This window comes from Haliotis asinina, chromosome 14 (genome assembly GCF_037392515.1).
Source record: "Haliotis asinina isolate JCU_RB_2024 chromosome 14, JCU_Hal_asi_v2, whole genome shotgun sequence".
Classification (NCBI taxonomy): Eukaryota; Metazoa; Mollusca; class Gastropoda; order Lepetellida; family Haliotidae; genus Haliotis; species Haliotis asinina.
The window spans coordinates 8,730,897-8,875,075 of NC_090293.1; the positions used below are offsets into that span (position 1 = coordinate 8,730,897).

A 144,179-nucleotide genomic window follows, 5' to 3' on the forward strand; every position below is an offset into this window, starting at 1 on the left:
CTGATGGTATCTGATGCCTTTTTCATTGTACCAATCAAATCCAATTCTGTTTTTTCAGCTACGGCCTTCATGAGTGCATCCGTAATCTGTACCAAGGGTATCATTGCCTTCATAACAAGCCCCTGTACGTTTTGAGAGTTTAGGTCCTTTGTTCGAGTGAACGATTTTGCCTGCTTCCAAATGTCTTCGTTCACACGCAGCACCGAGATACTTTCACAATTCTGTGGTCGTTTATACATTTCCATGACCTCCTTCAGTTTGGTCACGTTTGGTGGTTTGCGCAAACCAGTGTTTACTGTCTTCGCCAAGTCGTCTCTCACCCCGTCAGTTGTTTCTGGTGTCTGTCAGACTTTCAAATACATTAAGGCGTCGCGAAGTGTTGGCGGTGCCAGTCTTATTTTTGTTCTCAATCCCCCGTGGGGCAAATTCTCGAGGGGTATCCATTTTGCTCACCACGGTATGTGGCCGTATAGGTGTCCCAAAGTCTTAAACTTGTTCTCCGCTGACGGTCACAATGACGAATTCGTCGGTTTGACTGATGATCTTTCCTACAGGTGTTCAACACAACGATGAAACCGTAAATCCAGTATAGGTTGTGAAATAAAGCGAATTCTTCTGCACAACAGTTGTCACACGTGTTACCGATTCCAAAGCGCTAGCGCACTGATTCGTCTGAGCGTCGTGCGCATCTCATGTGGTTCCGGAAGTACGGAATAGGGAGGTGGAATCTTTGTTACAGCTGTCTTTTTGTGACTGCACATTTGTAAATGGTGAATATCTCAAGTAACTGTTAACTGTTAACAACACATTTTTTGTCTTTCCAAGGTGGATACCTAGGAGTTGAAAAATTTAACGAGAATTACCTGTATGCCGAAGTTTAGTGTTTATTACTCCGACCTATGACGTACTGAGGGATTACATGATATGCGTGCATGCGCTGTATGAGCAGTCCGTAAGGTAGAAATAGGATTCCGTACAAGTGCTAAATCCCCAGGGTACGTAATGCCTCTCTACTTCATGGGTTTGTAGAATTACAATCAAACTTCAACTCAAAGGTAAGGTATCGTTAATGTTAAAATCGTACCTCCGTATTCCGTACTTTCGAAATCCCGTTAAAAATTTGCCGTGACAAAAGGTATAAGAAATCCTCTCAGAAACGGCAAAATATAACACAGACAAGTCTAAAATATTCAATAAAATGTATTGACCAAATAGCAAGATACAACGACTCAGTATAGGTTTCTAGTGCAACGCAAAAGAGTCAGATATAACGTAATGGGTCACAAATATAATATCAACCCACCAGAGTCTTTAGTTTTTAGTGAGAGTGAGAAACAGTTCTACTAAATGGTGCTCATCAAGCGGTCTGTCCTTTATGTAGGTCGATGTTGATAATTAGACGAAGAGGCAGGCAGATGACGATTGGCCGAATGATGACACATCTCCAGTGTAAGTCCGTATGTGTCATCAACAGAACAACCAGCCTTATATATACACAGTCACTTATTCGTGAGCATCTTAAAAGCGCGCCGCAAAAACACTATTACCGATGATACGAAATGTCATCCACAATAACTATCACTCAAAACTCTAACCATTGTGACCCAATAATAACTATCACTTAATCAATAACTATACAATGAAGATTTTTTTATGGATATCAACTTCTTTATATGAGAACACAACGTTTCGGAGTTAATGCTTACTCCTTCATCAATCTTCATTCTTATGTATTTTCACTTCTAAATGACATTCAAAGAATTAATAACTATACAAATTACAGAAAACACACTCTTGTAACAATTTCAAAATGACAAGTATACATCAAATCAAAATTAATTGACACAAGACTTTTACTTTTCAAACAAAAGGTTTTCCAAGCTCATATACATGGAAGGCCGGTGTTGTTTTATCTTCTTAAGATTTATTGGACATCCAACCGTATTAAGTCTTCATGGAACCTCTATCAACATCATAACTACGTAACTACATAACCTCAATATGATGAAACTAGGCTCACAGAGAGGGTTAATAGTTACTATCTTGCTACAGCTATACGATTCACTTCATTAGCGTGAGCCTAACTATACACCTGGAAATTAATCAAGCAACACCCCAATTTTTTCTATTGGAGCAACTTTGAAGTGTTCTGACAATCAAAATATGCCGGGTTGATATAGTTTGACACTTTTTTATTCAACAGACGATCTCTGACAAACAACTTAAAGGGAAAAAGTATCAAGACTTTGCTTTATTGCAACGAAATCCAAATTCTTAAAACTGTCTTAAATTCATGAAAAAATGGACACAATTTACTATTCATCCACAGACGTTGTTGTCAGGTGTATTAACACAAATGTCACATGGAAAGAAAGAACAGTCATCTGAGAGTCTGCACACCGACTTTCATCAATATCTAGTGTGTCCTCCCTGCGCACGCACCACCGATTCCAGACGCCTCCTCATTCCTTGGATGAGTCTCCGGATCTGATTCTGGGGGATCCTGTTCCACTCCTCATGCAGGGCAGCCGTCAATTCGTTGAGATTATGGACTGGTGGGTCTCTCTGCCTCACACGACGGCCAATAAAGTCCCACAAATGTTCAATGGGGTTGAGGTCAGGGCTCATGGCAGGCCATGGAATTCTGTCAATTGCATTTTGCCGCAAAAAATCATTTACAGCATGCGCCCTGTGAGGTCTAGCATTGTCGTCCATAAATATGGGTCTCGTTGCCAGAGGATGGTTCTCAAAATGAGGTACCACAGCCCTGTCAAGAACCTCCTGTTGGTAACGAACACCGTTAAGGTTGCCACGGATGGTAATGATATCCAACTTGCAGTTCATGGAAATGCACCCCCATACCATAACGGAACCTCCCCCAAAGGCCACAGTCTCCTGGATGTTCCGTGGAGCCATTGCTGTGTTCCTCTGCCTCCAGACCCGAGTACGACCGTCCACCATGTGCAGCAAGAACCGGCTCTCATCTGAGAAATGGACCTTCCTCCAAGAGGCAATGTTCCAGTGCAAACGGTCATTACACCAGGCCAGTCGGGCTGCCTTATGGGCTGGAGACAGTCTGGGTCGCTTGATTGGCCTCCTTGCCCGGTATCCTGCAGCTTTCAGACGATTCCGAACAGTCCTGTTCGAGATGGGTCTCCCTGGAAGCCACTCCTGTCTCAACCGAGAGCTCGAGTCGAAGGACCTGCGCCGTACAAGTCTCAGTAAAGCTCTGTCCTCCCGGACTGTGGTCTTCCTGGGTCTTCCTGGTCTAGGCAGGTCTTTAACTTCATTAGTGGCCCGGTATTTTTTCAAAAGTTTTGAAATTATGGAATGATGTCGTCCGATTTGAGTCCCGATTTGTCTTAGAGACATACCAGCATTCCTCATGCCGATTATTTGCCAACGAGTGGCCTCTGATAATTTCCTACGTGCCATGACATTGAAATGAATGAAAAACCGAATGCAATCGACAACCTGCGCTTGTAAACACCCCAGGGAAAAAGTGCATTTTTCGAAAGTTGAGGTTAAAGCAATGCACGTGCGCTGTGCAAGCTTCACGCGCGTCATATCAACCCATGAAAAGCTCATGCTGTATGTCAATACATCAAAATTGAATAATCAATCATCAAAATTACTTCGTTAAACTTTGTTAAGTTTTTATGTGTCTTTGAATTTGGTGTTGCTTAATTAATTTCCATATGTATAGAAGGCAGTACTGCAGCATCGCACTGTCATTGACAAACAAAGGCCGTTTAAAATTGTCCCAGACACATTCACTACTCTAACCTGTTTTTCAAAGATACATTTCGTAAAAAGGCTGAGCTTGTGGAGGTTGACCTTATGCAGTGGGGTTTAAAGATTGTCATGAGAACACCATCCGCCCCGAGCACTGCTTTAACTTTAACATCGAGCAACAGTGTCCTTCGAGCCTTATCTTACAAGGTTTCTGGGTTGTGATGAATAATGCAGACCTCATTTCCTCTAACTTCCCAAGTGGTTCCAAAATACAACAGAAGGTTGGAAACTACACACATTTCTTGTTCTCGATAGTTCCGTGATGTAAGTTCACACTGCTGAACACCATGCAGGTCGCGCCTCCATCAGCAAGCCTCCAAACCCGATTTGTACATGTTTTTCTTCTATGTTAATATATCATCAAACAGTTGCATTGATGAGATTCTTTGCCCAGAAAGTAGAAACAATAGAGTACGATGTTTCATAGGCGGTTGTTTAATGTTTTCACTATCATCACAATGTTTGCTTTAATCTGGAACTGGTGCCACATTCCTAGTAACATTATATCTGGGCAAAGCTGGTCGAACATTCAAATACCCTTCATTAATCTCACATGTGATATTGTAACTGGTGATGAATCTGACGTAGCCGAATGTGTTGCAGATTAGTTCAGCCCGTCATGATAAAAACTGTCCGAAAACTCCCAGCATGGCTTAAATATGGTGAAGCGGTATCAAAATTCCTTTCACTGCAAAACAACATCCACGTTTTCAGATATCTCCCATGTCGTTTATGGGTATAATGTCTTCATGACTGCAGGATGATGTCTGTAGACTTGGACAGTTTTCCTGACACTCCGGTGGTTACAAATCTAAGCTGGTGATGTGGTCGATTCACTAGTGACAGGAGGGTTGGCAACTTCGGCAGCGACCTCGGAAAGTCTGTTACCAAGTTCACTACCTTAGCGAACCAAGGCTGTGTTGTCAAAAGGGATACCACGATCAGAATGTTTGCTCCCTCCTGTTGCACTCGTTACAGAGATTCGTAATTAAACTGAAAAATCAGAAGATATGTTCATACAGTTGTCCTCCATACACAGGTATCCGCAACGTCAGCATCTAGGTCAGGCAACCACAAAATATATCGTTCAGCTCGGTAGCCCAGTGTATTTGCAAACAGGTCACGACATGGTGTCTTAAATTCGTTCGACCACCATGATGTCACTCTTTATCATCAGATTCATCGCCTGAGTGATAGTCTGATTCTACGTATTACACACACCAGGCGAGTGCGCTGCTGAGAGCCATATATGCTTGTCAGTGCACCATTCCTAAATCTGTCTGGTTATACAGTTATTGAGAAATTCAGTGTATGCCACTCATATGTTTGATGTATGGCTTTACAGTTGTCAAGCTACAGTCTAATATTAGTATCATTTTGGTGTTGCCCTCTCTACAGTTTCGGTAACAGTGTTTTAGCCGGCGCATTTAAGGTGGGCTTTACAGGTAATTCCCTTTGGTGTGTTTTGACTGTTCGCAAAGCTTCGATACTTCACTGCAATGATCAAGAATAAGTGACTGTGTATATATAAAGCTGGTTGTTCTGTTGATGACACATACGGACTTACACTGGAGATCTGTCTGACTCTTCGTCTGATTATCAATATCGACCTACATAAAGGACAGACCGCTTGATGAGCACCATTTAGTAGAACTGTTTCTCACTCTCACTAAATAGAAAGACTTTATTGAGTTGATATTATATTTGTGACCCATTACAGTACACCTGACACATTTTGCATTGCACTAGAAACCTCTAAGAGTTGTATCTTGTTATGTTTAGTCACATCTCAAGTAATGAGTCAACCATCTCAAGGTTCAAGGTAGTTCATAAGCATTTAATTTTCCTCAAAGGCCCATTCACTCCTTTCGCTATTTCTCACCACCTCAGAAGCCGCTGATTCCACAACAAACTGAGGCTGAGGTTGTTGTAAGGCTTGGGACCACAGGCCAACATTGTCCATAAAGGGATTGTAAATGTTCCCGACACACACTAACTAACTCTATTTCACCATCATAGCCCTCCTTTGTAACATTAGGTGAGTGAGTGAGAGAGTGTGTTTAGTTTTACGCCTCACTCAGCAATATTCCAGCCATATGACGGCGGTCTGCATGACTATCGATCTGTGCACTTCCTCTGTAATGCTAACACAAGACACAGCTTTAATCAAATATGTCTAGCCCGCATTGGCCAATACTATTGTAACGAGTCACTGATATGCAAGGTGGATATAAAATCACATGTTTTTAACATTTTCGAATACAATTTGATGCGTGATTCAGAGATGAATCACTACATTTGTGATTCTGAGTTAATGAAGGAAAATGCTTGGTCGCAACGTGTCATAGAAAAGGCATATGATCAAATGCTGTTGGGTAATGTACAGGAGACCAGGTTATCTCTCACCAGATATCGAACAATTGGATCAGGACGAGAACATAGACTATGGATACTGGCTGTAGAATGACATTTCAGAACGTCACCGACATTGCGAGTTATAAGACTTGGTGGCTATGTGGAACAGTTGTTCACGACATTATGAAGTATATTTTATGTCATGCCAGTATAACCTAGTAGAAAGGAATTCTCTATTTGAAAGAATATGTGACCCCCTTCAGTGTGGACGGAAGAAAATGATGCATTCCTGTCCTTCCTACTTAGAGATATGCCTGACCACTGTAAAGATGTATTAGACTGTACTATGGACGGAAGAAGATGGTGTATTCCTGTCATTCCTACATGGATGTATACCTGACCCCTGTAAAGATGTATTAGACTGTAACATCTGGTCAGAAGTGACGGTAATCATTAGTGTTCCTTTTAGACCCCAAAACATCACATGAATTTGAGGCACAACAGCACTTTCATTCATAATTTCATACTCTCTGAACTCCAAACGTGAGACAGGTAACTGTACAGCGTCGTCTGCCGTGTGTTTTGGACTTTGTCACTGTTCGTAACTTATGGCTAAATGTGCGTGCGTGCCGCATGTGTGCATGTGTGTGTCACGCAATTTTGGGATATCGGCGATTTTGTGAACAGCACGTTATTATGTTCCACCACAGAAGCCTACTTTTGGATTTCTCATAAAACGTCTGTGCGACAATGCCATATTTCTTTCCACAAGGGCGGGAACTTTTTCTTTTTCTGACCTTACTCTAGCTGTACAATAACCGCTTGTAAACAATGAAATGCGGGACACACAGACAATTGTAGGCAACGATGCATGACTACCAAATCCTCTGGTCACGTTGTCAACCTAACCAAATAAGACAACGTGACATCGCTACGTGACTGTATCTACATTGCTTAGAAATTTTTTTAGATTTACCGAAATGTCATCTTTGAGGCTGCCGCGGTGGCTGACTGGGCTAGATCGCCGACGTTGTATGCAGACGACTAAATGTCTTACTCTGAGAATAGTAAATTCAGCTAGACTTGTTGGAAAGTGCCCCTGAACGAAGACGGGAAAAGCTTGTTGAGGAATTCAAAGGACGTAAACGATCTTCCAGTAGTTTCCTGAGGTTTTTGTTGTGTGTGCACAATATTTCGGTAGTGTAAGACATGCTACTCCAGACCCTCAACAACAGAGTTATACAGTTAGATACATTAACATACCCGTAAGATGTAACTGTCTTAACTAGTTTAATCAGATATAATAGGCATGACGAAGACGCCTACAGAGCTAGGCATACAGTTTGTACTGTGTTAAAACGATACTGGACGACCGGATAACCGCGGAACTAAAATTTGTGAAACAATAGTAGCTCAATGGCGGGCGACGTTAAAAAATGTACAAGCATTGGTTCCAGTCGTTAAAGTTAAAAATGCTGTCGGGTATGCTAGAAAAATACCTTTAGCCCTTGAGACAGGATGCCCCACGGATTTTTGTTTTTGAGATATCCATTAACTTCAGGTCTACCTATCTGAGTTTTAGCGTATTTCAGTCACAAGCTGTCCTATCGAAACTTCTGCAGAAGAAAACCTCTCTCTAGGTTCAGGTTATTACGCCCAACAAAGGAAGTCTTGGAGAATAACGCAATGATGCTGTGTTTGTCAATACTGCGTCCCTGATGTACCCTGTACAATTGCACGAGCAAGACAAATCCTTGGTATACTACATGGAATATGCGCAGTAGGTTCATTATGCTTGTGATGAATGTCACAAAACCACGTATTTGCTTACACAGGGTGTTTCTTCGAATTGTCCACTCATCGACGACGACACCAGGAAACAGGTTAGAGCGGGACATACAAGGATGTCAGACTGTTTTGACATAGGGTTAGACAGGAATGGCGTAGGTTTAAACAACTTTGGTGTAGCTTTAGACAGCACTGGCGTAGGATACGACAACATCGGTGTAGTTTTAGACAGAGCTGACGCAGGTTTAGACACCACTGGCGTAGGCTGAGACACCACTGGCGTAGGTTTAGACACCACTGGCGTAGATGTAGACTGCATTGACGTAGGTTTAGACACCTCTGGCGTAGGTTTAGAGAGCATTGACGTAGATTTAGACAACATTGGCGTAGATTTAGACAGTACTGACGTAGGTTTAGACAGCACCGGTGTGGTTTTAGATAACTTTGATGTAGGTTGAGACAGCAATGCCTTGGGTTTAAACAGTACTGACGTAGGTTTAGACAGCACCGGTGTGCTTTTAGATAACTTTGATGTAGGTTGAGACAGCTATGCCTTGGGTTTAGACAGTACTGACGTAGGTTTAGACAGCACCGGTGTGGTTTTAGATAGCTTTGATGTAGGTTGGGACAGCTATGCCTTGGGTTTAGACAGTACTGACGTAGGTTTAGGCACCACCGACTTAGGTTCAGACAGCAGTGGTGTTGGTTTAGACGTATAACACTTTGTATAGACTTTATAAGCAGAACCCGATGCTTGTAATCGAATTCATGAGGAAACTGAAAATAAATGTAAAGTATGCAAGACAGCAGTAATTTATTGCTGTCTACAAGATGCGGTCAGGATCCACGTGACAATGCTCGAGTTGGTTTCAACGGAAAGTAGTCCGTCCTGTCCATGGAGACACATTATCACCATTCACTATTATCGCAGTCAGGGCAGTTAATTTACCTTGATGCAGAATAGAAAACATCCCTGTGACCACATGTACCATGGTACAGCCGGGAACAGATAATTGTGCCACTAGCGTGCTTATCGGAACCCACAATCTGGGGTTTATTGATGGGCGTCAGCTTGTTTTCGAGTCAAAAGCGTCTGATAATAAAGAAATGTATACCGACGTGTTCTTTGTTATTTGCAACAGCAGCTAATGTCACTTCTTAACGACCCCGGCATGACAGTAATTATACCGATACGGAAATATGTCGCGACAGAGCAGGAATATTCTGAAGGCGACTATGCAGGGATTTGTGACACCTTACAATATTGATTTCTAACCATACAAATCGAAAGATCAGTTGAGGTTGAGAATATCGACTGAATACGAATCCAACTATTCTGACAGGGTCGCGTCGCTTTACAGTACGCTCGTCATTGGAAAGTAGCTCTACTAGCCTGGACTAAATGTGAAGCGTTCGTGGAACAAGGCTTAGAGTACCTTCAAACATTTCATTTGCCGAAGGGTTGATCAATGCAGCTTTTATGAGAATTACACCATGGGCACGGCAAAAGGCCGAAGATCCTGTTTGTGAAACGGAGCGTAAGAACGCCTACGTGACGACCGAGACATCAGCCTTGTTGCAGCGATTATTACAGCTGGGTTGAGAAATCAGCAATAGAAAAACTAATCCTGTTTGATTAAATACTATTACTTCCTTCAAATACTTCCTGTTTCATGTCTTTTAACTATTCTTTTATTTTCCGTCACGCAAATATAACGCAGTATATATCATATTCGGGAACGAGTGTGTCGGTAGAGAACAGCAACAGGGATATTTTAGAGGCCAACTGTGTTGACTTAAGCACCAGTGAGAATGCAGGGGTCGGTGGGACGGCATTACCTTTGGGCAGGTGTAATCACTTCAGGTCGTGGGCACGTTCAAACATGCATGACATGAATAATACCTTTTTACCAGTAAGAAAACAGTACCAGCTGGGATAGGCTATATAACGGGAGACGCGTTATCTTGATACATTTCATAACCATGCACTTTGTATAAGTTTATGAAGTTTGAAAGAAACTTTTTTCTAGCATTTCCGACTGTGCTCTATTACGAACATACGTGGAAGCATATTCGAATAGAAATATACAAAGAATGTGTGTTTGATATTTTGGAGACCACAGATAACTTGAAGTGTAGAGCTTTATGAATACTCTGCAAAAGAGAAACAGAGTGTTTTTCGATGAGTTCTTTGTGTATTATATAAATAGTCAGCACGTCATAACGAATTGTTCAAATTTGGCACAAGTAATTGTCACAGACCATGATCATCTGTGCTCAGTAAATGGTTCCCCATATAGGAATAGAGTTCAGAACAACTCGCAGTGTCTATGGAACAAATCATTTATCCTGAGGTGAGGCCCTGTTCACCCACAAGTCCCAAATAGTGCTTATCCACATTGTGGGATGTTTGGTGGCTGTTGCAGACATAATCTCAGACGTTCATCAAGAGCATCCCATGTATGTACGTACGTACGTATGTATCTATAACGAGAATTGATTTCTGCACCAATTGGGGGGAGCAAACTGCAAACCCTATGCAGATGAACTGCACAAGGATCATGCATCATACTGCTGAGAATCATGTGCAAATATTGTGCATGAGAACATCGGATTTTTTTGGTACGAATTCGCCAATTTTTACTGACTGTTATCATTTCTTGAACTCATGACAATCTTTCCAACGTTACAAGTTTGTTATACAATATATCACTTCACGTGTAAGCGATATCTTTAAACTGTATGGAATATTTAGCAAAATCTAGTTTAGACCTGTTGACTGAAGTAAGTAAATATATTTACACTAGTGAGTCTAAAGTTTTGAAAGGAAGTAAGTTGCAATACTCTAACTGGGATAGTAATGACAGCAGGGTTATAACTGGGATAGTAATGACTGCATTGTCACAACTGGGATAGTGATGACTGTATTGTCATAACTGGGAGATTCATGACTGTATTGTTAGAGCTTGGATATTATGGACTACAGTGTTATAACTGGTATATTAATGACTGCAGTGTTATAACTGGGATAGTAATGACTGCACAGTTATAACTGGTATATTAATGACTGCAGTGTTATAACTGGGATGGTAATGACTGCACAGTTATAACTGGGATAGTAATGACTGCACAGTTATAACTGGTATATTAATGACTGCACAGTTATAACTGGTATATTAATGACTGCAGTGTTATAACTGGGATAGTAATGACTGCAGTGTTATAGCTGGGATAGTAATGACTGCACAGTTATAACTGGGATAGTAATGACTGCACAGTTATAACTGGTATATTAATGACTGCAGTGTTATCACCGGGAAAGTGATGACTGCACTGTTATAACCGGGATAGTAATGACTGCACTGTCACAACGTGAGTATTATTGACTGCAGTGTTATAAATGAGAGATTCATGACTGCAGTGTTATAACTGGGATAGTAATGACTGCACAGTCATAACTGGTATACTAATGACTGCAGTGTTATAGCTGGGATAGTAATGACTGCAGTGTTATAACTGGGATATTAATGATTGCCGTGCTATAACTGGGATATTAATGACTGCAATGTTATAGCAGGAATATTAATGCCTGCAGTGTTGTAACTGGGATAGTAGTGAGAGGATTATTATTACTGGAACATTACTAAGTGGATATTGCTAACTGAAATGATAGATCTGGGATATTATTGACCCAAGCAGCATACACATGCTGAATATTACAATTACAGACTAAAGTGTTATAAGTGCAATATTGCTGAGTAGGGGATACAGCTGAGATGTCATCAACTGCAATGACATAGCGTGGATATGATGGACTGCACTGATACAGTGACAAAATTGTGCGAAACGTCAAACAATATTCACTCACTCACTAATACGACAGACCCTGAACAATACAACACACTGGTGCAGTTTTCAAATGTTAATATTTCCGAAATGAATAAAAATGTTTGCATGCTTTCACCAAAAGAAAATGTCACCGAACGGGATAATCATGTTCATGTATTCTTCCCTGAAGGACAACCAAACGGTTTTCTTGACCCTGACGTATTGTTTGTCGTGCATGTGGGGATCACGTCATGATGACCATTGTGACATGGGAAATGTCGGCGTGTCCTCTGACCTAGGGCGTGCACCGCTACTCATAATATAAGCCGATTGGTCTGCGCTAAGGCGATCAGCTACATGCTCCTTTGATTGATATTGTTGTAACGATGGACTCAATATGGGTTTAACAGGTCATAAAAGTCTAGTTATTTTGTCTGAATCTACCTGTGAAGATACCGGACAACAATGAAACCCCGTGAATCCGGAATGTACACAACAGGTTCTAGCATATATACTTCAGTCATTTCATGAAATTTCACTTAATGACTGCTGTACAGGGAGTAAATAATCCTTTTTTGACAGGATCCTTACTTGATTTGATGAGTGTGATTAATGAGTTTTAATACCTCTCACCTAACCTCATGCTTGGGTTGCTAGGTGACCTAATGGAGAAACCCCATCCTTATCAGTTCGTGACACGCATAAGGGCATGACATGACCGGACAAATTAATCACCCAGTCAGTGAACACCTAATCAGTATCCACTGTCCTCCGATACATCATTGATGATTTTATTGATTTATTTATTTATGTACAAGACTTTTAACCTAGACCAGAGCCCAATCTATGTACCTGGTAACAGTGTTTACACATCGTTACCTTTATGTAGGCCCTTGTTTGTTGATGTTCGTGGTCAGATACGTTCCTCGGTTATCTTGAACTTGAATGATTTGTCCCATATAAAGTCTGATCAGCCAGTCAGTTTATCGGAGATTTTGTCCATGAAATGAAATTACTGTAAAATTCATTACGAAATACACTGCATGTGTTATAAAAGAACTTGAACGAAGACAACTGTCAATATGCCCAGCTTTCAAGCGGAAAGTCAGAAGGAGAAAAATCGAGGTAGGGGTAACCGTCCGTTAACTGCATAACACAGTTGATGGGAAAATACGCTGATAGTATCTTGAGGTGCTCCATGGATTGCTCAGTCATCAAATTATATTTACAGAATGGTATACACAAAACGTGTCATTTAACTTGATCTTGACACTTTTAGATGAGTACTAGTCAAGGCCATTTATAGTGTTATGAGAGTGTGTTTTCTGTAATTTGTATTATTATTGATTAAGTGATAGCTATTATTGAGTCATAATGCTTAGAGTTTTGAGTTATAATAGATCACTTTTGTATCACGGTGATTGTATTTTAGTGGCACGCCTTTTAAGGTAGCACTTTAGAGTTACCTCTCTTTAAGAGTGTGTTTTGCCTGTCTGTTGGTAAACACGAGGCCGAACGAGAAAGTTCTAAGTTAATGGCGATGTAGTGACACAGTGCTCGAACGTTCAAGAATCTGTGACTGTATATATACAGTATATAAGGCTGGTTGTTGTGTTGACGGAACCAACACACACACACACACACACACACACACACACACACACACACACACACACGAACTTACCACAGGAGTTATACTGGAGTAGTGTCGTCATTTGGCCTACCAACATCTGTCTGCCTCCTCGTCACCGTTCGACCTACATTCAAGACCGCTTGCTGTGATACATTTAGTATAACTTTCACTGAAAACCAAGACTGTGGTGAGCTGATATTATATCTGTGACCCTGTACTTTAGATTTGACTCTGCTGCGTTGTACTAGAAAGCTCTATTGTGAATCAATGTAGCTTGCACTTTGGTCAATACGTACTATTGAATATTTTAGACTTGTCAGTGTTATATTTTGCTGGTTCACAGGGGATTCCGTACACCTTTTGTCACGGCAAATTATTAACCGTAACAATACTTAGTCATTTCCTCATTTGGGTAGACTCTGTTGTGTTCTGTCAGTTGTGCATTGAATACCCTGAAACTACCGTTAACACTCAAGGTGAGGTTGTAATTGATGTTATTTAACAGTTATAACACAAAGAAACAAACAAGGAGCTTTTATTGCTGCCTTTCCAGACATTACATCATAACATAAGTTCATGATATCATAAATAACATTAAGCATGCAATAACAACATGCACACAGCCAAAACACAACTACTTCTGTAAGGGGCCAGATGAAAACTTTGGTTTGAGTAAATCTCCTTGAAGTGCTAATAAAGTTATGAACAGATTTGATAGTATCATGATTTATAGACTGGGGTAATTTTCTAGGTTACCATACAGTTAATTTATATATCAACTTCATGTTTGAAGTAAAATTAGTCATTTCATATGACAGCATAGTTGAGACTTACAGCAAGATAATGAAGAGTGTCCTCGAAGGCAGCACCGCAATACATGATTGGTTATCTGATGTAAATATACTTACTTTATGTACATTTAAATGGACATTATGCAAAATATTCCAATAAAGTACGCTTCCGAGCACAAACATGTAGGCCTCTAGTTCCAAAAATATGCAAATGGGACTGTTCACATTATGGACGTTTAAATCATTGCATTTTGATCTGTAGTGGATAATTTGACAGCACCTGTTTCCAATGCTGATGTCAAACTCGAATGAAACATTAAAATATGATGTAATCGTAACCTTTTAATTCACTTAGTGATTGTACAAATATTCTTCAGGTAAATTCGAAAGTTCAATAGTACTGGGTAAAAATGATTTAGCATATGAACTATTCTTCGTGGAGATTTGTTTGCAAATCTGAAAGGTTTCTTAAGTTATGTGGGTTTGCAACACATACAGGCTCTGGCACGAGATTGTTTATGTAATCTGGTGTTTTGTTATGAATCATTATATGGAAGAGAGTTAATTTCTGAATGCGTTTTCTTTCTACTAGAGTTAAGAGACCTGTTTCGTAGCTCACATATTGTTTTAAGAGCGTCAAGCTGTAATGTTTTAAGCATCGATGCCTGGGCAACTGTGCAGTTATCCCATTTACAACAACAACAATCACATAATGGCAGAATAAAGAATTTGTACATAACGAATAGCGTTTTACGTGATCATTCATATTTGTAACGTCTTAAACAATTCATCATCGGTGAAGCTTTATCAAATAGAGAATGTATCTGGACAGTCCAGTTTGCATCTTCATGGAACTAGAGGCCTACATGTTTGTGCTCGGAAGTGTCATTTATTGGAATATTTGGCATTAATATTCTTGGACTGGTCTCCGTTTGAAATGTCTTTTACTAAACCGTACAGTTTCAGTCTTATAAGGGCTGAATTTAACTTGCCACTTGAGAAATCATTTCTAAATCGTTATTAAGACGCATGGCGTCTTAAGCAGGATCTTCTATTACAACATAGAGTGAAGTGTGGTCAGCAAAGAGTCTTTTATTGCAATCTATATTTTCCACAAGATCATTTATATAGACAGGAAATAATAAGCAAGCAGAGACCCTCGGGGTACATTGGCTAAACAGATCTACACCTGGAACTGTAACCGGTTATAACCACTTTCCAAATCTTTCATGAAGATAACTATCAAACCAGTCTAGTAATTATATAATTAGCCACATAATGCATACGATTGTAATTTATCTTGATAAGGTCCGATTACACACGGAACACATTGTTGTCTGAGTCGTGGTAGAGTCTGAATGACGACAAACCTGTCTACAATTGCAAGTTGCCTTTATCTAAGAATTCCAGTGGCTTTAAATGCCTCTTTCATAATCTGCTCCCGCTTTGTTTGAGCCATAGTCTGTTCGACCATTTTTTGAGTTGAGGAAACAAATGTTATTTTGGGTTCTTGAGAAGACATGCACCGTGTCTGTTCCTTAAATATCTTCCCGGAGTTTTGGGTATTGAGTGTCATAGAGTTCCAGTGTTCTGTCTATCTTTCCCCTCCAGCTATGACAAAAATATATGGTTTCAGTTTACCCTGGACTTGAAACATATAATAGCGAGTCCATTTCTCTGTTGCTGGAACATAAGTTTATATTGTAGAATCTTGGTGCTGTATTCTATTTGACGTCCGTGCTCATAAATGTTCACTTGTTTCCTTATGTACCTTATCTACCTTTTGTACCTTATCTACCCAGACGGGAGTGACTTCAGGTGAAGGGTTGTGTCCAGAAGAGCCACGCATAATAATAATAATAATAATATAATAAACACCAGTCCACCACATACTGATGGAATGGAATTTGATGAAATGACGGAAGTATACTGAATCTTACCACACAAAATGACACGAAATGGCTGATCCTCTGACTCACGACATTTCACGACATGACTGAAAATTTTCACGAAATTTTTCACGAATTTTTCTAACGAAATGACTGTGCCTGTGCAGTAGCTACAGATATATGGAAATGTTGAAGTTAATAGTGTAATGATATTTTGGCTTTAAAAGAAAGGACAGGGCTGAAGGTTATGCGGATGATGAATAAGGCTTGTTGGTGGATAATGCTTTAATATATAGTGGGATTTGTCTCATACGTCCTCTGATTACAGAATGAGTGAGTGAGTTTACTTTTACTCCGCACTCTGATTACAGAAAGGACGGCTTCTGTCATATATTGACACAATTACTATATCTCCTGTCAGCCACACTGACTGATGACTGACTCAATCATTCACGTGTTCCCTCAACCTCATCACGCACTCACTCACTCACTCACCGACATACATGTTCGCTCAATAACTTTCTGCCCGCTCACTTGCTTACAGACCAGCACACGATTTCACTCACAAATGTGCTCAATCATTTTATTCGTCCATACCTGTCAAATTGTGCCGCTTGTTTCGTATCGGTGTACTTCAATAATACACGACATCTTTAAACGTGACTTTTGAGTTGTTAGGGAGCTGTGAATCTCCTACAGTCATTCCGAGCCGGTTCTCCTAACATAAAAACTGCAGCGTTTATACAAGGAACGTAACGCGCCGCCATTTAACAGAGTAGGGTGATCTTTCATATTTTCGAGGGTTTCCCTTAAACATGGCGTGATTGGCCGATCTTCGCGAATATGAGTTTACGTTTCGAGGGAATACGACAGACGGGGGAGGCTCATATTGAATTTCACCCGAAAACAAAAACGTGTGACCTGAGAGATAAACCGGACAGTTATCATTTTGAGTCGTTTAAGAAGTTCACAAAGTCTTCCTTGTATGCCATTTTTTAATGCCACAATATTTTGACCTCTTTAGATAACGGTACAAAATAGTGATATGTTTCAGAGTTCCCGTTAGAAATGGCAACAGTGGGTCACAAGGACTCATTTTGTTAAACGGCTTAAAGGTGTGGAGTTGTAGTGTTGGTGTGAAGGCTGGGGAAGTCGTCACGTTCCCTCACGAGGTCACATGCAGGTGAAACCAGAGCTGAGGTAAATGTTGCCGTTTTCAAAAAACGTTTTAAGTTATGTCGCAATCACGCTGTTTGTGAGACAGTCGGTGCGCGGAAATGAAACTGCCTTTCAAAATAATCTCGTTTGTGAACTGGTGATGTAATATATATTTCGTGAAAGTACAGCGACGATATTCTATATTCTATAAACCAAATGTATGTATGTATGTATGTATGTATGTATGTATGTATGTATGTATGTATGTATGTATGTATGTATGTATGTATGTAAGTGTGTGTGTGTGTGTGTGTGTGTGAGTGAGAGAGACAGAGAGAGAGAGAGGGAGGTGTCTTTTGTCGGAGAGTGTTTCAGCAGGGCTCGGTTTCGACAACACATAATCTTTTATGAATCATTCTGTCTGTCTCTCATTCTCCGACGTTGTGGTAACGCGATACGCCCGAGTAATGCATCCTCTTCTTGCGACCGACACATATCAATATATCATATCACCTCCAGGCCATCGCCTTCTCACACGCGTTGTGTTAGCCGCGAGCGAACAGACATGACTAATGCGTCTCCTTGTCGGATACCTTCACCAAACTCGGTTTGGTAACCTTACGTTACACTCTCGATCTTTGCAATCAGTTAAAATATAACCCTTACGATAACCAGCCAAAAAGCTTACCACCACAGAAACTAAATCCTAGTAACAATGGAAGAGCTGGCGGATACTATTTAATCAGCACTTAAAGCACAACATACGAAGTAGCAGGGAGTATAAGGTAAGATTTTGTTTGTTGTTTCACACCGCGATACTCATTATTCAAGCCGTATGACGGAGGCGTGTATTGAGTATAGCTCTGCAGCAGATAATCCTGATTGTTGTTGTGGGAAGACTACTGACGTCGTCCGAGTACAATGACGTCGTGACACTGTTTGGCCACCCTTTCATTAAGTTGTTGCTGGTACCCACTGACACCCGTGATGCATCCATTGGGTCTCACTATCGTGGCAATTAATTTCAACCTGACATCAAGGCTAAGTCATAGAGTTCACTTTTTTGTGTTTCGTTTTCGTTATCATTACTCTAGTCCTTTTGTGTAGCCCATAAATTAAATATCTCTGCCTGGAATAACATGCCGTTTATGTTGCTCTATTGTGTAAAATGTATAACCAGTTTCATACTGAAGGCAGGCCTAAGAAACCAAACAAAATCTAATACCTTTGGCAAATCTACAGTACACTGATGCAAAATAACCTGTACACGAAGTTCGATAAGGGGCATAACATGAAACTAGTCCTTTTTACATGAAGGATTTGCTTTGATCAGGGATACACACACACACACACACACACACACACACACACACACACACACACACACACACACACACACACACACACACACACACACACACACACATACATACATACATACCCATTGTTTTATTACTATTATAAAGATCGTATATATAAAACGACGAGTTTGGTATGAACTCACTGAATGCAGGTGCATAATTCGTCCTTTGCAGAGTGAATACACTCAGGGTTTAGACATTACAAGCATTTATATCCGGAACAGCAATGCTATGCAAGAATCACAAATGATACCTTGGCCACGATACATATGTAGGTACACTGTCTGATATTGACAGTTTTGTCGATCATTGAATGAACTACACTTGTCACACTCTAATAGGCGTGCAGTCATTCAGGATATACAGTGCCCAGTAAACAAGTACATCTTCTAAACAACATAGGAAATTTAAACCTGAATTGAAGTGATATTTTCTAAACATGAATGCTTGAATGTAACAACGAAAGGTATCACCACAATTCACATAACGAAGGGTTCAGGAATAGCTCAGAAACGTTGTGGCATAGAAAAAGAAAAAGTTGTTATCCATAATATTTGTCTTTTACATAAACTTGGGACATAATAACATTTGGTGAAGATTTTAACAATGTAGAAGATTGAAGTGTCACAACTGAGTGAATCAACAACGAGTTTAACATCCACCGACTAGTTTGTGACTGTCTGTCGTCCCTACTTTGTACATATTCAAGCTATCACAAATAATCGCATTTAACTGAAGACAAAGTTGTTTTTCTCAGCTTTAGTGGAGTTATCTCGACAGAATGATTTCATTTACACCAACCAAATCACTGATGATCAAGTGCGTAATGGATGACCAACTGTGAGAATGTGACGAATGTTAATGAGACAGAAGGAAAGGAAAGACAGATAAATGTAGTACACCTTGGATTATGTCCTGCATGCGTTATCAGTGTGACCCATAATTTCTCTGAGAGACATTTAGAAGTTGAATCACTATTAAAGATGACAATATATGTATGAAAAACTTCTTTTTACAGTGAGAGCGACGTTTGGGTGTATTCTTTAACGCTGTTATCAGGCAAGTGATGAACAGGATAGGTAAGCGCATATTGTAATATACTGTACTGGCAACACTTGTTCATCCATCTGTGTCACCCCTCCTCAATGCGACCAATGACAGATTTAAGATAACAGAAGGTGTTTAGTTAGTCTGTATTATTTCCACTTTGCAATAACATATAACTGTGAAAAATGTTTCTAAACTCACTTAATTTTCCCTAGGTTAATAAATTAACTTATTCGACAAATCCTTTAAAGACGTCCACCTTACATTTTCAGTCCGGCTTGGATGGATTTAATCTAAATGAGATGTAAATTTTATGCATTTTCATATACAGTCATGAACATATATGACATTTCACCGTTGTGGTGTTCCCATGTGTGCGCACTCACCGACAGGGGGATAACAGACAGTATTTGATTTGCTAGTTTCACCACTCACTTCCAGAACATTCAACATTTACATACAGGACAATGGCACATGGACGGCACCAAGATAAGGTTCCAAATGATAGACATACATGTTGCAAAGTTTATGATTACAACACGATCGTGTAAATTGTGTATCTGCAGCTTGGAGTGTTGGCAACATTATAAAATACGTTGTACAGTGTAACCGATCAGAACAAGTAGATCAATCAGAGATGAGAAAAAGTTATTTCGGAAAAATAATATTTTTTCACATTATTTTTACTTAATTACGTGAATACATTATAAGTAGTACCGTACGTGTCGGAGTTTATAATTTATTTGCAGGAGGATTAAGATAACACTCTGCTCTTCAGATCACTTGAAAGAGAGAGAGAGAGAGAGAGATTGTTTATTTCCTTCAAAAATCAATGAGAAGATTATTGATACTTGACTTCAGTCAAATATATAGCACATCAGTATTTACTTACAGGACAAAATCATTCATAATTGATAACTGATATGTAAAGAAATCAGACATCAAACATTAGAGTATAATCAAACATTCACAAAGGGCTGGCGTCACTTGTACACAGCTTGTTTATTGGTAGACAGGTCTGCAAAGTTCACGTGGACGCTTATCATTACAATATGATATGTGTCTCAGACGAGGGAGCGTTTGAACAATGAATCTGCACCTTGGAGTGTTAACAACATTTGTCGTCATCTAACATTTCACAATTTACACACGTTTCAACATGAAATAGATCAATCAGAGAGGTAATATTTTGTTACAGTGGCTGTCATAGCCATAAGCGTGCTTGTTTCAAAGCAAACATTCTTTGGAGACTTTATTTCGTGAGGGTATTTTCAAACGGCTGCTCTGTTATCAGGGTATAAAAATGCTGAATTCAAAAGAATGTCATATGTCAGTCATACATGACCTCGCATGCAACGAGACAGAACTGTGTTAAGTGATACTTTGTTACGCTACATTTGTTCTACATAATGGGAGAAATGAACCACTGTATTAATACGTATACATTAGTATTAAGTAGATTTTAAGATTGTATTTGCACAAAAACGTGCTGAAGATATCCACAAATAGTTGCTATTCGGGGCGTGTTAGCCATAGAGCCGGAAAATATGTGTTTTATGAGATTGTCACAAGTAGTGTTACGTAAAGAGCCAAAGAACTAGTGTTTGCTTTTGTCAGTCACTGTGTAATTTGCTTTTGTGGATTCTGAAGGAGATCTCTTATCTTGTCCCCGCACAGTGCGGATAAAGTACCGCCATATGTTTCCTACCAAACAAAGTTGCTTCCCTTTAATGTCAAACAATAGCTCACAGTCATAACAATGGTTTTCAAAATGATTCTTTGCCACACTGTAACACTGGTAGCTGGCTGTAGATCAGGATTACTTATCCCGAAGCATTTATGTGAATTAACTGCTTTCTGACAACACTTTTCAATTCTAGATTCACATGTTAAATCAAACGTGTTGGCAGCATACCTCCGGAAGAGGTGGAATCAGCTGATGCAATGTTTTCATTGCCAAGAGAGTGGTTCACATTTTTAGCTGTACGTTTACCGGTTTGGGACCGAGTGAAAAGTCCGAAGTAGACAGCAGTCCGAGTTACATAGAAATTCCCGATATCGATGCCTGATCATCTCAATTACATGATGATCTCAGTTATAGTTTACAAACTATAATTAGTGTTAACCTCATCAAAGGTAAATTCACCGGTAGACAATGAAAACAAACCAATCAAGGGGTGGTTTATTCAGGTTTTACTGTCCAAGAGGACTTACTGCTCAGTGTATAGGACAATATATTCAAACCAAACAACGAGTTGTTTTTTGGCCAAGCAGACGTCCACCGCAGTCCGAGTTATAAAACAAAGTTTTTACTTGTAACTACATTTTCGGGACGATACTTTTAATGAGAGTCAGAGTTATAGAGCTTTTTCATTATGATAACAAAGATTGATTACGTCGAGTCCATAAGTTCAGTCCGGTATACACAGCAATCCGAGAAAGACAGAGTCCGAGTCGGACAGAGTGCACCGTGCTATGCTTGCTGTGCTTTTTGCAGGGTTGTATGTTAAGATCCATTTATTGGCATGTGTATATGCACAGTATTGGGTGCCATTTGAAGTCCCTTTGGTGACGTACTAACACGTGTTGTGTCGTCAGCAAGCAATATAGTCCGAACACTCAGGCCATATACACGTACTAGCCTGTCTCAGAGAAGACATCAAATCATCACTAAGAAAAAGAATGACTCTGCCGTGGACAGCACCTTGCTTTACAGGATACCTGTCAGGGTTTTCACTCTTATGTCTTACAAAAACATATTAACTATTTGTATAACTGGAGTGCAGTAGTTTCCAGATGTTTCCCTGGATGCCCAGTTGATGTAAACTGTAACATAAGCCATCGTGCCCCACTCTGACAAATCTTTCTCGTTATCTGAAAAGGCAGCATGTACTGCACAGTTTCCCTCAATGTAATATGTGGTACTTTCGAGAAGAGCAAAATCTGCCCCATGTTCCTTTCTAAATCCGAATGGAGTATATCAGAGAAATAAGGATTATTTTCAAGTAATTTTTAGTTTCTATGCGTTCAAGTAACAGTTTCTCAAAAAGTCATGACAAGCGTATGTTGTTGGCTATGTGTATCTGTATTCTGATTCCAAACGGTTTCGTTGTAATGGCAACCGTCATCCACAAATCCTGCTTTAGCTGTAGCTGACCGAAAGTCACTTACACTAATCCATAAACCTGTTAGTGGAGGAATACGACTGATTTCAGGAACAACAGTACTGTCCTGCGTACTGATGTTCCGCCGTATAACCCCTTGAACCAATTACCGTTATGTCAACAAAATACCTGACCACTCCCGACAATATGGGACACTATAAGATCTCTGGATTCACTGCCTACGCGGCCTGTTAACCCGCTCTGCACGCGTACGGTCTAATTCATCTCTCGCTGAAAGCATGTTTGATTTCCATAGCGAACAAACATGACCTAAAATATTTATATATCGGAGTACCTAAGAACTACCGGAAGCTACAGATTTGACAGGTCCTGACAAACAAGGGTCAGCCCTGATTATACACGCTATGCTATTGAATATCACGTAGAACCACGTGGAGGCTTAATGGGTCATCAACTGTATATAATTGAAGAACGGGATTCACTACTAACGGGGAACACTGGAGGTGCACCGGTCTGGGCGATAGACCATGATTGGGCAGTGATATCCAAGGTATATGATTGGGCAGTGATATCCAAGGTATATGACGGATTCATTAATTTGTAATCTTTCTGTTCGTTTTGATTTTCGTTGAGGTAGCTACCATTCTTTATGCGTGAAACCCAGTCTCAAACGTTCAGATGAGCATAACAATGTTTGAATGAGGATTTCATCCCACCTACAACATGTTCTGTCACGGCTAAGGAACATAACTCCGTACAAGTCTTTGTTAAACGTTACTCTGGTTGTTACATGTTGTTCAAACACTACATCGAAGTTCGTGAATATGTATGTACACGTAAACGATTACGCCTTACAACGAGAACTCAAGTCGTCAGTATGTGGCTGAAATATTGCCGAGGTGACGTTTTAACTCACTCACCCACGAGAACTCTGACCATATGGCCTAAGACTTCGCAGTTCGCAGTGTTACGGTCCTTCAGTTAGTCAGGGTCCTATGACCGTATGTTAATTTCGTAGAACACTCGATTCTGTTCCTGGTCTTTTCATCATCGTGCAGCTCCGTGCTGGTTAGCGTAACAAACAAGGCAAAGTTTTAAAACTAGCATCATCGCCGGCTTTCGCCCTGTAATATACCGACACTATCATAAAACTGATATCGAGTTTCCAAGTGACGTTACAACCAATTCAGTTAACACTAGCGAGCATAGGGCATATGTATATGCCATCAGTAAGATCAGGTGTGAACGACATACACTGTATAAATTCTTAAACCAAGGCTGTGCAAGTCTACAGGATTAAGCAAGAGGTTATTGCACTGCTCTCGTCTCTTCGCCGGTATTGAATTCCATCACAGGTGTAGCGTTTCCTTCCGTGATAATAAATTGTGTTGAGGCGAGAGACTTTTGCATTTGTTCATCGTGGAATACTGAACGATACCATTGTTTTTAAGGATTGTAACGCTGATATTTCAGGACTTTTTAACTGAACTGGCACCACATGCCATATTCTTGGATTATCCACTGATAATTATCCCGATGCAAGTAACGATGTTACAGGTCAGAATCTGGCAATGGGCCAACAAAACAGATAGTTCGCATGATGCACAAGTGCTGGAGCTAATTAGCCCCGGGAGGGATGCTCATTAATTAATACGGACTATGTAGAAGAGCGAGGTGTTAGTTCCTTATTATGATGAAGCCGTGGAATCTGACCACGTCATAGTCCTGCGCGGAGGTCACGAATTGGGTCAAATAAGGTCATAATGGTCGCGGAGAAAAGTTAAATGGGTGACCGTATTAGGTAACCTGTCTCTTACACATTTCTAAATCTTCTTTCTTCCCCACGTTGAAGCAGATATTGTGCGAAATACCATCAGGAAATGGGTACCCAACAGAGTTAGTTGGTGACGTTCAAGCTTCTTGAACTGTATGATTCTCAAGGAGCTGAGAATGGAGACTGTTAGACTGTCCTTTCATTTCCCCAAAACCAACATACCGTTAGCTTTACTCTGATACATATGGTTTCGCCTAAGGCAAGTGAGTTTGTTCAAAATTGCCTCTTTTCACCCAGCAGAAAATGGGTACCAGGTGGGATAATCATTTGACAATAACCCAACAGGCTGCTTGGGTTATCGTGGGTAATAACGTATTATGTTTTGGTTGTTAGCCCTAGGAGCACACATTGTATAGAATATGGCGCTACGTAAATGGGCACACTATTCTTCTTATTTTTATTCAAACATGACATGTTGCAATTCAAGTTACAGACTTGAAATGAAACCCTAAAGTCAACCATACTATTAAACTGTTTCACGACCGTCCATGAAAGGAAGAAAGTATATTTGACCGGTGTGACCCCGATAATCCAAGTGACAATGCGAGTGTCAAAAAGTTTGCTATGTCGCATCAACAGTCAAACTGCCTTAGTAATGAGTTTTGACCATACATCCCAGTGGTTAATACTGTGAGCAAAGATCCGGGCTGTGAGATAGGATGACACCTGACCAGTTGAGTCACCTAACCTGACCACCCTATCTGTTTGGTTGCATCTTCGGACGAGAATACATGTACATGTTATTTGCGATGGACCCAGGTGCGTCATGGGAACAGAATGAAAAAGCTATGGCGACGGCATTTCGATATAATGGAGAAGGTGTCCGAATTCTGTTCCTCAAATCTCGAGAAGAATATTTTCGGTCTGTTTTTTCAAGGTAGGGAAACTCGTGTGTGGTATGTTCACTATATTTTTTGAAATTCATACTACAAATAGCCATACTTATGATATTGTTTGATTTGAACAATGGTCTGTGATTTAACAGTCACTTATTTTATTACTCTGGTCATGTCTGGTAGCTTTTTCTGAACCATTACATGAAGAATGTTCTCGATGATCATAAAACTCACCACCGGTTCATTTGGTTCAGATTCAATGACAGAGGAAACCGGCACTCTTTGGGACTGAAGAAACAATCCGGTTCAGACAATGTACCGGATGGTTGAGCTGAAGATAAATGTACTAGCCACGGATGGGGCTAATATTTTGTGCCGGTGTTGACATCTTGCCGGATAGGACAGATGCCGCTTTTGACCGCTCCGTTGTATATACATCCTTCTGTCAGAGTGCGGCGTTCAACAACATTTTTAGCCTGAAACAAGACAAAGACTATTTAAATGCGACGCAGTAGGAAACACCATTGTCTAGATGCATCCGGTTTGTGACGTGCGTGGCACAAAGACACGATCACTATGTCGGATTAACTGCTACCAAATGACCACATCTGTATTTACATCACGTTCATATTTATGACACCCCCCTCAACAAACAGTGTGCGTCAGATGATGCACTGTATGTTAGAGACGGATCTTACTGTGGTGGCAGTCCAACATAAAATGTGAACATAAAACATATACTTCACAAAAATGATGAAATTGAAAGTAACGTCGAGTGTTTGGGGAAACATCCAACTTATGATGCATAGTAATTATCTAAGTGTACTAATACAATGTGCAATTTAACACAGGCTCATTGAATACATAGTGAACATTTACTGGTTCACAATTCTCTATCATTAATCTCATTAATCGTCATTCAGACAATGACCTACTTTTCCGCCAATTCGAATTTTCTCCTGTGACAGTGCAAATAGACATCACAAACAACTAAAGTTACACTGAATTCCAATTCCATGTAAGAATATGGAATTTACAAACGAATTTTATTTTTAAACATTAATAACATCGTATTTCTATATTTCATTTCGAGGTGTAGGCGGCATGACCTCAACTAAGACCTCAACTGTCCCTGTTTGATGAGGTTGTGAAATGATTCACAATGCATCTGGCTCACTGGGTACACCTCTTACATGTGTTTTGCGCTTATTCACTGTTACTCTTAGAATATGGTCATAGGCCCCTAACTAAAGGCAAACAGTCTAGAGATCAAGCCCACAGCGATAGGATTCCATGAACAAAGGTACAAGCTCAAATAGCTTTGTAACGTATCGTTGAGGGCGAAAAAGGAGATCACGTGGCCAGACTCTTTGACTTTGTTGTCACAAATCTTCGTATCCAGTTGCGTAGATTGGTGCTAATGTTGTTGATTACTGGATTGTCTGGCCCAGACGCGATTATATCAATACTACAACCATATATCTGGACCATTGCTGAGTGAGCCGTTAAATAACATACAACCAAATGAATGCGTGGTCACTTTTACAGATGGCTACCGTCATTCCCTGACAAAACACACACTGTCTAGGAACTCGTCTATGACCGGCTATCATCTGGGAATTAATTACCTCCAGTCTTTGTATTAGAGAGTGACCTCAGTTTCGGTAATTAGGAAGAAATGAGCGCAATGAATCTGACCCTAAGGATAACTCTTGGATAAGTAGAATTAGGCGTAGGCACTGAAGTAAACCTCACTTGACATGTCTAGGATATGACTGGACTTGACAATCAAGAATTTTTTTCGGAGGTACATGGCCTGAAATTGTCAATTGCGGGAAAACTGTTATCCACGGATATGAGGTATTGTATATAACGCAGCTGCCATTAAGTTTCAGCTGAACAACACCAGACATCAGTGCAAGATCAACATCGCGTTCAACGTTCTGAATTGCGACTCATGCTTGTCGGAGAAAGCATTCTGAGATAGCTAGTAGGTCTTCTTAATGTCTTGTCGAATAACCAGCATTGCATTTCACAAGTAAGGAAACAAGATTAACAAACTAATTACCACATCGTTAAGGGAGATTTATAGCTAGGTACTGCAGCGGATGTCTGTACATAAGCTTCATGGATATTATAATAAGCACCCACAACCCTAAATAACAATTAGTGACGAGGCAGAAATGACCTTAAATACATATAAACTGAAATCTGAAACCAGTCAAAACGTAACTGTTCACGTATATATGGAACCGTACTTAATGCTAGACATCACCACATATACTAAACGACAAAAGAAACGTAGCCCTCCTTCCTTAATGAATTCCTCAACATCTCCTTTAGTGAGGATGAAACATTTCGCTGCACTGTGATGCGTGGACGTCTACTTCCTGGTCTGTCCACGAGTGACCCCAGTCTCTCCCTAGCGCTCAATAAGTCTTATAACGGTGGTACGGCATAGAAGTCTACCCCCAACTGCAACATCCCTATGGCTCGCTCACTCTTCAGCTGTTAATCGCGGCGTATTTCATATCATACCGTATCATGCATTCTAGGCTCTCTTTGTACCCTACAGAATCATTCTACACGTAAACGTGAACCAAATGCTGTTTTAATATTGCTTCGTTTGGTCGACTGTTATAGCTAAGTGTGAACAGACTATGGACTGATGGCAAAGATAATTTTAGGCAATTAGGTGTTGATAACCCCGTTTTTATAAAATCAAAGACACGTTTTACTTGTGTTCGCTAATGCAGATCAACAGAAAATGTTTTGAAGACTGAAGCAGTACGAATGATTCTTTTACAATTTTACACGCTCTACAACAGTTGTGTCTTGTTTTAATCGTGGAAACGCGGCGGATTTAAATGGTTTATCTTTGTCTCAAAAGAGAATTATATTCCAGTCTTTCTTTCGGGCATCAAATTCATTGTTATTGGACAATCAAAGCCATGGTCGCAAACAGGTCAGTTTAACTCTTTGGAATAAGATACCGATGCATTTCATCTAAATATGAAAGTATTTGAGAATAAAGCAACAGTTTTAAAGTAATTCATAAAGACAGGAGGGTAAAGTATACATTAGCGTTTACGTACATACAACCTCATTTGTGAAGATCATTTTTTTAAATCGGTGAGTTTACCCAACATCTAACTAAATGTAATGACCGTCTTCTTGGTATAAACTGAATTTGCAGAAGTTTTCGTAAGCTGTGGTGGTCCGTGTGCAAAACTGTAGTAAGTGCGTCTCGCATTACGTCGCATTTAGCCAAATTCCAGCCGTATCACGACGGTGGACACCAAAAATGAGATTCACCCATGCTACCAATGTGGGGAATCGAACCCAGGTCTTCGGCGTGATGAGTGAACGCTTTAACCAGTAGGCTACCCTACCGCTCTGCATGATGGTAATGTAATGGAGACAAATACCTGTTCTATACCCCCGTGTTACCTACGACAGTGAGTTTATAATTCTCGAGACTGAACTAATGGCAGCTATTATATATCAGAAAGTCAACAAATGTTCAAGTCGTGAAAACCGTTACCCAGTTTCTGAATCAGGTCTTAATCATTTAAATAATCAACAACTGATCGAGAACCGATGAGATATGTCAACCTTGGCAGCGAGCCTGACCACCAGATCCCATTAGTCGCCCCTGGCGACAAGCTTGTGTTACTGAAGGCCAGTGTTCTAACCCGGACTTTCACGGGTAATTATAGTATGGAATAGGTATAATGTTTCGATCGTGCAAATATATTTACAAATGTGACGATAACTATATGCCATCTGATAGACATACTATCACATCCGTTATTTCTGTAACACGTCAAACTCTCATCAGCAACTTTACCTAATCTCGATATTAAAGACAACCATCGTTTTATTTCAAACCATTGCAACACCCACGTTCTCATGAAGCACAAATCAACTCTGGCACTCTTCCGCTCTAATGACATAAACATTACCACTGAATATACCAGTTAGTTCAAACGTGCTAGTTAAGACTCAATAGCCACTCGTTTATATATAACAGGCACGTTTTCAAGACAACCATCTGCTGGGAGGCTCACAGTCTGCCAATTTTGTCATCATTATTCAAGAGAACACAAAGAAAATGCAGGAAGTATATTCATGATCACGTAAACCAAAATGTTCTTTCAGACGAACCCAACTGGAAAAAACACGTTGATTACCACAAACAACTTCCGAGACAAAGGAGACATTCACGACTTGCCTGCCCTAATTGTCTTATCATACGGTTCAAGACGTCTCATTTAGCAACGGATCTGAAACACGAGGAACTGAGAATGAAACGTCTGGACAATGCCTGGCTGTTAAACTAAATAGTGGGTATTTATCAAACATGCCTTGAAAAAGATTCAATCCCAGACAGACAGATTTGTCTTGCACGGCGGCTATCAGAACTCTGGTACCTTTATTTTGTAGAGAGAGTCTTGCTATACAACCAACTGAAAAACGTTCTGTGAAGACCTGATTCAGAAACGGGGTAACGGTTTTCACGACTTGAATATTTGCTTTGACGCCGTCGGTTCCAAATGTATTCCAGGGCTTCAAATAACCAATAACACCCGGAAATGTTCATCTCCTAATTATTATTATATTATTCCGTGTATATTTGTATCCACATAACTACTAGAACATGTTCAAGGAGCTATACATTTTCTGAAAAGTCTTGAAGAGAAACAAGCTGCTAAATAATCAAATAATCACTGGCGCATGCGTTCCATCAGTGTGTTGGCGTAGCAACGAAAGTCGTCTAAATGTGTACTGACCTCGCAATGTTTATCTCTGAGGGATAAGTAAGTATGTATATGTCACTAGACACTCTAGCCTCAGGTCTGATGAGCATGATACGACTAGTAGTCACGTGATAGTCGTGTGAATGAATACCATGTGACATGGTCCTGCTTACAGTGAAGTAATATACATTCAGCTTGTGCTGGTTTTATAGAAATGGTATCATTGATAGCATAGACCTGTTTCCGTTGCTTAATACTTTTGATATGAAACGTTTTGAAAGAAATATTATGATTTAGGCCACTCCGGACATAAAGACGGAAGATCGAAGCATAAAAGTAACTACACGCACACGCACACGCACACGCACACGCACACGCACACGCACACGCACACGCTCATGCATCAGCACACACACACACACACACGAACACACGCACGCACCGTTTCACCACACTTCACATAACCATTTGGGTGAAGTCAGATCGCCTGAGCTTTTAATTTATTGATTCACTTATCTAATGTCCCGTCCCATTAACTCTGATTCAACATGAATGGAGTAGTAATGGATTTCATCAGTCGCTATCAGTGGACCGTCCGTACACATCCACGAACAATGCCCAATGAGGGATGTTCCTATTTTCATTGGAATATTTGTTCTCATGTTGTAGATTATCACAACAATCACACAGAATACCACAGAGAGCAGAATGTATCGATAATCTCTTTCAGTTGTGACCGCAACAATCAGATGGTAATATGTCTGTATTCCAGTGATACTTCTACCCAATGAAACCCGTTACAGTAACTGCATTAGGTCGACGTTTCGGGTGGGAGGCATTTTCATTAACATTGTTTATATTGTTTGAAAACATCAGTCAAATTCATCAGTTATTCATTCTCATCACTACAAGCTCGGAAGTCGTGAAATAGTGTCACTACTTATCAGTTAAATGGCCGTAACTTACCGATCCTATCAGACCACCAATTGAAACATAAAGAAACATGCAAAGATAATACAAATTGTGACATTCCCTATAGCGATTGCACAACTGCATACAATCAGTAACATTAAACAATATATTTTTGGACACCTCTAAAAGCAAACACAGACTCTGCCTCTCATGAGCCTCCAATGTCAGCTTTCTATGAGATTGGGTATGAGCGAGTTTTGTTTTACTCCGCACTCAGCAATATTCCAGCTACATGGCTTCTTCTTCGACACAAAACTGTCGGAAGACCCCAAGTTTAGACCAGTGAGGGAGAATTTTCCCGATTTGTTATGTTCTTCATCAACTTTCAGCACGTTCCCTGTAAATCAGGGAGGCGTTTTCGGACTTGACTTCGGCGTGAGGAGCTTTCTCTTAACCTAGCGACCATATATGTGTGTCACGTGTTCCATGAGGGGGGGATGGGATGGGAGGTGGTGGGGGGGGGGGGGGGGGGGGGGGGAAAGAGAGATTCCTTTAAATGAATTTAGATGAATTTACTGAGACACGGAAATATGTTGTAAGTATAAAAGGAGTGATCGAGAGCGACACCGACGATGGATGAAAATGCGCTAATGACATTCTACAGATGTTGATTAATGTTGAATAAAATTTAGTCGAAGCGTTTTCCTTTGAGTGAATGTTTACAAATGTAATAGCGTTTTAAACATGATAGGTTATTGCCCGGTTAAAGTGATACAGATAGGGGCGTGGCTGAGAGCTTGCAGAGGCGCCAGTCTAGTGATCCAGCGAGTTTGAGGTGTCGGGATCGAGGTCTCCTTTGAAACTTTCTGTGACGGCTCTTTCCGTGTTGTACCCTATACAACCCTAGTGGCACCTAGTGGCAGCAAGAGTTGTATACTCTCCAGGGAGTTGAGATTGAAATACGATGTGCTGTTGCGATTGACATCCACTGATCGAGGGAAAAATACCAGCGCCTCGAGCATGCATTAGTACGTGGATATGTGCGCTATATAAATATCCTATATCATATCATATCATAACCCTGTGTACTTAAAAGGACCCACGAATCTGTTGGTATGTGGTCAGATGGCGACCACGTGAATCCTTGCAACACCTAGTTGAAGGTACAGCAACCTTCAGTGAACTTTGACAACTTACTGGACTATATGCCCCAGTCCACACGGCTGTGAATGACTTCCCCGTTAGGATGAGAAAGCCACAACAACTCTGCCTAGCAGCAGCAAGAGGTATATATTCCCCGGGGAGTTGAGAGTGATAATATCGAATGACGTTGAGACTGACATCCGATGATCGAGGGAAAAATATCAGCCCTTTGAGCATGTAGTGATTGTGCGGATAATATGTTAATAAGAAAGATATTATGACATGTCCTTTTCCATATCTTGCCCCTCTTCATCCCTCGACCCATATCTAACAGCCTAAGTCAGATGGCAACGGGCAAGATATGGCAAAAAGGGCGGGTGATATCTCAATATACCACATCTGACAGAAATTTTACCTCTCATAACACCGATAGAGACGTGCAGCTTACCACACAACTAATTATACGTGTATTTGGACAAACATCACCCTGAAACTGCGTACGAAGGGAATATCTGTAGTCGTCAAGTATGTAATTGTACGACCTATCAACACGACATCGTCATGGTAAAGATCACCCTTGCTTACATCTTGAACACGCTTAAGAATCTACGGCTTGCGTGTAGAGTGGTGATATTCTAGATCGGCCATGTTGTAATCACCCTGAAAGCCTCGTGATGCCATCACGTTGATGGGTTTAACCAAGTTTGTGTAGATGGTGCTCTATAGAGCACCTGTTCCCCACTTCTTGTGCGTTAGGGCCTTTAGTTCTTGCCCGTAAAACTAATCCATCTGCAGATTGTAATTAAATAAATTTGTAGGAATTATCAGTGATGAAATGCTAATTATACCCGGATGTTTCATATATTTTCAACCAGTGCTATATCTCAAAGTTCCGCTCTCCATAATCTGTAACATTCTTGGGTAATGTGCCAGGTTTGCAGCCTGAATGTATTTTTTTATAATGAGAATCCGAGATTGTTCATTTTTATTGCTAAACATTCTGTCTGCACGCTTAGCTGTATCATGCATAGGTTATCTTGTATAGTTAAGTTATGACGTCACACATATGTGAGATGTTTCCCTCACCAAAACTAAATTGTCAAAATCCACATATGTGATACAGAAGTGGCCATCTGTAACCCAGGTGACCTAACGGGATTGGGCTACCAGGTGCGCTGACCTGGTTGGCCCATGTAGTAATTATATCGCCATTGCATTGATCGATGCTCATGATGTCAGTCACTGGATTATTTGGCCGAGACTCGATTATATCCCACCCTCACCCCTCTCTCTGTACCTCTCTGTCTCATTATTTTCAGGGAGTAAAATGATATAATGTACACGTGACAGTCACATGACACTCATCGCGATTGTACGCTTCAACTCACAACTTCTTTATCGTCTTCCAGACATATTATATGCGGTATCCAAACACCAGCTTTTAATGAAGTGGGCGAGTTTAGCAATATTCGAGCAATATGACGGCGGGGGACACCAGGAATACGCTTCACACATAGTACCCTTGTGGGGAATCAACACCGGATCTTCGTCGACGAGAGATCTATTAAACAAAATCACTAGGCTACCCAATACTCCCCTTTTAATGGAGGAAACTGTCGTATAATTTAACATGCAATATGTGCTTCGTTTTTGCCCCCCACAGTGCAAGAATAAATAGACAGATATTGATTACAACGACAAAAAGTATTCTCTCCCTGTCATGTACTTTCATCAGTCACGTTCCTAGAGAGGAGGCCAGTGAAGATCAGAGTTAGAACTGATCTTCAACAACCCATGCTTACCGTAAGAGGTTACTAAGAGGATCGGGTGGCCAGACTCGGTGATTCGGTCGACACGACATCGAAGCTCATGCTTTTGATCCCTTGATTGACTGGTCCAGGCTCGATTATTTACGGACTGTCGCCCTATAGCAGGGATATTGCTGAGTGCGGCGAAAAACTAAAGTCATTCAGAGGACTAAAACGTTTAGTTCAGAATTTCGTTGTGTCCTTGTACACGAATTATGTGCTGTATAAATATTCAAACAGCAGACTAAATAACCCAGAGATAACCCGTACTTCTGGCGTAGCTGCTTTGCTGAGGCGTGTCCTAAGAAAATACACTGCGTGCAGAGGTTTTTGCCCCATTGTTTGCTTTCATGACCATCGCTTTTAAATAAAATGAAGTGAATAAGAAGGAGAACTGTTTAAACAGGACTGTTTAGCTTTCAGTTACAGAATCCCCTAACCACGACATATTTTAATCTCTTGACATCATTTTTGAACAAGTACACTTCTTGACAGCAGCCAGCCTTCAAAGGAAAACAATCTCGTAAATGAAATCACGTAGAACGCGCAATCGTAATTCAAACATTCCAAGCATTTTGCTGATCAGACTTCGCGTTTGTTAGATAGCTGAAATATTCATGCATATCGAACATCTGTCGCTCAACCAATAACAGAGAATTGATCAACGGGACACGTGTTTCATCAGCAGATTGCTATACATTACTATGTGTCGAAAAACAGAACAAAACGTCACACCACATCGCTGAAGAACCTCGTGAGGAAATACCCCCCTATGACGAGGTAGCGTTCGTATATTGTTTCAGATTTCGATTCACTGCTGCGCCTGATTTGCGTGGAGACACGCAAATCGTTTTTTTCCCTTTTGTTGTTGCTATTTAATTTAAAAGCGTGTCAGTATTTAAGAACAGTCTGGTTCATTTACGGAGAGCGTGGGTAGCTAGACGCTCTCGTTGTGCAACGGCCCGTGTTATGCACACATCACATCCCGTCGAACTTGGAAGGGGCTCAGACGCAGACGTTGGAAGGTGCGGCTTGTGTGAATGAGATTGCCGTTCACGAGGACGCGAATACGTGAGTGGACTTTAACCTGTTTTAATCAACATTATACTGCAGCAGCATATGATAAAATTCGTATTCAAATAATTCATGAAATGATCATATGTGTGTGTGCGCGTGCGTGTGTGCATGTGTGTATGTGCGCGTGTGTGTAAGGATGGGACACTGTACAGCAGTGTACATTCACCTGTGAAGAACTGCCATGTCTGTTTACACATATTTGTCGCTTCACAGTGCTGACACTATCTTGATTGTTCGGGCGTTCGATACCGATGTATAGTTGTCGTTGATATGATAGAGAGGCGTAGTTGCCGATTTGGACAAGACAGGACCCGCAAATCTCATTTTAAAACGATAAAATGTGTGACGTGAATGTAATACCGGTTATATTTTAGTACTTGTCAGTGTGCGGTGGTAATTCGTCTTCACTTATGTTGACCTAGCTGGGAAACGCTGTATTTGCTTAAACCAACACCGGTGATACAAACGAGGTCACCTGGGTAGCCGAATGGTTAAAGCGTTCGTTTGTCGCTCGGAAGACACGGGTTCGATTCCTATGGGTAAAATGTGTGGAGCACATTACTGGTGTTCTCGCAGAGATGTTAATGGAATATTGCTAAAAGCACCGATTTGGGGACGTCACTATCTCGGATGGTATTACGCAAGTGATTGGCTTCACACGCCATGTGGGGATCGAGCCCGGGTCTTCGGCGTGATGAGCGAACGCTGACAACTAGACTACCCAGCTATACCAGTTCGAAAGACTGTTCGTCTGCTGAAGGCGACGGTATGAATCTGTTCCGGATGTGGATCTACCGAATGTGGCGCTGTTCGGGCGGTGTTGTGACTCGTGGTCTTCCCGATATTTTGTGTTTTGGGTTGTTTGTTGTCAGTGGTCTGTCAGTTGCTGTTGGTGGTCTGGATGCAGCTGAAGGTTCTCGTAGTTCCGTTTTTCACACCGGAAGTCATGCGTTTGCTGTAAAATGACGATCCCCAGCAACCAACAAATTTATTGTGGTTCCCGTGAACAGTGGGGCAATGGCTTCGACATGCAGCATTTTGAGTTGAAAAAGTTCACGTTTTATGTTTTGTCATGTTTAAAAGTTTTTGCTCTGTTTCTTTTACGTTATAATCAAGCATTACCTCGATAATGAGTATTGTTTGGCTGAAGAAACACTTATCGAAATATATATATGCCTTCACATCGCAATATGAAAATTCTGTGCAATACACAGCCCTAGTAAAAATACTCGACATTCGACAAAATAATGCGCATGCGTTTTGAATCACAGTCATATGGCCATGATAAAGGATGCTAGTGTATCCTGCCCTCTCCTGTTGGTGTGAATTCCTATCATAGAACGCTAAGGGTCGGTAACTTAACATTGCGTGTACTCGTTCACGTCTACATGAGGTGTAAACAGCACCTGGACATGTTTCGGACATGGGAAAGAGAGACGCGTATTCATTGCCTCTTTCAACGGCAATAAAGTACATTCTGGTTTTTATATATATAATATATATTGAACTGGAGCATTCGGAATGACGAGCGAACGCCTTAACCACTTCCCCTGTCAGTTTTTTTTCTTATATCTGGGGCAGTAGGGTAGCCTTGTGGTTAAAGCGTTCGCTCATCACGCCGAGGACCCGGCTTCGAATCCCCACATAGGTACAATATCTGTTGTCCTCGCCGTGATATTGCTGGAATATTCCAAAAAGCGGCGTAAAAACGTACTCACTCATTCACCATTCTCATGTCATGACATGTACATTATTGTTTCAATCGTTGTTCGTTTCAGTTCAGAAATGGACATGTTTCCTTGTTATTGACAGACAACACCAAACATGACGCGTCACTAGACAAAGTCAATTATAGTATAAGTATGGATGTATGTAAGATTCTTCAAAGCATCAATAGCGGTAATAGTATTAAAAGATTTAATGTAGTCCACACACGATATCAATGAACATTACTGCAAGAAATTAATGGAAAATTGATAAGAAAATCACAGGCAGTAGCCCGGACATTACGTAAATATTGTTTGTAGCCCGTATGTATAAAACCAGGATTAATACCTATCTCTTGGATAGCAACTGTTGAATGCCGAACACACATCGTCACATGTAGTGGCTGTCCGGAAAACAGTATGTATTAGGCATTGCTGATCACTGAACTTCATGAACTTCATTGATCCTTCACTGATCCGGAAACCGAATTTTCGGATAAATTCGGAAACATTTCTGTAGCATTAGTTTCATTTTGCCTACACCTCCGAATGACGTCACGGTGGTTTGCGTCTATCGGGGGTCCGGATAGGCGGAGTTCCACTTTACAAGTCTATTGCCTACGTGACAAACACACACACCGCACTCCTAATGCCAAGGAACATTCACGATTCCATTTATCGTTTCTTCTTTAATTTGTCTGTTGCTTAAGTTACAAGGCCCTAAACAAAGAGCACAGTGAGGCATGGTATATCTTTCCATGTCCACCCCCTCGCCGTTTGTTTGTTAAACACAACGAATTCGACGCATGGTGTGTTTTACGATAGTGTTTTATTGTACAATAAATAACCCCCTTCGTCGTTTCTTATTTCTTAACCGTCGATTCATGTAGCTGTTAAAATTTGTTTCGGGAGCAGAAATGCATGAAACCGATTCATGGTTTCTTTGTTCGCTGTATAGGTAGACGTAGCAGTATCGAGACAAATGACGACTGAATATGAATATTCACGTCAGGACTAAACAATCAAGTGACTGATATCTCATGGATCCACGTGAACTGGGTACGATGACTGACAGTGAATCTGTAGCTTGGTCAGTGATCCATAACAAACATTAACCCTGAGGTTCCACGTAAGAGGGTCAAGTCAAAACCAACTTTCAAACTCTATCCGTGTCATTATTATGCGTCATATAGGTGGCGGTTTTAAAACAGGTGCTTTGGCGGGTGACGGTGTTTGAAGAAAAAGAAGGTTTGAACAAACTGAGCGAATACCTGATGCTACCGGTGGAGCAGTGCAGGTTAACCTTTATTCTGAACACCTGGTGTCATCACTGATTTCCATTTTCTTATGTACCCGTTCAGATTCGGGTTAGAATTGATCTTCAGTAACCCATGTTTGCCATAAGAAGCAACTAACGGGATCAGGTGGTCAGGCTCGCTGACCGGGTTGACATACGTCATCGGTTCCCAGCTCTCTAGCTCAGGTCTGATCATTTTCAGACGGCCGCCAAATATCTGGAGTATTGTTGACTCATTCAATATATTTTTACTTACCTGTTATGAAGATTTTAGCAGAGAGTGACTTAGTTTTATGGTGACTCATCATTCCATTGTTAAAACAATTGTGCTGATATCAAGGGGAACAAAACGCATATTCAGTGGGAGGATTGTTTTCTGGTGTAAAGATGCTTAGGTTATGCAAATATCGTATTACTGCCTCACTGAAATATAGAAAGGTATTCACCACCTAAGACATAAAGATAACATCACATACAGAATCGTGCATCGGGAGGTATGCTATCCAAGCTTTCAAAGTCTGTTTATTGTGTGTATGTGTCCGAGGACAACAACACCATCATAAACCTACCACCCATCTTGGCTGATGTATTACAACCATGAACACAACGTTTAGCCAGTTTCGAAAATAATCGATTTAGTGTGTATTATAAGCAATTACATACGGCGAACATGCCACGTTATTACTGTACATGTACACGATGTTCATCGATTCCCCAGTGTGTATCGGTAGTTCATGAAGAGATCATTAAACATTCTGCAATAATATTAGTCTCGTACCCAGTTTGGCCTGGGCATGAGTGAATAAGAAGAATTTTCTGTTTGCTCGACATGTAATTTACCTCTAACTTGCTGATATAAATTATACATGCAGGTACAGGTGTGTGTGGTCATTACCAACGCGGCGAGAAACATCGGTCAGATGACGCACCAGCCTTGTTTCCAGGACACATACAATAAGAGACAAACAATTACATATAACCCAACCACGTCCCTGAGCGTCAAACACGTGGGATTGGCAGCTGGTGGCAGACGCTGTCCATCTTGGCAGAGCGCATGAAGGTATGTATTTTACATGAATCAGGTACGTCTTTGCTTTCCTTAGATTAGGTAGGTCTCTGTTTACCTGGATCAGGTAGTTCTATGTATTTCCTATATTAGATAGGTCTGTTTGATAACTGGATCAGGTAGTTCTGAAATGGTGGATATGTCTGTTACCTAAAAGAGTTTCATTTTTCTGGCAGTCGGAGGAATGTTTGTGTTATAACGGTAAGACGGGAGTCTGCTAACGGGTTGAGGTAAGAAAGTGAGGTGGGGTAACGGTTTGATGGAAGGCTGTATGTTAAAGGTTTGATGGAAGGCAGTAAAAGATTGAGGTAGGCGTGTCTGCTGATGCTTAAATGTGTCTGTATGTTAACGGTTTGACCTGAAGCTGTTACGGGTTCAGGAGGTGAATCTGCCGATGTTTTCATGTCCCACTTGGTGCAATATGTGAAGCCCATTTCTGGTCTCTCCCGCCGTGATATTTCTGGAATATTGCTAAAGCGGCGTAAAACCAGGCTCACTCATCTAGGTGTGCATGGTGATATGTACAGGAGTCATGACGATCACGTGTCAGGGGCCATGGACATAATCAGCTTACATTTTGACCCGCGGTGTCTTGGACTTCAGGACTTCTCACACAAGTCTATGGCACTTCAATTTGCTTTGTTGTCCCAAGGCGGGACTGGTTATGTGTCTGAGTTCGAATCAGAAATTTGCCCGACTCAAGCTGTTTTACGGACTGCACCACAATAACCCTGACCGACTGACATTGAGGCAGAAGCTGAGACCTGTATTATTTCGTCTAATTAGGCCGAAACGCCGAAGTCGAATACTATTGCAGTATTGTCGTGCTAATTGACATGCCTTCAAACATGTGTGATGTGTGCCACAGGGGAAACTGGATAGGCACGGCTTTTTTGTGGACACATTGCTGGTACATGACTATTTGATGGTGATTAAAAAAATATGATATGGCTTGATATGTGAAAGGAGTTTTGCCTGAAGCAATTATTTCTAAGTCATAAACAGTAAGAGTCTTTTCCGAAAAGTAGTTGGATGATAACCGAGGTAAGTAAGTGTGTGTACGTGTATTCGTCATTTGTAGAACAGTATCGTTCACTTTGACGGGATATGGACGTAAGAGGTAGTACAGGCATGTTTGTATATCTCCTGTGTGAAGATAAAGGTGTGTATCCAACTATTCAAAGTGCTGCCAGTATAAATGAAATAACAACAGCACAGACATGCACAAGTCTGCTACGTATAAGTAACCTTAGAGAATTGCCGATTGGCCACTGAAGTTAACCCTGTAGATGAGGTGCCGAGAACTGAAGACTGGCCACACATACGATGCTTGGCTGCTGGCAGTCAAGGGTGTACACGTTGATTTCTTATTGAAAGACCGTGTGACAGAGACTAGGCCGGTGAAATGACAATCGCCTTAGTGTGTCTCACACACCATGAAATACATTATTTTACCTACTGCCGAACGCTCTCTGCAATGCTAAAACTCTACATGAAGCAAGTCTAGATTTCCTCACGTTCAATCTCTGGTCTCCCAGTAGTCCCTTTCCATTTAAATGGGTTTGTTTGTTAGTATCAGTCTAACTATCGCCTCTGTGATGCTACCTGGCTGTTGCTGCACTATCATGTAATGGCAGAGTCAGACCCCGAATAAAAGTTTGTGGACCTACTGATGTACTTGAAGGGGTATATATCCCACTCATACCAACTCGGGAGGACAGTTACTTGTCTTTAATGTGCAAGGAGATTATGATGTTATTTGTTTTATGGTCTCGCATGTGCCTGGCACTTCTTGCAAGTTTATGCAGTCACTCATCGAAAGACGAGACGTGAATACACCACGCTTGATTGATTGAAACATATTTTATTCAATTAAGAAACGGATTGGGCACAAGTTATCCAGCTTAAATAAGCCCTCTCCACTACCCTCCCTTGCATACATAAAGGTACTGGTCATACTGATCAAGTCTACATATATTGCTGAAAATGGCATATAACAAATATATTCAATTTGTATGAAGGCTGAATACGTCATACTCTCTCATTTAAAACTCACTTTTGCTGTGTACCGCGTTATTTGGGGGATATTATTACTGCATCCATTTATTCATTTACGTCTCACCCATCAAAGAGGCAATGTTGTCTTTCCTATCGACATGTCCTTGACTGCTGTGAATGAATGGACATGAGAGGCTCACCTTTCGCTCATATCGCTTAAATTACTGTTTGGGGGCGATTTATACTAGACACGATGGATCTGTTTTCAGCAGAGAATTCAAATTCAGGAAAATGTGTTGTTACTTGTATGTTCTTGTCTGTTTAGACGGCATGTTGACGCTTCGTTCATAAATCAGTTCATTCACTCACAGCTTGCCCATTCGTTTCTTTGTTCACTCGGACAATAGAAGAGGTGCCTGTTCAGCGGCGAACACGTGATTTAGACTCACATTTGGTGGACTGTCGGTGACATTGTGTGTATACAATAGGGTGTCTCAAATTCCATGTGTGGGCTAGAATCAAGGTACTGATGAATTTTCAGGCAAGTCGTTGCAGCACACACGTGGTATATTACATATGCTCCACACTGGTATATATGTATGATGTGAATTTGCATTTGTTTACATTTCAGATATGACACGTCGTCAAGACTGCCTCACATGGGGAAATAATCTGAGGAATTGAAATAAAGAAGATTTGGAAAAAAAGAAGGAAGTATTTTCATGAGTTTACGGATCAAACAAAAGAGATGTGATTTCTCTCCAATGCATTACATCGCAAAGTCGACTAGGACGTATTTCAACACGATAGGTCACACTCAACGCCGTTTTCGTGGGTACACAGATTAATGGACTATTGGCAGACGTTCCAAAATTTGTATGCTGTATGTTTTATGGGGACACGTTTCTGACCAGACTCTACAGAGTATATAAGGCCTTGTTGATCAGTGTGGTCAAAACACGAACGAGTAGTTTTGTCACAAAGGAAGCGAGGACATTGATGTAAGTCATCATATGGACCTGTAGTAACGCGGATGTGAGAGATCGGTGTAATTGACACATATTGAGGACAGTCGTGACACTGTTGCAGTAAAAATACCTGTTGTTTTCTGTGCGGGCGGGCCAGGACGCTGTTCGTGTTCAATGTAGTGGTATATCATTGATTCAGAGACGTTCTCAAAGAGTACACAACGTTATCAGTGCATGGCGGACGTAACGAGGTCGTGCTATGCTCTGTCTGTAAGGAGTTTCAAAGCCATGAGGCTCGCCAGCAGAGTGACCCTGTTCCGGAGAGGATCGTCTCCTATTATCGTGACCCTTCTAGCGTGTATTGTAACTCTTCAGTTTCTACTGTTGACGAGACAACACCCAGGTAAGTATATGATTTTATCTCGATCATGTAGTCTTGAGACATTACTTGACAGGTGGGACACATCAGTAGTTATGATGAAGTAATGCTGCACATTTATCCACAAGCCACGAACACACCGCGTCTATTGATCTCCATATGCTTTGTAATAAGCGTGTATAGTGTGTGTGGACTGAGAATGGGGTTAAATCCATCCCCCAAACCACTCACACCCCAGTCCTTTGAAGAATGATAAAATTAATAGAGCTTGAAATACTATCGGAAAGAATAGGGTATGGGAGTCAGTTATTTTTCCTACTTCGCAAGTTTTCAATGCCTTGACACCTCGTATATATTCTTTAGAGATAGGATTATTATTTCGAAACGGGAAAATGCTAACTTTGTCTCACTCACTCACTCACTCTGTTTTGTACAAGGAAAGGTTATAAACTCATTGCGTGTATTTTTGAGAAGAACTTCCAAATTGTTGAAGTATTTAGTGTTCAAAATGTGAATACAACCGTTAAGTTCCATCATGAATATTGTTCAGGTAAGTGGAAATGCACACATACTCAACAGCAAAAGAAACGCAACTGTTTTTGACAAGTTTTTAGTAGAAGCCATAAACGCCTACTTTTATGAGATTTTGCTGTTCAGTTTATATTCAATACTTTCTTTCTACTGACAGAGGTAACAGGTAGTACTACAGCGCAATATGATTATACACAGTAACTTGTAAAGCCTGTGGCTTGTGTTGTCTCAGTAACGAGCCCCTTATACTCAGTAAGGAGAGACTACATGTCTTTATATACTGGACACAGCTAGAGATATTTGTAAATTTTGAAATCATGAATAATGATGCATATATTCAATGGGATACTGACGAAATATCAGTCATAAAAATACCAATATGCCTAACTTATTTTGTCCAGTATACTTTAACACAAATAATAAAGTAACCTGTCCGGAATTATTCAAATCCACATACTGACAAGATATATGTGTGTTTTAAACGTTGACGATGCGAAAACGTCACTACGATGCGTAACGTCAAGTCCCTGCTTCAGACTACCGGAGTAAACTGAAATGTATAGCAAGTTCATAATAATGATTTGAAATCAATGTGTTTAGAATGCAAATGTGTTATAATGAACGCAACTATTAATACTAGAGTATTTCTGACCATAGATATCTGGTTACCTCAGTAACTGTACACCCATGATTTCCGAGTATTGTGATGCTGTTCCATACAATTACGTCACACTCCCGCACCCAAACTGTCGACGTAACGTTAAGGAACACAAGCGCCGGTTTAACGTTCTCCTGGACGTCTGTAGATCCTTCCACGATTTCCAGCAGCTGGCCAGATGAATCTGGGACTCAGCTGTAAATAGCATGTTATGAAAGTGTTCTTCTGGACCGCTGTCTACACCTTACTTGCCGTGTCTGACGTTAACGTTGACATGGAAGTGAGACCCGATGGGGTCTCTGCAGTCAGACCTTGTGCCCCTTCAAATTGTGTCACCAATTGATCGAAACCAGTGAATTGTCCGTGTTGTTAATGTGCAGGTAGTATCAATTCCGAAGTTGCACCAACCGAATATGGTTGTCCTAACGTAATGTCACACATGTACGACAATTCCGTGTAAGGTCATGAATGTGCGTTTAGCTGAACTGGGTGATCGTGTTTAGTGTTTTGCCGCCTTTAGCTATATTCCAGCAACACCAGAAACGGACTTTCCACATTTAGTATATGTAGAGAACTGAACCCGAACTCTTTAACCCCAATTCTACCCCACCGCGAACTAAAGCTAACATCTCCAAACAGATGAGACTGTGTTTTGTTGAACAATGTCTGTCTGACGCTTGGTGTCACAACCCAAGTCGAAGGGCCTCCCGCAAGATCCTAATAGAATTGGTACGATTGACCAGTTAAAAAAATAACCTGCATTTTAACAGCACGGATACATGGGGAAAGGCACAAACCGGTCAGACCGTCCTAATTTACAGTTATAGGAGATGACATGGTTTTGTTTTGAGAAAAGTACACTAACACTAACTAACTAACTAACTAACACTAACAATATCTCTCGGAACATTATATCATACAATCTGGATAACTTACGGGACACCGTCTACACGTAACTGGAAACTCATTTCCGTAAACTCTCCGCATGCGTACAGTAATGCTAAGGCTCCGAATATATATAAATTTGGCTGTAGCAAATGAAAACATATAAATTTGAAAATGCACCCCAAGGACACCAGGGATTAACTTTGAAAGTCATAGATGCTCCATTTAGGGCTTTAGCATTGCAGGGAGAGCAAGTGAAAATAATTTGGTTCAGGGACTGTGAGACAGACTACACGAGAAGAGACTGACATCCCTCTCTACATGGACCTCTTGTCAGAAAAACGAATGATACCGTTGTTTATTTAAATTGAATACTGAAATAACTGCCTGAAACATGCCCGAAAGTCATGCCCGAAACTGTGTGTTAAATGTAAACAGTAGCAGAGTAATTTTGAGTTAAAATAATTAGGTTCAGTTAAGATTGAGAAACGCTTATGTACACGTTTTACTTCAAGTGCTGACAACGAGATATTACAGTTTAATTTTTAATTTAATATAACTAAGGTAAAAATGATATTTTCAGTTCTTCAGTATATAACAGTATAAACAGATACGAGCACCTTAACATTGGTTCGGTGTAAGTGTATCATTTCGTTTTTTAACAATGACATCTGTTTCCATTTCAAACATGAGTTTTACGTAACCAGTTGGGTGATATTACAAGAGAAGATTGGATTAAATAAACCTCCAAGTAGATAGATGGTTTTACATGGCAAACCTAAGTAAATTGTTATAAATTGCTTATACGCTACGTGTGTCATTTGCCCGGAAATATTGTCATTTTGTGTTTGCTATTGTTGGAAACAGTGCGTGAGAGAGTGAGTTCTGTTTAAGGTGCTTCAAACAATATTTCAGATACATCGTTAGGTGAGGATGAAATAGTCAACTTCTTTGTTGCAGTGGATGCGACGTTTCGATTTAGATTCTAACACCGTTATCAAGCAAAAGATCTAGGTGTCAGATTAATGGGGGAGAAAATCCCGAAGTAATACAGGTCTAAGATATCTCATCAGTGGGTTTAGTTTACTCCGGACTTGGGCACGACAATCCAGTGATCAACAGCATGAAAGTCAATTTAAAAAAAAGACGAAAAATAATACTGATGGCCGTTGAAATGAAGCACGTTCAACTTCATTTCGAGTTGTCGAATACGCACTTCAATAAGTTGCCATCGTGTATGCTACAATATTCCTGTCTAATGATATAAAGGGATAGCTTGATTATAACTGTAACTGATAAATGTAACAGGAAACGTGCATTTAAAAAATATAACAAGATTTCAGTTTCCCATTTAGGAGGAACTGTTTCGTGTATCTGTGCTCCAGAATGTTTTGTAAGATATAATAAACGATATGCAATGCGTTTGGGTTTGATTACATTATCACGTTAGTGAAATTAAATCTTTTCATGAAGCATAACGTTTGTTAAGTCCATTAATCGATGAATACGACTTGAAATCAAAATGAAAATAACGATCTTTGTGAAACAGTCCAATTTACGACAAGCATTCCTTGTCATATACACTAAACTGATTAATTATAACTATATTGGAATCTTCATACCCGGCTAATCCGGACACCTGTCAATACGGACATCATATCCGATAACGAAGTTAGTAGGAATAACGTATGAGACATCTATATTACCTATTTCTGCATTTTCTGCTAGCAGTTGTTTTTATTCACATAGTTTAATGTTTTGAAATTACTTAAATCAGACTCCGGTGCGTGTATACTGCATGGTAGGTAGCTGAAATATTGGCAACAAACACGCAAAAAGCTTACAAATACAGCGGAATCGATTTAAACAGGAATTCAGTGGGGTCAACGTTTGAAACCTCTCTATTGGTATATAAAACTGAGCATTATGACATATGTTTTTTGACATTAACGTCGACTAACATATCGATCTAATCCTGTTGGGCGTGTACACCTCTTACTCTTGAAGAGAATCAAACAATCAACATAGACTGCGAGTTGATATGCCGCATTAGATCTATTAACAGTTTGCAACAGGTGGTCTGAAATCGACAATTATGCAATCAACAATGTTGTCGCCAGCCGTTTTGTGACATTATTGATTCCACACATAGTTTTTATATTTCATATCCTGGGCTCCGTTTCACAAATCGATGGTAGAGTTAACGTGATCGTAGCTCCTATACTTTCACACAGACTAACGACTGTCGCAACGCTACGATCGCTCTTTGAGACGGGGTCCTGGTCTGCGCCAGCTCAATGGCCGGTGAGGGGCCCTGTTCCTTCAGCCAGTGTTAGGAAATATTCCCCGATATGAAGACAAAGTAAACATCAAAAGTGTCGGATGATGGTACTGATGTCAACTGGTGATATTTCTTTGTAGTACTCTAGCAATATGTTTAATTCACCGAACACATATAAAGAGGACGTAGATGGGAATTAACGTGACCATTGTTAATCTTGTGTTATAATGTACACTTACGTTATAGACATTTAGAAGTTTATGAAATGCCAGTTTTGAAGACACTGGTGATTGTTTCTGATTTGTCAGCAATTACAGAAATATTATAAGGACGATAAAATGCAAAATAAAAACAAAAATAGAAATAAATAAAAAAGTAAAACACCGAGAATAGTGTAGATATTTCAATCCACCACCAGCCCGTAACACGTGTGCCCCGTATTTTTAACATGTCAACATTCACGCATAACAACACGGACGTTTATGCAGAATTTCTTGTCAGTGATGGGCATGCAAGTAAGTAACAGCAAATATTGTTGCGAACTGTTATTAATTTCTATGTTATTAAATTCATGCTGAAGACCCGGGTTCGATTCCCCACATGGGTACGATGTGTGAAGGCCAATTCTGGTGTCCCCCACCGTCATATTGCGGGAGTATTGCTAAAAGCGGCGTAAAACCTTACTCACTCACTCACTGCCACCCATGTTGGCTCTGTTTATGTTTATCAGAATTCAACCAAAGTTGTAAACCTCCAATACCACTATCACCTCAAACATTTCCCGAACATTTAACTGACGCTTAGTATTCTGTCTACCATCCTGTTGAGACCCAACACTCCCGTGAGGATCCGGATTAGAACAGGGCTTCAGTAACCCATGCTTTGTCGTAAGAGGCCACTAACAGGATCGAGTGGTCCGGCTCACTGCCTTGGTTGACACAAGTCAAAATGTAGCAATTGCAGAGATTGATGCTCATGATTTTGATCACCGGTTTGGTCCGGACTCGATCATTTACTGACTGCCATCCTATGACTGGAATATTGCTGGATGTCGCGTAAAACTAGACTTACACACTCACTGAGACCCAACTCACTCACTCACCAATAGGGAACGCTTATATCCTTTGTATCTTATTGTTGTATCTCTGTTTTCTCCTCAGGATGGGTGAGAGACATCTTCATTTTATTACCTGTGACAATAATAATCAGCTCTTACGTAATGTTGATTTTGCATGACGTGTATAATGTAAATATTGTAAATGTTTTAAATTCAGACTGACTGTTTCAGTTAAGAGTATGGAGGTGGAACGTGTACGTAGTCACAGAGACATCATGGGAATCCGCGAGGAAGGGACGGACCCAGTCAAGGTATCAATGATAATATTACCATCTGTTTCATTCACTCACAAATACAGTGTCCGAAATTCCCGTATCTGTGGAAACGGTCTTCCTGAAATACTGAAGTGAATGCTCTTAGCTCATTGTTCTCTGAGAGCTAAAAAAATATATTTTGGACAACATCTTTTGTCTACAGTTCGAGTCCAATGCTCAATTAGTTCTTTGTTCTCTGACAGCTAAAAATATATATTTTGGACAACATCTTTTGTCCACAGTTCGAGTCCATTGATGAATCTTATAAACAAACATTTTAAAAGAAAATCAGCAATTTAAGGCCATTCCAGTTAGTGTCACATCTTGACGTCGGATAAAGGCAGAAGGGGCGACTTAGGTGATAGCAACGAAAACACAGCATCATGTATAAATCACTGGATTGTTTATCCAAGATTTGGCAGGACGCCATTCACCCACTCACTCACGCACACGCACACGCACACGCACACAAGCATACACCGCACGTATATACACTTACATGTATTCTGTTTTCCTGACCACGCACGCAGAGATGCACGCACACATGCACAATTACACACATACATATGCCCAAATACACTCACTCACTCACTCACTTATACATACATGCGTGCAAGCACACACATTATTCCGAAATCAGCCACTGGTCATTTCGCTACGAGATATCAAAACAACAATTGGCCATCTACCGTTTTTGTCTTTTTAACGTTACCGCTCCACAATGAAATTTAAATGTAAATAAATGTAAATCTTTTTCATGCAAACATTATATTAATATATTTCATTCCAGTTATTGCTACTCCCAGTTTGACTACCCATCTAATACATGACCAGTTCCAGTCGAGTGGTTTGATTTACTTGCTCTCTCCCATCCATCTGGTAGACTGTTGCAATAATACTTATACACAGTTAAAGCTGTACCGCATTCATGCAAGATTTATTCACCTAATTAAATAGGACATTGTTGTGGAAGAGTACAAGTATACACATGTACTGGGTTATACGATATGTCATATATATATGTACACTGCATAATAAGTCAACTAAGAGATTATAATGCTATATAATAATTTAAACTATAGGCAGCACAAACTATGCCAAGTCTTATGGGTATAAGTTAGCATTAGCTAATGGAAATGAAACCTGGCTGTTTTTGTTACTTTAGGCTGATGGCACTACTTTTATTAGACCTTACCCCCAGTGCCCTGAAAGAGTCTTTAGATTCCTCTTATGAATGTGTTGCACTACATGACAACTCAATGTAAATGTATCAAAAACATAGTATTTGGTTCCGGCCATTCCGTTAAGTCGACGATGATGTCTAAAATTGAAGAAAAGAATCAGACTAATTCTAGCTGTGGCTGGATTATCGACCCGTGATTGTGCTCTCCAGTAACTGTTCCGATGAAATCTCCGGTTGTTGAATGATTTAATCCGAGTGGAGTCGTTATCTCCAAATATCAAAACAAACAATGAATGATCACAACATCCCGGCATGCAATTATTATAGACTGGTCCTGCGAGATTCCCCTTAAAGAGTAGTAACACTGGGAGTAACCAGCCATTTGTCTATTGTAACTGTGCACTACAGAGTGATCGGACTGAAGAGGGTCACCATGCCCTGATGGCCAAGGTCGATCTTCGTGCACTAGCTGTTCCGGTCGATATACTTTGCCTATGGTTTGTTGTAGTACACCTGGTAAGGTGACCTCGCGTAAAAATAGATTTCTCCCACAGATGTTTTACAAACGTCACTGATTTGGTCAATCCAAGGTTGAGTGAGTGAGTTTAGTTTTACGCCGCTTTTTACAATATTCCAGCAATATCACGGCGGGGAACACCAGAAAAAGGCCTTCACATATTGTACCCATGTAGGGAATCGAACCCGGGTCTTCGGCGTGACGAGCGAACGCTTTAACCACAAGGCTACCCCACCGTCTCAATCCAAGGTTGAGTTGAGAATAAGAGCAACGCTTGATGTAACCTTTATCACCACGAGTTCGAGTTAATAATGTACCGGACACGAATATAACTGAAATCGAAATACTTATTACCAACACTGATGGCGAACGCCTATATGTTTAGATTGTCGGGGATGTATATTTCGGTTGAAATGTATAAGGGAATATACGAAGTGGAACAACCATACTTTTACTGGGGTTAGATTTACGTTGGATTTAACCGATTTTGTGCATGTGCATGTGCATGTGCATGTGCATGTGCATGCTCTGTAGCACTAACTGCACGTGATGCAAGAGATCAGTTTTCTTTTGACATGGTACAATTATGACCCCTGTTATTCATCTGTGTGTAAAACGCTCTGTGCACAGGCCACCCCCTTTGGTTACGCACAAGCTGTGCAAACCTGCTTTACCGATATTGATTCTCTGGTGTTGAATTCAGTGTTTTCGATATGCGCCTATAATGGAAATATTCAACCTCGTCCTTGACTTGTAATTGTACATGCGTTGCCACCCGCCACCTGATCTTGTCTATTGATTTGCCACCTGATGCTGTCTATTGGTTAAATCAGAAATGCCAGCAGTCCGCTTTTCAGATCAACCTTCAAACAGAAAATGCTAGGTCCAATCCACAAAGCGTTCGCGGCATTTTCAGCAATCCTACGACAAGCTGTACACTTACGATGGCTCGTAACCTTGCCAACACTTCGCAGACTGGGCATTTGCTCTTTAAGTTCAGAAAATGAGACCGACATGCATTAATAATCCCCTAACGATCATCCATGACATAAATATAATAGCATATATATACGTATTTGTATATATTTTGAATAAAAAGGGGAATGGGAAACTGTTTGATGTGATTAGGATAAGATGAAGATATGTGACATAAAAGTGACAGTGCCATTGATATGTATCTAGAGGCACGACGACTTACACACACGTGACATAGCTTCACTAAGCACGTCTGTAGATGTTATCAGTGTTCAAACTATAACTATGGGTTTGTGTTTTGTGCAGATCTTTACGCAAATATAACAGGATATTGTATACATCGTTCTGGAATAGAACAGCGCTCAGTGAATCAATATGACTGTCACATCTGTGACATGATCGTAAATCTTTTGTGTAAAGGTGAAATATGCTAGGTTCTTTCTGAATCATGGTCACACAAAACAAATATTGCCCCATTGACTTGTAAAGTAACGTAATATGGGTGTAGCCTTGCAGCAGCAATAACAAACAGCCACTTGAAATGCACCTGGTCACATTCAGTCATCATGTCAAAAAAGACACCATGAATGCTGAAAAGAATATGGCGATATGAATGATTGTCCATAAGTTTAAGAACCACTAAACCCTCACACAAAATCAGCCAGTCACTCCTGCTAAATGATTCAATGATCTAAACATCCTGATTCTGATCTGGTAAACTTAAGACAACAACCTCTGTAACAGTTATGTCCCTTGACTATGACATATTAGATATGGATGTCAGCCTCGAAGAGATCGATGCTCATGCTGTTGATCACTGTATTGTCTGGTCCAAACTCGATTATTTACAGATCACCACCGTGTAGCTGGAATATTGCTGAGTGAGGCGTAAAACTAAACTCACTCACTTATAACAGGAAACTGGAAAATATAGATATTTGAAGTTTGGAGACAAAAACTCAGATCTTGAGCTGGTTCCCTTTACTATGTGTTTGCAAAAGTATTGCACTAATGCTTTATTCCAGGACTGTTCCTGTGGGACGTCTCCTGTGACCGACACCCAGCCACAGCATAACCCTCTCATGTTTCCTGTACCGACACGCGAAAACGGTGAGCAGTGATACTTAAATGTATGACAGATGTCAGTCAGATATCATAATCTTGCATACAAACAAAGGATGTCGTTGCTGTCATCGTCAGTCAGACTGATGGAGACGATGACACACGCAGTACGTCTAGGTTCTCAAAAGCTGGTCTCCGTTGGTCGGTCTTTTGTTGGGTACCAGTGGGACCGGAGTACCCACTATCGTCATATGTCGGTCATTCTAACCTATGGCGTGGAGTGTCGTTAATGCAGTCATTAACCTGCTTTCTTTCATTTTCCGCTGCATGATCGCACCCTGACCCTGATCCCGTACTTATTTTAAATACATGGAGTAACGGTAGCCATTTATTTCACATCAGCCTCCAGTAAATATGGAATGGTTTGTTTGTCTTTCATACAAACGTTTGGCTCATCAACATCGATGGTTCCCAGAGGTAATAAGTATATTTGTGTTGTTGCAATCGTGTATCGGACAGCGGAAGATCTGGTGTTCGATCCCGGTGATGTGACTGAATGTGTTCAGTTTTACGCCGCACTCAGCAGTATTCCAGCTATTTAATGACGGCCTGTCAATAGTCGAGTCTTGTCCAGACAATCAAGTGATCAACAGCACGAGCATCGATCTACGCAACTGGATACGGTGACATGTGTCAACCAAGTCAGCGAGCCGGACCACTCGATCCCCTTAGTCGTTTCTTACGACAAGCATGGGTTACTGAAGATAATTTCTAGCCCTGATCTTCAGGGGTCGGCATTGAACAAGCTCTTGGTGGATTGATATCAGTTGTACTTGGTATCCATGACAAACTCCGCATGTTGTTACATTGGGATGGGACCGTATATCCGCAAGAAGTACATGTAGACACGACTACCGACCCGCTGCAAGAATGCACGTCGCTACACACAATACAGAGAGTGAATTCAGCTTCACGCCGCTTTTAGCAATATCCAAGCAATATCCCGGCAATATCACGACGGGGGACACCTGAGATGGGCTTCACACGTTGTACCTATGTGGAGAACGAACCCGGGTCTGCGGCGTGACGAGCGAACGCTTTAACCACTAACCTACCCCTCCGCTACAACATACAATACTCGTGAATGCATTCATTTCATAAACACCATTTTTGTATTTTTCAGCACTAATTCTATTCTACCCTCTTTTTCAGTGTTTTTAACAATAGGAATTCCCACAATTCAACGCAAGGGGGCGTCATATTATGATCTTACTATAAAATCACTGATATCCAATATGTCTCCGGAGGAACGGAAAGAAGTTCTGATTCTTGTGTTTTTGGCCGATACGGATCCGAGGATAAAAGCAAACCTGGCGAGAGACATTAGACGCAACTTCAGTGACACCATTGACGAAGGGATGCTTCATGTCATCCAAGCCCCGCTTGACTATTACCCAAACATGACCATTACAAAGTTCACGTATGGTCAACCTGAACATTATATTCAATGGCGAGCAAAACAAAATTTCGATTATGCATTTATGTTTGAATACAGTTTAAATATTTCAAAGTATTATATGCAAATCGAAGACGACGTCATAACGGTGGACGGATACATCGGCTTTGTTAAACAGTACATCGCTGAACAACAGGACATGTGGACCTGTTTGGAATTTTCAGAACTTGGATTTATCGGGAAGTTATACAAGAATACCGACTTACAAAAGCTAGCAGCATTGTTGAAATTATTTTATGAAGAACAGCCGGTGGATTATACATATTTGTATTTCAATATGCTGAACACACAGATGGTGCAGCGTATGCGCAAACCAACTTTGTTTCAGCACCAAGGTATTCACTCCTCCTACCCAGGCAAAATCCAACCCCTTAAAGACAGATTTTTTGACCAGATGACTAAAAAATACCACGGGGATAATCCCCCAGCTGAGGTTTTTACGTCTATGAAAGTATTCTTGACATTTATTCCGCGTCTAGCTTATGAGAAAACGGAAGGCTATTTTTGGACACATGGTTCTCCGAGTGATGGCGATAGTTTCACCGTCGTTTTCCAGGAACCACATCGACTGCGAAGGGTTATTGTAGATACTGGGTCAGTAGGTCACCCGGAGGACAGACTGCTCAGCGGTCACTTAGAGGTCAGTTTGACCTTACTGAAAACCGAGGTCAATATACAGTGCGTGAACGATATCATGATCGGTGAATTTAAAGATGGACGAATTGACGCTGATGCCCTTGAAGAAAGTATCCAGTTCAAGGCCATGTGTTTGAGGATCAAGATTACACAGCATCAGGAACCTTGGCTGATTGTGAGAGAAATTGCGGTGTTTACAGCGTAATGAAAGTTAAAATTTGTTCGAATGATTTTTGTATTGACGATGTTATATATTTTCATGACAGTGCGAATGTTTATGATGGTCAGCTGAATTTAACTGAATGTGCTGTGACATGCTATGTGCAATAACACTTTCTGCTCGAAACACGTATCTCTTACAGGCTCATCACGATAGCCTAACCTAATATCACACATCTTTTATAAGCCATATATCTTCAAAACGTTCACACGTCTTTTCCACGTTTCCGACATATAGATAGATTATTGGTGAGTGCGGTGTAAAGCTCCACTCACTTTTACACATTCTCGGAAGTAGGGAGATACGAGGCTTTGGCGCGAGTACGATGTGTTATATGCATGTGGAAGTAGTTTTCCCACAGTTGTACCAAACCTGGGGTGTACACGTTGTACATATTATCTGCGGGTACTCGAACCTGGGTCTTCGGTGAGATAACCGGATGGATTAATCACTGGGCTACTTTGCATGTCAAAGCATGCGCAGGCGTTCTTTAACAGTTCAAGCAGATAAGATTAGGACGGATCAGGAATATCAACGTAGCTGCTGAACAGCAAAAGCATCGAGTACTCAACATCTAGTCTACTAAATCTCTTAAGGAAAATGGTAATGCTGTAATCCAAGAACCGTAATCAGCTTCTCCCATGCCACAGATCCAGTATTATCAAGTGCAGAAACAATGTTAGCCACGCGTAACACGCGAGTCGTATTCTTCACACAGGTACACATCATATAGAGTGATTATCGCAAAGGACATACATTCTGCCCCTACTTGAAGAGGATTTAGTCATCGTTTGATGGTGGTGATCACTATGCACAAGAGGAGGTTACCCGGTTCTCAATGCAAGTTGACATACTAGAATGCTGTGATAAATTTTTAGGCCAAGCTGGTTATCGATATAGACCATACAGATCGATAATCGTTAGGTAAATATCAAGCGGTCATCGAGAAATATTGGAGACGGAAACTAAAGTGCAAAAAGAAATGAATGCAGTTTACATCACTTGTGGGTAGTGACGTGGTGTGGACTACCAACAAATCACCATCTAGAATATAATTTAGAATCACACCATGAAAACATCCTAAACGTGTGTGTTATGTGCGAAAATTTAAACCTGTCTCTGTCACAGAAAGCTAATGTACGTTATTATCAATAACACAATTTTCATGTTAGTAATCATTAATAATTTTCCTGTTGGCGACATTTCCTGTATTTATTGTCTCAGGCAGCCCAGTATGTTATGTTTGCTAGTATATTGTCCATATATTATATATCGAGTCTTCCTTAAACTGATCTTTTGAATTCCGCTTTAAGTGTGTACATCTTGAGTCTTCGTTACAAAAGTCACATTGCATATGATATAATACACTACCAAACAATTATTAGAAAATTATTTTGTAATAAACACTTTTACAATTCTACATATTCTGTTTTGTTTACAAATATATATTCATGAACCAGGGCCATATTTTTGGCTTCCCTCAGACAACACATTATTGCGGTATTGTTAGGGTTATATTTCCTGTCCTGAGGTAGGTTTCATTCTGGAATGCATAAAACCATTTAACTTACCTCAAACATAAATGGTCGTTTTCTTCATGGCTAACCACTTTTCTGTTATTTTCAGTGTAGCTCACATACAAGCGAGCTATACCATGCTACTAATGGTAACTCATTCGGTACTTCATGGTAGTACTTCCTTATCTCGAATTACATTGAATCACTCGTGATCCACGGAAGTTACCGATCACTTCCGAATGCAAATCGCTGGCAGGGACAAATCTAGCGATGGCTATTAAAGATTTTCCTCGCATTCCACTAACATAAATTTTTACAAAAGGTTCAAATGTAGTTCCTGTGATATATAAAGAATACGAATTACACCACGGCGACTTTACTGGGAAAAACAGCAAGATGCAAGATTCGAATCGTTTGATTCACACATGCTTCAAACAGTTCAAAATTAACATTAAAGAGTTCTGTAAGATAAATACGTTGTTCACTCATGGGTTGATGTACCCTCGATCTTTGTTTAGGTACCCTGAGTCCGAAGGTGGTTGATGTACCCTCGATGTTTGTTTCTGCAAAGGTACATCAACCTATGCCCCTTCTCTCTCCCCCCACGCACAACCTCCCTCAAACACCAGCACATCCAGTCCCATCCTCACGGCCAGTGAACAATTATGATACATGTAAATACCTGCTGCAGTGCATTATATGTTGCCGACATGCACCAGTCCCTCGAAACAAACATGATCCCATCAGCGGCTTTGGTGATACCAGCGATAACCCACTATAAGTCCAGACTAACAGCCTCAGCGTCTTATTTGAGTGAATGCCAATGTACTGAGTAACTGAATCGAGACGTGATTCTCTTGCTTCTCTTTCTCTTGGCTGGCTGTTTAACGCCGCACTCAGCAACATTCCAGTCCAGTGATCAACAGCATGAGGATCGAAATATTGGGATACGATGATATGTGTCAACCAAGTCAGCAAGTCTGACCAACCTGTCCCTTTAGTCGTCTCTTGTGACAAACTTGGGTTGCTGAAGATCAGTCTTAACTCTGATCCTCTCGGGTTGAATCGAGTCGTCAGTCTCCGCGTCTTATAGTATGCGCTGCGCGTAATATCAACCACTGGGCGGTATGATTTTATCTGTCCGAAGTCATGTATGTGTGTTGCTAAACGCCGTATTGAGAAATAATACAACAGCACGGAGGCGGTTTGTTACTGGACTAGACAATCCGCTGATAACAGGTACATCATTTTACGCTGCTGGGATACAATAACATGCATCAACCAAGACTCCATCCCATCTAACGTTGATGAAACTACTAATCTATGTTCCGGCGTTATCAAGTGTAAATATTATAAACTTGAATTTCCACAAAATGTATACCCAGTTTAGGAAATAAGAGATTAGCTACAGAGCTAATATAATTCACCAGAAACGATCTCTCACACAGGAAAGTTTTGTGTGCAGCATTCGAGTTCCCGGATGTTTAACACTTAAAAGGATGAACATGCACGCTACTGAAACGTACAAATCTTTTACTGTAAAGGGAAGTATATATATAGTGCACGATCGGAGAGCAAGATGTTGTAAACGGTTAAATAATTCACTGAAATCCCTCTTTAACTCAGGTCGAGGGTGGATCATTGAAATTAAAGGAGCAAAACCTCTAAAAAAATCATTGTCATGTGAAATAGTTGCCACATTGCGAGGTTGCGACTATATCATGACATATGTTTGCGAATTACTAATATGCAAAAGTTATGATACCAGATGTTGGCGTATCCACCACCACGTGCACCACACAAAAGTAAAAATACAACATTATTAACAGGAGCGGTTTCATCTACAGATTCTTTCCGCTGTATGTAATGACGTTGCTTGGGTGTGCGCTCATAAAATATACCATTAAGGTTCAAAGACTGTGTGAGTGAGAGGGTATTGTTTTACGCCACTTTCAACACAATTTATATTTCAGGAATATCACGACGACGGACATAATAAATGGACTTGGCATACCTATGCAAATAATCGTGAAATACAAATGATATATTAGATATTAACAATCGGAGCGAAAAGAATGTATACAGGAAAAGGCATGAACATGTTAATATAGGCATGACGTCACAGACCAGGAAATGGCAAGGAGAGGCGGATGTTTAAATGCGATCATGAAATCTTGAAGACTACTCTTTATTAGGCGAGAAGTGTAATGAATAGAGAGCTATGCATAACGTGCTACCTGAACAGACTGATAGACAGTACTTAGCCCAGTTTGAACTGAGCGCGCTTGACAACTCACGTGCCCCCGTCGTTTCAAATAGCTCTTGTTTGACATAGCGTGTGACCTGCTTTGATGAACACAGGGTATGAGTCGAAAGTACATCATACCACAATAGACACAGGTCGTGTTGACACTGGGTATATGCGTCGGAATGTCCAAGTCAGGAAAAATGTGTACTACTGCTAGTTAAATAAATTTCGTACATACGCTCCCTGTCCCGACCCAGCGTTTATGGACTTAGCTTATGTTCACCTTTTCCCCTGATGAAAAGTTTGATTTAGATCCATGTAACCTAACATGATGTATACGGGTTTTATTTTTTTAATTTTTAATTTTACTTCAGGACTGCATTCAGAGCGTAATGGTTGAAAAATACACGGTTCGAAATACAAAATAATAATTGATAGAAACATCTCTGTGTGATTTAGAAAACGTATTAGTCATGTAGCATTGTAACAGTATGACCCTAGGTTTGTTGGGGAAGGTTGAAAGTACGTCATAGCACAAAGAGAGAAGGGTGTTGTCGACATTATTCATGCGGCTGGTTATGTACAAGATATGTAGGTGTAGCTGAATCTATTTCCTACTGAGCGTATCCTGTACAAGAGTAAAACTAGAAAAATGGTGGACAGTTGAACCCGATGTTGTGTTTAAATGATACAGACATGGTTCATGCTAATCTTAATAGTCATTCAAATATACTTTTTTGAGAAGTAAATTTTGATTTTAAAGGTTTGGTTTTACGACACGTAAACTAACATGGTGCATGCATTCTTGTAGTTAGGTCTGCTGGCGTAACATAACACAGTAGACAAAAAAGGCCGCGTGTGTGTATGTGCGTGTGCGTGCGTGTATGTGTGCACATCGTGTAGATGTCGGCTGTCAGACATGGTTGTCAGCCATCCAAACCATGTCCATTCATGCACATAACGAATGCGGGGTGTACGTAAGAACATAATGGTGTTACCCTATCTTACCGCCAACCAAGATAGTTTGCTTGAACCCATGTCACCTAAGCTGTTTAAACGTATCCAGAAAGTGATACAGTGACTTCTATAGTATGACCCTATACCTTAAGTTGTGCTATAGTCATCCGTTTCACATCCTTAGATGAAGTTTATCTAAACTATTTCTCTTCAGACTGTTTATAGTATGCAATCTAGCCCGTCTCACAGTCGTTTGTCAACTTTCAGAAATACACAAGCAGCGGGACAACTTAGTACTGTATAGTAGACTTTCTCTCAGTCGGTTCTGAGTTTATGTCGCCAGGAAACCAGGACAGTCTCCTCAGAAATGAATAAGTCAAGATCAACTTGTGAATAATCCACTTCTCTGGAAGGCTCAAGTATCCAAGGTTATACGGGGATATCATCCTGTGTGTAGCAGATATAAGAGACTGATCGCCCATAATAACGTCAACATACAGGCCTAACAATGTCAGCATACCGACCTAATAACGTCAACATACAGGCCTAACAATGTCAGCATACCGACCTAATAACGTCAACATACAGGCCTAACAATGTCAGCATACCGACCTAATAACGTCAACATACAGGCCTAACAATGTCAGCATACCGACCTAATAACGTCAACATACAGGCCTAACAATGTCAGCATACCGACCTAATAACGTCAACATACCGGCCTAATAATGTCAGCATACCGACCTAATAATGTCAACATACAGGCCTAACAATGTCAGCATACCGACCTAATAACGTCAACATACAGGCCTAACAATGTCAGCATACCGACCTAATAACGTCAACATACAGGCCTAACAATGTCAGCATACCGACCTAATAATGTCAGCATACAGGCCTAACAATGTCAGCATACCGACCTAATAACGTCAACATACAGGCCTAACAATGTCAGCATACCGACCTAATAATGTCAGCATACAGGCCTAACAATGTCAGCATACCGACCTAATAACGTCAACATACAGGCCTAACAATGTCAGCATACCGACCTAATAATGTCAACATACAGGCCTAACAATGTCAGCATACCGACCTAATAACGTCAACATACAGGCCTAATAATGTCAGCATACCGACCTAATAATGTCAGCATACAGGCCTAACAATGTCAGCATACCGACCTAATAACGTGAACATACAGGCCTAACAATGTCAGCATACCGACCTAATAACGTCAACATACAGGCCTAACAATGTCAGCATACCGACCTAATAACGTCAACATACAGGCCTAACAATGTCAGTATACCGACCTAATAACGTCAACATACAGGCCTAATAATGTCAGCATACCGACCTAATAATGTCAGCATACAGGCCTAACAATGTCAGCATACCGACCTAATAACGTCAACATACAGGCCTAACAATGTCAGCATACCGACCTAATAACGTCAACATACAGGCCTAACAATGTCAGCATACCGACCTAATAACGTCAACATACAGGCCTAACAATGTCAGCATACCCACCTAATAATGTCAACATACCGGCCTAATAATGTCAACATACCGACCTAATAATGTCAACATTCACCGGCCTAATAATGTCAACATTTACCGGCCTCGCCTGCCGGTGAAACTTCCCAATCATAACGTGTGTCACCAGTGCACCGTATTTATGATCTTTTAAGGAAGATGCATTGTACATTTGATCTTTGGAAAGGGAGTTATTTGAGAGAAGTCATTAGTGTTCCTTTCATCAAACCTTTGCTTTGTTGTTGTGTGTATATTTAATGTAACCGTTATTTAATAGATATGAATGAATACTGGTAATGTAGGAATGCATTGCGAGTAGATTTTATACGTATATCTTAACATGAATGCATGACACCTCTCAAAAGATTAATTAATTAATTCATGAAATAATAATATCAGTTTGGTTAGCAATTCATATTTAATTAATTACTTATTAATTAATTAATTAATTAATACTAGATTTCTGATGACTGAACTCGCCCGGACAGATACCTATTGTCAACGTAACACATTTTCTGACCATCGAACTGTCAACAATTACAACAGGAGGGGTAGCGTTTGTATAGAGTGCATTCGTCCCTGTAGAAGTAAATTCAGGTAAAAGACGCCTTTAACCTCACAGTTAAAATGCATACATTTCTTTCAGATTGGTTTGAATGGGCGGTTCATGTGAAGTTGGAACTGTAAAGTTTGTGTCGATGTCTTCGTAGGAACTGTACATATTGTGAGTGAGTTTAGTTTTAGGGCGCACTCAGCAATATTCCAGCTGTAGGATGGCGGTCTGTAAATAATCGAGTGTGGTCTACAACATCCAATGATCAACAGCATGAACATCGATGTGTGCCAAATGGAGCCGATGGCACGTGTCAACCATGTCAGCAAGCCTGAGCGTTGGATTCCGCCAGTCGCCCCTTCTGACAAGCATGGTGTACTAAGGCCAGGTCTAACACGGACCTTCACGGGACTATAAAATGATGAAATAACACAAATCTTATTCAAAGGTGAAACTTGTGAACATCCACTGCATGATTTCCAACACCAGTCCACACAAACAAGATGAATATACAGAGAATAAAACGATAAAATCATTCATGTACAAAAAATTAATTGATTCAAATAGGTCAAATTGGTTATACAAAGCTCTGATGCCAGCGGAAATCTCCGTGTGATAAACAGGTTTCAATAGGATTTAAATGAAACAGTCCTAGTTCAGCTGTTCTATGCTGCTACTTCAAGGCTCGTTTCTCCAACATTTTTGCAGTTCATGTTTGTATGGTAACACGTTGATTTCACTTCTTTCCCGTATAGGCACACATGTGAACAGAGTGGGATGGTCAACTCATCTACTTGTGGCTATTTCTTATTCAAGGTTACGGCGTTTAGTGATTTCCGTCAAGAGGGTCCCAGGTTCACAAGTCCCTTCACCCTGATGGAAAATGAACCTTTCTTATCGGTCCTGCGTCTCAGTTTACGAGTTGTTTTCAAGATCTGAATCAATATGGACGTGGGTTCAACCGGCATCCTTAGATACCAACACTGTTTCAGATGTCTTGAACACGGGCATTTATGCCTAATAGTTCTGCTCATGATCATCATCCTCACCACCATCATCATCCTCACCACCATCATCCTCCTCACCACCATCATCCTCACCACCGTCATCCTCACCACCGTCATCCTCACCACCATCATCCTCACCACCATCATCCTCCTCACCACCATCATCCTCACCACCATCATCATCCTCACCACCGTCATCATCCTCACCACCGTCATCCTCACCACCATCATCCTCACCACCATCATCCTCACCACCATCATCCTCACCACCATCATCCTCCTCACCACCATCATCCTCACCACCGTCATCCTCACCACCGTCATCCTCACCACCATCATCCTCACCACCATCATCCTCCTCACCACCATCATCCTCACCACCATCATCATCCTCACCACCATCATCATCCTCACCACCGTCATCCTCACCACCATCATCCTCACCACCATCATCCTCACCACCATCATCCTCCTCACCACCATCATCCTCACCACCGTCATCCTCACCACCGTCATCCTCCTCACCACCATCATCATCCTCACCACCATCATCCTCCTCACCACCATCATCCTCACCACCGTCATCCTCACCACCGTCATCCTCACCACCATCATCCTCACCACCATCATCCTCCTCACCACCATCATCCTCACCACCGTCATCCTCACCACCGTCATCCTCACCACCGTCATCCTCCTCACCACCATCATCATCCTCACCACCATCATCCTCCTCACCACCATCATCATCCTCACCACCATCATCCTCACCACCGTCAACCTCACCACCGTCATCCTCACCACCATCATCCTCCTCACCACCATCATCCTCACCACCGTCATCCTCACCACCGTCATCCTCACCACCGTCATCCTCACCACCATCATCCTCACCACCGTCATCCTCACCACCATCATCCTCACCACTGTCATCCTCACCACCATCATCCTCACCACCATCATCCTCCTCACCACCATCATCCTCACCACCGTCATCCTCACCACCGTCATCCTCACCACCGTCATCCTCCTCACCACCATCATCATCCTCACCACCATCATCCTCACCATCATCATCCTCAACGACATCAAGAGCCGTGACAAATTCCGTGTCACTTTTTATTTTCGGCATATCTATATATACAACTAAGAACGGCTTTCATTTCGGCTTCAGGAGGAGTTTGATTATATGTTTGAGAACGGACTGTCCCGCGGAAGGACTCATATCTTCCAGAATGTATAAAATGCCTGTTTAAATGCCTGTTTAAAGTAGTGGGTATATTCCATCGCGGAGATGAGACAACCGGCATATTAATTTTTCCACGTCTGTTTGATTTGTCTTCTTCCTCTCTGCTTGTACTGTATCTCTTCAGTTTCATCTTGTCACGATAAATGCCATACACCCAGTTCCAGAAGCGTTGTAAGCCCACAGTTTGCCTCTCCGTCGGCTTCCATATCACAGAATGTCAGATTCCCACGTGGATGTTTTGTACCGCCACCTGTCCGGGTGGGTAGGTTAATATCATCCTCACTGTCCTCTTACACGGGGCGTTTTCTCTTTACTTTCAGCACAGTTGCTGGACACCAATGTGTTATATGTCGCTGTAGACCGTGTGCGTTATCTATTAACACCCCGCAGTCTGTACATGTGGCCATAGTAAACGACCCCGCGTGGCTCGTGTCCGAATCGGTTTCAACTTGAAGGAGTTGACGTTGAGACGGTGTCTGTTCTAGAGTCGGGGGACTCTCCAGAGATTCTGTTGTAGTCAACTTGTCACTCAGAAGGTCTGCTTCAGACTGAGGTTTTTCTTTTTCGTTTCCTATTGACCTACAGTCGATCCTTATCCTGGATAAAAAATAGCCACACCCTTATATAGGACTAGATGAGATGACCATCCCACCCTGTCCCCAATACACACACGCACACACACGTACGCTCTTCAAAACAAAATTAAGATAGGTTTTATAGTATTTAGTCTGGAGACAAACACTACGAAAGATTTTACCAAAGTCGGAAGTTGCTGTTTCAGTGGATACGTACAAATTGATGAAGCATGAAAGAATACACTTCATATACATCAGGCAGGTATCGGACTCCGAGGGTGACGGCCATGTGCGAAGGAAGGGAGATAACTCTAGCTACCTCTTGGCTCTATACAGTGATGACATACCTAAAACTCGATTGAAACATCGAAATTGCATAAAAGGATGCTCATGATGTTAGTGACCCAAATAGTGAGACTGAAATTCTTTTATTTACAGAAAGCCGTAATATAGCTGGAATATATTCAAAACAAACATACACATACACACCGTCGCACTACAAAACAGAGATGCTTATGTAACACAAGTCATCTGTCCTTAAAGGGGTAGAACTCGGCTTCTGAGGATGAGGATGAAGAAAAGAAGTTCGGCTTCTTAAAGTTTGCATTCATTATGTAAACGTAGCCCGCTCTTTTCCAAATTTCGACGCCGATGCCAAACTGTCAACAACTACAGTCTGTGAATTCGGACATATTTTCGGTTCCCGTCAATTCTCTTTTATATTATCATCATTCAAACATTGAATTACATTCAAACATTGAATTGTATTCGAAATTTGTGCATTCCGAATTCCAACACCATTCTCTGGTCCCAGTGACTCTATCTATCTGGATGAATGAGCTGTGAAAAGGGATAAATTAATTTGGTGTGATCAATAACCAATGAGTCAGTGGTGTCAGCTTGAGTTGTCACTGTCAGCATTAAACAGCTAGCCACACTGTAGACGATTACCAATGCAAAATGGAAACTCCACCACCAAAGAAACAAAAATGAAGAAACGCCAATCTACAATGAGGGACTTTATCATGAAAGTGTGAATATTATTTTGATAACACTACATGTACAATATATAATTATTTTACACTGAAGATAATAAACCTATTTATATCCATGCACACATAAATACAGAATATGTTTTCTTTTCCCTTTTTTTACCAAGAACAAAACCATGGAGCATTAATCTCACGATATAAGCCAGTTATAATGTATGGTATTGTTTGAAAAGTATTTACGCATGGAGACATTGAATTATCCGATGCTCTGTACAACCCGCCTTTTTTGCCGGTCCAACTGAGTGTGTGATTGTGCTCTCCAGATAGGTCACGGGATTATATCTAGTGCAGGCAGGGGGCATAATACTACTGTGCGTCTGACTACCCTGGTTCCTGCCACGTCTGGACGGTATATGTAACCTACCTGTTACTTATTTACAACGTATTTATTTGATGCATTGAATGAATAGTTATTAATTTTGTTTTCTTTGACGTATGGTGGCGTTGAGATAGCCCAGTGGTTAAAGCGTCACGCCGATGACCCGGGTTCGATTCCGTACATGGGTACAATATTTGAAGGCCATTTCAGGTGACCCCCCGCCGTTACATTGCTGGAATATTGATAAAAGTGGCGGAAAACTGATCTCACTCAATCTTTGACGAATGTGTTTTACAGTGTACAGAAGGTTACACTGTACAGAAGAATATGAAAGACTCCTACCATCCGTTTCTGAGGCGAGTTCTAGACAGGCTGTGGTTCATGGACTGTGAGACTAAGTACATCATACACTTTTGATAAAATCATAATGACATTTGAATGGGATTCTTATATTTTTCCCTCTCTTACTGCAACTGCTTGTCAACATTACCTTAATCGTTTTATATCATGGTAATAGGATTGTCTACTGGCGAATCAAGTAATACGGTCGTTATTAGATGTAAATATATAAAAATATATTTAGGACAGTTAAAGCTATTTAGTATATTAAAAAATATGTTTATTTATTTCTCAGGTTCTCTTTATAAAGCATTTGTAGTGGCCAGAGAATATTCATAACACATTTAACCAACTGACTTTGAGAATTATCCCCTACTTGAATTCTGAAGTTGTGTTGTTATTTTGTGAAAGGTTGGTCGTGGGTAACATAAAAAGACAATGATCAAACTAATTATGCCTTCTGTTCTCGAATCGAAAAGCAGAAAAACGTGTCAGGTTAAGTGAGGTCACATTGGTAATAGGCAACACAACATTTTTAACATTCTGTATTGAAATGCTTTAACAATCAGTCGCAAGGAAATCGGTATACCTTGCAAGGATCAAGTCACATGGTATTAACAGATCCGTATGTACAGCTGATGGAACACAGATACAGGGGGATAATCATAGCAAACCATACATGACCTGTCCTCTTAGAGCCACAATCATGAGAACGTGTCTTATCTCTGCGATGTGTTGTGTGAGTGTCCATGTCAGAATGTATATTACTAGCGTGTCACACATCAGATATACATGGTAAAAGATTAGTGCATGTGTTGCATTTCATTTCGGAGTGTACCCGCCCTGTAGATATAGTCTTGTTAATACCTCTTTGCTTGGCTGGGGTTGCTTACAACCTTGTAGGAGGGTTTGGATAGAGGTATGTTGCAGAATAGGATTCTGTTACCATTTTGTGTGTTTGTTTGTGTGATTGTTTCACGTCTGTCTTAGCCAAATGTTCCAGCTGCGTGACGGGAGTGTCAACAGGCAGGATCAAACAATCCAGTGACTGGGAATCTATCTATGCAGATCGAATACAATGACGTACAACGAACCTGACCGCTGCTCCCTGTCGCCTCTACCAAGAGACAATGGCTGTCTGAAATCAAACAATCTGACAAGAAACTTTACTGGTGACTAGTTACGCCACTGCATGTTCACGGGGTTGCACAAAACAAACGCTTTCATTTGCCATATATGCTACATTGTGCATAATTTGTAGTCTCCCCTTTGTGTGTGCGTGTGCGTGTGCGTGTGCGTGTGCGTGTGCGTGTGCGTGTGTGTACACTATTGTTTCAGGAATGAAATGCCCTAGATTACCCAACGTTGTCCAGTTATCGGAGGCGTATTCTCGCCCTGCTTACTCCCAGCTCCTGAAAAAGATGATGTTCTATGCTGCCGTTGCCCCAGCGATTAACTTTCAACAATTACCTGTTGTAAATAATGAAAATACCAGCAGAAATATCAGCAAAAAACATCTTTCTCTATCCATAAAAAACATTGACCCAAAGCAGAGTCGATTGTACGCGGTCGATGATATCATATGTATCGGGTGTCCCAAAACAAGTGAACCGGTTTTTGACAAGCATTCTCTCAGCGGTAGAGGAAGTAAATATATTTTAAAAAATCACAGAATAAACCTAGAGTATCATAAACTAGGATACAAAATATTTAAGAGATGGCGTGTAAACCACGCGAGTATTGTCAAATTCAAAACAGGCTGTTCAAAATTGCAATGCCATATTGGACTCTATAAAGGAGAAGGTCTACCGAGGAGGGACTGACAAATTGACCTCATTAACGCAGTGTATGATCTCATACAGTGCAAACCGGATATAGTAGATAGATTTGCGTATAAGGCCATTCGACCTACAGTACAAAATAGTACACACTATATATAGATGCTTTACCCGATATTGGTGTTAATTATGTTACATGTCTGAGGATGTACAGAGACATTGGATAGAGATAAAGTGTCCGGTTGTATAATTTTATCACCCTCGACAGCTTCACAATGCTTACAAAATGCAACACTGACACTGACATTTTTCTGATCAACCGATTATCAAAAATATTACATCTTGATGTGAGCATTGTAAACATAGATTTATATGGGATGGTACATTATGTAGTTCAGTTATCAGATATGTCCATACCATAAATCAAAGAGACCATTCTGTTCACAAAGCGTCGCAGAATAAACGTATTTCAGATGTTTCACAGAGTTGTTATTATGTGAAGTATCCGAGTGTATACAAAGACTTGAAGTGAAGACATATTTCCCACTTGAAGACTTTAGAATTATACATCAGCAACATTTTCACTTGCAGTATCCCAACCTTTTCTGGTTTCACTGAATACCCGGTATTTTACACTCTGGTCTAAACATTGCAAACATACCATTATATGAAATAATATATAGTATGGTTGAATTACCAAATGGGTATACAACAGGGGTAGAAAAAATAATTGTGCTAACACTTGCTGAATAAACATATTTCAAATATCTCACAAAATTGTTGATAATGTTGGTATCTGAAGATGTACAGAGACTTTGAATGATATAATGCCCACTTGATGTCTTTGAAATTAAACGTTGGCGAAGGAATTAGAAGTTGTCATACAACGTACAGTTGTATACAACATGCACTTCAACTTCAACAGCTGTACAATGCTTACATAATACAATAGTATCATTAACACTAGCCAGACCGTCTGACTAACTGGATACCAAGTATATTACATCCGGATCTAAACATTGTAAATGTTCCTATATTTTCTTTACTAATATTAGACAATAGATATTTTCACAGTTCAACAAAGATTTATGAGAGTAATAGAAAGAATTTGTGATCATGAAGGAATGAGTGCCACTCTTCGTGGAGACAATTATTAAGTCTTTCAACAGATTCACATATAAATATTTTTGGATCACCAACAGATGGTCATTTTCTTCCCACAGAGGTTACTTGTCATATCTTCCTACGACCCTCTGTTCTAATACGGTCATAATTCGCGGTTCTCATAAAATCCCCTAGCGACAAAAAATGGCAACATATTTATTTCCCTTTTTTTCTGTCCAATCAGAACAAGTGCTACATCGACCTAGATTCAACCTGACAAATGCGAAACAAATATGCCATGACTTCGTTCTGTCTAGAAGAAACATTTCAGTATCTCGCTCGGGAAAGGGTTCTAGTTTTCACGATGCATCCGGAAATTACCGAGATCTTGCGAACGATCACTTTTGAAACAAGGTCGCTGATTGCACTACTAGATCTGATTGCCTCCAATCACAAGTCTTGAACACTCGCACCATGGAAGGGTCGTATTAGAACAGAGGTTAGGTAGGAAGATATGACAAGTAACCACTGTGGGAAGAGAATGACAGATGGTGTGTTCCATACAATTCAAAACCCATATGTGAACAATAAATCCTTAACATAACTCACCCATGTTGGTCGTTTTCCAGATTTAATTGACAATAAAAACTGATACCATTGATAAGGGTATTTATCTGGATGCATGTGTAATAATCTTAGCCAATATTTAATACATTTTACAAAGTAAACATGTGACACAGGGAGTTGACCACTTTCCCCATAAGCAACAGCATTTGGAGATCTATAACCAATCTGAATTTGCAGAACCTCCGACGTACAAATTCAGTATTCTCTCTTTTTTGGAAACGCCAAATCTCAGAGTCATATGTAAGTATTGGTACAATTTTCTTATTGAAAATATATAATGCATCAGAAAAACACATATCATACCGTCGTATTAATGACTTAACAGGCCAAAGTGCTTTACTGGCTTGTTCAGAAAGATTTTACATGCTCTAGTCCAGATAAAGTTGGGCATTACCATAAGCCCAAGGTACTTATCAGGAAATACAGTTTCCTCTGGTGAACCATTATATAGCCATTTTGCATATTTAGATAGTGGACCCCCCATTTTGAAGACAATAATTTTACTTTTATCAAAATTTATATCCATGCCCCAAGTTGTAAGAATACATGCGCAACGCACCAAGACGACGTTGACGTTCAGCAACGGAATCAGTAACCAAAATCAGGACATCTGTAAACAAAAATGCAATACTTTTTAGCATTTTTCCATATATAGAAATGCCATTATGAAATTCAGTTTCTTGTGACACTTTGAGTTCATTTATGAACAAAGAAACACAGGGCTGAGGACACAACCTTGATGCACTCCACAGGAGCTGTCAAAGTATTCAGTTAATTTTCTATCAAAGTCATCTGATACAGTAGCTTTAACATTTCTGCACATATTTCGTATCAAGGTAAACAATTTACCATGAATTCCAGTTTGTAAAAGACTATATCATAATTTGAGCATGTTAACCGTATCAAAAGCCGTACAAAAGTCTATAAACGCAACATATAGTTTACCACCATTGCGAGTTATGTATTTCTGCACATGAGTCTGTAGAATAAAGATGCTATCAACGGTCGAGTGATCCTTTTTGAAGCATCCTTGTTATTCACCGACTAGTTCACAAAATTCTTAATTGTATTCCAATCTTTTATTTAAAATTATAGAGGAGTTAGGACATTTAGTAAAGAAATCCCTCTAAAATTGTTTGGATCAGTCTTACTACCTTTCTTATATAGTGATATAATGATACTAGTAGACCAAGATATTGGATAGTATCCAGTGTGTAATATCTTATTAAAGAGTATAACTAAATGTGGCACAAGGACATCTTCCGCAGCTTAAAACAATTCTACTGGGACATCTTCATCACCCGGAGATTTATTACATTTCAAGTTTTTTATGGCATAATCAACATCCTGTTCATTAAAGTCTAGTGACAGAATATCATCTTCAACTCAACATTCTGCACATGCCGTACAGTCATGATTGTTTAAATATGTTTTTATGTCCTCTACAAAACCGTCATCCGGTTGTGTAGGATTTAGTAAATTCTTAAAATAATCAACCAATACTGAAGGACAAATAGCAGACTCAGGTGAAGGAATTGTAATATACTTTTTCACAAGACGTCAAATCATTGTAGAGTCACTAGAACTTGCTGCAGCTTCAGTTATTGAATGTTTATAATGCTCTTGGCTCTCCATGTATATTTGAAGTTATTTCTGCTGCACTTATTGCATTTATAATTCTCCCTTGCAGATTGTTTTCTAAACATATCTAAACGTCTGTATTTTTCTCTCTTGAGAGTACGACATTCTTCATCAAACCATTCGGGCTGATTTCGGATATAGTGCGCTGCACGTTATTGCTTTGCTTGATAGATATGTTGTCTGAACACGCTCGCTCGATCAAAAACGTTTATTTAAAGACAAAGTACAGTATTATTGCACATGCAGGAATTATTAGCTAGATATCTTAATCTTAATGAACTCAGTATTGCACACGTCTTGCGCATGGAGCTAAATTCAAACAGTTTGTGCACTTTCGCTTTTACTCGCCTTACTTTTCTCTCTCTTTTATCATCATGGTATCCTAAAGAACGACCATTATTATATTTGTAATAGAGTTTACAATGTATGTGTAAATGTTCATGTTTCAGAGTTGTTTAGTGATGCTGTTATTAATGAGCTCACTGGCAACACTACAGCTTCACTGCACTGGTTTATAATCGAGACTGTTTGTTTCCCTGTAATGGATATAGCGTGTAACACAATGACGTCCTGAGACTTTATTTAAAGGTGGGCTTTATTGGCATTTCTGGACAGTCAGCGTATGTATATATCATACTGGTATGTCGTCTCAAATCGTGAAAGATTACATGAAATTGTGTAAAGGCTGAATAATTTATAGGATTTTAGCCATCTGTTCCTAGTTTAATGTCTCAGACACTTGTCAACAAACTCGATATTGGAAAATTCTAAGTTTTGTTTGGAATATCGTTTTTAAATTTGCAAGTATAGGTGCATGTGATCAATGGTGTATTGAATAAGTTTACAATTCATGCATACGCTAATCATTTGCGATGCAAATGTGTTTGTTTACATTAATTTGTTTACATTAATATTTATAACATAAAGGCCTTTAGAATGTAAGTAGGATGTACTGTTGCATTCTGTAGATAGATGCCCTGGTTTATCTATGCCATGTAGGAGGTCCTCGATGGCACGGCTGGTTTCATAGGAAAGTATATTTGGACTGTCTCCAATCAGTAGTTCAAGCTTTCAGAAATTTGTCATGTGCAACATGACAACATTGCACATTGAGTTGTCTCAGCTGTCTCACGTGACCACGTGACCAATGCAAATCCTGATGACATCATGACTCAACGACATGAACAACTCCTCTATGTTCGTCTGCACAATCAGTAAACTGTTCTCAGCCACGAACTTCCATACTGTTACAGTTTTCATAACTTACCAAAATATGAGTGTCGTGTGATACTTATTACATTTTCCGATGACAGTCAAATGCTACTCAGACCTCCTTCTTTCCATTAACATACATTGTGTATGATTTAACCTGTTCTGGGTCAGTTTTAGCAATCATGTCCTGCATTTGCATAATGCAACCAGGTAAAAGTGTGTGTGTGTGCGTGCGTGCGTGCGTGCGTGCGTGTGTACGTGTGCGTGTGTGTGAGAGAGAACGCGTTCATGTGTGTGTGTGTGTGTGAGAGAGAGAGAGAGAGAGAATACCTGGGTTCGAATCCAAAAAAGGGGAACCATGTGTGGAACCAGTTCTTGTGTTTTCCGTGATATTGCTGTTGAACATTGCGTTAAACCAAAGTCACTCACTCAACCATCATAACAGTGTTGTAGATTGAATATCGTCTGCCTCACAGTCTCTGCATCACACTGGTATCCTTGGTGCCACGCCCTCTCTGCAATGATAAAGTCCTAACTGAGGCAAGGCTATATTTCCCCACGTCCCTCTGAATCTCTGGTCTGTCCACAGCTCGTTTTCAGTGTCAATGGATTTGTTTGTTACCAGTCATTCACAGACTAAGCATTAGTCTAGAGTGAATGCCACGGTACCACTTCAGAAAACAGCACGAAAGCAATATTGCTCACGGGAAATGAACTTGTGGTCACTAATCGTGTAAAGTCAGGAAACATAATCCCCGTCGTCTTTTAAGTTATTGGAAGCATTTTTGTCATTTATTTCATCGAACCTCCATCAAAACTCCCAGGGATATCAATCGTCGATGGGGTCTGAGTGCTAGATTCAAGCGTGGAAAATGTATTCCTATCTAGTTCCTCTGTTAAATCATCCAGTGACGAGGCTTGGATCTTGCCAAGCACACTTTACTTCATGTCACAATTACACTTTTTCTAAAGGGGATTGAATACTTCATTTTGACCTTTTGGGTTTGAAGATGAGGTTGTGTCGTCATGATATTAGAATCTGGATGTAAATTCTCCGCCAGGGTGATTGATAATGCAATGGTCAATGGTAATGCTGAAAGCATGTGACCGAAAAGCACAAAAAACAGCAATCTCTTCATTCAGCAGGCCTGTCACTTTAGAAGTACCTAAAGAAAATGAAGCAAAGTATATAATTAGGAACTTCAATTACTAAGAAATGATAGCATGAACTAAGTACAAACCGCGCAGTGATCTGTTTTGAAAGCACTATCAAGCAACTGCATTAGCGGCTCTCAACTTGTATAGTGATGATATATACGTAATTAAGTGAGTAATGTTTACCTCTTGTGTAAAGAAACGAATACTCTCTTTAGGGAATATTATACACCATTTGAAAGCTTATTTATCAAATATTTCACATACTGTCAAATAATACCTAGAAACTGTGATATCAAGTAGTATCGAGGCTTTGTTTACAATGGTTCCTGCAAAGGAGCTAAATCGGCGATGTGCTTTTGATATTTGAAAAGATTTAGAGGTCATTATTCAAATTAGCAGTGAATTATAGTTCATAAAAGTAAAGGGAAGTATTTCGCTCATCTAAATTGTTGAACTACACTTGTATGTAATAAACAGAAAAAAATGAGCCAGTGACAACATATCTATCAACCAAAACACGAACGTATTGATTTAAGGATTTATTTACTACAAATGATTGTGGTAGAACGGGACATGTTTGTTAACTATTACCTTTTCGAACTAACATAGTTGTGTGAGGACGTTGTTGTTGACATGATCGTCACGGGTAGCTGCCTGAATTCATAGACAAAGGTAAGTCGGATGTTTTTACAGAACCTCTCGTGCAGAGAAACTAAGATAAACACCAACAGGCATGGTAGTAATCTCCCGTCTGACAAACAAGCACGATATAACCCTCACGATTAGAAACATTTGCATGGTTGTCATACAGAGTAGCGCCCTGCCTTAGAGGGAAACGATAAATGAAGTTACTATGAAATAACGTTCCAGTGCAAAATTCTGACAACTTTGAAGATGGACGTTTTCCATATGTGGATGTCATGTCTCCTTACTGGCAGTTTGTTTATGTTGGTGTGTGGTATGTATAAATTCATATACATATTCTACTGTGAATAGTTGTTTTCTTATTCTACTGTAAATGATTGTTTTCTTAACGCCACTCGCAGCAGTTTTCCATCTATGTGGCAGCTTGTGTAAAACATCGAGTCTGGGCCAGAAAATCCAGTGATCAACAGCATGAGCATCTATCCAAGCAATTGGGACATGCGTCAACCAAGTCAGCGAGTCTGATCAGCTGATCCCGCTAGTTGTCTCTAACTTCAAGCACGAGTTACTGAGAACAATTTTTCACGGGTCCCTTCATAGGGAATAACGAGTACTAGTTTTAAGATGCTGTGTTATATACTCATGATGACAACGGCATACATGTTATGATGAAGCCACGGAGTGAGTAAAATTAGTTTTACGCCGCACACAGCAATATTCCAGCTATATGGCAAAGGTCTGTAAACGACTGAGTCTGAACCAGAATGTCCAGTGATCAACACCATGAGCATCGAACTGGGCAACTGGGAACCGATGACATGTGCCAAACAAGTCATCAAGCCGAAACATTCGAACCCGTTAGTCGCCTCTAACGACAGGCATAGGTTACTGAAGGCCATTATTCTATCTAGGACCTTCACGGGTCTGAAGCCGTTGAGATCAGCACGTGTGAAACTATATTTGTGATGTTGGAGCAGTGATATGGAATCAGAGATATTTTGACACTCCTTGACAGCATACATGCAGGTTTTGAACAATCGCTTTTTAAAAGAAACCGCAGCATATGTTTATTCCGAACATGAAGCAGATGGCTCTCTATAACATGTGATATCTGTACATGTGATATCATTCTGTGATATCGGATTGTATCCTGGAAGCTGTCTGCATAACTTCTGAAGATGCACAATAGTACGTATGATAGAACTATTACTGTCTGAATACAGTGATTCAACACGACAAAAGTAATGAATCTCAGCGTTTAGGCTATTGAAAGTCGATAGCATCGAGGCACGTGGCTACCCACTGCTCTGTAATCAGTGCATTGTCTTTCTTAAACATTTACAACGCCTCTGTATACATGTAGATGGAATATTGTGCTATTAAACAACACATACACGACGAAACAAATATCGAAGATACATGGATCGAGTGAGCACGAGATTCTGTTGTCCACTTTAATCTGAAAGATGTCCAAATATCCGATTTCCTGAAATAAAAAACAGTCAAATGTTTAAATATGAACATCGGTTTTTGTAAAATATTTGTTAAGTTAGATATGCCGGGATAAGTGTTTCATGGAATTATGTACAGGTTTATTTGTATACAGGAAAGACAGGGTATATGCAGGTCGACGAAAGTACAATCAGGGAAAACCCTAACTGCCTTACCATGTCGGGGACGTTGGCTGTGACGATGGAGAGTGAAGGCGAAAGGTCATCTATAACACTGACCAAGAACAAAAACGCCGATGTCAACGTTCCCGTGTATACCTCCAACAAAGGTGGCGAGACTGTGAGACTCAGTCTTAGAGACATTACGGTATGAGACCGATATATTAAAATGTATAATAGTCACTAGAAATTACCTGGCACAGCCGAATACAACTGAAAACTGGAATTGATGACACGGTTTTTTTCTTTGCCGGAAACTGTTATAAAAACACTGCACGATTAAAGACATAATGTCAGACATTTTCGAAAATATTTTGGCTCATATTGCATATACTGGGGCATATGCCCTCACTTTCTCTTCTCCTTGATGCAATAAAGAACACATTATCCCTTATGACTTTCCTGGAATCCATAATTGAAACGTCTAGACGAACAACCTCTAAACAGATGGAATGTAAACAATAGTCCTCCGTACATCGAAAACTGTCTCACGCGGAGTTGTCAGTGTTTGTCGAACTGGTTTCAGAGTCAAGTTGCGCTTAAGATTTACAAATATTTGTAAAGATCTCTCCAAAGCACACAACTTTATGAGCTTCGCTTGAAATAATATTCGGCCCGTGGACGGAGCGAGAGTCGATTTAATGCAATGTTGCATTACTTCATTCGAACTTTTCGATCTACTACAGAAATCTAAATACGTATGTTTGGTGGGAATAAATTATACGGTAGCTTCCATGAGGGCTGATAGTGTAATGGAGAGACGTGCCTTATTTTCTTTTATAAAAATGTGGTGTGATGTAGTGTTTCTAGTGCGAGTGAGTAAATATGCTTTTATTTAACATCACACATTGTACCCACGTGGGAATCAAACCTGGGTCGTGACGAGCGAACGCTTTAACCACTGGGGCCCGGCATAAAGTGCATTTTAGGTGCAAGATACATTTGATGCCTGTTCAAATCATCAGGATTGAATTACCATATTTTCGTTTAGGTTTCATTTCCCGCCACCAAAACTAGCTTTTGTCAGTTTAGGCCTCATTCCTACGGTGTTCTGTTGGAACAGAGCTGTTTAATACACGCCTTTCCTCGAATACCTTCGAGGTCATGTGAGTCTTTATCATTGAGTGAAAATGTTAGGTTAAGGTCGCTTTTCAAAGTATAGGACCTGTAAGTCTCCGAGGCGCTACTTCGGTTCTAGGCTGGTTCCCGGCTCCCTTTGTGCGTGCCACCTTGCGATGTGCAAGACGGACCCAGCTTACTTCAGGCACTAGATTTCCCGTGACAAGCGTTTATTAAAAAAACAGTCAAAATATTTGGCAAATTTGGTGATGGTAAGATCTTGCAACGATTATCGATCCCTTACTGTAAGTTCCACATCTCATCCCATAGAAATTGTTGCTGGTTTGGATATGGTGTGTACTGGTTGCAGAACGTCGGGATGTACCTTGATGTTAGCAATATGGCGTCGATGAAGGTCACGTGTTATGCGCCGTATGGAGAGAGTGTGCAACTGATATTTGTAAGTATTAGAAACAAACACTTGCACATGTAACATATTTGTAGGGATTCTAACCTAGGCTTTTTATTCACGGTCTCTTGCCAAATCTTTACCTTATATGTCATTACGTTACAGGTGTCTTGACGAGTGAAAGTAAATAATACTTTTTCGTTTAAAGAAATCTTTCTGTCCTTGTCCAGTCAGCTTTTAAGCAAACTTAATGGTAAACAGGATTAAGCTAATACTGTTTCACCCCATTTCATTTAAGAGTAGCATCCTTTATCAAAGCTCATGTAAGTCAAAGCGCAACAAAATGTAAGTGACACCCAAACACTTTTCATCTTTCCAATATTGAAACAAATGCATTTATATTATCGATACATAAAAATATACTTGAACTTCCAATGCAAGTATATATAAAGGGCAAAATGAGTAAGGAATATTGGTATTTTTAGGATTGATATTTTATCAGTGAGTCAATGAATAAATAGATTATTATTCCACATTTGAAAATTCGTAAACATTTTTGTCCAGTATGTGACGTTCTACGCTATTATCCACTCCTTGCAACATTTTGAGGAGCAGAATATATATGCACATATCCGTTATGTCTGAGTTTATCAGTGGCTGAGTTTCACGCCACAGTCATCAATTTCCCAGCTAAAGCGGTCTATAAATATTCGACTCTGTACCAGACAATGCTGGGATTGACCGTCAACACTGGGATACAATGACAAGTGTCAACCAAGTCAGCGAGCCTGACCACCCGACTCCGTTAGCCGCCTCTTGCAAAAAGCATGGATTACTGAAGATCAGTTCGAACCTGGATAAACTGCATTTAGTTCTAGCCCCACTTTGAGCAGTATTCAGTTACATCAATATGGGAGGAAATCCCGGAGGAACCTATATCAGCCACTGGCGAATCCCACGAGCAAGGGTATGGCTGGTGGCAAGTGACAAGACATCAGTGATGTTCTTTGTTCTAGGAAGGGACGCTTGCTTTTCGTGACCGAGAATGGGTCCTGAGACCAAAGCCAGGCTATAAACTGGGCAGTCCTGTAGAGTATGAAATGGAACAATACCAGCTGCCGGACTTTGGCATCGATTTCAAAGTGAGACGTAAGTAACGTTATTGCTGAGGAGTCGGGGTAGGACAGAATTGTGTTTCCGCAATACTACGGCGTAAGAGGAAAGTCCAAAGTCCCACTACAGTGTAGGCAGGATCGTGAATTGAACTTCGAACTAGGGAGCAAAAGGGGTCAGCATATATACCTCACCTACTTAACCCCACAACGTTTAGACATAATTCAGTCCCCTTCAGGACATCTAGACATCAACGTCATTAAACCTAATCCCCCAAATAATGCCAACTTTCTTGAAGTCGGTTTGATTTTGTTTTTGTTTGTTTGTTTGTTTAAAAAGGTAAAAAGGAAACGTTGGTTGGGGGTGGGGATACTTTTGGTTGTCAAAAGCACACTTTCCAGGGAAAGCAATCAGTCACTTCATATTTTGGGTGGATTGAATGTATCCATTAATAATCGACTCCCTTAAAATGTTTCTAAACAATTTGTCAATATACGTAAATATACTTAAGTTCCTGCTTCTGTCAGTGATGCATCACGTTTTCAGCATCCACAGGGGGCGCAGCTGACCCCAGCACGCCACCTCCTCACGGCGTCCCTAAACCTACTGGACCGACAAGATCCAAACGGGACGTGGCTGCCTACAACGTGGACGTGCTCGCCGTCATTGACTACAGCATCTATTCAGAGTACGCATGTTTAAGTATATGTGTCCAGCACTTACAGATCACCTGCAACCTATACGGGTCATTGGAGGTGGTCAAACGAATAGGGTGATCAGATTCGACCGTTTGGTTTGATCTCAGGGTTGTCCTGCCCAGATTCGAACGTTGATAGACCGTCGTCGTGCAATTGGAAACATGATAAGTAATGACTGAGTGAGTTTAGTCTTACCCCGCAACCAGCAACATTTCAGCTATATGGCGGCGGTCTGTAAATTATCGAGTCTGGACCAGACAATCCAGTGATCAACAGCATGAGCATCGGTCTGCGCAATTGGGAACCGATGGCATGTGTCAACCAAGTCAGCAAGCCTGACCACCCGATCCCGTTTGTCGCCTCTTACGACAAGCATAGTCGCCTGTAATGGCAAACATGGGTTGCTGAAGGCCTGTTCTACTCCGGACAATCACGGGTCCATGCTAAAAGGACCCATACATAGGTAAAACACATTGAAATCACTGGACACCCTGGTTGCCACCCTTGCGCGTACCAGAATGTTGGGATAGTTCCTGGAATTGAATATAGAATTTGTGTCGAATTTCCCCGATGTTGCAAACTTGCATCGGTTTTGTCCTCAAACCCTAAACACGCCAAGCTCACTCATTCACTTATATAAAGCGTCATGAAAATCATCAAGCGCTTCCAGTGAAGCATGTTGCCGGAACACAGAGGCCATATAATACCGTTCACTTCTATCACCTGCATCCTAAACTCATCTCGGCGAGGGTGAGGAGGTATCTGATTTGATTCGGCAGGTCACGTACTTATCACCGTGATGATTTCCTGGGTGACACTTGAATGGCGTGGCGAGGGATATCAGTTGACTAATATATTCGTTCAACTTTTTTTTTCATAATTTCAGTACGCCTGTCTCAATCTACAGGCGTTAATAGAATGTTAAGATATGCAACAAGTTGTAATAAGGCTGCATAAAATATGCATGTTTCTCGGACATATTTTTTTTTCAAAAGTGACGGGGGCTGTAGGACTTTTTATTACTTTTTCATAGAAAAAAGTGAAGAGAGAGGCACACATTTATATTTTTTCACTCCGAAATACGACTTGGAACGTTTAGCACGTGTTGTGGATTTAGGATTCAATCACACTCGTTCTTACAGACACCGATTCTTATAGTGGACAAATCGAAGTGGATTATCGGGAGGCGGCCAAGTCAAAATTATTTATGTTAAATGGCAATAAAATCGTGTTACGCGCACAAATAAAAGTGACGTGCCTACGCGAAACATTCAGCCTTTTTCATATTTAACCAAACCGTATCGGTCTTATGTTGCAGGTGAATTAATCAGTGATCAAGGCGGCCATAGGTTTAGTGCATCCTCTCAAACTGCCCTCCTTAACGTCTTGTAGGTGAACTCGATGGTAAAGCATGATAATAGAGGTCACAGGTTCGTCATATACAGACACCGTTATCTGTTGCAGATATTTCGACCGGAGTCAGCTGGGAACGACTGCACTAAAGCGAGATGATGCTTTGGCAGAAATACGAAAATATTACGCTCACATAATCAACGGGGTAGGAAGGTTGTATACTCTGTAGTTAACTTAGGTTATTACATCCTACCATTCCAGACCAACACCTGAAGTCATCACTGATTTTAAATGTTCCACTCATATCCTTTTCTTTATTTTGACTTTAAGTTTCAAAATTACTACTTACTGACTCTCCGTTTGTTGGATAATGAAGAGAGTGTTATTCCATAGAACTTTTTCACTTTGAAATATTGGCGTGTATTCTTAACAGACTTGGCAATTTATTTTTATTTGGATGCCAACCTTGAAAATGTTCCACTTGAAATATGCTGGCTAATAGGTTCTGAATCAGTTCTTGTAGTAATGGATTCAATTTTTGTTTTAATATACTCAGATTGTCTCTCTCTATATATATATTGTCAGAATATATTTCTTGCAATATAACAGCCAGTTTGGCTACCTGTTATTGAGTGACTATGGGCTACAATCTATAAAGACTGACATCGTGCAGGAGGGTGAAAACACGTTCAATAACAGTTCCATATACACGAAAACGTTTGGAAAAATCTGTTTGAAACATGCATCTATATTCCGATGTAGACGGAAGTCACAGTATGTAGACTTTTATATACAGTGAGTGAGTGAGTGCATATGGTTTTATTGCTCCTAGCAATATTCCAGCAACATTACGGTGGGGACACCAGAAATGGGTGTACGCATGTAGGGAATCGAACCCGTCTCTTCGGCGTGACGAGCAAACACTTTAAACTCTATGCTACCCCACCGACCCATCACACGTTACAGGAGAGTTAGGACACCGACATAGTGTTCAAGGTTTGTCAACACCGTCCTTGTGTTGGCGGGTGCCACCAAACTGGCACGTCTCAAAGTCCGACAGTGGAAAACTCTCGAATGTCCCCCAACAAAGGCACCATATTTCTCAGAAAACATTCTCAAAATATATTGGTCATACATTAAAACAGAAACTTATGTACCGTTACGTGGAGTAGGACGATTATAGATGAACAAAAAATAGTCATATATACTCCGTCAAAATACAAACTTCACAACGAATATTCATAAATGAAAACATGAATTTTATAGCAGACAGTAATTAATGTAGAATGTTAAGCCCCACCCATCGACTCAAGAAAAAAAAGCACATTTAAGTTAATCCAAAAATCGTGGAACCTATGAATGCAATCTATAATGCTAAAACGTGTTTTTCATGTGCCACAGGTCACTTGATCATATTACACGTGCGTTCGATCGGTCATTTTGCCATAAAACTGTACAAAGTGCAAACTTACTTTCAAGCACTGTTCACAACAGCCAATTCGTATACCTCGCCTCTTTAATGTGCAGCGTGAACGTGTCTTTGGCATGTTGGAAGGGGGAACGTTAGTACGTGATAATGCAAGGACATTGGGGTGCAGCCGTCGGACTGTGTATGATTTACAGACCCGACGGCAACAAATCGGCACCACTTCTGATCGCACTGGGCCAGGTTGACCTCGTGTGGCGTCACAGGCTGAGGACTGTCAGATTGTGTTACGTCACCTCAGTAACCGTTTTTGACGGCGACAGGATCCAGAAATAAACTGTTTGGGGGCCGAATATCGGCACAAACTATCCGAATCCAGCTACAAGTCCCTCACCTTCGTTTTCGACGACCATATCGTGGAACCAGTTTGTCGGTGCTTTAAATGAATTAAAGGTTCTTCAGCTTGACCTGATCAAGTGAATACTGATACTCTACGTGACCCTGTCACAACTGGTTGGGTCTATTAGTGTAACAGTGTTGTGTACAAGAAGTTGGAGTGGGAGTGGCAGATTTAGGGGCGGAAGTGTCATGGTTTGGAGTACATTGACTGGGATTGGCCATTCCGGACTTCTGGTTACCCGTAGGAATCTTAATGCTGCAAGTTCCCTTGACTAGGTGCCTATTTCATCCATGGAAGCACGTGGTTCGGTTCCGCGCTGTCAACATAACACCGCTAGACCCTTGACAGCCATCTTGACCAGGAATCACCAGCAGAAAGCACGAATCATTTGTTTTGACTGGTCGTCAAGGTCACCAGATCTGGGCTGCTCTTGGTAAACGTATGTGCACTCTCAGGAACAAACACTAGAAAATGTAGGAGTGCGGTGCTACTGTTCAAGAACAATGGCGCTGTCTCCCTAATAATATGTTAACACGCACCAAACAGTCCATGAGGTGGCCTTGCTTGGTAGTTATGAACGCACGGGATGGTTATACACGCTACTGAACGTTTAAGACAGATTAAATGTCTTGTGACTTGACTCTTTGTTTACACCCTTTTTGTCATTATTATTTTTCTCAGTACATCCCATCGACCCTACCAAATACATCCCATCGACCCTACCAAATACATCCCATTAACCCTACCAAATACATCCCATCGACCCTACCAAATAAATCATGACCTCCATAACACTTACTTGTGTCCTTCTTTCATTATCACATAATATATGATTGTGAAGTTTCTTGTTTGACTCTAATTTATCATCTTCAGATCGCCCTGCGGTATGAAAACATTGACGTCAGCGACATGGATCCTCCGATCCTCGTGAGGCTTGTTGGCTACTTCGTCGCGGAGGTACAGTGATATTTGATACTATTTGTTTTCATTTACCTACTTGTATCTTAGTGTACGCTGACATCCATGCTTGGTAAGCATTATCTTACATGGCGATCATGTGTACATGGAAAAGGATAGTGAGTGAGTGAGTGAGTGTGTGAGTGAGCGAGCGAAACAGAGTGACAGTGAGTGACTGATGTTTCGTTTCGCCTTAATGTAGACACGTCATTGACGTATCCACCGTCATGAATCATATCTTAAGCTTGTCATATGATTTGCGTCAAAAGCAAGGGTTATACATTTGATGAGACTGTTGTTTTGGCAACTACTGGACTCTCGGACAAGATACAGTTCTGCGTAACGTCAGAATGTTTACGTGTGGCAGTTGTCACGTTTCAAAACGTGCATATATTTTCTGCATGATCAGTTTTGTCCTACTAATTACCAGTATAGCAGTGCACATACTAAGGAAAGCAAACCCGTTTTGTATGTATGGACGACAGAACGCATCGTCAGCGGTATGGACTGAACCGTACAAGGCGTATGACCGCACCCAGTTCGTATACCACGTCGACGTCGACTTGTCCATTGAACGCCTGAAGAAATGGCGGCTGGAGACAACGTTACCTGTCAATGACCACGCCATGCTGTTCACCAGGTGAGTGTTTAGAGCATGTAATCCATGTACGATTAACATATTCGTTGTATACGCGATTAAGATACTTAGGGAATGTTGTTCCATACATGAACCAACACGTGTCCCAATTCAGCCAGGCGCGTAGAAAGCCATTTTTTCGTGTAAGCCCAAGCGGTTGCAAAACTGAGGTCTTGCCCAAATTGAGGTCTTGGCGAAATATAATAGAAATATCACATGTAAGTCCGGGCTTTTATGTTATGGTAGCCGAGTCTGTGCTTGACGTAAACGATCAGGTCCGAAGAAACAGCAGGCCAGGGAGGAGACGAATGTTCTATTGTCTCAAGACATCTGTCAGAACACAAGTTGCATGTGGACGGGCATTAACAGTAATTGAATGCCATTGAAAATTGCACGTAGTGTCCGACCATGACCAGTCTGCCCCATGCGGGAACTTGATCGTTACCGAATGATTCTAATTTTAACACAAAACACTTCGAAAAAAATCGCCGTTGTCCACTACTGTTCAGATACTTCCAGGACAGCACTAAGTCTTGATACATTTTGATAACCCCTCGACTGGCTGCCACAGCCATCAAGCGTATCCACGGTCACCAACACCCCACGCAAAACTATATAGTAAAACAAACGTTTATCCTGTTTGAATGGGTACAGTGCAGACACATTTTATATTACAATTCACGAAATAGATATCTGCTAACGTCAATGTCTGATTCTGGGTTTGGCGTAAACGACGCTACATTTCATCCCAAGCGTGCTCGATAGGGTACAGAGGAGGAACAGTTCGCCAGGGCAGTACCGGAATGCCCTGCCATCTGAAATCTGTCAAAACCCAAGCGACATGTGGACAGGCATTAACTGAAGCTTGAAGTTCTTTGAATGAACGGGTGCACATGATCTCATCCATATATGACCTGTTAGACTGCCACTGACAATGACAAGCTGTGTCCAACCATGAAATGCGGGGGACCCCTACACGATAACGTTAACTCCTTATTTTATGCATTTGTTCGTGTTATGCACAGTTTTTTCCCGTTACTATAAGTTTTGAAGCCAGTTTTCCCTCTTACTAAAATTATCAAATGTGCTGTTCCTGGTATATACGTAATTTGTGCAAAGGATTGTATCAGGTAGTAACTTTACGCGGCCGGGTGGCGTGTGTGTGCGTGCGTGCATGTATTGCACATTTGCACACAGTTCGTTTTCACTCGTTTTCATGAGTCTTAAAGTTTTCGGGACAAATAAGAAATGCGGTGCGCACCTCTGTACTCTCTTGATCCGCCTGTGAACCAGTCATTGTTTACTTTTTCAGATACGCTTTGTCTTTTCTTGATAACGGCAACGTGGAACTAGGAGTTGTCGGTACGTGTCCACCAGGAAACATGAAACGAGCGTTTTAGGATATACTGTAAAGAGTAGGAGTACAAATACAAAGTGTAAAATGTGTTTAGACACGGCCTTACATGGTGGGCTGACGAAGACCGACGACCACGTTCAGCATTTTTAAAGATGGGAAAACAAAGACGATATGCAAGTTGTAACTACTGTTACTGCCCTTCAAAATATGAGCTACCTACAGTTTACGACAATTATTGTGTGCATTTACGCTAGGTTGCAGCGAAACATTTTTGATAAGCTTGACAATATATTTCAGCCAAAAAGGTAGCCAATATGAGTTAGTGAGTTAATTTACGTCATCGCACAGTGAATAATCCATCCATATGGCAATAAACGTAGCCAGTATGGCATCTATGTTGAAAGCCTAAAACGCTGATACTCTTTGCCGTCGCATTTTATCATTACATCCGTTATATCATCACCGTTACTCTATCTGATTCTATACAGGCTATGCGTTTCTCGGGGCTACTTGCAGCGACGACAGCGTCTCACTCATTGAGGAGTCCAATGACCGCTTTGAAGGGACAACGGCCACTGCTGCCCACGAACTTGGCCATATGTATGTACATGGTGGTCCAGGAGTGAGTGAGTGAGTGAGATTAGTTTTACGCCGCACACGGCAATATTTCATGTATATGGCGGCGGTCTGTAAATAATCGAGTCTGGAGCAGATAATCCAGTGATCAACAGTATGAGCATCGATCTTCGCAACTGGAAACCGATGACATGTGTGAACCAAGTTACAAGTATAGTCGCCTTTTGTGGCAAACCTCTTCTAACGGACAGTCTGTGACGTCTCTGTTAACGACCTGTTGCCTAAACCTCGACATAAATTTTGTATTGCGATTTTGTTAAACTATATAATTAAGATTAATTTGTGCATACCATTTCCTTATAAAGCAAGGAATTGGAATTCAGTGTAACCATAGTTTCATGAAATGTGTCTTTTCAAGCGAAACAATTCTGATCGACCATTTGGTTGAAGAGACTCACGTTTCGGTTTGGATGGCAAAGAAGCCAATTTTACCTGTATGGATTATTATGAATCAGGTCTCATTGCTGGTAAAACATAAGAAAAGAGAAAAAAAAACCTCAATAGTTTATTAATAAATCTTCAACTGACATCCTAACTCCCCAGTGGATACTCATGTAAACAAATTAGTGAACACATGACAGAACAAGATTCCTTTATTTATTTCCAAAGTTTCACCCAGAGTGCAATGCATACTTTGTGAAGAGGCTCTAAAAATAAACGCACATTTGTACTTTCAGTGATCCCTTACGTGCTTCCATGTGTTTACATAGCAACCTTACCCCAATCGAGACATGACAAATTTATAATCAAAGGCATCTAAGACTGTTTTGCCGCGACACAGGTAGATCGATTCTGATCGGACCAGTTTCAGAAGCGCTAGATCGTATATTTGAAAAATAGTCTTACGGATTTACAATGCAATAGAAATAGCCATGCTAGTATATTTAAGTTAAGAGAGACTTGTTTGCGTGTTACCATGGTTATAAGGGAGGGTTGAAGCGTTCAAGGTCGATCTACCAGACGGTAACAGCCGATATATTGTGCCATTTTGGATTCAACAAATGAAGGGCCTTTGGGGAAAAAGTCGTGATGGAATATCAGGAGAAGAAATATAAAACATTTCTTTAGTGAACAAACTAATGACGAGCCTGTTTGTTCTTGATTCCGGGCGGAAGTGTCTCATTGTTCTTCAGCCGAACAATAATCAAGGTGGCCTCAGTTGAGGATGGATTCCACACACTTATAATCAACACATCATGTACATCTGAATCATTAATGAGGACAGTTCTACAAGAATCTTACCGCCAGGTGAAAAGAAGCGCAGTTACTTTGGTTTATTATCTTATGGTACTAGAGCACAGATGAGCACTCCATTTGTTCAGTAAATCAATACGGTGCTTACTGACAAATTAGAATCGATGAATATTTCTTTACCTTCATGGAAATTGAAAATGGAAACGCCAGATGAATGTCTCCGTTGAGGACCATACCCATATTTGTTTCTGGTGGGAATCGTATTTCCCGTCATAGAGTCAGTTTCAAACAGAAAATACATTCAATTTGTCTTTGTTATCAAGACGGTCTCTCCGGTGAAGTTGACAAAGCATCTGCCAAGTGAGCGCAAAATCGGTGGTAAGAATCCTGTCCGTGTCATACAATGGACAGCTGTCACATATCTCTGCCCTTGCAGCTGGGTATTATGGGAGTAAGACACGACTTGTCGGCTCAGAGTCTGTGTATTGTTGAGTGATTGGGTTTTTGTTTTACGCCGAACTCAGCAATATATTTCAGCAATATTACGGCTGGACCAGACAATCCAGTGATCCAAGTAGATGTATATTTTTGTACCTTCTCCAGTCGAGTATGAGAAATATGATATAAATTATATTTTCATTCGATACATTAATACTGGTTCATAACTTCCAAAGTAAAAGTAAATTCAAAATGGTCAGACCCATGTTTCCGATTCCGAAGCTGGAAATATTTATTCCGGAAATTGAAACGGCCGGCGAGGCTTGGAATGAAAGCTGATTATCTACTGTGAGATTATATATTACATCCAGTCTAGGAGCAGAGCATGACGGGACGGAAAATATTTGCTGGAAAGATGAGAAGTTTTTGATGTGGCCAAGTTTGACATCTACCAACATCTACCACATATGGGAATTTTCCCACTGCTCTATCACCTACTTCAGGATCCACCTGGAAGAACTAGTAAACACCAAGTAAGTACCCAGCGTGATGTACACAAGACGTCTTTTAGTACAACGAGTTTTTGGAATAAATCCTGCTTCCGGTTCCAGTTGATGCTCAGAAGATGGTATGGCTGTATACATACAGTTGTCATTGTATGTGGTCAAAACTTTATGACAGTTTCAAGAAAGGAAAGTAGGAATATCGTCTGTGTATGTTCTTGCAACGAGATAACTATTTTGTCCAACTTTCGCCGGGCTTTTCCTTGTTCTCGGATAGAGATAACATTAGTAGATTATTTTCTCCGTATGTTATGTAGTGAGAGGCAGTGGGGTAGTCTAGTAGATAAAGGGTTTGCTCGTCACGCCAAAGACCAGGGTTTGACTCCCCTCAATGTGTTAAGCCAATTTCCGGTGCCCTCAGCCGTGATATTGCTAGAATATTGCTGACATCAGCGTTACACCAAACTCACACATCATTATGCAGTGTTTTTCAGTACAGCAGTGAGTTTTCTTTACAGAGAGGGTGCCAAGTGTCTCGGTGAAGTCGCAGAAACTGCTGCAGATGTTTTTAACGTCGCTGGTAAAAGGCAGGCCGAGGACTTCACCATTAATGAGCAGTGTGAACTAGGCTTGGGTGCTGGGTCAACCATTTGTCTTGTAAGCAAGCAAACCTTGTTCCATAACACCTTAATTTTCTTACCTTCATGTAAAAATACTTTAATTTCATTGGTCAGCTTCCGTATCACCCTGTCAAAGAGGGATGACAACTGGAAAAAATATTACCGCTGAAACGGTAACTGCCAAACTATCCGCTGTATGCTGTATCGCTAACAATGGTATGATCTCACAATATGACGCAGGCAGTGCCCGGAGTTCGAAAACGTTCGATTAACTTGTTATGGTTAAAAATTTGCCTTGACAAAAGGTGTAAGAAATCCCCAGTGAACCAGTACAACAAAACAAAGACAAGTCTAAAACATTCAAATATTGTATTAAACAAAGAGAACAAATTATACAAAGTCACAAGCCGGTTTCATAATTCCTGTCTTCAAATACAATACAAATGAAACAAAATCTAAGGCAATGGGTCACAAAATATATAGCAAACTCACCAAAGTCTTAGTGCGAGAGAGAAACAGTTATGCTGAATGTAACACAGCCAGCAGTTCCACAGATCAGGCGTTGACGGATGCAGAAAATATACTCCAGTTAACTTGTCCGTGTCCGTGTCCGTCCCAACATGGCCACTAGCATTTACATATTATACATTCAGTCATTTCCTGAAAGTTCGAGCACATACGACCATCGCTACTAACGTGGGATGCTCTAGAACAGTCTCCCCTGAAGTCAACAAATAGAAAGCCGAGGGCAGATAACTCCAATGTACTGCCTTAGAGGCGTGCCGCTTAAATAATTCTCTGTTGTCAATATGACCCATAACAATTGACACTAAAACCTTAAACACTGTGACCCAATTACAACTACCGCAATAATTATTAACAACAACTCAAATCACATTTGACATGGCGGGAAGATAAATACATTGAATGCTTTTCCCTCGGATAATACAGTCGGATGTACTCCTCTTTGTGAGAGGTATCCCTCTACTACCGGCTCTGGTGACACCGTAACAACGAGACGTACATCTGATCGAATTATCCTCGATGTAAACATACAGCTGATATTATGACAGCACTCTTCCTAAAATAGTCTAGCACCGGCATTATTTCAGTCATATAGCGACATTTTATTAAAACGGTGACATGTTAATATGCAAATCTGGAACAGTCAGCCCCGTGCTTGAGGTTATGAACACGCTGACATACAATCCACCGTGTCTCTATGACCTGCCACCAGATTTCGTCAGGTGAAACAGTACAAAATCAAATGATACTACAGTACCGTCTACAGAAGCAATTCCAAAAAAGTATGTATTCTCTTTAAGTGTATTTAGAAGGAAATGCATACAATACGTTTCAGAGTCTGACGCCATTGGAGACTTTGTGTGGAGCAATGTACTGTGAAATACCTGGCTATGGGGGGTACTGTCAGCCGATATACCCAGCCCTTGGTACCCAGTGCGGAAGTGGAAAGGTAGGCGATGCCAAACTGTCTCTCTGGTTCTGTCCGTCTGTATAAAAAAACCTTTGGTACCCAATGTGGCAGCAGGAATGTAGGCGATGGTAGACTGTTTCTTTAACACCACCAGTCTTATCCCAAAACTTTGCTACATAGTGTAGAAGAGGGAAAGGCAATGCTAAACTGTTTCTCCCCAAATACTAGTAACTCTGTCCACAAGTGTAGGCGTGGGAATGTAGGCAATGACAAACGGATGCCTAGCAGGTATACATAAGTGACGGAGTAAAGGATATACATGTACTCTTTTCCATTCTGGTGAAGTAAACGGACCTATGTTAATTCGGAAGACCTTCATATTTTACAAAAAGGAAATCTTTGAAACATGAGGGTTCAACCGTGGTTCAGTTAGCAGCATCCGTGTGTTTGTAATAATAATATCCTGGCACTATTCCACACAAAGATGAACAAAAGCCACGTATACGCAGTAAAACAATATCTAGATCTTGAAACGCCATGTTGCAAGTGAGGCAAATGTGCGTTTCGATGTTAAACCTTATTTACTTAATATTCACTCAATGACAATGAAGGGCAAGATCAGGAATAAGCATTGCATTTTGCGAGCCGTCTTTGAACTGAAATATTGTTTGCCTGTCTTTGTTTGGCTTCGGTCTTTAAATAATCAAGTCTACTCCAGACAACCGGTGATCAACATCATGAGCAAGCCTGACCACCCGATCCTGCTGCTGTCCTCTTACGACAAGCATGTGTTGCGGTAGACCAATTCTAAAAATAAACAGACATACAAACAAACACACACGTATACCAATGTTTGTTTTCTTGCAGTGGTGCCAGGGTGGGCAGTGTGTCGACACCAATGATACCTCCATTACATCAGGTGAATACGATGCTTTGTCTTCCGTTTTATTGAACGACGGGATAGTCTACTAGTAGGTGTTCATTCATTCGCTTGTCATGTTGCTTTCGACTCCATGTCTGGATACCATGAGCTGAGCGAACACTATTACTGTGTCCCGCGCCGAAGTTGCTGAAGTATTGCTAAAATTTACGTGAAATCCATCTCACTAACTCCATGTCAAAAGCGATGTACACAAAGGATGAAATCAGGGGCAGACAGTGATAGGACATCGTATCTGTTGACATGGTAAGATCTACATACAGTATCAGTATAGCTATTCATGAATGTCAGGTAAGGTAAGAAAGTACACCATTGGCAACTAAACTAAACCTAGCAAAACATTATCAAAACATTATGAACATTGTGAGGTTGAAAACATTTCCCAAATGCTGCCAATACACAACACATCATCATCCAAATGCGGCCATCTTTGCTTAATTATTAGTCTGTATCAAACATGGTTTTATACTTTCTTGACCTCCGTGAAGCGGTGGCGTAGCCTTGTGGTTCAAGGATTTGCTCGTCAAGAGGAAGATTAGAGTTCGATTCCCCACATGGGTACAATGTGTGAAGCCCATTTCTAGTGTCCCCAGTCGTGATATTGCTGGAATATTGCTAAGTGCGACGTAAAACTATACTCCCTCATTAATACTGCATCATGACCTAACAGGGCCCTCGAGCTTCAGGTGGAACCCTGGTCTTATGGGGCCAGGTCCCTTAATGGAAACGTAGAGTCCCACGTGGGTACAATGTGTGAAGCCCTTTTCTGGTGTCCCCCTGTCGTGATATTGCTGAAGTATTGCTAAACTCGCCCAACACGTTTTAGGTTTCGCATGGCGTGTATGGACTTTTGTGAAAGTAGTTCGTGTACATAATTTGCATGTTTGTACATGTCAGATCTGGATACCAAGTTTTAGAGGTTGTTTTACTATACCGTTATACCCTCCATGACATGATAAAGTGATGAATGTATAAATTTGGCCACCACAGGGAAATGTCCCGTATATCAGTGTAGGTAAAATCTGCCCTGTCCACAGGAGTGGCTCGTCAATTTTCTTACCAGTCCTGCCAAAATCTAACCTATCCTCCAAATATATAGTAAACGCCATTTCAAGACTTAAAACTGGTTTGTTATATTTTGAGCTATCATTTAATATGTACACACAGGCTATATACAGGTGTGGTGTGTGTGTATGTGTGTGTCGTGGGGAGGAGGCAGGAAGAAGGCATAGATGACACCTAGGACCCTCACTGAACACCACTGTAATGTCACAGATTGGCAGCTTAAGTCGTATAATGGACGCCGAGGCAGCCACACAGGAACAGAGGTTTGGCGAACGTTGTGCTTCCAGGTAATATTTAAAGCGCAGAAGACAGAGCGGGCGCCGTCTTGTGTAAAGGGGCTTTACTAAATTCTTAAACATTTGTTTCAGAACGATGCCCCCTTGGTGAGACGCCCACCGTGTACGATAGTGGACAAGATTGTTTCTCATACATCGAAGACTATGGCTCCAGCTCGTGTTATTCCATAAATGGAATCTGTTGCAGCACTTGTGTTGATCATAATTCAGGTGTAATTGGTACGTACTAGTGAATATTCGGCAGGACTAGTGTCCATATCTAATATAATCATAATAATAATAAGTTCTTTATAAAGCGCCTAATATCCACCTTACAGATGCCCAGTGAAATAACGAATGTTCCAGTCGGCACTAGTGTACAATGCATTCCCAGCACTGATTTGGATGGTTGATAATGGTGCCCAACACTGAATTTGTATGTAAAACAACCCCCAAACGGTGCATGGACGGTCTCCTACTGAGATTCGGCTTGAGTGGGGTGGTTTGGGGTTACAGCTGAAATCTGTCCTAGGCCCTTTAAGTGTCACCGTGAAGATCCGGGTTAGCATTTGTCTTCAGAAATCAATATTTGTCGTAAGAGGCGATCAACGGGATCGGGTGGTCAGATTGGCTGACTTGGTTTACCACTGTCATTGTATCCTAAGTGCGTAGATCGATGCTCATGCTGTCGATCATTGGTGCAGACCCGATTATTTACACACCGCCGATATATAGCAGGAATAGCACCCAGTGCCGCGAAAAACAACTACCCAAAGCTATCGTACTAAATCACACACAAAAACAATATTCTATATGCTATAGACGACCACTCTCATGCCGTACTTACATACCTATTCCATTTCAGGATGCGAGTACGGCGACCGCTACTCGTGGTGTGAAGAAAAGTTTTGTGATCCAAAGTTAAATGAGACCATGCCGGATGGCACTGAGTACCAGGTAGTCTGTTGCCAAACGTGTGGATGGACGGGCGACCTTTACCTTGACGAAAATCATTCTGTCTCTTTGAAGGAAGGAAACATAGTTCTCACCTACACATTATTGTTTCTGACTTTGCAATTATTCCATCCCGCATTCTTGCCCTGAAAATACTTCTTGTGTTCATTTTGTTTATGGGTAAACTACGATATTATAAGGGAAACGCTATTTTCAGGGTATTGTCATTTGCGGAAGCCCGAGACCTTTCATTAACTGCAGTTGAGTGCAGAGGGAAGTCAGGGGGCTTCAACAAATGATAGTGACCTGAAAAACAGAGTTACCGTTATCAGAAGTGTTAATTGATAAAAACAAACAACGATATCGGTTTAGGAACACTTACTGCTGACAACCCACTTTTATTTACAAATATACGTCATACAAGAAAACAGGTGACCCACACTACCAGCCGCCATTTGTTTAGTGCTCATTAACGTTTAAAGTTCCCGCCGATGTTTTCATTGCTGCATGTTGTACTTTTATGGCGCAAGACACAGACAAGACAAGAAAGTGCATAATGGCACAGTTTCATGTGACGAATGTGAGTCAGAAATACCGTCAATAATGAACCCAAGTACAAACGCGCCGCAAGTGATTGAACATGTAAGCGCAGCTGCTTATGACGTCACTTAACAACAACTCCCTTCGTCACTCATTTAGGGGGCATTATCAAGTTACAGAGGTCCGCCTTCTGATGACGTGCGGGCGTTTTAATGATAATTCTATCCATTTTAGCTATAAAGTTATGACATGTTATGTCACAAGCCTCTTCATGCCTTTTTAAAGGCCATTCATGTAATATCTTCATTCTATACACATCTGTGACATCATTCGTTTGTTAAGTCAATTCATTACTGTTCAGGTTGGTCATAAATTACCAACTTCTAAATTATCCTGTACACACATGTCATTAATATACCCCTAGTAACACCTTATCAAGTAATTTCCAATTTCATCGTCTTCTTTTTTGTGTGTAGATACTGACAACATATGAGCGCCACCAATCACATGGCATATTTGTAACCGCAGTGGCGAAGCAGTTTTCAGAGTATGAGACAACACCTCGTCAGGTGGAGACATTTTGTGAGCGAGTGGGTACGAGCGAGCGGATTTTAATAATACGTCAACAATATCACGGTGGATGTCACATTTTGGGAAATGAGACCGGTTCTCCTGCGTGACAAATAAAGGCTGCCTGACCAAAATCCAAAATCCACCAAAATCTGAACAAAACATGCAAGTAGCCCTTATAATGACAACACCTCTCTCTCCCAAGTATTCAAGAGTCTCCCGAGCATGTTATAATAAGATTCCTTTGCAGTGTTCGCCTGAAAAGATGCGATCCTGTTCCAGAGCAACTTGTTGATCAGAATTGTAGCTCTTGGTCATATGACTTCCGGTTCTATTGTCGGAGTTTACTGTGACTAGGAAACAATGTTAATGTCGTGATTGGTCGGTTTTTCGTTTCGTGACATGTTGTGATATTTGCTCCTCAACGATATTTTCTTTCATAAGATATATTCATACGTTATGACTTTTATAAGCAGCAAAATATAAAAAAATCATTTAAATCTTATTAGCGTTTATGTATGCGAGCACATATAATACATAGAAATGTGACATATACTGAACAGGAAAGAAAACGCATAAAAGCAAGCATTCATGTTGATGTGTTCTAATTAAGAGCTTGTGTTGCGTTTCTTTTACTCTTCAGTATATATGTATGTACTATCAAAACGCAAGTGTCACAGATCTACAGTGTTAAACCTGAGATACGAAAATAATATATAATGTATATATGCTTGACGTGTGTGATTTTTAAATGCATAAATCTTGACATTGCATTTGGAATTTCTTCTGAAATAAAAACCCAGTATATTATGTTGCGTTTTTAGCAATAATAAGCGATATGGTTACTGGAGAACTGGAATATGAAATATACAGGACCTGTAAGTCTCACGAGGCGCACTTCCGGTACTGAGCTGGTTCCTGGCTGCCTTTGAGCGCTCCAACTTGCGATATGGGAGACGGACCCAGCTTACTTCCGGTACCAGATTTCCGTTGACAAGTGTATATCGAAGAAACAGTCCCGGTTCCAAACTGCGCCACCGCCAAATACGACTTTACTAAGCTAGCCCACGTATACAAGCATGTTTGGCTGTGACAGCTGTTGACAGTCGTAATAGCTGGCTAATTTGGGAATGCTGGTTGGATCTAACAAGGATCATCAGTTCCTCACTGTCAGCTGACAACCATTAACCCATTCGAAAAGGTATGACAGGTTGTTGTTCACCGGAAGTACTAAGGTCTCGCAATATGCCGTAACCTGATTACGGGCTATATTGTTTTATTTGTTCACCTACATTTTGTTCAGGTGGACAACGGATGATACTACGTTCTACAGTCACAGACACAAAGCGTGCCATGTAGCTGGAACCGCAATTGTGAAGACCGCAATTGTGGACAGGTGTTATCAGAGAATGTATTAAACAAACAAACAAACAAAACCTTTCATGTTGATCACTGCAGGCCAGTCACAGTACAAACTGAACAAATGATAACTCTTAACAGTTGTAACTGTATTTTGAAAAAATGAACAAACAAACAACAACAACAACAACAACAACAACAACAACAAACTTTGCCATATCCCAGCTATGTGAAACTGATGATAAATTATATGTCCCACTATCGTGTAATTAATCTCCATTAATTAGAATACAACCGCCTGCTACCAACCAAACCTGGTATATGATCCCCCTAGTCATTGTGCCAGGTGTCTGAGAGCAGGCTATTGTACTTCCTATGGGGTCACCGCAAATATACACCGGCAAGACCGATGTTCACCTTTTAGAACAACGCGGACTATTTGGTATAAGGAGACACAGGTAACTGAATCGTATTTCAGTCACTGATGCGTCAAATTTGGAAATGTCCTTCACATGTTGGGCATAAACGTCTTGAAAGCTTTCATATGGCCTTCGATGTTGTAATCCTGATGGGACGTGCGGTAAGCCACAATTGTTTGTGAAAAACTAAGAAACCTTTCTCACTCGCAATCACAACGACATAGTGAATACATAGTGAATAGTCACCACGTTTTCTCGTAAGTACACAATAACAAGCCATCAATTCTGCCGTCAATATAGGATTCCACATTACAATCTTTATATGCTTGAAACTGGAAAATAATCAATTACTAGTGAAATCATTTCAGGAATGAAGGAATCCAAGAAATCGCTGACACGAAAACATCGCATTCATGGAACCCATATACTTGCTCGGGGATAAGTATATTTTCGCGAACACCTGCCGCCCTGACTGTTGTTTGTTATACATACATTGTATTTTTCCCATTTACACACTATGGAATGAATTTTGATGAATAATCGGGGTTGTTATTTTTCATTATCCTTGTTGACAGTGCATGTGTATACAGCAATGCACATATTAGCGGCTGTTTGTCTTTAAATGCCATTCAGAGGTCATGCACATAAAATAGATATTTTTTATTGAAGTTAATGTATTTCTGATGAGGAGCACAACGATTTTCGGAGGATATCCTTATTCCCTCATCAGGTGAATGACGAAACCGACAAAAACTGACATGATTTAAATCTCTGTTCATTAGGACAAAGAATGGTTTTCTTAGACTCCAGATTGTCAATAAATATAACACAACAACATGTTCCTTGAGCCCATGAAAAGACCACTTCGTTGCCTTGTTTGTCGATCCCAATCCATAGTAGCTCTTCTCGACAAAGGGCACGTACAAATATAATCCAGTGTGCACACGGTGTTTTAATTTCTTGCGGATTTAGTGTCCCCAACACAAGTTTCATGTTACACCTCCGTCAACATAAACTAATACGAACGTATATGTTTTAAATATACGACGGTGAGCAATCAATAGCTTAACCCGAAGCTATACTCACATTTTTTTCTAACTGTTTTACTGTCGGATTTGCAACGCCATTCACGGTTACTAATAGACAGATCCTTGATAGATATTTCTTTGGTTATATATAGTGGTCGATGCGCAGGTGGTGCATTCTCACGATACCATTTCTAAGGTGAAAATTGGCACCGACAGAAACTAGTAGCCCAAAACAGATAATCAACCGCTCATCTATAGACAAAGAATGTTCAGTGTCTGATGGTCAATACGTTCGGGGCAAGAGACATATCGATTCTAAATGCTGTTTGGCATTGGTATATCTTAACGTATCCCAGCGATTCCTGATGATCCGAAATACACTAGGTCTCCAGCAACCCATGCTTGCCACAAAAGGTGACTATTCATGGCGACTAACGTCGGGTGGTCAGGTTCGCTGACTTGGTTGACACATGTCGTCGATCCCCATTTGCGCAGATCAATGCTCATGCTGTTAACCACTTGATTGTCTGGTCCAGACTCGATTATTTACAGAGTGCACCATATACCTGGAATATTGCTGGCTGCGGCGTAAAACTAAACTCACTTACGTATCCCCGCTCATCGTCATAACACAGTGAAGTTAAGCAACGTTGGGCTGGGACATTTTCATGAATGGGTGACAGTGTCTGACAGCTTACCTCTGAGAGTTTCTAGGACTTTAATCCCGCCCTACAACGAACACACCCTAGGCAAGGGAGTTTGTTAAAGCAGTTGCCTCTGTCCACCCAACAGAAACTGGGTACCCGGGGAAATAAGTCACGATACTGATACGCGGTAATAATCATAAGATTAACAAGTTTGCAAGCTTTGAGCATGCATTTATGCATGCAGTCTTGTGCTTTAAAAATACACTCTAATATTATATGGGTTTCTAGTTTGATGGATCTGTATAATCGGGCCTAGTACAGTGCATATTGCCGCATCTCTTTTGAAAATAACTAAAAAACACATCGAAGTGAATGTCTTGCATTTTGCACGTCACAGTAACCAAGTTGCGTAGATCGATCTGATCCAGACTCGGTTATTTACAGACTGCCGTCTTTAGGACGTAGTATTGCGGCGTTAAACAAAAACCTCATACCAAACCAAGCATTGTATGCTTGCTGTTCCTTTATGCCTCATTCCCTTGTATTCCAGCTTTTAGACAGTATTCAGAACACAAACTGCACTAGAAAGACTATTGTCTGGCACTAGATGTGTTGGTACATGTGTATATCTTATAAAGACCGTCTGTTTCATAAACCGGGTGAAATGTGTTGACAGCACTGTCCATCAGAAGAGATATAAGGATATATTTATGCTCTGATAAACACTAAAGAATACTTATACTTTAAGATAATTGCAAGTACATTTAAGTGTTTATCTTCCTCTGTATTCTGTCAACCGATGACCCGACGCAATACAAATCTAAAGTCTCTGTCTTAAGGCTTCTCATATCTAAATAAGCGTTAAAAGCAATCATATATTTTCGAGTGTTATAGTACACGTTCAACGTGAACATGATTGTCTGTTAGGCTATGTTGTTATTGAAAATATAGAGTTTATGAAGACCGAGATAAACATTCCATCCGTCTATTGTTCACTTCACTTAACGTGAACGTCACTGGTGTCGTCGATACGACTTTCTGCTTATGACAGACATTTCCTGTAAATTTCGTTGTGTGGCGTTGGGGGTACTTGTTGTATACCAAGAACACTCAGAATGGGCATTCTTCTATGCTAAAGCGTCTTCTTGTAATAAAGTGCACGGGATGTATGGAGATGTCTACTAGATAGATTGTTATGATGACATAATGACATAACTGTGCAGGACCACTTACACTAATGATACCGAAGTAGACAACTGGCGCCCGTCTGTAAATCTACTTATTGCATCAAGTTTATTGATTGTTCGCTAGTTTAAGGGTGTTCAATTACGGTAGTGTGACCAGAAAGCTCACAAACCTTGTGCATAGCCTCAGCGAAGATCTACATCCAGTACACCCCGTACATCTTCTCTCGGGAAACAGGAGAACAGAACTGGATTGCACCAGTACATCGATTCCGTGATCTGTACAGTTTGCATTGACGCGGGAATGCCATGAGACGGCATCCTTCCGAGATTGTGGGACTGTTAACCTGCATGATGTACAGATGTGTGTACATGAATGTGCTACTATTGTTAACTGCCTCCGTTAGTGCCATGTTCACGACCTGTTCCACCAAGGAGAATCTGCCTGTTTCAGAGGGGCACAGGCTCACTGGTGCTGTTTTTGACACACTCCTCACACCGGGCATACTGATGTGTGCTAGAGAGTGTCTTGGGAGAACAGCATGTCAGGCCTTCAACTTCCATCTTGACCATGGTGTATGCGAGCTCAGTGGTGCTCGTGATGGATCTCCTGGAGTCTCAATGACCTTGGACACCAGATTTGTTTTTTCAGAAGCTGTAGATTGGCCATCTGTGAGTAAAGATTATTTGTGAATTTGTTGTAGAAGTAAAACGTTGAAATGATTGCTTTTCATCGAACAGAGTAAGATAATGATTCATACTTCCCCCTATAGAAATTGGAATTTTGGTAAATATCCGAAAACGTATTTGCTGTGCGCGTATCTGGGAAATAACATGTAACTGATACATCTATTTAGAAAGGAAATGTTGTGTTTAACATTACCTGCTGTCGGGAAACGGATGCTCACATTTCAAACCATACAGTCTTTCCTTATTTGACTTCATACCAGTACCTAGAAGATAACTAGTTTGAGAGTAATACAACCAACAAGGGACAAAATGCTCTCAAGTCTAGCATTTACGTTTGAAAGAAAATCGAAAAATCGACGACTAAGAATCGACTCGTCATAGACACAAATGCAGTAATACCTCAACCGGTGTCCTCTCACTTAGCCAGATTTTGCCAAAACAGGTCTGTCACATAACCAGAGTGAGATGTGGTTGACTGGGTTATTCACAGGAAGGCGATTTTTTGGGCTTGTATAAACATGGACCGTTTTTCGTTTTCGACTTCGTGCGAAAAGGTTGGACATTTGCAACAACTGGTTGGGGTGTTTGTACAAGAACCCTAATTCCAGAGGAAGGTTATAACCACAAGATGTGCATTTCACTTTTATTCATACACATGTATTTACTAGACATGTCACTTCTAAATTCTAATTATAACTTCCTTCTTAATCATTAACATATGTTTAAAATGCGTACAAAGAATCATCTAACATGCTGATCTTCGTATCATTGTTTAATACCTTTCACTTAAACTATGTACAAAGTCCATTCCAAATGTCATTCTTTTTCATTAAAATATGTACAAAGAATCATTTAACATGCTAATTATCGTATAATTGTATAATACTTTTCACTTAAACTGTGTACAAAAGGTCATTTCCACTGTCCGTCTTAATCATTAAAATATGCACAAAGTATCATCTAACATAATCATGTTATCATTTCATAATACTTTTCACTTAAACTATGTACAAAATGTTCATTTCCACTGTCCGTCTTAATCAGAAAAATATGTACAAAGTATCATCTAACATGCTAAACATTCTATCATTTTATAATACTTTTCACTTAAACTGTGTACAAAGTTCATTTCCACTCTTTTCTTTATCATTAAAATATGTACAAAATATCATCTAACATGCTAATCACGTTATCATTTTATAATACTTTTCACTTAAACTATGTACAAAGTTCATTTTCACTGTCCTTCTTTCTCTTTGCGATAATTAGGTACAAAGTATCATCTAACATGCTAATCATTGTATCATTTTATAAATCTAATTAAATACTTTTCGCTTAAACTGTGTACAAATTTCATTTCCACTGTTCTTAATGATTAAAACATGTACAAAGTATCATCTAACATGTTAGTCATCCTATGATTGGATAATACATTTCGCTTAAACTATGCACAAGTGTCATTTCCACTGTTCTTATTCATTAAAACATGTACAAAGTACCATCTAACATGCTAATTCATGACAATAATTATGACGTAGTGTTAATAATATATTATATATACTACAAACAAAAAACATGGAAACATCCTAAAACTTGATAGTCATATATACACTTATACGTGATTTGGTCATTTATGGTTTTAAGGTGACTGCAACCTTTTGTGTGTTGAATGGGCACTTAAATCAGCATCTTAGGGCTTGAAATGAAGCAACTGATTCACTATTCGTCGAGTTTGAGTGTAATGAAACATTGTCAAAAACAGTGAAAAATAAGGGTGCTGAAACACACAAACACCATGTTAGATTCAAACGTCCAAACACAACAGACTGGTGCATGTGGAAGACAGACGTCCCAAGCAGCTTGTGGCAACATGTCCTTTAGAATATCTACAAACAGTGTTAAAGCCTCGCAATTTCTTCTACACGCCACAGCGGAAACACGGGTCCACGTTAGAAAGAGAGCCATTGCCTTAAGACGTAGGGTTCACCGTCCATATGTGTCATCCTCTGTCCTTCACAGAGCGAGGGACAGATTCGTCAAAGACTGTTCACGAAATCGGTATCAGCATGAACGACCCAAGAACTGTGTTCATGTACAAATATAGTCACCATCCGTTCCCTAATCCTCCGTGAATCCCCGCTAAGCCCTTACATAAACATTACCGTAACAACTCTAAAGATCAAAGAGTACAGTGTTTCGCCTTTGTGCGGATAACTAAATTAGTGAGATTAGAAATGTATTAGTTCGAGATACAAAGTGTAACAATAGTGTAACAATAGTGTAACAATAATGTAACAATAAGAACCAACGACTCCACATGGATGAATGACGAAATCGTGCACTTAGGATTGCTAGCAAGACTGAGAGCATGACATTCACTCGTAAAGCGGAAACCTACCTCAAGTTTAGACAGTTGATTTTCTGCTGCAGCTCATTTGGTTGCACGACATACCCAACATATTCAGTCACATTTTACATATAATGTATGATGTCCTTGCACTTTTGCTTGCCAGTATTATTCTTTTGTTGTTAAATCAATTTATCTGAGATGTTGTTTCTTTGGCTTCAGTATTACAAACACATGCATACATCTTCAATCGTTTATAGATTATAGACCTAGAACAAAGCCGTACGCTTCTATGCATCATGCTAATTACTTAACTCGTATCTCTCACCTAGCCAGGGTGCAATGATGGATCAACATGACCTTTTGGTTAGACCCTTCAACCAGTGAGGTAGAGCAATTCTTCACATGAATTAATGTTTAATCTGTGTGTTGTGATAAACATTGTGTGGAAAAGGGTCGAAACAAACCAGCATTTAAATTAATCTGAATGTTCTCCGGTGCCCTGCTCGTCACCACTTTGGATTTTCGTGTCTCCAATTGTGATGAGGCATTTGAGCACTTTCAATGATTTGTTTTTTCTCTAGCGAATACTCGGGACGTGTAAAAACCACAACTGCCCCGTAACCACACGATGTGTAGAAGAAACTGGCGGACCGGATTGTGTTGTATCTTGTGCGTATATACTAGTTTTCCTTGACAAATGAGTTTTATTCAAACTGTTTTAGACCTGTTTGAATTACTTGAAGTCTTGCTGGAAGGATATTTAGCATGTGGGACGATCACAAGTTCCACGTAAAGCAGATACAAAGTGGACACCAGAAATGGGCTTCAGACAATGTACCCGTGTGGGGAATCGAACCAGTGCCTTCGGCGTGACGAACCAACACTTTAACCAGTAAGCTACCCCACCGCATCAATAGATACAAGAATCAGACTATATGTGGGATTCATTCAATCTCTGTTTGTTAAGCCGATTAGACGATCGATTAATTATGATGTTGTTTGTAAAAGAAATGATGTCAATGCCTTGAGTTAGGAATTGTATTTAAAGTGGCGAACATCGAGTTCGGACAAATATATTTCGATGATGACAGTAGAGTTCAGAGTCATGTCTGGATGTAGTCCTTAGTCGAAGATCATATAGCGGTTTGTTGTCTGTCCAGTCATGTTGGCATCAGTGGCAACTAAAAACCGATACCTCCGCAAAAGTATCACAAAGACCAGAGTTCGATTCCCACATTGGTACACTGCGTGAAGCTCATTTCTAGTGTGCCCCGCCATGACATTGCTGGGACATTACGAAACCCACTCACTCAGCAAGAGATCCCATACACGATCTCATATTAGAGGGGGTTTATCTTCAATGAGTGGACGTCACTCCTGTCCTCCTCACCATGATGAAGTTATGTTGCTAGACACATTTGCTATACACGTTTGTTTTACTGAACATTTGTGCATTACTTTCAATATGCAAGGAACTGTCAAGCTCACTGTGCTTGGATATGTTGACGGGGATTTTTTTTTTATCAGACAATGTGTTTTATGACAATGACTATGCACTTTCTGAACAGCGTCTAACCACTTCAGTTTAATACATTTCAAAGAAACAAATGCGATGAAATAAACAATGATAAAAATAGCCTTTTATCTTATCAGTCTGTTTTTACTTTCAGTGTCACATGGACTGATAGTCAATCTCGCTCATAGTGTATATCAATATACTGAACAGCAAAAGAAAGGCAACTCTGTTTTTGTAATTTTATAAAATAAATAGAAGATATAAACATGAAGGCCTACTTTTAAGAGATTTTTTCAAAACTTGCATTTCCTTTGCTGTTTAGTGTAGTTTGATCATATCCCGTAAGAGCCCTTACATTAAGAAATATTACTGACTAGGCCTGGGGATTTGGTTAGAGACTGCAGGTCTTTACGCTGAATGCTTAATGACGCTCACTCTTCTAGGAAATATGTCTATAATACTGTAGATTGCCTGGACCCGCCAACTGTAGAATTTGCTACCCTGACATCAGATGGTGTTCTGACGCCTGTGGCAGAGTCCCTCCCTTACGAGTGCACTGTGGGATATGTGCCTTGTGGGAACGTCACCTGCAACACCGACGGAACATGGTCATCCATGAGCTGCATGCGTAAGTCAGCTTTCATTAAGATCCGGGTTAGAATTGATCTTCCGCGACCTATGCTTTTTGTAAGACGCGACCAGCGGGATCGGGTATTCAGACTTCATGATTTGTATACATGTCAATGTATACAACTGCGTAGATCGATGATCAAAAACAGTTACTGTATGATGCAAAGTAATTGTAGAAAGTAATGGTCTGCATTGATTTATCGACCATCTTGAAAGCGTGCACGTGCATCCCATGCGTTGTATTTAGGGGTGTTGTTGAAGATAAATGGTAGTGCGTTCATAATATGTCTATCTGTGACATGAGTGAGTGTGTGTGTGTGTGAGAGAGAGAGAGAGAGAGAGAGAGAGAGAGAGAGTGAGAACGAGATTTAATGATGCAGTTTAAACCTCGCTTGTTTCAGCTGTGTCCAGCTGTACTGATGCACAACAGCTTCGTTCCACGTACACTGACGGAGAGTACTGGTTGTATCCACAAAAGCTGAATGGCGCACGAGTTAGGGTGTACTGCCATGGAATGGACAGCACACCTTCCGAATACATCTCATTGAAAACACCATACATCATGAATGCTCCACTGGTGCAAAATCCGGATTGTACTGGGGAATCACCAAGGACACACGATCTGCTTGGATATCACGAATATGAAAAAATCGGCTTGGACATCGTAGTGAGTTGCATCATGGTTCTGTTATTATTAAGATTAATATTTGTCTTATCCCAGCACATCAGATACATTTACTCTTACGCTTGAAGAGGCCTCCTGAGAAACAAAGTGCAAGAGATGGATGGTGCAAGTAAAGGGATTAACTCTATCGCTGAACTAAGGCTTGCCAGAATACAAAAAATATACTAAACATCCAGCTGGCCAATAAATCTCCATAGTCACAGGCTAGTGAATATTCATGAGATCATTTCGAAAATATTTCAGTCACTCCGACTTGTTAAGTTATAAATACTTGTACATTATGCAAGATTATGGCTTGATAAATACTAAATTATTTCGTGGAAAATATTTGGCACACTTATTTCCCGTTGCGTCAAGTTTTTTCCAAGTACATCAATCAATCAATCAATCAACCAACCAACCAACCAACCAACCAACCAACCAACCATCCAACCAACCAACCAACCAACCAATCAATCAATCAATGAAACAATCAAAAAGAACTCAAAGCAACGACAAAATACTGGAAGCAACGAGAAACAGATGGAACTAACGCGTACATTCGATGAAAAAATATTATACGCTAAAGCAGTTACTGTAGCATTAGACTTTCGGAGGTTCACCTCGAAGAAAAAGTCTTCTGTCTTTTGTCTTTTAGAGGGAATGACCTAGTCATTCAAAGCTTTAATATTCCTTCCGGTAGTCGCAAAACGAGTGTTAGTTTAATTCATGGCTAGATTTGTAATAATCATCTGTATATAAAGGCGAGGTAGAATTTTATTCCAAGTAGAATCCTGTGTGTTGACCCCCTTTAATTCCATCCGATCTATAGCCTGTTTCGGTATTGTATTACTGTTTATTGTGTGAAATTTTTGACAGTCTAGTGAATCTACTGCCCATCATTGACCAATAAATATAGCATTTAGATCTATTTTTGATATGCAGCCTTCATAGTCACGATATGACCGATGTGCCTTAAACATTCAAGTCACTCTCAATACGCTCTATTTTAAAAAGTATAAGTCATTTCCAATTATATCCTGCCTTTCATTGTGTAAATAACTGAAATACTGTTGAAACAACTTGCTCTCAAGTTAGTAACAGATTATTTGTTGCAATTTCAGAACATGGCAATCAACAAGAAAGCCAGGGCTTTTTACAAGAAGACAGGCGTGTCCAATGCAAATGTGGCTGTGGTCAGAGACTGCTATTCCGCGGCAGGTAGCGCCTGTGGTCCAAAGGGTCAAGCTGTTATGGACTTAAGAGGGACTGGTCTTGCTCTGAACGAATCGGTGAGTTCAGGCGTGACACAATACTTTCACTGTCAATACATCTGGCTGTTTCTAATATTGCTAATCACCCCAGTTTTCAATAAATACAAACGTTAGAAAAATATATTTTTTTAATATCAAAAAGTTGAAAAGCAAAATATTAACTTTTCCGAATTAGTCATAAGCAATTTCGACAAAAGACAGACTGCACAGTTCGAATCAGATCGTATGTATGTATTCATGAATCATTTAATATATTAATTACACCTGGCATTCCGAGTAATAGCAACAGTAGTATTCCACTTACACGGCCCTCCAGTGTTAACGACCTACTTTTGGGTACTTCCGGCACAGCAACTCGGTCTTTGACGATTTAATAAAAACCAACAACTGCACCCCGACAGAAATCCTTTGTATATGCCCATACTCGCATGGGTTTTCTGGCCCGACTTGGTTGTCTACGCGCAGCGATAATGCTCGAATATTGCTAACAACGGCGTAAAATCATACTCACTCACAAGATAATCTTTGAGTACCATTGTTAATGACACCAAGGTTTGGGTGCGTTATGGGCAGACATTTTCCGGGAAACCGGCACGCCTTCCACAATGTCAACGCCCCTGTACATGGGGCACGTATTGTCTAGGATTGCAAGTGACAAATTGACATTACTGGAATGTTGTGAACTGCACAGACGCAAATTTAATGAACAGGAAAAGAAACTCAACTCTGTGTTTTGTGGGGTCAAGTTTTACGATAGAAGGTAGAAGACATACCCGCGTTGTTTGCTAGTAATAATATGGCCACACGCTGTAGTTAAGGAGTTTTCGGATATCATAGTGAAGATGGTAATTTGTCCGTCAATATCATATGCCACTGAATATGGTCAGGTGATTGAAGTGGAGCTCAACAGACTCCCCACAAAATAATTGGGATTCTCATGTGTAGTATGCCACATCATGCTTTACGCCAATCGTTAAAATCACCTTCCGATATTAAAATAGTTCAAATTTGTTTGTTGTTGAATCCGCACTTAACAATATGGTGTCAGCATGTAAATACTAGAGACTGGACCAGACAATCCAGTGATCAACGTCATGAGCATCGACCAACGCAGTTGGGATACACAGACATTTGTCATCCACAGACATTTGTCATCCAAGTCAGCGAATCTGACCATCCGATCCGATTAGTCGCCCCTTAAGACTCGCATTGATTTCCGAAGGCAAGTTCTATCATGGCTTTCACGGATCGTGTAGTTTCTATAAACAATCCCCCCTACGTTAACACTGCCATGAAACAAAATAATTTCATGCGAGTCATAATTTGTAATGGCCCATCATTAATTATATATAACAGGTTGAAAACAAACATTACAATAAAGCAACCATCTCGTTTCAGATAACTTGGAGCAAGGCGTATGGGACAGCTATTTGGGACCCGATTGTCAGTCGGTCCTCTAACCATCAGCTCCTCGAGATACGATGCGGTGGTGTGTGTGGAGTCTGCAGTGCCCCTGGACTGGTCCTCCTCACCTTGCTGAATTCTGATGGTAGATATTCAATGTCTCACTTGCGGATCTGTTAAAACAAATGTATGATGTGTGGCCTGAGAAGAACCTCAAGTAGACATTTAGTAATCTAGGATAGTGCTACCAGCCATTGGTCTTGTCCATAGAACACTGGAAGGTCCGGATTAAGATCGGTCTCCAGTAACTCATACGTCTCGTAAGAGCTGACTAACGGGATCGAGTAGACAGATTCGCTTGGTTGATATGTGTCATCGTACCCCAGTTGCGTAGATCAATGCCCATGCTGTTGATCACTAGATTGCCTTGTCGAGGCTCGACCATTACAGATGGAATATTGCTGGGTGCGGCGTAAAACTAAACTCATCACTTACTCTTCCACATGTAGGCGCAGAATTAGTACAGTTCAATTTGTCACTTGTGTGTGCCAAGGTGTCACGGACAATTTTGCCATGAATTATGCATTCAAACAGAGGTTTCACTTCACATTTCACTGAAGCAGCAGCAGTGACAGTACAGTAATATACTGAACAGAAACGCAATGTCAAGCTTTAAATGGAAGAAAAAGAACGCTTGCTTTTTGACATTACATTTCTTCGAAACTTGTGTTTCTTTTGCTGTTCAGTATATGTTCAAACATACTTTACAAACGTGTTGTAGTTCTAAATCATTTAAAGTATATCTTTGCCATGATTACTACATTCAATGCTGAAGTAAACCTTCTCAGAATGTTTATTGTACACATCTGACGAAAATGTACATGCCTAGGAGTGTTCAGTTGGGAAGGAAAGTTTAACGCTGAACGTTTCGCTAAGACCTGGTATCAGTACTAGTTGGTCGTGTAGTACAAAGCATGTGTAATTTTAGCTGGAATAAGACAATGGGTTCTGCATTCGGGAGGGACTGTAATGTGTATTAAATTACAGTATAAATATATTATGTGCCTGTGACGTAATACTACGTTTAATGTTTGTTCCCCTATTTCTTATGCTTATTAGAGCATTTATATTTTTACGTATCCATGCAATAAAAGGACCGTTTCATTTCGATACTAAAACCTACTGCAACATACACGTCTCTTGCAGCGCCAGAAGAAAGTAGTGCCATAATCCCATCCTGTGAATAGCACGGAGAAGTGTGTCTAACAGTCCTCGAACATCGTGTGATCAACCACAAAACAACATATCAAAACAATAACAGTGCTCCAACATCTTGTGGTCAACACTTGAACAATGTGCTTACATAACAGTCCTCCAGTCCAACATCTTGTGATCAACATTTGTTTATCGTGCCTACATGAGAGTGTTTCGACATCTAGTGATCAACAAGTGAACAACGTGCTTACATATGGCCGTGCTCCAACATCTTGTGATCAACACTTGAACAACGTGCTTAAATAACAGTGCACCAACATCTTGTGGTGAACACTTTAACAACGTGCTTACATATGACAGTTCTCCAACATCCTTTGACCAACACGTGAACAACGTGTTTACATAACAGGGTTTTAACACCTTGTAGTCAACATTTGAACAAAGTGCTTACACATAGCAGTGCCCAACATCTTGTGGTGAACACTTTAACAGCGTGCTTACATAACAGTGAACCAACATCTCGTGATCAATCACTAAACAATATTTCTATGTACTTAACAGTGCTCCAACATCTTGCGACCAGCACTTAAACAACAAACCTACATAACGCTGCTCCAATATCTTGTGGTCAACACTTGCACATCAGCCTACATAACACTGCTCCAAATGTTGCTGTCAACACTTGAACAACGTGCCTACATAACACTCCTCCAACATCTTGTGGTCAACACTTGACAAATGTGCCGAAATGACAGTGCACAACATCTTGAGCCCCACACCTGAACAGTGTGCTTGCATAACAGTGCCCCAACATCTTGTTAAGCTAAAATAATTAAAAAAAAACCCGCAAAGTAAACATCACATTGGGGATCAATTTTAGTGTCTCGGAACAAACATTTTTTTGTGGTTGACTGAAGAAAACTTAATTATCCCATAAAGCTACTGATGAATCCCGGGGACTTCAGTCCATCAGTAAACCATGGAGATAATTTAAATATAGAGCAACTGTGCGAAATTACAGAACGTGTTGGAAATGCACATATCATTTAGCTTATTTTATCACAATTTTCATACCTTAACAATGGATATCTGAAAATCTGTAACCTGTTGCTTTTTGCTTATTTAATATAATTTAATATGATAGTGCATATATCTATCTGAACATTCAGTTTTCCCCGAGAACCTTCTGGGCTGACGTTTGAGGGGTTTGTCACAGTACCTTATTTTGCTTGTTAACACACTGTACAAATGAATAGCTGAAAATTGCTGATGGTTGTTGAGACCATGTTCACTCACCTAGTTAGTTAGTGAGTTAAAAGTTAACGTCAGATGGCCATGTTTGGGCTATAGCGAGACCAGTTTTATACATATTCGGTAGTTCGTCCTGCATAAAGCAATATTTAAAAGGAAAGATGTCAACTGTATACAACAACTGAAAACAAGGGTTAAGAGACATTCGCAACAAAAGCTGGGGCACCTCGTTGCAGGAATCATGAACTGAGAACAAAGACGCAAGACCTTTTAGTTCGGACCTGCGGATCAACGCTTAACGATGTAGCCATTTTAATGTACTCTAACTGGAACTTCTAATATGGTCCCTCAATCATACTAATTGTTGGAGTGGAGATCTATTACAATTATGTGTTCATAACATGCCGTGACATATCATTGCCCGTCAAAGAACAAGGTTTACTTGAGTGGCATTCAAGGTTACGTTTCGCTATAGATTCTTATACTGTTTTCAAACATATCAAAACGTCGCTATTGTCAACATTTGGTAGTTGTTGATCCATAAAGCCTTATCGCAAGTAACAAGGTAACTTTATTCTTTGTGTATATATGATTCTTTGTGTATATTTGACGGCGGCCAGAGAATATTCTAGTCTGAATCAGACAATGCCATGGTTTTCCTTTCAGCCTATACTTACCTTTCAGCCCATGTGACAGGGGTTTCCAGGATGACTTAACACTGCTGAGGCGGGATGTGGTCATTGGTGTATTGCTTCAGGGGTGGTGGGGGTGGCCTAGCGGTTAAAGCGTTCACTCGTCACGACGAGAACCGGGTTCGATTCCCCACGTGGGTACAATGCGTGATACCCATTTCTCCCCAAAGGTGATAAAACCAGACATGTATACATGCTCACTTACTAACTGTCGCAATCCAGCTATCAATGTCTGTATAGTTTAAAGTCCATTGTTAGTATGAAAAGGTACATTTACAGTAGATCGGCGAATCTGGAAACACTGTCTTCTCACCACCAACGAGTGATCGACCATGCCACTGTATCTCGACATCAACCAGACATCTTTTCCAGACACATCAGGATGGATTAGGTTGCTGAGAGTGAATAAGTTTCGGTTCACCCAGCTTTTTAGCAACATTCCAGCAATATCATGGAGGGGACATCAAAAATGGGCTTCACACATTGTGCCCACTTTGGGAGTCGAACCCGTGCCTTCTTCGTGACGAGTGAACGCTTTAACCATTATGCTACCCCACCGCTTCATGTTATTGTTCAGAACTGTCTGAACCTGCTGACCAAAAAGCAGCTGACTAAAATCATGTAATGGGACTAAGGAGTACATACACTACCCCAACTTTGACGGTCTCTAAGACGGACACACAGAGTCAACAACAGGTGTCTGTGACATAATTTATTTAGTGTTAGAAATTTACATCGTCGTTAGGCCTGAAGCGGACTGAAAACCACTCATACCCACTACCTTTTCTTTTCTGCTCGTCCTAATGGTCCTTTTTCCAACAACCCCCAATCCCACCCCCCAAAAGTTTTTTTTTCCACATTAAAATACAGGGCCCACTTTCTGATCAGGACCAGCAACTTTTTATGATTCTCGGTCTTAAGGGTATGCAGCTTTTCTGGGTTAAGGGCGAACACTGTATATAGGGTTCATGCAGGAAGCAAACATACTGAAAGTTCCCACGGTCACTATTATGGTGATCTACCTTCAATTGATTGCAATCTATAGCTCGGTTTTATGATTTATCGTCTTGTATAGTTAAACTGTTGTATTTTTTTGCACTGTAGTTTTATATTCATATGTGTGCCGCGTCAACTGCCCTTCGTTGACACGCTTTTCAATAATTTATGCGTATGTATAGTGAATTTAAAACTTGTTTAGTCACGATATGGTTGAAATATTACCGACGTGACTCACTCACTCACTCACATGGATAGGTTGCGTGCGTAACACTCAGTTAGGTGTAAGGTCATCACCATAGCTACAGGTTTTTGTTCGCAATACTAGTCAACATATGAAAATATTCAGCAATAGGTTTGCTTATAATATCATATTATAACATCATAAAGGGTGATAATCGTTTAACGATGCATTAACCTCCAAGAGAGTGCTTTCCTTTTCTTTACTTTGATAAATCCCTCATACTAAATTAATAGAAGAATCAGTTACTCAAATATATTGCTATTTATGAAACAGGTGCATTTCTTTCAAGTACGTAATAGTGTTTTTGTAGAACCGATTGGAAATGTGTATTTGAATAAGTAATTGCGACCCTATTGATTTGGTCACAAACATCGTATCCGCTATCGATTTTCAGAATGTTATAGCTAACTCCGTTCTAGACCGGTTTTCACTAATCATTGTCTTCAACACACGAATTAATGCGGCGTTAAGGACTTAGTAATCTCTGAGGAACAGTGACGATTGATAATGGTCGCCGATTGACGCCATTCGATAGTTTTATTTTGCTAAAGAAGAGTTGAATTGAATGACAGAGCCTAGTTTTACGCAGCACTCAGCAACATTCCAGCTGTCGGCTGTCTGTCAATACTCGCGTCTGGACCAAACAATCCAGTGCTCAGTTCAGCGATGTAATTAAGTTAGTGTCATTTCTGCTCGTGTGTCAAACAGATATTATGATATTATGATATCATCACAATCCGCGTAAAAAATCCCTCACTTTCGCCCTCGAAAGGTTTGACAAATCTAACACATCATTAATAACGTGGGTCAAGAACGGAACACATTCTCGTATAAATTTGTCTGTGAACAACCTGTTAGACATGCGTCTACCGTTTCATAGTAGACGTTCATATTCCACAATGCCTTGATGAAGTAAAACGGTTTTAGTTACAAGATATAATATTGGGTTTGGTTTGTTTGGCGTTTAACTCAGCAACGTTTCAGCTGTGTGACGATGGTCTGAAAATAATCGATCACGAACAAAACAATCCTCTGTCAGCTGAAATCAGCGAGCGTGGGCAGCTGTGGACCAGTTCTAACCTTGATCTTCACGGGTCTGAATACATAATATGCTTGTATACACGTATTCCTGTAAAAACTGATTGTGTCTAGTTTAACGCCAAACTCAGCAAGACAACAGCTATGTGACCACAGTCTGTACATATATGAATCTGGGCCAGACAATCCACTGATCAACAGCATGGACATGGATCTACGTAACTGGGACACGATGACGTGGCAACCATGTCAATGGGCCTGACAACCGATCCCGTATGTCGACTCTTACGACATGATAGTCTACTGAAAACCAGTTTAAATCTAGATCTTCAAGTGTCAACAGGAGACCTTCGGTTCATCAGGAAAACGAGTAACGCAATTACAGTATGTTTATTTGTCTTTGTAACTTCATTTCATTAACCATGTAAATTTTAAATTAGATTTCTTGAAAACTGTTTCTACTCAAAAGATCCACTTGCTTCATATTGAAAGATCTACTAGAAAGTTAAAATGGTTAACTGATCTGGGGATATGTTAACTAATTGTTATCACGCCATGCTTGATTATTCCCCAGTGAATAAATACATGCATTCACCTGTTAATGTAAAGTTGTGTCTTTGGGCTCAGAGTCTGTATACTGTTGGAGACAGGAACGTCTGGACATAGGTATCACTTTCTTCTCCCAACGAAAACCCATTGAAGTGGCAAACATTATCTGCCATCTGTCAAGGCAGGCGTTGTAAACCTACATGCCTGGTAAACTGCACTCAGATTATGTAGAACCTGTTTGAAACATCTTCAGTAAAACAGCATTGCAAAGCGTTTTTAACTCACGTGCGTGGAACAATAACGATGGCGGATGGGACATACCTGCTCCTTCCGTTAAGTTAAAATTGCTTTCAAAAAGAACGTGGGTTTAATTTGTAGCATTTTGAAACATTACATTACCGGTCATCTTCATTATGAATAATTTGGAAAAAGGTTTTCACTGGCCCTTTGTAACGTGACTATTACCTCTTTGTTCTTGTAGGTTACTACTACTGACCTGTAACAGAAAATTGGCCTTTCGTAACCCATGCTTGACGGGATCGGGTTTCCACTCTCGCTGACTTGGTTGCCACATGTCATTGGTTCTCAGATCGATGCTCATGCTCTTAATAACTGACTTATCTGGTCCAGACTCGATTGTTTACAGATCGCCACCATATAGCTGCAATATTTCTGAGTGTGGCTTAAAACTACCTTCTCACTCATTGCCTTACTTTTGTCAGGATCGGGAAAGATTCGCGCTATTACTGTTATGAGGGGATAAATGCAAGTATCGGACTGAATACTTGATCGATGTCAAATAATTCCGCTCAGTAACACAATATCGTCAATATGAAGGACAAAGGTGATAATCCGTGGTTAGTCTTGTAGGCTTACACCAACTAATACAGACTCATAAGGGTTAAAACAATCGATCACAGACGGGTAGTGCTTATATATTTCAGGGAGGTGGTCAGCTCATTTCATTTTGATGTGATGCACTATTTTTAATCATCATGACAAGAGTCATCCTTATATGATCACGTTCATCCTGTAACGTATATAAACAAATGCATCAAATATGTTTTGATTAGGATATTGCAATTCTCAAAACACTAACAGAAAATCATCTAATTTCCCAACCTTGAAAAGGCACTCAAAAAGCTGTCGACCATTTGCAATAAAGTAAACACGATACTGACAAGAGTTACCTAAGCCTGTGGCCATGCCTTTGGTCATTGATCAGGTTTGCATTGGAGCTGCAGCCCTAATCCTCATGTGATGAAGAAAAGAAGACAATTCAATGTCACTTATGAATACATTTTGAATGAGCACTTATTCGTATTGGTTGATATGAAACGCGTTATGTATGGATGTGTCGTAGGGATTGAACCTTCAACCTGATTGATTGATACGTTATAACAAACACATACAGACAATGAATTACATGCTCAGTAATGTAGACATTAGAGAAGTGCAGACAGCTGTGCAGTGTATATACCCACAGCATTTCAGGTCGGTGGTCATCTCAAAATGTTTATATTTTAATTTCTTATTACACGAGTACGCATGCTGTCACCCTCCCGCTGGTTCTCTTTCAGACACCTTGCAATTCTCTTGACGCAGTTATTGGACACGCGTTTGCCTGAGTCACCCATGTGTTCATGACATTGTCTAGATCACTCTCTACACTGAAACGTTGTCTTTAAGGTTAACACTTCGATTAACACTTCAAGCAGTGGTCGCATTCCTCTGACTGGCTTTGGAAAGACAAACGCAAATGTATGTAGAAATGAAAACATAAATCTTACAACAAACCCTGGATGCGTGCAATACAGAACTCGAAGCTGAATACGAAAATTGCCAGAGCCATGTGCTAAGATGGGTTGGGTATGTAACAGATGTTACCCAATATTTAGTTGTTTGGGAATTGTTGACCTCATCTGCCTTATCTGTGGCATCCGCAACGAACACATGCAAACGATTACGTTAAAATATCCCCCTTTTTTCCTACACCAATCAAGTACACTGTGCTTGATGCCAGTTGGCAATGGCGCTAGCATGATTGTGAGATTGAAGCGTCATAAAATATATCTTTGCTTCATTCAGGATGTGGTTTAAACCCTCTGGCTGAAGTGGGAGATCCCAAATATACAGGTTTGTAGCAAAATCAATTGGGTGGACTTCGAAACGTTATAACCTCTCACGATAGATGATATATTGGAGTATCAAGAGCTTTGACACCGAAACTGCTGAAACGGTTAAGAAGTTCATACCTCAGACTGGAGATACCTCAGACTTGGCATTCCCAGTCGTCTTCACGTGCTACAATTCAGCCTATAAACTTCCACGCCTGAAAACTATTATGATTGGCCCGATACATATCGATATAAAATATTAAAAGTCTCATCAAACAAACCACGAATGCTTGTGATGTCTTTAAGACTTGCTCTCAATATTAGTCAATACTGTAAGGGATATACTAAGTAAAGCTAGTTTTCAATTTTAATTAGTGATGTTTTTATAAACAGAATGGAAATAAAACTTGGAAATAGATAAGTATATTTTATAAATAGATAAGTTGCATAATAGCCAACGGCTGAAGGGATGGTGTCAAATCCTGCAAGGTTTCCATGCAGGAAGCGATAATGAATAGATTTATTAAGCATGACATGTCCCCAATTTCTAACATCTGTCGTGATAATGTACATCCATCTGTAGTCCATGCAGGGAGAACATTTAAAAGTAACATAAGTCTCCGTGGTCCTGAGATTTATCTTCACTTGTCGGCGATCTGTTACCTGTTTTAGATTTGCATGCTACTTATACATATATATATATTTGATGTTTTTGTTCACGTCAAAACATTGAGTGGGTTCCGTCCTATTGCGCAACCTAGTACAATAACCAATCCAGAATTCTGAAACCAACCCATTCATCAAGATATACAAAATTAAGATTAAACAGTATTATTTGATAATAGAATCACTTGTATATTGCAACACCACGTTCCTTCTAAACCTTGCAAAACACGTTGAGCTACGTGTTCTGACAGACGGAAATCTGGAAATCCTGGAAATCTGAAGACGAGGCTCGGTCGCAAGAAACCTTCTGATACGGACTTGATATATTATCTCAATCACACTGTACTCTACAAAAATACACTTAATAAGCGAAAAACCCAAAAGACATAGCAGGTGTAACCAGTGAGCCAGATGGAGTGTGAATCATTATACAACCTCATGAAACGGACAGTCTATGACGTCTTTTTTAGCGACATACTGCCCACACCTTGACATTAAAGTTCGATATTTTTTAATCTTAAGGTTAACTTTAATTTGTAAGTACCATTTCTTATGAAACAAGGAATTTGAATTTAGTGTAAACCATAGTTACTTGTAATGCCTCTTTTCACATTCACACGAGAAAATTCGGATCGGCGGAAAAGCAGGTCACAGTCTGAATTGGTTAATGAGACTCATGTTTCGGTTTGTTTAGCGTCGACTGTCCAGATGTGTTTATATTCATTGTATTATATATGAATGTATGACCTCCTTTAGACACAATATAGCTGACATATTGCCAATGTCACTGCACGTTCAAATTCACCCATTCACTATCCATTAAGGGATGTTAATGTCACGCCAAAACACGCAAACAGAAGTGCTACCTCAACACAGCCATCAACAGAAAAGATCACAAAACGGTTAATGCCAATGTTGAAAATGTAGTGACGAACGACTCTACATACGGCATCGATTTTTCATCGTCCATGTCAAAGACATTAATGTAAATGCGCGAACGAGTATTGTTAAACAGTGAGCAACGCACTGAACAATAGCCAGTGTTCATTGGTTGGACTAAGTAGCCCATTCGTTATCAGTGGTAGTGTACCATTTGTAACACATCCCATTGTAATATCCCCTGAAGGTTAATTAGAAACAGAGACGATCATCTGTGTTGACGATATATCTAAAAAATAACTTTATTACGAAGAAAAGGACCTCAACACGAAGGTAAAATAATACTCCTTTGTGGATGCTTTCTTTATTCACTTTATACCTTTGAAGCATTGTCGGGCGACTTTGCTCAACTACTCATCAACTACTATGCTGACTGTAAGTAGCTCTAGTTCCAAGAAATAGCTCCTACTCAAATTAATGACATTGATGCACAATAAATTCCATGCAGAACGGTATAAACACTTTTATCATATTATATGTTTAATTGTTACTAGTAACACAAAACTCGCAATCCCAACTTACCAAGGATGAGGCACAGATGTGTTCCAAAGTGGGAACTCGTGAACATGTTGAGACGGCAAATGAGCGTATGAGAATGCCGATATACTTAGCGATGTACCAGAAGCTCATATTTTAAATTCATAGCCCTCAAAAATAATCAACCCCACCCCTACTGAATGCAGCTGCTGGACAAAGAAGAAAAATGTTAGTACAACTGAAACTAAGTCCCAGTCGTAGTTTTGCATAAACAGTGGAAGTTGTCAACACGGCAAGTTGTCAACACCGGTTCGTATCTGTATCTCAACGTATGAGATGCGACTAACAGGGTCGGCGGATAAGATTCACTGACTTGGTTGATACATATTATTGTATCCCATCTGCGTATCCTATCTGATGCTTATCCCATCTGATACTTGGGAGGTCATCACTGGATTGTTTGTTCCAAACTCGATTGTTTGCAGGCCGGCACCTCATTCTTAACAACTCGTGTCATTCCGGCAAACCGGGTGACCTTGTCTAAACGGACCTGAAATGAAATGAAATGAAAATAGACTAGGATAATTTCCAAGGAAAGATAACTCTGAATTTCCAAACATGGCAACTAGAAAAAAATAATACAACTTGAAAGTCATTTTAAGTAGTCTGTGTTTCACATGTCATGTCGATAAGAGAATTGTAACATGATAATTGTATAATCATGGAAACAAAAATAAACAAAATCGATAATCGCAAAAAAAACGTTGCTCATTTTACGTTTTACTACGCACGACCGCTTTCTAAATGGTATTGTGTATTCAAAGTCTCAAATAGGTGTTAGCATTTAAAAGGATACATAATATACAAAACACATTGTAAGAATAATCTACAGATCTACTTGCACAGACAGTGGCTGGATTTACACCATCTCCCAGTCACTGGCAAGAGTTGGCGAGTCTAGCCAATATTTACAACATTAACTATAATGCCCTGAAAGTACAGTTACTTCAAATGATGTGGAATTTAAGAAATATCTTTGAGGCACAATTATTTTAGGTTCCTTCAACCTATGTTATCTATTGTCAATGCAGCGGCAGTGGGTTAGCGGTGCTGATAAAGCGAAACCTCTTCACGCCTGGGTTCAAACGTATGTATAATGTGAAAGCCCATTGGTGCACAAATTCAACTGAGTGTAAACCATGCTTGAAATGACACAAAATGGAGGGTCCTCAGCTGTTAATAGACATTGCCTGTGAATGAGCTCCTCAGATCTGGCCAGTTATCATCAGTGACCATAATGAATCATACATATGATTTTTTCAAAATATAATTGCCTTCACAAACACTTTGTCTTATAGCAAATAATCGTCCTGCACAACGACAACACTGAATAATATTAATGTTATTGCTAATCAATATTGATAGCATGTTTGTCACCTTGACAGTACAGACTTACATGCGACATTTTGGCAACATTCGTTTCTAGTACTGTTGTTATTGGCACGGGTAATAATAATTTTCTTTACTAGAACCCATGTGTTAAGGTTAATCTTTCAGACATCTCTTCAGAAGCGTTAGTTTATCTACATTTAATGTTAAAATATTCACGTTGTTATTAAAGGACAGTAATTATGAAACCATTATCTAAACCTTCACTTATCAGGTTATGTCGCGCATGAATATTTAACTGCAGTGACATGAGAATATTCCGTGTCGAATAGAATTTTAAACTGTGGTTGTTGTGTACTGAATTATAAGACTTCCCCATAAGTCAGCCCAAATGATGGCTGTTACCACGGTAGGAAATAATTGAGATTATCGGTTTTTCCCGTCACCTACTTACGGGCGTGTTCATGTCAATGGAAGGGTGTGTTTCACGTTTGGTTGTACCCAGTCGGCCGTCATAGACGGCAAACACAAGGTAGCTGGGAGTCAAAGTCCCGAAGACAAAGAACACTTACATCCAGAATCAATAATCACATCATGGAACTTTCTGTATTTACACTCTGCAAAATCCCGGAGGGTTTATGGTAGGGCGACGGCGTCTGCATGGCATATATAACACGATGAACACCCTTTTTCTGAATAATGACGTCAAACCCTCGCATAATCTCACAAGAATAAAGAAATGCAAGCGGGAGAACTAACTAGTTTCGTTCCATGACGATATGAATGTTTTTGTGAATACGTCGTTTTGTCTCGAGGTATAAATAATCAAAACCTGTGCATCTGTGTTCTGGCAGGCCTAAAGTGCATGGGGAGTAACTTGTCACAAACAGCTTTTAATGCTTCGGACGCGTAGGGTACCATTGTGACTATTCTCATTACAGCGAATCACCATGAAAAAAGCCTCTGCAGTCGTGAATCCGTTTGGGATCCAATGTCATTACGGGAGATAAGATGTATATTTGATCCGCATGCTGAGTGCGCTAAACAACTAAAACACTACAATGATCTGGTCTATGTTTCTCCACACACTGTTTAAAAATACCTGAGTTTTCAGCTGACACGTAAAATGGAATTGACTGTTATTACAACCATTCATTATGTTTTCATGTCCATGTTTATAAAGCGTCTAATTCTGCAAAGGAAATGCCAGTTGCGATACAAATGCGTTGAGGTTTTTGATCTTCAAACAAAATCGTAACAAAACACGCTTGTGACAACAGTCGGGTTACCGTAACAACTGCGATAATGTTTTCATTAACGCCCAGACAGATGTCAAAGACTGGAATAAACCTACTTGCCATATATGACTTTGAGAACATAAATAATGCATACCGTATCTATGGACACGTATAGTCTTATTACAGGGAACATACAGTGGAACATGTCCACGGGGAGCTGAAGCTGTTTTCAACTCTACTCCGACAATCTGGGATATATTTCTCAACGGATACCGTTCTGAAGTGTTGTATGTTGGGAAGTTAAAATGATTCGTGTTATCAACTGTAGGATTCACAGCATGTGTCTTCTATTTATCACCCTTGTTGGCGCCAACGAGAAGACTTGCTCTTCCATGAGTCACTTACCCGTAACAGAAGGCTCAAGGCTGAAGGGTGCAGTGATTGAAAAATTTACCACACCGGGCATTGTTAGCTGTGCAAAGGAATGTCTTCTGAGAAGTATGTGCAAGTCTTACAACTTTCAGCTTGATGACAGAACATGCGAGCTGAGTAGTGAGGATGAATCTGCCGTCGGATCAAGCTCCTTGGAAACAGCACCAGGTTTTGTGTTCTCAGAGTCGGAAGACTGGCCACAGGTGACTGGTGTTGCTGAATACATAGTAACCTTATTTCATGCAGACTAATCTTCTCAGAAATCTTCTTAAAATATATGTTGCTTCTCACTCCCTTTGGAAAAATATGTTATGTAGAATGTCTTTACTATGAATTTCCATTCTATTTCTTCCTATAGTGGACTAATTAAAGAAATACATGTATCGCTTAATTGCCGGAGATCGCTAGTTTTGCATCACTGGTAGAAACAAACGGTGTCACATTTTCATTTCTGGTGGTAGTGATTGAACCTCCGTCTTCACTGAAGAAGTTCCTTTGAATTTGGATAATTCTGGTTTTGTGCATTACAACATTGACAACTCGCATACGTAACTTGTTTGAGCTGCATTTTAGACGTTGCGGTGATGACAAATGAGGATGGACATACAACTTCTTTATTATGTAAAGATCGACATAGATTCTAATGGTGTCGCTTTTCACAGAATAAAGAAGCTGTATGTCCATACAATAATTATTGTCCTCATTCTCAATCAGTTCCTATTTGTATTATTTCCTTATGGACAGTTTCGGTTGTGTAAAGTGCGTGTTCGTCGCATTCAGTTACCGGTTTGTAATTTTGAAAAGAGATGTCGCTGTTGAATATTTCATGTTGTGTTTTCACCCGAATCTGCCACAGGGAATACTCGGCGTATGTAAAGACCACTCCTGTCCTAACAACAGTGTGTGCAGAGAAGCCGATGATGGTGCAGTGAAGTGTGTCCTTGCGTGTAGGTAACCAATGTGATTTATTCACAGTCTTCTGGTGCTTTGCTGGGGAATGAGTAATGATTAATGTATGACCTGGCTTGACTCGTGGTGAACTACGTATGTTTCCATTTAAGGTTTTAACTTACTTTACTTTACTTTACCCCAAAAGACTAGGGTTCCACAGGCCCCCACTTATCAATTTCGAGGGTCCGTACCTGAGGTACGAGGGTCCTGAAAGGTCATGATGAAATGGTGAGTGAGTGAGTATAGTTTTACGCCGCTGTTATCAATATTCCAGCAATATCACGGCGGAGGCAAAAGAAATGGGCTTCATAAATTGTAAGATCCGAACCCGGATCCTGGACGTAAGAAGCGAACACCTTAACCAGTAGGCTACTCCACCGCCTCTCATGATGTAGTACAGTGCACTGTTAGGTTTTACTTATATATATATATATATATAGTCTCCCTAAATATATGTTATATATTTGGACACATACAAATTCCTAGGTTAAACATTTGGGCCCAACTAGAGATCCAGACTATTAATTGCAATCAGTCGACTTTAAACAACAAACGACGACATTGTGCCTATTCAAGACTGAGTGCCTGTACGAACACTTAGCTTTGCAGAATAGAATTACTTCGATTTAACGATGAACTTTCAAAGTTTTAGGACATAAGAGTTCTGGACGTGAGCAGTCTTGTTTGTTTTGGCAATCCCGGGAAAATTCGTTATCCAGGTATTGGCAGAAACAAAGAGTATAAACTAAAGCAGCCCAGCAATGTTTAGCTCATTGTCATTAGATGTAAGTTAGTTCAAGTTTAAAATCACCCCACTGAAAACGTACATATGAGACGAAGTTTTGACATCACCACCACCCATCCGTACAACCAGTGGTCTAGCATTGCCTGCACGTAGCTAGCCCCAGGGGAATACTACAGTTTTATTTTCTTAATTGCACCCGCGCAATTGTTTGGCGGAACAGTGTAGAATAACACACGTCTTTCATAATTTGAGATATGGTCACAGAAGCGTTCATAAGAGCAACCTCCCTCCCAAGGAAATAAGCAAAGTGACCAAATAGCGTTCAGCGTTCCGGCAAAAGGGCGTTGTTTTGCCCAGAAACCAGAAATTGCCGTTAAGCAATAGTGACGTATGAACGTAATTATTTTGTTTGCTGTGTCTGTTTGTTTTGTTTCTCAGAATGTCACAATATGCAGAGGCCTACCTTTAAAATACAGGACAACAAACGTGAAAAAAACACACGTCATGATACCCTTTTAAATAAGTGTAGGTGATTAAGGTAAAGGGTTAGGGTTAGGTTGGGATAGGTTAGGTTAACCCTAGCCTAATGTCCTCACGAAAACTTGTAATGTTGTATGCAAAGGGCGCTCCGATGCAGATAATCTGGTTAGTGTCCTGGAATGAGACACAAACTGACCGGAGAACGGTCAACCTTCCACTACAGTTTGGGGTAAAAACATACCAACCTGGTCAATCTTCCACTACAGTTTGGGGTAAAACCATACCAACCCAGTCAACCTTCCACTACAGTTTGGGGTAAAAACATACCAACCCTGTCAACCTTCCACCACAGTTTGAGGTAAAAACATACCAACCCGGTCAACCTTCCACTACAGTTTGAGGTAAAAACATACCAACCCGGTCAACCTTCCACTACAGTTTGGGGTAATAACATACCAACCCGATCAACCTTCCACTACAGTTTGGGGTAAAAACATACCAACCCGGTCAACCTTCCACTACAGTTTGAAGTAAAAACATACCAACCCGGTCAACCTTCCACTACAGTTTGGGGTAAAATCATGCCAGCCCAAACTGTTAGAAGCGACAGTAAACGCCCCCTGAGTGAATGACAGGTCAATCGAGAGCAACTTTGCAATTTTATTATGGACTGAAAGACTTTGATATGCAGAACTGTTAATTGACCGGCTGCATTCAGATAGACCTAAACGCTAGTATGTGGTAGATACACTGCAGTAGGAAAGAAAACGCGTCATTATCACGTTATTGTTGGTGGACCACACATTCAAATGTGCAATAAAGAGTAGAAAGATCAGTAAATAATAGAACCTCGGATGGGCGTTTCCAACAAAAGCCGAGGATATTTTATTTGTATAGGGGCATACACGTACTTTTCCATCATAGTCGAGTCATTAATCTAAACATTTGACTCATCTGGGGGTCGTGTTCATTTAGTATTGGCACTTAATGACAAAATGGTTTGTTAGAACCCGACGGTTGTAGAATTCAATAGCTTCTGTTTGAGTTAACGCTTAAGTAATTATACATGTATGTCAAAGATGCTTACTGGTAGCCTTTGGTCAGAGTGACCCTCTTGTATGTGTTGCCATATGCTATGAATACTTTAATCTATAAAAAGTTAGTGTTCTTGATTTGAAGTAATAATTTTGGGGAACATTGTATTTTAGCGCCACAAAACACAATAATCTCGTCAATACATTAAAGTAAAGCACATAAACTTATTTCTTCCTGTACCAACAAAAGTACAAGAGTAGAGTGTCCAGTAGGAACGGCAGTGTTAGCGCTATATACAATAAGAACTAGTCATGACTGGAACTGTTTAATATGATCAGTGTTAGTTGTATATGATTTTGAATCAAAGTCAAACGCAAAATACTGAGTTTCCTCGAAAAAATGCTTTTGATGGGAACGCAACTATTCAGAGACGGAAACTAATGCGTTTTCTCGAAAAATGCTTTTGATGGGAACCCAACTATTAAGGGAACCTAACTATGAAACTGAGTGACAACCCACTACTGGGGAAGATGCAATAGCTAAACAATAGGTACTATTGAACATTTTGAACATTTATGATAGTGTTATTTATTCTCATTCTTCTAACCTTACACTGAAAGTCAGTGGTATAGTATATCTTTAGTTTCCTGTTTTGAAAAGAAGTAAATTGTCTTGAGGGTTATTACACGAATGCTTATGGTACACTCTTGACAAGCAAAATTTATTACATCACAATTAATTCAGGAGCCTATTTCACCACAGCACGTTGTACTAATACATTTTGTAGACTGCAGAGCCCCGCCGACTGTTGAATACCTCGATCCTTCCGTCATCAAACAGTTCACTAAGATAAACGAGTCTCTGAAGTGCCAAGTGGGATTTGTACCTTGTGGAAACATGACGTGCAAGCCTGATGGGACGTGGACCACGATGACATGCTTACGTAAGTAGATATGACACAGTGACATGTTACGACAGTGTATCTTCTGTAAATTGTATTATTGATTGAGTGATAGGTATTATGGGTCACATTTCGTATCACAAATGTTCAGTGCTAGTAGTGTTTTAGCGACAGGCCTTCAAGGTAGTTCTGTAGAGTTACCTCCCTTTGATAATATTTTGACTGAAATAAACACGAGGCTGGCAATTGAAATTATTAACCGTAACACATAGGAACTTCGAAATCAAAAGAAATATGCAACTACTTCAACCAGTTTCCAGAACAGAAGCATTACGTGAACCTGCATCTTTTTCTCAATAATCATCATACCAGTATGAAAAATAGTAGTTACACTCGAATGCTCATTATACCATTGTAGAACAAATGAATGTACTATTTCTTGACTGAATAAACTTATGGAGCTTCACAGATGAAGTGGTAAATGTCGACATTGTCAGTAATGTTCTGGGACAGAGCAACAAGGTTTCTATACACGGTTAGCCTTTCCCCAAAATATTCATTTTCATATTCGTAGGGCTTCACCAGATACTAGTATGTGGTTTTGCTGATCTGTGTTGTTCTCCAATTAGCCAACGAAAACGTGACAGATCTTTGTTTGCTGTTTAATGTCGCACTCAGCAACATAGTGGGGGTCTGTAAATACTCGAGTCTGGACCAGACAGTTCTGTGATCAACGGCATTAGCATTGATTACAATGGTTACAATGGCACTTGTGAACAAAGTTAGCGAGTCCTACCAGCCGATCCCATGGATGATATCTTACGGCGTTACTGAAGATCTGACACTGATTTTCACGGATCTAATGGCAAAGACGACAGAAGAGTATAAAAGAACCGCTGAACATTTGTGATAACAATAAGTGTTCTTGATATATCGCCCTGTTTTGCGATTGTGTCGAGAGCTAAAAACACGTAATTCCTAGAAGAGAGAGCACCTTGAAGCATTCATTGCAAAAGGACTTCGGTATCCAGCCCAGTTCCCAGCCCGTAATATTTCTTAATGGTTAGGATTTGATTTAATTATACTGAACAGCAAAAGAAACGTAATATAAAAAAAAATATGAAATCATATTTTCGTAAGCGTTGGCGTTAATGTGTTCAATTTAAAAATCTGACAAAACAGAGTTGCGTGTCTTTTGCTGATCAGTATACATGTACAAACGTCGACGGTTCAGTCCTGTTCAGGGAGATTGTCACTGGTTGCCTAAGTGTATCTACACGGAAACTCATCTGTCGTTCCAGCTGTGTCCAACTGTTCCGATGTTCGGCAAATCAGTTCCTCGTACACTGACGGCGAGTACTGGCTGTATCCACGACAACTAGATGCAGTTCGAGTGAAGGTGTACTGTCATGCAATGAACACTACACCCTCTGAGTACATCTCGCTTCCGACACCATATTTCATGGACGCACCAAGCCTTCAAAATTACTTCTGCACCGGAGAAATCCCTAACAACAGCGCATGGCTCGGATATTTTATCTTTTCAAAGTTTGGTTTGATTATAGAGGTAAGAGACGTATAATCATATTCAGCAGTATTTATAAGAAATATTTCACTTACACCAATGATTAGTAGGTCTTCACGATATTACCGGTATACCGGTATATCGCAGTACGCTTTTTGAGCGATACGTATTGCAACATTTTTTTCTGAGAACCGGTATATATGGGTAAAGAACATAGATGACTTTTTCGTGATAATCTTTATGGTTTCAATTAAAACCTACATATTTTTTTATATTCACAACGGATGTTTTTCCTCTTTATTCAATAACAAAAATGCTGCATACTGTAATACTATAAATTGTACAAAACGGAAAATATAGTAACCATGCAACCTAATTTTGATATTACTGCTATCAGAACCATAATATATATGTTTAGGGAGAAGATAGGATTGACATGCAAAATTACTGCTTGGCAAGTATTAGATGAGCCAGCGCAGTGATCGCGTTTGTGACAAGCCGGCGGGGCAAGTATTCTGGACAGAAACACTTGGCTGCTACAGGTAGACTGGCGATTAAGCACGTGTAATACTTGCTGACCGTGGCGTGAAATCAATACCGCTACTGTTTAACACGTGCCTCGCAGAGCGATTTAGTTCAGCAAGACGCCAGCACGACACTATTCGCACGAGGAAATTGAAAGAGTCAAAATTTAGACGACAACCTGTTTCCCTCTTGTTTCAAATGGAACGGTCTGGAAGGCGTTCCCATATATATAAATTGGGGTCATTTGTCAGGTCGTGGCTCGTCTAATACTAGTCAAGCAGTAGTGCCACTCACTGTCAAACCTAAGGTCCCAATATACTGCAATACGTATCGCAATACCTATATCTCAATATGTTTCAATACAATTTTGTTGCCAATACACAGCCCTAATAATTACCAACAAGCGAGTAGATTACTGTGTCAGTGGGTAAAGTATCGTAGTACACGGGTCAGTTGATGTGTTTTGAAAAAATGTCACACACCATTGTCAGGACCAAGAGATCGATTGACAACATTCACAAACTGAACACTGCGCTTAAGACTTAGTTTGGGACTAAGATATAGGTTCTGCAGCGGCATCCGCCATTTTGGTTTGTTTATCGACGAGTGCCAGTGTCACTCCATTTTGTTCATTTAAGTGGTCTAAAAGTCAAGGAAAAGTCATGGCCACGGAACTTGCCGATCGTATCGGGTGAACAGGTTCTCAGAAGGTGTACTGCAGTATATCGTATGTTGACGTTCGAATTGCAATATACAGGTTAACCGGTATTATCGCCCACCCCTACAAACCATATGGCTGGAATATTGCTGGCTGCAGTGTTAAATTTCAATTTGGTACAATGTGTGAAACTCATTTCTGGTATCCCCGTCGTCATGCGTCGTGATACTGCTGGAATATTGCTAAAGGCGACATAAAACTAAACTCACTCATTCATTCTTACTACTTATATGTAGATGGCAAAGTATCCCAAGGCGCATGGTTTATTAAAATCGATTCAACTCTTCTTGACTAGAACATATCATAAATCTGCTGTAAACAAACATATGGCCCCCAACAACAATATCATAATTCTAAGCATCAGTCCTTAAGCATCTGTCTTTTAGGGCCTCCTCGGCTGTCAGGCCGTATGTGGAGGTTGATGAACCCTCCCCTATACTGCCAGTACAATGCGTCAACAGAACAGTTCTTAGCAGTCAAATCCAGCTTATAACTGCGCCTCTGCTAAAAGCTATGTCAGCATTTGCCAGGTCTAGCTCCACCATTCCGAACTAGAATCCAATCACATATCTTCAACAAGAAGATATCTTGATTTCAGTATCATTGCTCCTCCCGGATAAATGGTATAGCCAGAGGCAGGCGTTAATACATCCCTTGGTATTTTAACAGGTAGTTAACCATAAAGATTCCCTGTTATTTACAATTCTTTGTGACGGTAGATCTTCATTCCACAGACTATGGAAGTCAAACCCACTGATCGCGTCTTCTACAACAAGACAACCTCGCTGGATGCTCTTGTGGGTGAAGTCCGAGACTGCTACGCCCTGTCAGACAGTTCATGTGGAAGGAGAGGACGGGCCGTGATGGACTTGAGAGGCACTGGGCTTGCTCTGAACGAAACCGTAAGTGAAGAGACAATAGCTTTCGAACGAAGTGGAATCTCATTTTGACAATATAAAAGCTTGTTTGACAATCGCACAGCGAAATATGTACCGACACGTCGCATCCAAATATAATTTATCAGTCCATAAAGTATCATAGATTTATTACTTATCATCAAGTTCTATTTTGCCAAAATGAAACATTCCCATAACAAGTGACAAATAGAATATTTTTGTCCATTACAGAACGAACATAAATCCGAATCTTTTATTTTAACTTTTTCAAGAAAAGTGTTGGTAGTTCAAATTCTATGGAGTATCTTGTACTGAAACCATCTCAGTTTGGTGTCTTGTGTTGATTTACACGATTTTAGGAATCAGTTCCAGTCAAGAACACACTGAAAAATTCTCTTGTCACTTTAACTGTGCTTTGGGCGTCCTGTTTGAAGAACAAAGCATATAGTAATAGGCTTTGGAGCCTTGATTAATTGAAAACAACCGCTCAATGCTAGTAATTGGTGTATTTCCTGCACATTGTGCAATGTTTTACTTTCACTATTGACAAGCCAGAAGAATATTTTCTTATACAGCTAATGACACCATAGTATTCTAAAAAAGATGCATCCAATTGATACCTTTTACTAAAATCAACCAGGGATAGATAATTGCTGTTTTCATCAACAAGATACTTCTTTGAGACCACCCTTCATAAAAATAGGTTTCTTGTCAAAAGCAATATTGCCATTACAAAATATAATATTATGAGACAACAGCTCTTCAAAATTATTAGGTTTAATTTTACTTGATAAATCAGAAAAAGCATTGAAACAATCAATCCAGATTATATTTTTGACAATGTTTTTCACAAATTCTTTGCCATCCTTATCAAATAGCTAGCATTTAAAATATGTTTCCACTTTGGATCTTTAGTAACTTGTTTTCGCATCTAGGTCACCTTCAAAGCTCTGACATATTCAAATATATGAATCATACCCAAACCACCCTCTTCAAATCTGTCTACACATGGTTTCTCTCTTTACTCCGTCAGGTTTTTGATTCCACACGAGATTATATAGCATTTTCATACGTTTCTTAAGTAGAACACGAGCAGAATTAAGTAGAGTTGGAAAATGATAATTCAGTTTAGAAATAAGTAACGATTAGATCAAAGCAGTCTTTCCAAGTGGGGTTTAGATTCTGTTTATCCACTTATTCATCACCTGTTTTAATTCAAGAAGTTTGGAGCTAAAACTTGAATGAACAATATCTGAAATATCTGTGCTAAGAGTAAGACCCCAAAACCTTGAATGATGAGGGGTTCCATTCAAGCTTTAAATGAGATAAATGGCTTTTTGTACTGCTTTTTATATTGCCAATCCATATCAACTGCGATTTATCATAATTAGTCATCAAACCTGACATACTAGCAAAGACATCCAGCGACTCAACAACAGCTCCAAGGGAACGTTTGCTGCCACCAAGAAGAAAATCAGTATCATCTGTATCATACTGTGAATTACATACTCCGTAATGTTTACATGTATGCCTTTTATATCCTTGTTTTCACGCACTAAGCCTGCCAACTGACTGATGCTAAATATCAACATCAGTGCAAACGAGTACCCAGTATTGACCAACATTAGAAGCAATATTCCTTTAGGTTTAAGGACACGATTTACGACGATTATAACAAAAGTCCAGCAATATCACGGGGGACACCAGAAATGGAATTCAGACGTTGTGCCAATGTGATTTATCGAGTCCGGGCCTACAGTGTGACTAGCGAATGCTTTAACCACTAGGCTACCCCGTAACACCCCCGTGAAGGATAATAGTTCAGATCAGTGATGTGTTCAGTTATGTACAACGAAGGGCAGTATATAAATCAATGATGTACAAACAACATGGCGGATGCCTACAGGGTGGTCGTTATGAGGGTGGAGGTGGGATGGTGATGGGTGTGGTGGTGGTGATGGTGACGGTGAGTGTGATGGCGATGTTGCTGATGACGGTAATGATGATGGTGATGGTGATGGTGGCGGTGATGATGATGGTGATAAAATGTGCAATAAAATTTCCATCAGAGATACCAATGGTTGATAAACGCGGTATACCACGGCGAACTGATGTGTGATGTGTGATCAGGGATGCAACAAAGCCTTTGTGTCAGGTGAAGTGCATGATTTTTGTTATGTGGATGATTTTTCCTGAGTTACTTTTTAAGAATTTTCCGTGACAAACGATGTACCCCTGTGAACCAGCAAAATAGAACAAAGACAAGTCATAAACGTTCAAATTATGTATTATTATGCAACGAGAGCAAGATATACAAAGTCACAAGCCAATTTCACAATGCTGATAACAAATACAATTCATAGAGAGACAAAATCTAAGTCAATGGGTCACAAAATACAATATAGCAAACTCACCAAAGTCTTAGAGCGAGAGAGAATCAACTATGCAGAATGTAAACACAGCGACCGGTCTAACAGCAGATAATGTAGATTCAGGCGTTGACGGATTTTGATGATCAAGCGTTGGCGGTGATATATATCCTCCAGTTAATTTGAATGAATGTCGCCCTCAACACGGCAACCAGCCTTTATATATATATACAGTCATTTCACGAAAGTTCGGGCACATACGACAATCGTCAACACTGTAGAATGCCCTCGAACAAGTCTCCCGGAAGTAAACACATAGAAAACTAGGAGCAGATAAATTCCGGAAACCCAGAATCTTAAAAGTGTTGACCATCTATTAAAACGAAATGTGACCCACCATAGCTATCATTCAAAACACTAAATGTTGTGACCCAATAATAATTATTACTTAATTAATAACAAAAATATACAGAACATACACACTCGTAACACTTGAACCATTCCTTACAGGTCACTTGGAGGCAGAATGGAGGGGTACCGATTGTGACAAGGTCATCAAATAACCAGGTGATCGAGATTCGGTGTGGAGGATGGTGCGGTCATTGCTACACTAATGGTAATGCTCGCCTCACCGTATTTGAATCAGATGGTAGGTATGACTAGAAGTGACGTGTACAATACAAGCCTGTGGAAAAGCGGGTGAGTGAGTGTGTGTGACTTTAGTTTTAAGCCGCACACAGCAATATTCGGGCTATATGGTGGCGATCTGTAAATAATCGAGTCTGGACCAAATAACCCAGTGATCAACAGCATGAGAATCAATCTGCACAAATGGGAACCGATGACGTGTCAACCAAGTCAGTGAGCCTGACCACCCGATCCCGTTAGTAGCCTCTTACGACAAGCATAGTGGCCTTTTATGGCAAGCAGGGGTTGCTGAAGGCCTGTTCTAACCCGGACCTTCACGGGCCTGTGGAAAAGTGAAGGTAGCACAAGTCTCATCTACCTATAAACAAACATCTGACTGTGAGCATGAGCAATAAAGTTACGTCGGAGTCCTTGGCCTAACTACCCGATTCACGGACCAGTGAAGATCCCGTACTTTGACTTGTTGGACTTCAGCGGCACTTGCCATTTGTGTAGATTTATGACTTTGTCTGGTTCACTCTTTATTATTTGCAGACCACTGCCATATAACTAGAATACTGCCAAGTACGATGTTATACAACATCTCGATTAAGGATCAAGTTCCGATTTTAAGTTTATGTTAGAGTATATGAGTTACGACAGTTGTATCGCTATGGCGACTTTGTGGCAAGTTGGCAACTTTATTCAGAGGAATCTTTTTCACAAGGTCATAGAATAGGAACAAAAATCACTAAAATCACTATGTGTTGCAACAGTCTGCTGTTGTATTGTAAATATAAATAAATTCATTCTCTTCCTGCAGTCCTGTATAAAACACCGGTACCAGTAATATATATACAAGATGCGTTTTGGTCGACATGTCCGGTGCAAAGTGGTATGACACAATGCATGTAGTTGCGCGTACATTGTTACGTGCTGACATGAAGGGTGACACAGAGACACAAAATAGGGTGGGTAAATAAATACTCGTAAAACAGCAGTAGCCTTCAGCATGCCACGATTGTTGTCACGGTAGACTCACAGGAGCGGGCGGTGAAGCTCTCCGACTTGGTTGACAGGCGCCAATATGCTTTAGCTTCCCTCGTGAATTTTATCTTAAAACGTGAAAATACTGAGAAGCACAACAACCTCTTGCAGGTCCGAAAGTAGTCCGGTTCGGTGGGCGTGGCTTATTTTGTTAGATTCATTGGGAAATGAACTCAAAAGAAATGTTCCCTGTTAACCAATCAGATTGCCAGAATTTTAATGAACACAATACAAAATTAAATTATTGCAATATGTCAAATATTATTTCAAATCGTTACATGATGTAATATTCTTATTTTGCAGCCCCCAGTGAAGACAGTGCTGTTACACCATCGTGTAATATCTAAGTGAATGAACGCCATTTTCGCCCGGGTGCATACATTGTTTAGATAGTAAGCAGCCCGGTACATATAAAGGGATTTAGATATTTATCTGAATGAAGTACCAACGCAGCATTATGTTTTGGAAATCACTCCACGCCTATTGGTTAACCTAGGACTGGTGAGAACTTGCATCCATACGTCACATGGAGGCCGTACCATGTAGATCTGGTTTGGGGTTCTTTTGTCGTTTTGGTGGGATAACCTTGACCTCACTTGTCATAATTTTGTCCATGAGTGGCACCGCTTCTGGAAGTGTTTGCCAATGTCACAAACTAGACTTTTGGGACGAAAACGTCGGGGACGTGTGCTTGGCGTTTGATTTGGTCACATGAAACATTCCAAGATTGAACAAACACATGATTTTTACCGTGCAAGGTCTATGTCGATTGTGTTTTTGTATTCTGATGGGGACCTTACTCTGCTTAATGACTCTATATACACTCTGTACATGGACTTCTGTATTTCGCCTAACTGTAATCATTACCATCTTTGCTGAACACGGTTTACCTTTTCCAACACGATACTGACAACTGCTGTTGGATAACACACTGAACATCGGTTGCACTGCCACTGTTAAACAAGCTGATAGTGAATGTGGGAACATAATAAAGAAATGTATCCAGTGCTATCGACTGTATGCCGGTGAAACGATCTCTTACCTTTATTCTATGTACGTTACAAGTAGTTCACAATAGGGAACAGTCAACCTTCGTAGTTCTTTGGTTGCACGTATTGCAAATATCAAGGGTGTGAGCAGAAAGGAGTCCAGATGAGAGAGTGGTGGGGTAGCACTGTGGATGAAGATGTCGCTCTTCAAGCCAAACTCCTGTGTTCGATTCGCCACGTGTCTACAATGCAAGGAACCCACCGTGATACTGTTGGAATATTTATAAGAGTGCCGTAAAACCATACTCTCTCACTGCGCATGCTGATGAGCGACTGTCATACGTGACCTTCCTATAGTGTGATGGGTATTTGAGGTATGCTTGCCATTTAAATAATAATGTCATTTTTGGTCGGATGCATGTTATTTGTTTCGTCCTTAGTGGGGACAATGTAATATCTTATCTGAGGAACAAGCTATTTTCGACTTCAAAGAACGACCATATTTGGTTGAAACGCATTGTCCTTTTCAGTATTTTCTTGAAAATATTTCATTCATATTCACTTTTTTGTATGCATGTTTTTCTTTGATAATTCCTATGCATATTTAGCTGCATGAGTTTCTCGTAACAAATAAGTCAGATTGTATCCGGGCAGCGATCAAATGGCTCTCTTCTGAAAACTATTGAGAATTGACAGTGCCGTAAAATTGACAGAGTCATACACAATGTATATCACGGATTGTTTCTTGGGATAGGAAGACGTTCTTTGAGGGGCACATTTTAGCAGCTATGAATTTGAAGGAAACGGTTATGGATAATCAAATACTTTATAACATGGAGTGCAACGTTTCTGAGTGGATTCTAACACCGTTATCACGAAACGTCACACTCAGTGCAATACATAGCTTTACTATCCACAAACTTTCCTCTCGGAAGAATCTTCTACATACAATCCTATTCCGTTAATACACTAGACATAAACCCTAAACACTTGTTTGTTCTTTATAATGCGTAGGCCGTGTCCAAGTGACTATTTCCCTGTTGTCAATAGCAGTCTTTATTCTATGAAGAGTAAAGTGGTAAAATTGAACAATAGTCACTAAATAATTACAGAAAACAGCTACGCGAAAATGATAGAATTTAACCTAAGAATTGTATTGTGTTTATTTCTTGCACTCTACGATAGGAAATCATTTTAAAACGTAGCAGATACGCACTATAGCTGTAATGTTATTCACATTTGCTTAATATGGATTCCAGAGATGATATGAGCATCTTTTGGACTACCGCGGACCCCAAGTTCGATTCATCTTTTCAAGATCTGCAGACATTGGTACAGGCACTCCAAGATGATTTGTTGTTGGATGGTACAATGTTTTGGTCACGGTCTAGACTTTTATTATGTGTATAATGGAAGTATGGTGTGCATTTTAAAAAAAAGTCATTTGTTTGGACATTCTCGGCTGAAATCACACTTTCAAAGTATATGAATTTGATCAGCTGAAATTAACGATGGTTTTGGGATTCGAACCAATTACATCTGTCGTTGCGTCTTGGCAAATCTTTCGTGTAAGATGCTCTCTGAAGTAGATATCTGGGCCTAGATTTTCGAAGCGCTCGATTTCATAGCGCTAAGACAGTTGTATGTTAATGTTATTGAATGGCACGTAGGATTATCTTAGCGCCAGGAGAGCTTCGAAACTCTAGACCCTGAACAATACGTGTCAATGTTATACTTTTTCGTGATATGGCATTTCATTATCACAACCGACTCATACTTTCTTGTTTGAGCTTTTCAGCAATAATGAAATATATCAGTTGTTTACCAAACTGGATTTTGAATCCCATGACTGTAACTGACGTTAGGCAATAATAGGGAGTATATCTAGAACAGGATCGAGGCATCTGCTCCCCATGTACAGTTGTCAGTTTTCAAATCAGTAACCCACTACATGTTACAGAACTACATAGTCTGATTTCCTGATATGCCATAGTTCCCTGACTACAGGAGTACTACTGTCAAGTGTCAAGATACCATGCGCGATTTGCATATAAGAGTCGCTAGAGCAGGAACATGCTTGCGCAAAGAGGCATAACAAATTTCAGTGATGCTTATATATATTTTAGTTCGTCTCTCTCATCACACAATGATTTTTTTAAAGAACCATGACCTGCACCGTCTCTGAAAATGTACCATCTTCCTTGTTTGACATTGCGTGTTGACTCTGAAGTCATTTATGTGTTCATGGCAGAGGGGTAGGTAAATGGTTAGATTTCACTCATAATGCCGAAACCCGGTTTCAGTTCTCCATTTGTTAAAATGTGTGAAGCCAACTTGTTTGTCCCCTTCCTTGATAGTAAATGAACATTGCTGAAAGCGGCGCAAAACTAATCTCAATCAGCTCTGGCAATTCTTACAGTATTTTCAAAAGTATGTTTTGAAACTTACGTCATGACATTAGACCGCAAGCCGTTCCAATGCTTCGGGAGCTTTGAAAATACATTTGCCAATTCAAAATTGTGATTGACAGAGAAATTCAAAAGACGGCGCGATCTATGAGACGCGGACAAATTCAGTATGTACGTATGGACCTCTCAGAGAAAGGCAAAATCGATGAATGATAAAACACATAAAAGTAGTGACAGTTTCCTTGCTATTGTCCGACTCTTTCTCCCACAACGTTTTGATAGGTAGCTGGGATCTTTACAAATTATACGGTCGCCAAGGGGCATTACGCGCTTACAGAATCAGTAATTAAAATTGAGTCGACATGGATGAAACCTTTAAACATGACTAGGGTTAGAGCCATTATTACACACCCATTGTTAAGACTAACACATAAAATATCTAAGAAAGGTACAAATACATCCAATTAGGAAGCACAGGAAACCAATATCCCTTTTGTTATTCATTGTGACTAAAATCTCTAGAGAGTAAAGAGGGGATATCCTTCATTTAGTAAAGAACACGACCCAGGAGGGACATAACAATTGGCAACTGTAATGACTAAGACACGGTAAGTCCCAATGGTGTGGTGATGTGCCTTCGGATGCTGGAGATCTATAGCCTGCTCTTATGTTATATCATTGTGTATGAAAATATCATTTTATGATTACAGACTACAAAACAATGTATGGTATGGTCTTCCGACCTCTTCACTATACTACCCATCAAAATTTTAGACTGAAATGTAGCCAAGTGCCTCAGGTAACTGTTCTTAACTATATTTGCAAACTATTCCTTATTGTTTGGAGGCACTGTCCACACTGATGCATTGACAAACTTGTAACGTTGAAAAGATTATTGTAATGAGTTAAGTAAATGATGAAATTGGGTGGAAATAGGTGAATTCTTAACAAAACGTTACAACAAAACGCAGCTCGTCACATGCACGATATTTAGCACATGCTTTTGAGCAATTTTGTGCATGATCCTCGTATAATTCTTCTGCATATATTTCTGCATATATTCCTGCATATATTTCTGCATATATTCCTGCATATATTTCTGCATATATTTCTGCAAAAATTACTTGGTCCCCCAAGTTAGTGGAGAAATTCATTTTCGATGTAATTATTTATAAAATATAGTGAATGCTTTAAGTGAGTCTAAACGTTTGAGGGGTAGAATAGTTACACCACGACCTTCCTTGGCCACTTCTTCCCCCTTATGGTTAAAGCTACTTCTTGCTCCCGTCATTGTTGAAGTAGCCCGGAAACGCCGTGTTGAAAGTAATAAATGAGGTGTATATTCAGCCCATATATTGTAACGTTAGCTTCCAACTTCTATGTGTAAACCAAACATCTGATAGCAACCATTTTTTTAATGTACAGCTATGATAGTCTTTTTTATGTTACTTCCCTTCGCAGACAGATATTTATGTTGTCTTCGTATATAATAAATATACAACTCTCATAGTCAGGACAGAGCTAAAATATTGCAAATGTCTTTTGCAATCTATGGAAAACGTACAACGTTCTGTCATTGGAGTGGGTCAGGTTTTACGCCGATTTTACCAATATTCCATGAAGAGAATCGAACCCAGGTAGCGTCAACAACTTGACTCCACCCACCGTTTCTGCTGTCATTGGATACTAACCTTATGAACAAACTGGGAACAATCTTTGGTGGAAGCAAGCACTTCAAATCAACTCTTCACCTATGTCAGTGTTAATCAGGACAAAATACTGGACAAAATATGTTATCGATATTGGTATTTTTATGATTGAAATTTGTCAGTGTGTCGATCAGTAGATAGATCATTATTCATAATTTCAAAATTTGCATAGACCCGTAACTATTTTTGTGCAGTATAGAAGCGACAAAACCATTTTCATATTCATAGGAAACATCGGAGTCGATTTACAACATTCATGGGCCGCACTAAATCTTTCAAAAGGTTTTACAGAGGACACAAATGGCACATGCCCTCCGTTTCAATTGCGTTTTGAGCTTTACCATGTTTCAGAGCTTTTCAAGTCCACAACTGGCAACGATTTCAAGAGCCTTTCATTTGCATATGTCCATGTCGGGAAATATTCCAACAGCTCAAGTGCTCACGTTCCACAGCTTGTAGCGTACATGTTCTTCTGAGCTCGCGACTCTTGCTCAATTGTTGTTCGATCAAGTTTAGAACAATCGAGGCTCACAAAGAGGGAGACAGGTGGAGGACATTAGAACGTATGACGTGTCAGTGATAAAACTGATGTAATTCGGTGTTTTGACTTGTACCATACATTCCCGACTGAATTTGTATGTGTTTATTGCGGGTGTCGTCGAACGCCTAGTGTCTTCACTCTTGTATTAGTGTTTCATCAATACATATTAATACATTAATACATACATTCAGCACACATTTCTGATAGACGTGGAAAGAACGCTTTTTTCTAAAGCGTTGGACGCTGAAAAAACACACACGGATATTTACAAGGAACAAAAGTATGAACACAAATTATCAAAGTAAGAATGTTTGTCAGGAGTGCGTAATGGGCACTATTCGGGATCCGATTGAGAAACAACAGACCCTGTGATTAACGGATTTCTGTCCTTGTGCTGTTGCTATGATTTCAGGTAAATATGAGGGAAAACAAACCCTTTCCATAGCCTCAAGATACAACTAGTACAAAGTTATTTGATCAATATTTAAAGCTTTAAAATAAGATTCATCGAAACTTAAACTGAATGGAATTGTCAGATATTGAACGATTTGTCTTTCAAGATACCGTCTTTACACAATTCTATTACATGTACTTCTTTGTTGCCTGTTGACATATAGATGAGTAAATATTTCTGCCATGTCAACTATTAATGCCAAACATGCATTCACGAAAAGAATAGCCCAAAGAATTCTACGTCATTATGTGTTTGCACATGTACAGGCTGTTAATGATCCTGCCAGAATGTAGCTGTGAGCTTCGAAACACATTCGGCACCCGTGGCGAGCCACCTCCTCGTGGTGGGTATTTATCCCGGGGGGATATTTGGTCCACCAACCCGTTTGCCGTGGGTTGCGTCCCGTGTCGGTGGAGGACGGGATCCTGGTGGTTGAGGGCACTGGGGCTTTTAACTGCGTTCCATTGCCCAACACACCACTTTGGCCCTTACTTCACCTAGACGGGTGGTCGAATGGGCCCGGTTCGACCAGTCGGCTGGTCATGCCAAGCCCTGTGCATGGAGTATATATATCATTGCACAAATTTTATTTGGTTTTTTACTTTCGGTCTTGGCCTATTTGTTCATTGAGCTTTTCGAATTTTAAAATGCATTTTTGAAGTTCTAAATTTTTGCCTAGAGTCTTATGCCCAGAAGGCGGTGGCTCATGGGCCAATCTGGTAGACTAATTATTTCTAATTCTTCTGCTGGAGTATATCATCCGGGTATCCTTGGTGCTGTAAGGTGGAGGCCCGCTTACTTTAGCATTGTCCTTGTGATACTCCGTGGTGGGTGGGGAGCTCGGATGATGAACCGTATTACACTAACCATGGCTTATGAAACTCCAACCAAAAAAACAAAACGTCCACTTGATATTGACCCTGTTGATACTGACCATAGACCGTCTACATCGATTGAGTATTGGCCACGTTTCATTGTGATTGAGACTCCTGATAAGACACCTTTGAAGTTGAACCCCTTTGCTGTATCCAAAGGTATTCAAGGCATTGCTGGGGATGTGAAGAACATCAGACGCTTACGTTCGGGTGCCCTGCTAGTCGAGTGTGGGAAAAAGCAGCAAGCAACAAATCTGATGAATATTAAATCTTTCGTGGGCATTCCCGTCTCGGTTTCTGCACACAAAACCTTGAATACAAGTAAAGGTATCGTGAGAGATAGAGATCGATTGTTTGATGACATGTCGGAACTTGATATAGGATCTGAAATGAAGGATCAAGGTGTTCTATATGTCAAGCGCTTTTCAACTCGCAGAAACAATGAAACCGTCAAAACAAATACGTATCTGTTTACTTTCTCATGTCCAAATGCTCCAAAATCAGTGAAGGCAGGCTACTGCAACATACAAGTTGATACCTACATCCCCAACCCGCTCAGGTGTTTTAAATGCCAGAAATATGGACACGGTGTATCTACCTGCACATTGTCTGTTGTGTGTGCTCACTGTGGTGAGAAGACACACACAACAGAAGATTGTGACAGCGATTATAAAAAATGCACCAATTGCGCAGGCGACCATTCGTCCTTTTCTAAACAGTGTCCTATTTGGAAAGAGCAAATGGAGATCAATAAAATAAAATTTACACAAAATATCTCTTTTGCGGAGGCCAAAAAACTGGTAAAGACATCTGATCTTACAGAAAGTTATGCAACAGTAGCAAAAACATCATCGGTTTCTAGCTCTAAAACAACATCAACCACAGGCTGCCAAACTACCTTGACTTGGGTAAATTGCGATTCTCCACAGCATTTGTACCCTGCTATATCATCACAGACTGAGGAATCACTTCCTAGTACCTCAAGGTCTTATGATCACAAATCATCATCTCAGTCACACTCAAAGTCTCAATCGACATCTGATAGTCAGCAAACGGTGAAAAGTAAACCGAAGCCAAAGCCTGATGCTTCAAAACATCAAAGTGGTAGAACTCCTAAAGGGTCACAGAACAAAATTCAATTGTTCAATAAATACGGATCTCTTGAAGACATGGACGTTTCTGAAAACGTCCATTCTAGGGCACATAGCTTGTCGCCCTCTAAAAGAGTGCGGGGTAGATCCCCAATAAATCCCCCCAAAAGATAGTTTATTCCAATAATATTGTACAGTGGAACTGCAGAGGATTGAGGACTAATTTACACGAATTACAGCTATTAGTCCAAGATTTTACACCTTCAGCGTTATGTCTCCAAGAGACATATTTAAAACAAACAGATACATTTGACCTTCGTCACTTTAATACATATCATTGTTTTTCACCTCCGGGTGATAGAGCCACTGGCGGAGCATCCATTCTAGTCAGACAAAACGTTATACAAAGCCCCGTTTCACTTAATACTAATATGCAGGCTGTTGCTGTGAGAATTACTTTACATGTAGCATTTACGCTATGCTCCCTCTATATTTCGCCATCTTCGACATTTGCCAAAACTGATCTTCAAGCTCTATATGACCAACTCCCGAAGCCCTGTATTATAATGGGAGACTTAAATGGGCACAACCCACTCTGGGGTAGTGTAAATATAAACACTAAAGGGAAATTGTTGGAGGACTTTTGTTCTGACAATGATTTGTGTATTTATAATGATGGTTCCAACACATATTTACATCCTGGTACAGGGACTTATTCTGCTCTCGACTTGTCAATTACAAATTCAGAACTATTAAATGAATTCGAATGGTCAGTTCACGATGACCTCTGTGGAAGTGACCATTTTCCTACTATATTAAAAGCTGTAACTCCATCTGATGTTCCTCCATCATCAAGACGGAATTTTAAAAAGGCTAACTGGGCTTTATATGAAACACTGTGTGCTGAAAAACTTAAACCCGAACGTTTTATTGACGTTCCTGATGCTATTAAATGTTTTTCTGAGGAACTGAATTCCATAGCTGATGAGTGTATACCAAAGTCCTCTGCAGTTCCACATATTCGAAAACCATGGTTCAGCGATGAATGCAAACAAGCTAGGAAGGCAAGGAAAAAAGCAGAACATTATTTCCGTCGCCATCCTATGGTGCATAATTTAAATAAATTAAAAATTTTAAATGCTAAAGCACGGCGTACATTTAAACAGAATAAACGCCAATCTTGGCAAAATTATGTATCCAAAATAAATTCACGGACACCCATGTCCAAGGTATGGAACATGGTCCAGAAAATTAAAGGTAAGGGTACTAAATCTACAGTCCATCATCTTAAACATGGAGATCAGTTACTTACGGATAAATCAGATATTGCGAATAAACTGGGTGAAACCCTCGCTAAACACTCTTCCTCTTCTAATTATTTACCTAAATTCCAGCAGTATCAAAAACAAGAAGAAAAGAAAACTATTAATTTCAATTCAGATAATGGGGAAGATTATAATGAAACATTTTCTATTCATGAACTCCATACTGCTCTTGATCAAGCTCATGACACTGCTACAGGAGCTGATAACATACATTATCAACTCCTGAAGCATTTACCAGAATTCTGTTTAGAGACGCTCTTATCAATATTTGATGATATTTGGACATCCGGGAAATTTCCTTCTTCGTGGCGTGATGCTATAGTGGTACCAATACCTAAACCTGGACGTGATCATACGGATCCATCCAGTTATCGTCCGATTTCATTAACCAGCTGTGTTTGCAAGACCATGGAACGCATGATAAATAATCGACTTGTTTGGTACTTGGAAACAAATAACCTTATCACAGATATACAATGTGGTTTCCGTAAAAACAGAAGTACCGTCGATCACTTAGTGCGTTTAGAATCATTTGTGAAAAACGCGCTGATTAATAAGCAACATGCTGTGTCTATCTTTTTTTATCTTGAGAAGGCATATGACACAACCTGGAGGTATGGCATTCTGAGAGATCTACATGATTTCGGTTTGCGTGGTCGTTTGCCTCATTTCATAGGCAAATTTTTAAATAACCGACAATTTCAAGTCCGCGTGGGTTCTACCCTGTCTGATCATTACAATCAGGATCAGGGTGTTCCACAAGGCAGTATTTTGTCAGTCACACTTTTTAGTATAAAGATCAACAGTTTATCAAAAGTTTTAAACGATTCCATTGATGGATCCTTATTTGTGGATGATTTTAATATTTCTTGTCGTGGTAAAAATATGCATACCATAGAACGGCAGTTGCAGTTATGTTTAAACAAAATAAATAAATGGTGTCTTGAAAACGGCTTTAAATTTTCTAAATCGAAAACTAATTGCATACATTTTTGTCGTAAGTACAAACCACATAAAGACCCTGAACTATCTCTAGATGGCACTCCCATTAAAGTTGTCAAGGAAGCCAAGTTCTTGGGATTAATTTTTGACTCACACCTTACGTTTCTGCCTCATATTAAATCTCTGAAAACTAAATGCCTGAAAGCACTTGATTTGTTGAAAGTGGTATCAAATTCTAAATGGGGAGGTGATCAAGCTACCCTTCTCCATCTATATCGATCACTTGTCCGTTCTAAACTTGATTATGGCTCCATCGTATATGGTGGAGCCTGCAACAGCAACTTAAAAGTATTAGATTCTGTTCATCATCAAGGTCTAAGACTTTGTCTTGGGTCCTTTAGAACCTCTCCTGTTGACAGGCTATATGTTGAAGCCGATGAACCATCTCTTACACAACGTCGTATAAAATTATCTTTACAATATATCACGAAGCTATACTCTAACGAATCTAACCCTGCATATAACTGTGTTTTCAATCCTCTCTACGAGGACTTGTACAACAAAAAGTCTTCTCTTGTTCCACCTCTCGGGCACAGAATTAAACCCTTTCTTTCTTCGGCTGGCATTGAGCTGGAAAACATAGCTCCTTCCCGTCTTCTTTCTTCTCCTCCTTGGCAGTTGGTTAGGCCACAAGTTGACCTAACATTAAGTACTTTTAAAAAATCAGAAACGAATGAATTACAGTATAAACAAGAATATAATCAACTGAAACATCAATATAGCAATTACAAACCCTTATTTACAGATGGATCCAAGGACGGTGGCGCAGTGGCTTGTGCCACTGTCATTGGATCCAGAACAATATCTTTTAGATTACCAGATAATAGTTCTATTTTTACAGCAGAAGCTAACGCCATATTAACAGCTCTTAAATATATTCAAAGACACCCGAAACGTAAACAGTATATAATCTATTCAGACTCTCTTTCTTGCCTTCAGGCTATTAAAAATCTTTCTTGTAAACATCCACTTTTAATTGAAATTATTGAACTGTATAATAATCTTGCTACTGGCCAATACGACATCGTCTTTTGTTGGTTACCCAGCCATGTAGGCATTTCCGGTAACGCAATGGCCGATCTTGCTGCCAAGGCAGCACTCAACAAATCTGTGACACCACTTCTTCTTCCCTACACTGATTATAAAGCTACCATTAGATCTTATATCCATGATCTGATGCAGAAGAAGTGGGACACCCAAGTTGGTATAAATAAATTACATGAGATAAAACCTTACATTGGTTATACCCACTTGGGTTGTCAGTCCAGATTTGAAGAGGTCATACTACGACGATGTCGTATTGGCCACACTAGATATACTCATGCATACCTGTTAAAAGGTGAGGATCCTCCATTTTGTATCCCTTGTGATGAGAGAGTCACGGTCAAGCATATTCT

At 40.2% G+C, this 144,179-nt stretch overlaps 5 protein-coding genes across 9 annotated transcripts; 4 read left to right on the top strand and 1 right to left on the bottom strand.

Annotated features, from left to right (window-relative positions):
* The first annotated feature begins 17,126 nt into the window (after positions 1–17,126).
* Positions 17,127–55,806, top strand: LOC137261564 (alpha-1,6-mannosyl-glycoprotein 4-beta-N-acetylglucosaminyltransferase-like). 5 transcript variants are annotated; one of them, XM_067799334.1, is made up of 7 exons: positions 17,144–17,279; positions 19,617–19,677; positions 39,016–39,203; positions 41,839–42,578; positions 48,198–48,277; positions 51,981–52,065; positions 53,230–55,806. In XM_067799334.1, the coding sequence occupies exons 4-7, from the start codon at positions 42,410–42,412 to the stop codon at positions 54,372–54,374; spliced, it is 1,479 nt and encodes a 492-aa protein (XP_067655435.1). In that variant the 5' UTR covers positions 17,144–17,279; positions 19,617–19,677; positions 39,016–39,203; positions 41,839–42,409; the 3' UTR covers positions 54,375–55,806. The 5 variants fall into 5 exon arrangements, with proteins under 5 accessions (XP_067655433.1, XP_067655435.1, XP_067655431.1 ...); XM_067799330.1 differs by lacking the exon at positions 17,144–17,279 and adding an exon at positions 17,744–18,022; XM_067799332.1 differs by lacking the exon at positions 19,617–19,677 and having other exon boundaries at positions 17,127–17,279.
* Positions 55,807–58,768: 2,962 nt separating this feature from the next.
* Positions 58,769–63,345, bottom strand: LOC137262066 (sodium/potassium/calcium exchanger 1-like). The gene is made up of 2 exons (XM_067799852.1): positions 62,628–63,345; positions 58,769–58,782 (listed from the first exon to the last, which is right to left on the bottom strand). Exons 1-2 carry the CDS (start codon positions 63,343–63,345, stop codon positions 58,769–58,771), a joined length of 732 nt encoding a protein of 243 aa, XP_067655953.1.
* An 8,645-nt stretch (positions 63,346–71,990) lies between these two features.
* On the top strand, positions 71,991–93,201 carry LOC137262067 (A disintegrin and metalloproteinase with thrombospondin motifs adt-1-like). The gene is made up of 17 exons (XM_067799853.1): positions 71,991–72,029; positions 74,138–74,225; positions 75,519–75,730; positions 77,012–77,101; positions 78,067–78,199; positions 78,710–78,851; positions 80,326–80,419; positions 82,914–82,997; positions 83,483–83,637; positions 84,947–84,996; positions 85,480–85,591; positions 87,631–87,792; positions 88,281–88,419; positions 89,743–89,856; positions 90,685–90,736; positions 92,191–92,337; positions 92,963–93,201. Exons 1-17 carry the CDS (start codon positions 71,991–71,993, stop codon positions 93,199–93,201), a joined length of 2,052 nt encoding a protein of 683 aa, XP_067655954.1.
* A 6,008-nt stretch (positions 93,202–99,209) lies between these two features.
* Positions 99,210–114,939, top strand: LOC137262068 (uncharacterized). The gene is made up of 6 exons (XM_067799854.1): positions 99,210–99,470; positions 102,420–102,507; positions 103,821–103,982; positions 104,386–104,651; positions 105,773–105,940; positions 114,892–114,939. Exons 1-6 carry the CDS (start codon positions 99,210–99,212, stop codon positions 114,937–114,939), a joined length of 993 nt encoding a protein of 330 aa, XP_067655955.1.
* A 5,453-nt stretch (positions 114,940–120,392) lies between these two features.
* Positions 120,393–134,364, top strand: LOC137261794 (A disintegrin and metalloproteinase with thrombospondin motifs 9-like). The gene is made up of 7 exons (XM_067799579.1): positions 120,393–120,772; positions 121,426–121,516; positions 124,568–124,723; positions 125,983–126,248; positions 128,184–128,351; positions 131,225–131,363; positions 132,692–134,364. The coding sequence occupies exons 1-7, from the start codon at positions 120,443–120,445 to the stop codon at positions 132,733–132,735; spliced, it is 1,194 nt and encodes a 397-aa protein (XP_067655680.1). The 5' UTR covers positions 120,393–120,442; the 3' UTR covers positions 132,736–134,364.
* Positions 134,365–144,179: the final 9,815 nt, after the last annotated feature.

Coding starts and splice junctions, on each gene's coding strand:
- LOC137261564 (XM_067799332.1), top strand. CDS start 42,410: ATGGCGGACGTAACGAGGTCGTGCTATGCTCTGTCTGTAAGGAGTTTC. Junction 48,278..51,980: donor AAGGGACGGACCCAGTCAAG/GTATCAATGATA, acceptor GCTTTATTCCAG/GACTGTTCCTGTGGGACGTC. Junction 52,066..53,229: donor TGTACCGACACGCGAAAACG/GTGAGCAGTGAT, acceptor CCTCTTTTTCAG/TGTTTTTAACAATAGGAATT.
- LOC137262066 (XM_067799852.1), bottom strand. CDS start 63,345: ATGCCGAAAATAAAAAGTGACACGGAATTTGTCACGGCTCTTGATGTC.
- LOC137262067 (XM_067799853.1), top strand. CDS start 71,991: ATGACAACATTGCACATTGAGTTGTCTCAGCTGTCTCAC. Junction 77,102..78,066: donor AGAGTGTGCAACTGATATTT/GTAAGTATTAGA, acceptor TCTTTGTTCTAG/GAAGGGACGCTTGCTTTTCG. Junction 78,852..80,325: donor GACTACAGCATCTATTCAGA/GTACGCATGTTT, acceptor TATCTGTTGCAG/ATATTTCGACCGGAGTCAGC.
- LOC137262068 (XM_067799854.1), top strand. CDS start 99,210: ATGTTCACGACCTGTTCCACCAAGGAGAATCTGCCTGTTTCAGAGGGG. Junction 102,508..103,820: donor ACCGGATTGTGTTGTATCTT/GTGCGTATATAC, acceptor ATAATACTGTAG/ATTGCCTGGACCCGCCAACT. Junction 105,941..114,891: donor GTCTTGCTCTGAACGAATCG/GTGAGTTCAGGC, acceptor GTTCTCTTTCAG/ACACCTTGCAATTCTCTTGA.
- LOC137261794 (XM_067799579.1), top strand. CDS start 120,443: ATGATTCGTGTTATCAACTGTAGGATTCACAGCATGTGTCTTCTATTT. Junction 121,517..124,567: donor AGTGAAGTGTGTCCTTGCGT/GTAGGTAACCAA, acceptor TACATTTTGTAG/ACTGCAGAGCCCCGCCGACT. Junction 124,724..125,982: donor GACCACGATGACATGCTTAC/GTAAGTAGATAT, acceptor CTGTCGTTCCAG/CTGTGTCCAACTGTTCCGAT.